Raw genomic sequence first — 144,179 nt, forward strand, 5'->3', positions numbered from 1 at the left:
GCAAGATAAGACTCAGTGAGCAAATATAGACTAAATCACTACAATATCTTAGTGATGGCTCGGAGACAGCAGTCAATATCAAATCACATAAAGAAGCAGACCATGACTGCTTCTACAGCACCCCAGACAAAAGAATCAAAATCTTTCCCAAATTAAGATACAATCCTGGAATTACCAGATACAGAATATAAAAAACTAATTTACAGAATGCTTCAAGACATCAGGGATGACCTCAGAAATGAAATAAGGCAATCTGCAGAAAAAGCCAAGGAACATGCTGATAAAACAGTTGAAGAACTCAAAAAGATTATTCAAAAACACAGTGGAAAAATTAAGTTGCAAGAATCCATAGAGAGACAGCATTCAGAAATCCAAAAGATTAACAATAAAATTACAGAATTAGACAATGCAATAGGAAGTCAGAGGAGCAGACTCGAGCAATTAGAATGCAGAGTGGGAAATCTGGAGGACCAGGGAATTAACACCAACATAGCTGAAAAAAAAATTAGATAAAAGAATTAAAAAAAAAATGAAAAAACCCTAAGAATCATGTGGCACTCTATCAAGAAGGATAACTTGCATGTGATTGGAGTCCCAGAACAGGGAGGGGGGACAGAAAACACAGAGAGAATAGTTGAAGATCTGCTGACAGAAAACTTCCCTGACATCATGAAAGATGAAAGGATATCTATCCAAGATGCTCATTGAACCCCATTTAAGATTGATCCAAAAAGAAAAACAACAAGACATATCATCAAACTTCCCAAAACCAAAGATAAAGAGAAAATTTTCAGGGATAAAAGAAAGGTCTCCTACAAGGGAGAATCAATAAGTTCAGACTACTCAGCAGAAACCATGCAGGCAAGAAGGCAATGGGATGACATATACAGAGCACTGAAGGAGAAAAACTGCCAGCCAAGGATCATATATCCAGCAAAACTCTCTCTGAAATATGAAGGCGAAATTAAGACATTTACAGATAAACACAAGCTTAGAGAATTTGCAAAAACCAAACCAAAGCTACAAGAAATACTAAAGGAAATTGTTTGGTCAGAAACCAATAATATCAGACACCAGCACAACACAAGGTCACAGAACAGAACATCCTGATATCAACTCAAACAGGGAAATCACAAAAACAAATTAAGATTAATTTAAAAAAAAAGCTCAAAACAGGGAATCATTGAAGTCAATATGTAAAAGATCACAATAATCAAAAAGAGGGACTAAATACAGGTGGCATAGAACTGCCATATGGAGAGGAATACAAGGCAATATAGGACAATACAAGTTAGGTTTTTACTTAGAAAAATAGGGGTAAATATTAAGGTAACCACAAAGAGGTATAACAACTCCATAACTCAAAATAAAAACCACGAAAAACGTAACGACTCAGCAAACATAAAGTCAAATACTATGAAAATGAGGAACACACAATTTACAAAGAAAAACGTCTCAGCACAAAAAAAGTAAGTGGAAAATTGAAATTGTCAACAACACACATAAAAAGGCATCAAAATGACAACACTAAACACATACTTATCTATAATTACGCTGAATGTAAATGGACTAAATGCACCAATAAAGAGACAGAGTCTCAGACTGGATAAAGAAACACGATCCATCTATATGCTGCCTACAAGAGGCACACCTTAGACTTAGAGACACAAACTAAAACTCAAAGGATGGAAAAAAATATATCAAGCAAACAAGCAAAAAAGAGCAGGAGTAGCAATATTAATTTCTGACAAAATAGACTTTAAACTTAAATCCACCACAAAGGATAAAGAAGGACACTACATAATGATTAAAGGGACAATTGACCAGGAAGATATAACCATATTAAATATTTATGCACCCAATGACAAGGCTGCAAGATACATAAATCAAATTTCAACAGAACTGAAAAGTGAGATAGACACCTCCACAATTATAGTAGGAGACTTCAACACACCACTTTCGGAGAAGGACAGGACATCCAGTAAGAAGCTCAATAGAGACAGGGAAGACCTAATTACAATAATCAACCAACTTGACCTCATTGACTTATACAGAACTCTCCACCCAACTGCTGCAAAGTATACTTTTTTTTCTAGCACACATGGAACATTCTCTAGAATAGACCACATATTAGGTCATAAAACAAACCTTTGCAGAATCCAAAACATCGAAATATTACAAAGCATCTTCTCAGACCACAAGGCCATAAAAGTGGAAATCAATCAATAACAGGAAAATTAGGGAAAAGAAATCAAATCCTTGGAAACTGAACAATACCCTCCTGAAAAAAGACTGGGTTATAGAAGACATTAAGGAGGGAATAAGGAAATTCATAGAATGCAACGAGAATGAAAATACTTCCTATCAAAACCTCTGGGACACAGCAAAAGCAGTGCTCAGAGGCAAATTTATATTGATAAATGCACACAGCTCTGTTTACAATAGCAAAAAGCTGGAAGCAACCAAGGTGTCCATCAACAGATGAATGGTTAAATAAATTGTGGTATATTCACACAATGGAATACTACGCATCGATAAAGAACAGTGACGAATCTGTGAAACATTTCATAACATGGAGGAACCGGAACCTGGAAGGCATTATGCTGAGCGAAATTAGTCAGAGGCAAAGGGACAAATATTGTATAAGACCACTATTATAAGATCTTGAGAAATAGTATAAACTGAGAGGAACACATACTTTTGTGGTTACGAGGAGGGGAGGGAGGGAGGGTTCGAGAGGGTGTTTTACTGATTAGTTAATAGATAAGAACTACTTTAGGTGAAGGGAAGGACAATACTCAATACTGGACCAAAAGCAAAGAAGTTTCTGGGACAAACAATGCTTCAAAGGTCAGCAGAGCAAGGGCGGGGGTTTGGGGACTATGGTTTAAGGGGACTTCTAAGTCAATTGGCAAAATAATTCTATTATGAAAACATTCTGCATCCCACTTTGAAATGTGGCGTCTGGGGTCTTAAATGCTAACAAGCGGCCATCTAAGATGCATCAATTGGTCTCAACCCACCTGGATCAAAGGAGAATGAAGAACACCAAGGTCACACGATAACTATGAGCCCAAGAGACAGAAAGGGCCACAGGAACCAGAGACTTACATCATCCTGAGACCAGAAGAACTAGATGGTGCCCGGCCACAACCGATGACTGCCCTGACAGGGAGCACAACGGAGAACCCCTGAGGGAGCAGGAGATCAGTGGGATGCAGACCCCAAATTCTCACAAAAAGACCATACTTAATGGTCTGACTGAGACTAGAAGAATCCCGGTGGTCATCGTCCCCAAACCTTCTGTTGGCCCTGGACAGGAACCATTCCCAAAGACAACTCATCAGACATGAAAGGGTCTGGACAATGGGTAGGAGAGAGATGCTGATGAAGAGTGAGCTATTTGTATTAGGTGGACACTTGAGACTATGTTGGCATCTCCTGTCTGGAGGGGGGATGGGAGGATAGAGAGAGTTGGAAGCTGGCAAAATTGTCACGAGAGACTGGAAGGGCTGACTCATTAGGGGGAGAGCAAGTGGGAGTATGTAGTAAGGTGTATATAAACCTATATGTGACAGTTTGACTTGATTTGTAAACGTTTACTTGAAGCTCAATAAGAGTTAATAAAAAAAATAGGAATAGAAGGAAAACAATATAATAAAGGGCATTTATACAAAGCAAATGGCCAACATCATCCTAAATGGAGAGAGTCTGAAAGCATTCCCCTTGAGACTGGGAACCAGACAAGGATGCCCTTTATCACCACTCTTATTTAACATTGTGCTGGAGGTCCTAGCCGGAGCAATTAGGCCAGATAAATAAAGAACATCCAGATTGGCAAGGAAGAAGTAAAAGTATCTCTATTTGCAGATGACATGATCTTAAATACAGAAAACCCTAAAGAACCCTCAGGCGAACTACTGAAACTAATAGAAGAATTCAGCAGAGTATCAGGATAGACGATAAACATATAAAAATCATTTGGATTCCCCTACTGAACAAAAAGAACATCAAAGAGGAAAGCATCAAATCAATACCATTTACGGTAGCCCCCAAGAAGATAAAATACTTAGGAATACATCTTAGCAGAGATGTAGAAGAGTTTTATAAGAAAACTATAAAACACTTCTGCAGGAAACCAAAAGAGACCTAAAGAAGCGGAAGAATATACCTTGCTCATGGGTAGAAAGACTTAATATTGTAAAAATGTCTATTCTACCAAAAGCGATCTATAGATTTAAGGCAATTTTAATTCAAATTCCAATGACATTTTTTAATGAGATGGAGAAACAAATCACCAGCTTCATATGGAAGGGAAAAGGCCCCGGGTAAGTACAGCATTACTGAAAAAGATGATCAAAGTGGGAGGCCTCACTTTACCTGATTTTAGAACCTATTGTACTGTCACAGTAGTCAAAACAGCATGGTACTGGTTCAACAACAGATATAGACGAATGGAACAGAATTTAGAATCCAGACATAAATCCATCCACATATGAGCAGTTGATATTTGACAAAGGCCCCAAATTAGCTAAACGGGGAAAAGATAGTCTCTTTAATAAATGGTGCTAGCATAATTGGATATCCATCTGCAAAAAAAAGAAACTACCCATACCTCACAGCATACACAAAAACTAACTCAAAATGGATCAAAGACCTAAAATGTAAAATCTAAAACGATAAAGAGCATGGAAGAAAAAAATAGGGACAACATTCAGAGCCCTAATACATGGCATAAAGAGAATAGAAAGCATTACTATAAATCCTCAAAAAAAAAAAAAAAAGTAGATAGCTGTGAGATCCTAAAAATCAAACACCTATGCTTAACCGAAGATTTCACCAAAGAAGTAAAAGACCAGGTACAGACTGGAAAAAAAGTTTTTAGCTATGACATTTCTGATAAGTGCCTGATATCTAAAATCTACATGATACTGCAAATACTAAACTACAAAGAGACAGATAACCAAATTGAAAAATGGGCAAAATATATGAACAGACACTTTACTAAAGAATACATACAGGTAGCTAACAGATATATGAGGAAATGCTCAGGATCATTAGCCATTAGAGAAATGCACATCAAAACTACAATGAGATTCCACCTCCAACAAGGCTGCAGTGATCCAAAAAACAAAAAATTATAAATGTTGGAGAGGTTGTGGAGAGACTGGGATATATATACACTGCTTGTGGGAATGTAAAATGGTGCAACGCCTTTGGAAACTGATTTGGCGATTCCTTAAAAAGCTAGAAATAGAAGTACCATTCGATCCAGCAATCTCATTCCTTGAAATACATCCTAGAGAAATAAGAGCCTTTACACAGATATATGCACAGCCGTGTTCAGTGCAGCACTGTTTACAATAGCAAAAAGATGGAAACAACCAAGGTGCCCATCAATGAATGAATGGATATATAAGTTAGGGTATATTCACACAATGGAATACTACGCATCGGTAAAGAACAGTGATGAATCTGTAAAACATTTCAGAACATGGAGGAATCTGGAAGGCGTTATGCTGAGTGAAATTAGTTGCAAAAGAACAAGTATTGTACAAGACCACTATTGTAAGAACTCGAGAAAAGGTTTAAACAGAGAAGGAAATATTCTTTTATCATTATGAGAAGGGGTAGGGAGGGAGTGAGGAAAAGGGGTATTCACTAATTAGATAGTAGATAAGAACTACTTTTGGTGAAGGGAAAGAACACACAATACAGGAGAGGTCAGCACAACTGCACTAAACCAAGAGCAAAGCAGTTTCCTGAATAATCCGAATGCTTTGAAGGCCAGTGTAGCAGGGGCGGGGGTTTGGGGACCATGGTTTTAGGGGACATCTAAGTCAATTGACATAATAAAATCTATTAAGATAACATTCTGTATCCCACTTCGGATAGTGGCGTCTGGGCTCTGAAACGCTAGCAAGTGGCCATCTAAGATGCATCAATTGGTCTCATCCCACCTGGAGCAAAGTAGAATGAAGAACACCAAGGACAGAAGGTAATTATACGCCCTAGAGACAAAAAGGGCCCCACAGCCTGAGACCAGAAGAATTAGATGGTGCCCAGCTACAACTGATGATGGCCCTGACAGGGAACACAACAGAGAACCCCTGATGGAGCAGGAGAGCAGTGGGATGCAGACCCCAAATTCTCGTAGAAAGACCAGTCTTAATGGTGTGAGACTAGAAGGACCCCGGTGGTCATGGCCCCCAGACCCTCTGTTAGCCCAAGAGAGGAACCATACCCAAAGCCAACTCTTCAAACAGGAATTTACTGGACAATGGGATAGAAAGAGATGCTGGTGAAGAATGAGCTGCTTGGATCAAGTAGACACTAGACTATGTTGGTGTCTCCTACCTGGAGGGGAGATCAGAGGGCAGAGAGGGTCAGAAGCTGGCAGAATGGACACGAAAAGAGAAAGTGGAGGGAAGGAGCAGGGTGTCTCAATAAGGGGAGGTCAACAGGAGTATATAGCCAGGTGTATAAGTTTTTGTATAAGAGACTGACTTGTAAACTCACTTTAAGCAGAATAAAAATTTAAATAAATAAAAGGATTCGGACAGATGCAGAGGTGGAGACAGCCTGGATGGAAAGCACTTTGTATCAGGGCCCCCGAGTGTGTGTTGTGGTTTGGGGTGTAAAATGAACTCCGATCTTCCCCCTAAAACCTGCTGCTCCTGCGGTTTTCCCATCTTCATTGATGGTAACTGCTGAGAGTTCTCTTTGATGCTGGTATTTTCTTCAGACTCCACTTCCAATTAGTCAGAAGTTTGTTATTTCTTTTCAGCCCAGTGTAGACATTGGACTACATGATCACTACCTCCCTGATTCGTCATTCGGCCAAAGGACGGTCCTGATAAAAGCTGGGAAATCAGTTTACCTTGCGACCCTTGGCTGGCTGAGACCTTAGTGTTTGAGACTTCAGTCTGAGATGATGGGTTCGGGCTCTTGTTTCACGTTTTCCTTTGCACTAACGTTCCCCCATGCAAGAGTGATATACTTTGTTGTTGCCAGCCACCCTATTTGGATGTTGGGACCAGACAAAGAAAAAAAAAAAAAGAGAAAAGTATCTCAGTTTCAGCTATTACAGAATGTTGTCCCGATTGTTCAGAGTCCTAAATCTGAGGAGGTAACAAATGGGAAAGTTGTCCTCAGGTTTTGGTGGCTGACAAGTTTTCATTAAAGGGAGGCTGGCAATAGGATGGATAGAAGAATGGCCTCTATTCTAGAGGATTGGTGGGTATGTGTATATGAATATTTTCTTCAGTATTGTTTTTCATAATAACAGTTTATATTTCAACAATTACATTATGACTGAGTATGTACTAACGTGTTGATACTGCAAATATGTAATTGTTAAAGAATGGGTTAGACAGTAAAGATTCAGACGATATTAACCCATAACCTATTGCTGTCTAGTCCATTCCCAGTCTAAGCGACCCTATAGGACAGAGTAGAACTGCACGGTAGGGTTTCCAAGGAGCAGCTGATGGATTCGATCTGCTGAGGTTTTAGTTAGCAACCATAGCTCTTAACCACTGCACCACTAGGATTCCTCAGGTGATATTACTGATAACAAATTACAGATCACTTTATTGAGCCCTGACAACACCTCTTATGTACATTAGCTAATTTAAATCTCAGAACGTGTACGGCCTCAAGGAACTACAAGGATAGAATGAGGAGTAGGAAGCAGTGAGGTATCTGAAGGAACTGGATAAGCCAAGAAGAGAGAGAGCCGTCCCCCTCTTGACGCTCCCTGCAATCATAGGCTTTGGGGCTCCTTCCTAGATGGTTCTGGAAACCATTGCTCTGTGGGAAAGCTGCATCTCCCATGCGTTGCACCAGGCACACACTATGCCTTTTCTCCTGTGGGTGTTTGCCACCCAGCCTAGAGGGGCTGAGAAGAACCAAGTATCTGAGGCAGGAGCACGGGCGTAGGATGGGACAGGCAGGAAATTTCAGGCAAGAAGGAGGGCCCATCAATTAATTTTATGCATGAAATGAGAGCCAGTAAGATCAGAGAGCAGACCCCATTTCCCAGGCGGGGCTACAAGCAGACAAGCAGAAGCTGAGAGAGCTGTACTTGAACAATCTTTTGTGTTTCCATGTGAATACGTGCGATGGCACAACGAAGGAGCAAGCGGCCTTTACCTTCTTTCCCTGCACCCCAGCAGGAGCCCTACTCTGATGAAACCCAGGACTCAGCCCGTGAGGCCCTACTCGGCCCTACACTGCCAAGGCCAAGTCCAATGCCAGAGCCGCCTCTTTGCCTCAGGTTGGAGCAACAGTGTCATAAGGCAGCGGGAGACAGGCTGTGGCTTCTCCGGTGGACCTCCTGGCATGGTTCAGGGCAGGAGAAGCACAGGCTGGCAAGCTGACCCATTGACTGCGGTCAGAGTGTGTAGGTCACTAGTCCCCAAGGCAGGGGTAGGAGTCACTGTATTGAGAAAGAGGAGAAGCAGGAGAGTAAGGGGAGAAGGAGGGAAGGGGAGAGAAAACGAGTGCTGGTGGTTTCTACCTGACAAAAGTCAAAGCAGTGGCAAGCCCTAGATGGGTGGTCATTAAGGTGCAAGGGTGCTGGCCAAAGAGGTACCCAAGCAAGTTTGAAGATCTTCCCCAGGTACCTAAGTGTTAGTGAATGAAACCTCAGCTACAAGTCTGTGAGGAAAGCGCAAATGCACTTCCTAACTACCACCGACTATGCCCTCTTGCTCCCAACATCTGGGGGAATGGCTGGGGTCAGCATGTCCACAGTGCAATGGATTAGCTTCCCACTAAGAAAAATACCACCTCAATCTGGATATTTGCTCTGCCAGGTAAGTATGGTTGAAGCTCCTGCCAACACACCGTAGTCTCCTATCTCTTAACTGTACATCCACGGTGACCATCAACCCCCTTGATCTGCCCGCCTGCAATCTGCTCTCTGTGAAATCATTGAGGCCCCAGCTCCCAAGTGGAACCCACATCCTGGCCAAACACACCACCTTGAACCAGAGGTCCCCAACCAGCAACCACTGCACCGTCTCATCTACATACTTCCCAGGCAGGCCCAGGCCACTCCACCTTCCTGGCTGTCACTCTTCTCTTGGGTTAAAATGGACACAAGACAGATCTGAACCCCTCTTGGGAGTATTGAATGGAAAACAGAAAACACTGCGGTGCCTGCTAGAGTCTACAGGAATTAAGGATCACAGCAGTGGGGCTTCAGTGTCATCATTGCCATACCCTGGTATTTCTTTTGCTTATGGCGCTCATAACAGTTTTCCATTTTTACATAGTTCACACGCTGCCTTTGCTGGCTCAGTGAACATTCCTTCCTGCACTGTGGGGACATCCTCTATGATCTCACCGACCACTTACCTCTTTCCCATCTTCACGTTTATCACTTTCAGTCACCTCTACCAAAACCTAGTAAGCAGTTAACCAATGAACGGAGCAGAGGAGGCTGAGCTAATACACCCATACCTATGGTGGGCACTAGGAATGGATTATTCAATAAGTAAGGTACACCCAGGCTTATTTGTGTTTACTTACTACTCTTTCACCAAACCAAAAAAAAAAAAAAAAAAAAACCAAGGACGTGGTAAACCCATGTGAAATTATGCACTACAGAGTAACAAACACAATTAAGTGCATGCATACCTTGCTTACTATAAGCCCTTGCGTACCTAGCTTACTGGTTAATCCACCCCTGGTAGGCACAAACATCATGACTTGGCTCACCCTTTCACTCAGCTATCCAGAGATCAGCTGGATAGCATCCCTGGAGCAGCAGCAACAAACAGTGTGGTCTTCGGTATAGCCAAACAGGAATTTGAATTTCTGCAGGGCTGTGTTAACCTGGGTAAGAGGGTTAGGAGCTGTCTAAAGCCACTTCTACCTGTGTAAATGTGAACATGAAGTAAGGCCAATGTGTTCTGAGAAGCTGCTCACCATCACTCAAGCCTACCTTCTCCCCACCCCTAACCCTCCTGATAACAGAGAATTAGAACTTGATGCAGCTGCTCCTCTACTTCTGGCTCTTGGAGCACACCAGACCTCTGGGAATAATGGGAGACTTCCTGCATGTGGAGGTGGAGAGACAGTGTAAAAATGATTCCCTGACCTGGAACCACACCCATGCTAGGGCACACTGAATCCTAGCCTCTACATATCCAGGTGTGGACCAGTAAATTGAAATTTGCCTCCAAAATTGGAGGGTGCCGAGAGAGTGAAGAAAGGAGTGGTCAACTTCAGCATGGCCGTGAAGGAGTTGATTAGGGATACTTACATATGAGGTGGTCACAGGCAGCCGTAGGACCAAACATCTCCGTACCCAGAGGTAGGGGGTGGAGGTTTTATAGTGGTTAGGGACAATCGTTTCTACATGCCAGGAATGTTACATAAGGACACTTTAGCAAGTTCACATAACAGCTAATGGGCTTGGAAAACAGCAGTAGACCTATGGAAACAGCAGTGAACTAACAGAAAGTGTGAGGGCAGACATGTTCGGCCTCACAAAGCCTGTTTCCCCTTCACTAGACCACTAGGAAACTTACATTTCTGTAAGTCAAGGAGTGAGTTGCCCCTTCCCGGCGGCACTTCAGAACTGACTTTAGATATGTTTTTGCATGGCACCAGCATGTGGAGAGATGGTTACAGGATCCAGAGCAGTGGATGAGCTTGCCAGCAGGAGGCAGGATGGATAGCATCCAGGGTAAGAGAACCAAGATTTTGGTATGTCCAACTTCAAAAAAAGCACTCAGATGGATGCAGGAGCAGAGACAGGCTAGACGGAAAGTTCTTCCAAGCAAGACTCAGGACCCTGAACCAGATGGTCCGCCTAAAACCTGCTACACCTGCCCTTTTCCCATCTTTGTTTTTTCCCATCTTAGTTGGTGGCAACTCCATCCTTCCATATACTAAGGCCAAGAAATATGAGAGTTTTCTGTGATGCTGGAGTTTTCCTTTGACCCAAAACCCAATTAGTCAGAAATTTATATTTTCTAGTCTGTGTAGGGAGCCCTGGTGGCACAGTGGTTAAGAAATTGGCTGCTCACCAAAATCCCAGCAGTTCAAATCCACAAGCCACTCCTTGGAAAAACCTATGGGGCAGTTCCACTCTGAGCTATAGGGTTGGTATGAGTCACAACCAACCCAATGGCAAAAGGTTTGGAGTTTTTGTTGTTGTTTTGTTTTTTAAGTCAGTCTAGTGTGGACATTGATCTATGCCAGGGTTTCTCAACCACAGCACTATTAATAGTTTACACTGGATAATTCTTTTTTGTGGAGGGCTCTTCTGTGCATTGCAGGATGTTTAGCAACATCTTTGGCCTCTGCCAACTAGGGGCTAGTAGGCTCTCTGCCACCCTTAACATGACAATCAAAAAGTCTCCAGACATTGTCTAATGTACCAAGAAGGGGAGGAAAATTTACCCCCTACTGAGAACCACTGATGTACAATATCTCAGTGTTCCTTGGCTTCTGTCTTCCCCTGTGTATGTGTCTCTGAGTCTACTCTGCTCTTTTTAAAAGGCACCACATAGAAGCGGTTAGGTTTAGAACCACCTGACTCTGTTATGACCTCATTAACATCACAAAAGAAAACTATGTCCAAACAAAGTCATATTTACAAGTACAGGTGTTAGGAATTCAATGCATAATTTGGGGGGTATATAACTCAATCTATCACAGGGTCACCAGTACGAGTGAGGGCATGTGTCCCACACTGAATTGATTTGTGTGGTAGTTACATGGGTGTTTTACATAGTTCAAAATTTGTTGAGCTGTGTGAAAATGCAGAACATAACTGAAGGACTTACACTACCTGACTTAGAGACTTACTATCAGCTGTAATAGGCAAGCCAGTCATATCAGGATACGTAAATAAATAAATGGACAGTTTGAGAAAGCTGAAAATGACCCACACATCTATGGTCAATAAGTTTTCGATAAATGCTGTTCAATGAGGAAAGGAAATAGTTTCAATAACTTGTGTTGGGATAGCTGGATATACATATCAGGGGATAAAAACCTTTATTTCTACCTACACTACACACAAAAGTTAATTTGAGATGAATCATACACAAAAATATAAAAATTAAAGGCATAAAGCAATGTGAAAACATCTTTGTGTTCTGGTGGTAGGTAAAGATTTATTAAACATGAAGCAGAAGAGTAAAAGAAATTATAAACTTGACTACGCCAACATTAAAAATACATTATCTATCTAAGATACAACTCTTAGTCTCTTCTAGACCAGAACAAAGGAGAAGAAAAAAAAAAAAACTAAAGACTCAAGGGAGCAATTAATTAGTCCAAAGGACTAATGGACCACATGAACCACAGCCTACATGATCCCGAGACCAGAAGAACTAGATGGTGCCCAGCTACCACTACAGACTACTCTGACTAGGATTACAACAGAGGGTCACGGATAGAGCGAGAGAAAAATGTAGAACAAGTGGTCACATTCACGAAAAACATCAGACTTACTGGTGTAACCACCTGAACCAGACTAGGACCGGGTCAGGTCCAGGTCCCTGCTCAGCGCAGCGTGTCTGAACAGAAACGGACATGGTTGTTTAGGCAAAGTGAAAGCATTTATTTAGTTGACCAAGTAAAGGAGCATGCCGGGAGTCCAGTCGCCAAGGCAGCTCCCTGAAACTTGGCTAGGGTCAGCTTTTATGAGGTCATCATAGTAAACAGAATCAGGAAGTTATACATATTCATGATTTTTTGCTGGTTATTCATTGTGGAGCAGGGTTAGGAATTGGCACAGAAGTGATTGTTGGACCTGCAGCCTCTGAAATGCACTTGGCTTTCACAGATGACATAATCCAGTGATTTTTTTGTTCCTTGACATGAGTCTTTTTGTTCATTGATATGAGTTTTCTGATTTATCTGCACATGCCTGGTGGTGTGGTGCTGGTTTTTCTTGGAACTTGTTTATGACTTTTAGCTGCAGAATTACCCGAAGTTCAAACAGTGTAAAGAGTAGGTAAGTAGTTAGACATAAACAGTTTTGATCTGAAGCCCCAATATAGCCTGCTTCCATGGTGAGGGCAGGAGTGCGGTTTAGCAACCACCTTGCCGGTCTGACAGAGACTGGAGGAACTACTGAGAATATGGCCCCCGGACACCCTTCTAACTCAGAATTGAAGCCATTCCCAAAGTTCACCTTTCAGCCAAAGATTAGACAGCCCTATAAAACAAACAATAACACATACAAGGAATGTGCTTCTTAGATCAATCATGTACATGAGATCAAATGGGCAACACCTGCCTAAAAACAAAGATGAGAAAGCTAAAACGGACAGGAAAACTGGATGAATGGAACTGGGGACCCAGGATAGAAAGGGGAATGTGGGGAGTACTGTCACAATGTGTGAGTGCAACAAAGGCCACAAAACAATTTGTGTATAAATTTTTGATTGAGAACTAATTTGCTCTGTAAACTTTGACCTAAATCACAATTAAAAAAAAATTTTTTTTTCCATTAAACGACACCGTTAAGAAAGCCAATAGGCAAGTCACAGATGGGGAGAAAATATTCAGAAAACAATTAAAAAAAGGCCAAAACCAAAACAAAAAATCCACTGTATCACAATTGTATAAAGAGTTTCTCCAAGCTGATTGGTTTGAACTACCTACCTTTCAGTTAGCAGCCGAGCACTTAACCACTGTGCTACCAGGGCTCCTACATATAGAAATCCAGGTCAGACATTCTCTGCAGAGATTTTGCCACATTTTCTGCTTGGACTAAAGTGCTTGGACGAAAACCAGAGGTCAACAGCTTCCAGGTCCCCCTTCCTTCTTCTGAGGTAGCTCAGAGCCAGCCCACCACCTTCACAGCTCCCCTACCAACCCAAGGCTCCCACTGCTCCCGCGGGGCATAACAGATGCTGCCAGAACTACAACCACAACACCAATGCCACGATCAACCTCCACAGCTCTATTTCTACATTGCCTACCTGCCCATGTCTTACTACTTTGACTTTGATGATGTGGCTTAGAAGAATTCTACCAAATATTTTCTTCACTAAGGTCATGAGGAAACAGAATATGCTGAGAAACTAATGAAGCTACAGAACCATGGTAGTGGTCAATTCTTTGGTGGAACCAGAGACTGTGATGACTGGGAGAGCCAGCTGAGTGCAGTGGAATGGGCCTTTTGGCCTTACACTTGGAAAACAGTGTGAGTCAGTACTACTGGAACTGCACAAACTGTCACTGACAAAAGTCCCTCCAGCATACACACGTGTGTGAACTTATTGAGACCCACTACCTGAAAGAGCAGGTGAAATCCATGAAATAATTGGGTGATTATGTAACCAACTTGCACAAGATGGGACTCCTTGAATCTGGCCTGGCAGAGTATCTCTTTATCCAGCGCACCCTGGGAGACAGCAATGAAGAGAGCTAAGCTTTAGACTGGCCTCCCCATACCCATGGGGCTGACTTCTGTGGTCACCAAGGCAGTGCATACATGTTGGATTTATTGTAACATTTTCTGTAAGTTCTACCAAAACACCCACTTAAGTTCTTTTATTTGTTCCATTCCTTCAAATAAAGTAAGTTGGTACACTTCCGCACATCTCTCCCCGCCCCTATACCCAAACCCAGTGCCGTCAAGTCAATTCTGACTCATAGAGACCCTATAGGACAGAGTAGAACTGCCCCATAGAGTTTCCAAGGAGCACCTGGTGCATTCGATCTGCCGTTCCTTTGGTTAGCGGCTGTAGCACTTAACCACTATCCCACCAGGGTTTCCCCCTACCCCTATAAAAATACACCCCCCAAAAAGCCAACAATCAAAATTCTTTAAATCTTGAAACGGGCAAAGGACTATAACAGATTCTTCTGAGAGGAAGCTAAATACATGGTCAAGAACACACATAAAGGAGTGCTTAGTATAATTAGTTATCAAGGAAATGGATTTTAAAACCCACATTGAGATATCACCACTCCCAGTAGAATGGCTAAAATTATAAAGACTGGAAACACCCAATCTTGGTGAAGAGGGGGAACAACAATGTCTTGGGCTGGGTTCTCTAGAGAAGCAAAACTAGTAACGTGTATAAATATATAGGGAGAGATTTATATCAAGGAAACAGCTCACGCAATTGTAGGGGTTGGAACGTCCAAAGTCCTTGGATCAAGATAGAGGCCTTTCCCAATTCACGGAACCACAGAAGCTGGTGAACCCAAGATGAGTACGTTGGACAGCAGGACTCCCACTAACAGGCTGTGACAGTGGAGGAATCCCAAAGGTCAGCAGCAGGCAAGACCTCAAGATTTCTCCTGAGTCACGTAGCCGCAGGGGCTGGCAGACCCAAGATAGGCAGCCTGGGGAACAGGACTCTTGCTCGCAGGCCATGAAGATCAGGAGATCCCAAGATGGACAGGCAAGGCTGCTAGCTTAAGTCCCAGGAACCAGAGGCCAGACAAGAGATAGCTGCTGGATCCAGAACAAGCCAACAACTTCTGCAAGGTGAGCAGGAAGGAAGTAGGCAGTGGAAGGCAGAGAGATGAAGGCTGAGGGGGCAATGAGCTGCCAGAAGGCCCACCCCTGCCAGTATCACTCAGCAGATTCCATCATGGGGGTGATCACATACCAAATTTCAACAGGGAAGTGATCACAACATTATACATCTGCCAAAACACTGAGAATCATGGCCCAGCCAAGTTGATACACAATCTTAACCATCATAGTCCACCCCTTGTCAACTTGGTATCTGTACACATCTCCCCAAACCATACATAACCTCTGAATAAGCACAATTACAAAGTTATACTTGTGCCTAACATGATACAACTAACACACTTAAACCAAAAATGCACTAGCCCCATTTACATCTTTATTTTATAAGTGAAGAAAACAAAAATATCTGATGCACACATACAAAGCAGAAATACTCATAACAATTACAGTCCTTGTTTCTGCAAATGGTCATGTGGCCATAACTGGTATTTAGAATTACCTTCTTCCACCAACCATTCTGTGTTCCCTTTGCCCTCAGCAAGCACCTCAGCTGGTCGTGGCTCTTTGACTGGTGGGGTGACCCAAACCTTCATTCCTGAAGGATCTGGTCCATTAATAGTCATGTTGGAATTGGATTGCTGTAGTTTTCCATTGGCTTTAATCACAGGACATGGTGGTACTAAGAGACACCCTAAGGGATCCCCTGCATTCCAGACATACTCTTCTTTACCTCTATTATGTAATATCAATCTGATTTCCTCTTGGTATTCTGGATCAATCACACCAGCCAGTATGGTAACTCCCTTTTTTGCCTGTTGATCCAGAGGCATAAGTAGCCCAAAGTGGCCAGGTGGCATTCTTAGCTTCCAGTTCAGTGGAATTGGTGATGTGGCTCTAGGTGGGAGCATTCCTCCCTTTGGAACTGAGACCTCTAGGCCTGCAGAGCATAAGGTTGTGGGGGCAGGAAGCAAAAATCTTGCAAGTGGTTCACTAGGGGTAATAGTGAGTGGTGCCACTCCCATTTCCACCCCTTGATTCCTGGACCCATGAATCCTTGCTATGGGAGAAACAGCACCATATATCGGATGCTGGTTTAGTGCATATACAGCCTCCTGGAGAACATTGCTCCAACCCTGCAAGGTATTGTCACCTAGGTGGTGCCGTAATTGTGTCTTTAGGGGGCCATTCCATCATTCTGTCAAGGCAGCTGCTTCAGGATGATGGGAAACATGGTAATACCAGTGAATTCCATGAGCATGGGCCCACTGCCGCACTTCGTTTGCTGTGAAGTGAGTCCCTTGATCAGATGCAATGCTGTGCGGGATACCATGACGATGGATAAGGCATTCTGTAAGTCCACAGATGGTAGTTTTGGCAGAAGCATGGCATGCAGGGAAGGCAATTCCATATCCAGAGTAAGTGTCTATTCCAGTAAGGACAAAATTCTGCCCTTTCCGTGCTGGAAGTGGTCCAGTGTAATTAACTTGCCACCAAGTTGCTGGCTGATCACCTCAAGGGACTGTGCCATATTGAGAACTCAGTGTTGGTTTCTGCTGCTGGCAGACTCGGCACTCAGCAGTGGCTGTAGCCAAGGTAGCCCTGGTGGGTGGAAGTTCATGTTACTGGGCCCGTGCACAACCTCCGTCTCTGGCACCATGGATACTTTTTTCGTCAACCCATAGGGCAATGATGGGAGTAGCGGGAGAACGAGCATTAGTGGTTTCCACAGAAAGTGTCACCTATCCACTTGATTTTTAAAATCATCCTCTGCTGAGGTCACCTTTTGTCACATGAGACACAAATATCTTCAGTTCTTTGGCCCATTCAGAGAGGTCTATCCACATACTTCTTCCCCATAAGTTCTTGTCTCCAATTTTCCCCTCATGTTCCTTCCAAGTCCCTGACCATCCAGCCAAACCATTGGCCACAGCCCATGAATCAGTATACAATTGCACATCTGGCCATTTTTCCTTCTAAGCAAAAGGAACAACCAAGTGCACTGCTCAAAGTTCTGCCCACTGGGAGGCTTTCCCTTCACCACTGTCCTTCAGGGAGGTCTCAGAAAGGGACTATAGTGCTGTCGCTGTCCACTTTTGAGTGGTACCTGCATATTGCGCAGAACCATCTGTAAACCAGGCACGAGTTTTCTTCAGTCAACTGGTCATAAGGAACTCCCCATGAGGCCATAGGTGCAGACTGGGAGATCAATGGTAATGTGACAGAAGTGGAGACCATGGGCATTCAGGCCACTTCCTCATGCAACTTAATTCTGCCTTGAGGTCCTTCTCAGGACTGATCTTGTATATACCACTTCCATTTAATGATGGGATGCTGCTGTGCATGTCCAACTTTATTACTTTATGGATCAGACAACACCCAGTTAGTGATGGACACCTCAGGCCACATGGTTCCTTGGTGGCCCATGGTTAAGTGTTCAGTCTCTACTAAGGCCCAGTAACAAGTAAAAAGCTGTTTCTTAAAAGAACAGTAGTTATCTGCAGAGGATGGCATGATTTTGCTCCAAAATCCTAAGGGCCTATGCTGTGATTCACCAATAGGGTCCTGCCAAAGACTCCAAACAGCAGCTCTATTCGCCATGGACACTTCAGCTGGATCATATGGCCCAAGTGGCAGACAGGCTTGCACAGCAGCCTGAACCTGTTGTAGAGCCTTCTCTTGTTCCAGGCCCCACTCAAAACTAGTAGGTTTTTGAGTTACTTGATAAATAGGCTGGAGTAGCACACCCAAATGAGGAATATGTTGCTTCCAAAACCCAAAGAGGGCCACTAGGCACTATGCCTCCTTTTTAGTTGTGGGAGCATCCAGATGCAATCACTTATCCTTCACTTTAGAAGGAATATCTTGACATGCCCCACACCACTGGATCTCAAGAAATTTCACTGAGGTGGAAGATGCCTGAATTTTTGTGGGATTAATTTCCTACCCACTAGCACGCAAATGTTTTACCAATAAGTCCAGAGTCATTGACATTTCTTCCCTACTAGGTCCAATAAGCATAATGTCATCAATGTAATGGACCTGTGTGACATCTTGTGGAAAAGAAAGGCAATTGAGGTCCCTCGGGACCAAATTATGACATGGGGCTGGAAGGTTGATGTAGCCGTGAGGTAGGCAAGTAAAGGTGTATTGCTGGTCTTGCCAGTTGAAGGCAAAATGCTTCTGGTGGTCCTTTGAAATAGGAATGGAGAAAAAGGCATTCGCCAGATCAATAGCTGCATACCAGGTACAAGGAGATGTATTAATTTGCTCAAGCAATGCAACTATGTCTGCAACAGCAGCTACAATTGGAGTCACCACCTGGTTAAGTTTTTGATAATCTACTGTCATTCTCCAAGATCCATCTGTTTTTTGCACAGGCCAAATAGGAGAGTTGAATGGGGGTGTAGTGGGAATCACCACCCCTGCATCCTTCAAGTTCTTAATGGTGGCAGTAATCTCTACAATACCTCCAGGAATGCAGTATTGCTTTTGGTTTACTGTTTTCCTAGGTATGGGCAGTTCTAATGGCTTTTGCTTGGCTTTTTCTACCATAATAACCCTTACTCCATTTGTCAGGGATCCAATATGGATGCTACTTGCTGAGCATATCTATTCCAGATATGCATTCTGGAACTGGGGAAATCACTACAGGATGGGTTTGGAGACCACTGGACCTACTGTGAGACAGACATGAGCCAAGACTCCATTAATAACCTGGACTCCATATGCCCCTACTCTGACTGGTGGGTCACAGTGACGTTTTGGGTCTCCTGGAATTAATGTCAGTTCAGAGCCAGTATCCAGTAATCCCCAAAAAGTCTGATTATTTCCTTTTCCTGAATGAACTGTCACTCTTGTAAAGGCTGTAGATCCCTTTGGGGAAGGCAGGAAGAGATTAACAGTATAAATTCTTGGCAGTGTATTGGAGTCCTACCCCAAGGGGACCTGGCCTCCCCTTTAATCACGGGGTTGTGGGTCTTTAAACTTGCTAAAATCAGGGCGGTTTGAGAGACTGTGACTCTCTATTCTGGTGGTTCGAGTTAGACTGCTGTTCACCTGACCTAGAATTCATCCTTTTGTACAGATCAAGTAAATATTTGGTAGGTTTCCCATCTATTTCACTCCTAGGGACATCATGACTAAGTGGCTAGTGCCATAAGTCCATACAAGTCAGACTATTCTGATTACTGCTTTGACTCCACTGTCATTATGGTAACCACGCCCACCTTGTTTTTTGCTGATTGAGTGCAGCCACTTCGCCGCTACTACTATGGGGTCCAATCGGCCCCATTGTAGCTAGGTGCCTTAATTCAGTTAGGGCAGTTCTCACTGTCAAATCTGACTGACGTAAAATAACATTCACAGCAGTCTTCAAGGATGCTGGAGCTCCCTTCCCAAATTTGCTCCTCGCAGTTGTGGAAAAAGGTGTGTCCTCTGGGTGTTCTATGTGTGGGACTGTGAGTCTAACCTGATAAATCCACTCCAGCATGCCAATTTTCCGAAGTCTTTGGATACCTTCTTCTACAGTACACCAAGGCAGGTCTGGTACTTCAACTTGGTTTAGTGTAGGCCACTGTGTAATCCGTGCTTCAGCAACCCAGCCAAACAAACTACTAGAGCCTTTCCTAACTTCTTAAGCTGAAACATTGAATGAAGAATCTGTTTTTAGCAGACCCATATCAATAAATTCAGACTGATCCATCTTTATGTTCCTTGCACCGTTATCCCACACCCTTAATAGCCATTCCCACACATATTCACAGGTTCCTGTTTGTACATATTAGAAAAGTAGTTCTTTTGGAGTGTAGCATACCTTCTCCTGGGTCACAGTTTGTACTTAACCTTCTAGGGTTTGCTGGGACTTAAGTCTATTTATAGGTCTAGAAGCCAGAATCAGTAGTATGGAATTGTTTTGAGAACATTCAGAATTCTTTTGTAAAGCATCTACCTTTGGAGATGCCGCAGGCAGTGACTCCAGCAAGGGCTCTTTAGAGGCAGCTGGGCTAGCACTAATCTCATTAGATCGGAGATGGGGGGGGGGGGCGCTAATGGTTTTTCTGGGCAGGGTGCTGTAGGAGACAAACATGAAGTAATTTTTTCGGATGGGAGAGGTTCTGTTGGCAGGAGTGATTCAACTTCAACAGAATTTAGGGGCTCCCTGTCTCCAGCTTCCTGATTACCTGTCCATATGTGCCCATTCCAATTTTCAGGATCCCATTTCTTCCCAATCAGTGCCCTCACGCCAACTTTAGACACCTCTCTAGGTTGGCAATTGAGCTGGCGTTGTAATTCAGCCACTCTTACAATAAGAGTCTGGGTTTGGCTTTCAGCAATTTCAGCTGTTAAAAAAAAAAAAAGCTGTTACTACAAGAAATAAGTCTTTATTTCACAGCACAAGTGGAAGCTTTGAGGTCGTTTATGCGGCACTCGAGCTTTGACTCTCAAGCTGAGCACATCTCTTTCTTTCACCACTTTGTCTTGCGAAAGTAGGACCCACCAACCAGCTTCCTTATACTTCTCATTCTGACAAAACTCTAGAAATGTATCACACATGTGTCTACCCAGAGCCTCACCTTTCACCAATGCCTGATCTACTGATGGTGGTATTTTGAGTATTTTTATTGCCACCTCACGCCGTGGATTAGCAGTGCCCTCTTTACTGTTGGAAGCAGAGTCATCAACATCTTTAAGACTAACCAGATTTGAGAACCGATTTAGAAAATTCATCCTTACAATTTTGTTTCTCTAGAACCAGTGTCGGTACCAAATGTCTTAGGATGGGTTCTCTAGAAAACAAAACCAGTAACGCATATAAAGATATATACAGAGATTTATATCAAGGAAACAGCTCTCGAGATTGTAGGGGTTGGAACGTCCCAAGTCCCTGGATCAGGCTAGAGGCCTTTCCCAATTCGAGGAACCACAGAAGCTGGTGAACCCAAGATGAGCAGTTTGGACAGAAGGACTCCTGCTCACAGGCTGTGACAGTCAAGTAGTCCCAAAGGTCAGCAGGCAAGACCTCAAGGTTTCTCCTGAGGCACATAGCTGCAACGGATGGTGAATGCAAGATTGGTAGGTTGGGGAGCAGGACCGTTGCTTGCAGGCCATGAAGATCGACGAATACCAAGATGGACAGGTAAGCTGCTAGCTCAAGTCTCAAGAACCAGAGGTCAGACAAGAGATAGCCACTGGATCCAGAACAAGCCAACAACTTTTGCAAGGCGAGCAGGAAGGAATTAGGCCATGGAAAGTGGAGAGATGAAGGCTGAGGGGGTGGTGAGCCGCCACAGGCCCCACCCCCACCAGTACCACTCAGCAGATTCCATTATGGGAGTGATCACATATCAGATTTCAACAGGGAAGTGATCACATTATACAACTACCAAAACACTGAGAATCATGGCCCAGCTAGTTGACACACAATCTTAACCATCACAAACCACAACCCTCACACATTGTTGATGGCAAGGTAAAGCAGTAAAACTACTTTGAAAAAGAGGTTTGGCAGTTTTTATGAATTTAATCACATACCTTTCCTTTGTGCCAGCAATTCTTTACTTGGATAATTTTTAAAGAAAAAGAAAATGTCAAGTAACAAATGAAAACGTATTTCCACAAAACTATTCATGGAAACAATGTTCACAGTAACATTATTCACAATAGTCAACACTGGAAACAACCTAAAGGTCCATTATCCATTGAGTAGTAAAGAAACTGTGGAATATTCATGCGATGGAATAGTGCTCAGTAATAAACAAGGGGTGAACTTTTGATATATTCAACATCATGGATAAAAATCACAGATATTATGCAGAGAGAAACAGTTTGGGCAGAAAGAAGTACATATGGTATGGTTCCATTTACATGAAGCCCTAGAAAAAGCAAAACTAATGTGAAAAAATCAGGACAGTGGTTGTCAATTGATAATGCAGACAATGACAATGATTTGATGATTTTCCAAATTATGACATTATTGATTGAGTAGTCACTAAATCTAAACATATCTGGCAATAACAATATAAAGTAGTTTCTTTAAATGTTGAGGCACATAATATTTAAGTTACTTAACCAAGAACATACATAGATTGCATTAGGTTTCCAGCCCACAACCTGTGTCTCTTTGGATCCCTCTCATTCTGTTTCAAGTTTTTCTGGATTGGTCAGCTGCAAAGAAGGAATGAAAGAAGGAGAAAGAAGACTAGGAAGGGGAAGATGGAGGGAAATATGGGCCCTGTAACTGACAAAGAGCAGAGAAGATAACTATTATGAATGTTTTTACCATATAGAGAAGATTTCTGTGAGGCAAGGGAAATGGTAGTCAACAAGCTTGCTGTGGGTAGGACAGGAATTTTAGATGTCATGGTATAAAAATGGTTTATCTGTTATTATACCAGTGCCAGTCTGTTTTGATTGCTGTAGCTGTGTATTATGTTTTAAAATCAGGAAGTGCGAGTCCTCCTACTTTGTTCTTCTCTTTCAACATTGTTTTAGCTATTCAGGGCCTCTGGCAATCTATATAAAGTTGAGGATTCGTTTTTCTATTCCTGTAAAGAAGATTGTTGGAATTTTGATCAGAATTGTGTTGAATCTGTAGATTGCTTTTGGTAATATTGACATTTTAACAATATTAAGTCTTCCAATGTATGATTATAGAATATATATGCTGTAAGCAGCCATCTAGGATATTCCACTGGTCTCTCCCCTTTCAGAGCAAGGAAGAATGAAGAAAACTAAGACACACAGGAAAGATTAGTCCAAAGGACTAATAGATCACATCTACCACAACCTCCACCAGACTGAGTCCGGTACAACTAGATGGTGCCCGGCTACCACCACTGACTGCTCTGACAGGGAGGGTACTAGACAGAGCTGGAGAAAAATGTAGAACAAAATTCTAACCCAAAAAGAAAGACCAGACTTGCTGGTCTGACAGAGACTGAGAGTAAGGCCCCCAGACACACTTTCAGCTCAATAATGAGGTCACTCCCAAGTTTCACCCTTCAGCCAAAGATTGAACAGGCCCAAGGAACAAAACAAGACTAAAGAGGGAACCAGCCCTGAGGCTGGGACTGGAAGGAAGGAGGGAAGAGGAAAGCTGGTAATAGGGAACCTAGTATTGAGATGGGAGAGTGTTGATATATTGTGGGGTTGTTAACCAATGTCATACAACAATGTGTGTACTAACTGTTTGATGAGAAACTAGTTTGTTTTGTAAACTTTTGTCTGAAGTTCAATTAAATAAATAAAATAAAATAAAAATATAATCTTTGTCTGAAGAGTTGACTTCGGGAATGTTTTTAGGTTTGGGCTAACAGGAAGTCTGGGACCATGTCTTCTGGAGTCCCTCCCGTCTCAGTCAGACCATCAAGTCTGGTCTTTTTACTAGAATTTGAGTTCTGCACCCGACTTTTCTCCCCCTCTATCAAGGACTCTCTTTTTTGTTCTCTGTCAGTACAGTCATTGGTGGTAGCTAGGCACCATCTAGTTCTTCTGATCTCAGGCTGATGGAGTCTTTGGTTTATATGGCCCTTTCTGTCTCTTGGGCTCATATTTTCCTTATGTCCTTGGTGTTCTTCATTCTCCTTTGCTCCAGGTGGGTTGGGACCAATTGATGCATCTTAGATGGCTGCTTGCTAACTCTTAAGACCCCAGATGCAACTCATCAAAGTGGGATGCAGGACATTTTCTTAATAAATTTTGTTATGCCACTTGACCTAGATGTCTCCTGAAACTATGGTCCCCAGACCCCCGTCCCTGCTACTCTGTCCCTCAAAGTGTTGGCTGTATTCAGGAAACTTCTTAGTTTTTAGTTTAGACAAGTTGGGCTGACTTCCCCTGTATTGTGTGTTGTCTTTCCCTTGACCTAAAATATCTCTTGTCTAATATCTAGTTAGTGAATACCCTTCTGCCTCCCTCCCAACCCTCTTAACCATCAAAGAATATTTTCTTCTGTGTTTAAACCTTTTCTTGACTTCTTGCAATAGTCGTCTCATACAACATTTGTCCTTTTGCGACTGACGAATTTCACAAACCATAATGTCTTCCAGATTCATCCATGTTATGAGGTGTTTTGCAGATTCATCATTGTTCTTTATCGTTGCATAGTATTCCATTGTGTGAATATACCATAATTGGTTTATCCATTCATCTGTTGATGGGCACCTAGGTTATTTCCATCGTTTTGCTATTGTGAACAGGGCAGCAATGTACATGGGTATGCATATATTTGATCATGTGAGGGCTCTTATTTCTCTAGGATATATTGCAAGGAGTGGGATTGCTGGATTGTATGGTACCTCTATTTTTAGCTTTTTAAGGAAGCACCAAATCAGTTTTCAAAGTGGTTGTACCACATTCTCACCAACAGTGTAAAAGTATTCCTATCTCTGCAATATTTATTATTTCGTGTTTTTTGGATTAATGCTAGCCTTGATGGGGTGAGATGGTATCTCATTGTACTTTTGATTTTGCATTTCTCTAATGGCTACTGGTCATAACCATATCTCACTTCTTGATGAAGGGCCTGTTAATATCCTTGCACATTTTTTAATTAGGTTGTCTTCTTGTTGTTCAGGTTTTGCAGTATCTTGTAGATTTTAGAGATTAAACCTTTATCGGATTTGTTGTAGCCAAGAATTTTTTCCCAGTTTGTAGGTTGTCTTTTTACTCTTTTGGTGAAGTCTTTGGAAAAGCATAAGTTTTTGATTCTTAGGAGCTCCCAGTTATCTAGTTTCTCTTCTGGCGTTTGTGCATTGTCAGGAATGTTTTGTATTCTGTTTGTTTCATGTATTAGGGCTCCTACCATTGTCCCTATTTTTTCTTCCATGACCTTTATCGTTTTAGATTTTATATTTAGGTCTTTGATCCATTTTGAGTTAGTTTTTGTGCATGGTGTGAGGTATGGGTCTTGTTTCATTTTTTTTTGCAGGCAAATATCCAGTTATACCAGCGCGATTTGCTAAAGAGACTGTCTTCTCCCCAATTAATGGACTTTGGGCCTTTGTCAAATATCAGCTGCTCATAGGTGGATTAATTAACTTTTGGATTCTCAATTCTGTTCCATTGGTCTATGTATCTGTTGTTGTGCCAGTTCCAGGCTGTTTTGGCTACTGTGGTGGAATAATAGGTTCTCAAATCAGGTAGTGTGAGGCCTCCCATTTTGTTCTTCTTCTTCAGTTATGCTTTACTTATCCAGGGCCTCTTCTGTTTCCATACGAAGTTGGTGATTTTTTTCTCCATCTCATTAAAAGATGCCATTGGAATTTGGATCGGGCTTGCATTGTATCTTTAGGTCACTTTGGGTAGAACAGACATTTTCACAACGTTGAGTGTTCCTATCCATGTTTTTCTACCTATGTAGGTCTCTCTTTTGGTTTCTTGCTGTAGTGTTGTCTTAGTCATCTAGTGTTGCATTAAAAGAGAAATACCACAAGTGGATGGCTTTAACAAACAGAAATGTATTTTCTCACAGTCTAGTAGGTTACAAGTCCAAATTTAGGGTGTTGGCTCCAGAGGAAGGCTTTCTCTCTCTGTTGGTTCTGGGGAAGGTCCTTGTCCTCAATCTTCCCCGTGTTGAGAAGCTTCTCAGGCACAGGGACCTCAGGTCCAGAGAATACACCATGCTCTTGGTGCTGCTTTCTTGGTGGCATGAGGTCCCCAACTCTCTGCTCACTTCCTTTGCCTTTTATCTCATGAGAGATAAAAGGTGGTGCAGGCCACATCCCAGGGAAACTCCCTTTACATTGGATCAGGAAGGTGACCTGAGTAAGGGTGGTGTTACAATCCCACCCTAATCCTCTTAATATAAAATTACAATCACAAAATGGAGGACAACCACACAATACTGGAAATCACAGCCTAATCAAGTTGATACACACATTTTTGGGGGGACATAATTCAATCCATGACATTCTAGCATTTGACCCCCCCAAAATCACATCCTCGTAACATGTAAAACATATTCACCCTGTCATATCATAGCAAAAGTCTTAACTCCAAGTCCGAATTCCAAAAATTCTTCTTCATCTATGAAATCTAGAATACAAGTTATCTGCTTCCAAAATATAATGGCAGAACAGGCATAAGCCAGACATTTCCATTACAAATGGGAGAAACCGAAGGGAAAGAAGACATAATAAGCACCAAGCAAGTCAGCAGGACACATTACATTAGCTCTCAAAGTTTGAAAATAATCCTCTGTTCTCTGAGACAATTTATGCAATAATCCTACCCTCTAGCCTCTAGGTATTGGCCACACTCTCAGAATTCTGAGTGGAGGCCCCTCAGCCTTGGGCTTCAGCTCCGCCTTCAGACCCACTGGGTCAGCAACTCTGCTCCCTCAGCTTTAGGTGCGCTATTCTCCTCTTCTATCTGAGTGGCAACTCCACCCTTAGAAAGACCAGAGGCCATGGCTCCACCCTTTGAAACCCCTGAGGTCATGGCCACACTTTTTGAGACTGAGGCAACTAGGCTTCTTGTGTTCTTTGTCCCTTCAGCTTCTGCTTCCTGGTTTTTTGGCCTTTCGGGTCCAGACCCGCATCTGCCTTGCTGGGGCAAGTGTTCCAAAGCTCTGTAGCTCCATCTGGAGTTGTGGTTAAGTGCTACGGCTGCTAACCAAAGGGTGGGCAGTTCGAATCCACCAGGTTCTCCTTGGAAACTCTATGGGGCAGTTCTACTCTGTTCTATTGGGTCACTATGAGTCGGAATCGCTTGATGGCACTGGGTTTTTTTTTTTGGGGTAGCTCCCTCGATAAGTGCCTAGAGGCACCCCGCTCTGCCAGGAAGCCTACTATGCACAGGCATGCAGCTCTCTCACTCCATGAGTTGGCTCCAGTGCTGTCTCTCGCTGGTCTCCTGGTTCTGCTGCTGTTGGTTCTCTGCTTCTGCTGATTCTCTGCATCTGCAGGTTCTCTGCTGCACTGGTCCTCTGCCGCTCTTGCAACTCTATCCATTCACACTTTCAAAACCACTTCCACATTTTAGGTATCTGTTAGAGCAGGACCTCATTCTCTCAGTACCAAATTCTGTCTTAGTCACCTAGTGTTGCCATAACAGAAATACCACAAGTGGATGGTTTTAACAAAGAGAAATTTTTTTCTTCACAATAAAGTAGGCTAAAAGTCCTAATTCAAGGCGTCAGCTCCAGAGGAAGGCTTTCTGTCTCTGTTGGCTCTGGAACCTTGTCCTCAATCTTCCCATGGTCGAAGAGGTTGTCATGCGCAGGGACCCTAGGTCCAAAGGACGCACTCTGCTCCCAGTGCTGCTTTCTTGGTGGTATGTGGTCTCCCTCTCTCTGCTTGCTTCCCCTTCCTTTTCATCTCTTAAGAGATAAAAGGTGGTGCAGACCACACCCCAGGGAAACTCCCTTTACTTGGATCAGGGAGGTGACCTCAGTAAAGGTAGTGTTACAATCCCACACTAATCCCCTCAACATAAATTTACAATCGCAAAATGAAGGACAACCACACAATACTGGGAATTTATGGCCTAACCAAGCTGATACACACATTTTTGGGGGGATATAATTCAATCCCTGACAAGTGTCTTGTAGTTTCCTTTGTATAGATCTTTTACATCTCTGGCTAGATTTAAGTATTTTATCTTCTTGGGGCCTACTGTAAATGGTATTGATTTGGTGATTTCCTCTTAGACGTTCTTTTTGTGGTGTAGAGGAATCCAACTGATTTTTGTATGTTTATCTTGTATTCTGATACTTTGCTGAACTCTTCTATTAGTTCCAGTAGTTTTCTTGTGGATTCTTCAGGGTTTTTTGTGTATAAGATTATTTCATCTGCAAATAGAGATACTTTTGCTTCTTTACCAATTTGGATGCCTTTTATTTCTTTTTCTAGCCTAACTGCTCTGGCTAGGACCTCCAGCACAATGGTGAATAAGAGTGGTGATAAAGGGCATCTTTGTCTGGTTCCCATTCTCAAAGAGAATGCTTTCAGACTCTCTCCATTTAGGATGATGTTGGCTGTTGGCTTTGTATAAATGCCCTTTATTTTGTTGAGGAATTTCCCTTCTATTCCTATTTGCTAAGAGTTTTTGTCATGAATGGGTGTTAGACTTTGTCAAATGCTTTTCTGCATCAATTGATAAGATCATGCAGTTCTTGTCTTTTGTTTTATTTATGTGATGGATTACACTGATTGTTTTTCTAATGTTGAACCATCCCTGCATACGTGGTATGAATCCCGCTTCGTCATGGTGAATTATTTTTTTGATATGTTGTTGAATTCCATTGCCTAGAATTTTATTGAGGATTTTTGCGTACAAGGTCATGAGGGATATTGGTCTGTAATTTTATTTTTTTGTGGTGTCTTTACCTGGTTTTGGTATCTGAGTTATGCTGGCTTCATGGAATGAGTTTGGGAGTATTCCATCCTTTTCTATGCTCTGAAATACCTTTAGTAGTAGTGATGTTAACTGTTCTCTGAAGTTTTGGTAGAATTCTCCAGTGAAGCCCTCAAGGGAAGGGCTTTTTTTTTTCATTAGGAGTTTCTAAATTACCTTTTCAATCTCTTCTTTTGTTACAGGTTTATTTAGTCTTTCTACCTGTTTGTGTTAGTTCACGTAAGTAGTGTGTTTCTACAAATTTGTGCATTTCCTCTAGGTTTTCAGATTTGTTAGAGTACAATTTTTCATAGTATTCTGTTAAGATTCTTTTAATTTCCATTGGATCTGTTGTGATATCACCCACCTCATTTCTTATTTAAGTTATTTGCTTCCTCTACTGTTTTTCTTTTGTCAGTTTGGCTTATCAAGTTTGTTGATCTTTTCAAAGAATGAGCTTTTCGTCTTGTTAACGCTTTCAATTGTTTTTTAGTCTCTATTTCATTTAATTCTACTCTAATTTTTATTATTTGCTTTATTATTATAGTGCCTGAGGGCTTCCTTTGCTACTCTCTATTTTTTCGAATTGTAGGGTTAATGCTTCGATTTTGGCCCTTCCTTCTTTTTGGATGTATGCATTTATTACTATAAATTGACCTGTGAGCACAACTTTTGCTCTGTCCAAAAAGTTCTGGTAGGATGTGCTTTCATTCTCGTTTGATTCTGTGATTCATTCCGTCCTTAATTTCTTCTACAACTCAGTAGTTTTTTAGCAAGGTGTTGTTCAGTTTCCATGTGTTTGATTTTATTTTCCTTGCTTTTTCTGTTATTGATTTATACCTTTATGGCTTTATGGTCAGAAAAGATGCTTTGTAGTATTTCGATGTTTTGGATTCTGTTAAGGCTAGCTTTATTCTGGAGAATGTTCCACGTGTGTTGGAAAAGAAAGTATACTTGGCTGCTTTTGGGTGGAGTGTTCTGTGTACGTCTATGAGATCAAGTTGATTGACTGTGGCATTTAGATCTTCTATGTCTTTATTGAGCTTCTTTCTGGATGTTCTGCCCGTCACCCAAAGAGATATGTTGAAGTCTCCTACTATTATTGTGGAACTGTCTGTCTCTCTTTTCAATTCTGTTAGAGTTTGTTTTATGTATTTTGGACCCCTGTCATTGCGTATGTAAATATTTAATATGGTTATGTCCTCCTGGTGTATCAACCCTTTAATCATTATATAGTGTCCTTCCTTATCCTTTGCGGTGGATTTTGTCAAGAATTAAAATTGTCAGACATTAATATTGCCACTTCTGCTCTGTTTTGATTGTTGTTTGGTTGATATATATTTTTTTCATCCTTTGAGTTTTAGTTTGTTTGTGTCTTTAAGTCTAAGGTGTGTCTCTTGTAGGCAGCATATAGATGGATTTTTTTTTTAATCTCCTCTGCCACTGTCTCTTTGCTAGTGCATTTAGACCATTTACATTCAGCGCAATTATTGATAAATATGAGTGTAGTGCTGTCATTTTGATGTTTTTTTGTGTGTGTTGTTGACTGTTTCTTTGTTACACTTAATTTTCTGTACTGAGTCATTTTTCTTTATGTATTTTCTTTTCATATTTTTCATTGTTGCTGAATTTGTATTTGCTAAGTGTTCATGTTTTTCTTGCTTTTTAGATGTGTAGTGTTGTTCATTTCCTTTGTGGTTACCTTAATATTTACCCAGTTTTTTTAAGTTTCAGCCAATCTTTTTTTTTTCTTTATATTGCCTTGACTTCATTTCCATATGAAAGATCTATTACTATATTTTTTAGTTCCTCTTTTTTGTTTTAATGTTGTCACGTTTTACATAATGACATTTCTGTTTCCCAATTTTCAGTGTTTTAGCTTTGATTTATTTTTGTTATTTCCCTATCTGGGTTGATATCTGTTTGCTCTGTCCTGTGTTCTAGTCTTGGATTGTTATCTGATGTAATTGATTTTCTAACCAGAGGACTCCCTTTAGTATTTCTTCTAATTTTTGTTTGGGTTTTGCAAATTCTCCAAACTTCTGCTTATCTGGAAATGTCCTACTTTCTCCATCATATATAAGGGACAGTTTTGCTGGATATATAATTCTTGGTTGGCAATTTTTTTCCTTCAAGGGTTTGTATATGTCATCCCATTGCCTTCTTGCCTGTATGGTTTATATTGAGTAGTCCAAGCTTAGTCTTATTGACTCTCCTTTGTAGATGGCTTTTCATTTATCCATAGCTACTCTTAAAATTCTCTCTTTATCTTTGGTTTTGGCAAGTTTGATTATAATATGTCTTGGTGACTTTATTTTGGGATCTACCTTCTGTGGGCTTCGATGAGCATCTTGAATAAATATCTTCTCATTTTTCACAGTATCGGGGAAGTTTTCTGCCAACAAACAGTAAAAAATTTTGTCTGTTATTTCTGTTATTCCCTCTTCCCCTATTCTGGTACTACAATCACTCATAGGTTTTTCCTCTTGATAGAGTCCCACATAATTCTTAGGATTTCTTCATTTTTTTTTAATTATTTTATCTGATTTTTTCTGAAATATGTTGATTTTAAGTGTTTTATCTTCAGTCTCACTAATTCTGACTTCCATTGCCTCATTTCTGCTCCTATGACCTTGTCTTGAATTGCCTAATTCTGAAAATTTATAGTTAATCTTCTGGATTTCTGTTTGCTTTCTCTCTATGGATTCTTGCAGTCTGTTAAATTTGTTATTATGCTCTTTTCTAATCTTTTCACGTTCCTCTGTGTGTTCCTTGGCTTGTTCTGAATTTAGCCTCATCTCCTTCCTGATTTATTGAAGATTTCTGTATATTAATCATTTATGTTCTACCTCCGGGAATTCCAGGAAGTTTTCTTCATCCAGAAGATTTCTGGATTCTTTGTTTTGGGAGCTTGCTGAAGCCATCAAGGTCTGCCTCTTTATGTGATTTGATATTGACTGTTGTCTCCAAGCCATCAATAAGTTATTGTATTTATTTATTTTCTGTTTGCTTATTGTGTCCTAGCTTCTTGTTTTGTTTTGATATGCCCAAATAGGCTGCTTGTGTTAGCTAGTTTGATTATTGGCACCTTTAAAGCTCTAAGGTCCTGTTACCAGGTGGTTAGAGTTGTTACTATGTATGTGAGCCCAGCAGTCCATTTACTTTTCTGTATGGATTCAGCTTAGGTGTCCAGGTAGTCGGTCACCAAGTGTGTGGTGCAGACTCTCACCTATAGTCCTAGACAAAGAAGGATGATTAGTGTAGGCACAGGTATCTGGCTGCAGTAGGGGGTCACTCGCTGAGCAAGGCAGGGGGCTGACAAGTGCCCCTGAGTGTCTGTGAAGAAAGCATGTCCCTGTTCCCTAGAGTGCCTAGGTGGGTGGGTTTTGCAGCCAGACAATGGGCACCCAATGTTGTTGGCTGTAAGGACTGGGAGGCACTACTTATTCTTGGACCCCTGTCATGAGTGGCTAGGTGGCATGGGTGGAGCCTCTAGTCCTCAGGCCCTTGATGTGAGTAGGTGATCACCCTGCTGTATAGGCAGACAGGTGTCAAATGTCATGAATCTGCCTCTCCACCACATAGCTGAAACAGTTGAAGTTAGTCTTCAGGTATATACCGTGTTGTACTGTGATAATGACGGCCTACAGTGTTGAAAGGGCCCACACAGGTCTCTGTAGAAGTGAAAGGCATTCAAAGTCTGTGGACCTCTTAGGCCTGTGCCGAGGCAAAGGGGCTGTTTCTGCCCTAAGTTCCCAGCTTAGGGGAATTGACAGATTATTTTTTCCTAGTTTTTTAATTTGTTCCCTCTCCAAGGCTGAGAGAATGATTCAAGGTGTGTGACAGGTCCTGCTTCCGGCCCATGGGAAGTGGCAATCTCTGAAGCCAGCCCAGGACCCAGTGCAGAGCAGGAAGGCGGCATGTAAGTGGGAGAGAGGTCTTCCCCAAAGAGGTGTTTTTTGATCCGTGTGGTAGGTTAGATGCATTTACTTACCTTTTGCCGACTGAGCGCCACTTTGCACTGATTCTGGAGGCATGAGGAGATTCTCTGCCGCTTAGTCTTTCCTGATTTGGAAAACGTGTCTCAAATGATACCGCTTGCCTCAATGCTGGTGCCAGCTGATCCCAGCCTGCAGGGTGCCAATTCCCACTGGGTCAAGTGTGGCAACTCCTTGCTGCTTCGGAACCATCTCTCTCCCCCCACACCCCACCCCTGCTGTTCAGTCTGATTCTTCAAGTTTGCGTTTGATGTTCTGGGCTCCTAGATTGTCATATATAGTCAATTCGCTTGCTTTGGGGGGTCTTTGTTGTAAGACAGACCGCGGGAAATGTTTGACTTCTCTGCCATCTTCACCCCACCTCATTTAAGACAGTTTTGATTAGCCTTTCAGACATTCATCAAAATGTCTCTCGAAATTCTTTCTTCTTTGGAAATATCAGTTTTGCTAAGACAAACACAGGTCTCCTAGGATGAGTGCCTGCTGAACAAAAGTTTCCTGGTGCCTAGGTGCCTGTTTGTCTGGAATGTAGGCCCTAATGATACAGTATGTTGGCTATACATAAATCTAAAGAAACAAGCTACTTATGACCTCTGAAGTTTAGGTTATGAATTATCTTAAACTTTTGCCCTGTGAAACCAGGCATCGGCCATGTTCTCCAGGCTTGGCATAAGGGTCTCCATATAGTTTTCTGTTTCCATAGACATAAACTTATTTACATATACGAAGAGAAAATGGGGTGAAGAACATAGAGTAAACCCCTTAGAGCATGTGCCTTAGAGGTGGAGAAGGGAAATGGGATTGTAATAAACAAAGGAAATAATGAAAGATAGTAGTAGGAAAGGGCATTTCTCAAAACACCTATGATAATGTGTCCTGAATTGAAGAGGATAATTATGGATCTAAGTCTTTTCAGACTGGGTATAAAAGTAAGTTCCAGTTATAGTAGTATATTAGATAGAAGGTTAAATATTAAGAGTAGTACAAATCCGCACCAAGCAATCATAAATAAGAGAGTAAAAATATGATTCTTAGACAAAGGTAAATGAGTCAGAGAATTAAAGAAAAAAAGCTTTAAATTGGATAGAGTAGTTTTCTTGGTTATCTAGTGCTGCTATAATAGAAATACCATAAATCGGTGGCTTTAACAGAAATCTATTTTCTCATAGTTTAGGAGACTAGAAGTTTGAATTCACGGTGCCAGCTCTAGGAGAAGGCTTTCTACTTCTGTCAGCTCTGGAGGAAGGTCCTTGTCTGTTTGAGTTTCTGCTCCTGTGCAATTTGCATGTGGCTTGGCATCTCTCTTCCCTCCATCTCTGCTCTTTCAGCTTGCTTGGTTAATTTCTTTTTTATCTCTAAATCAAACAGATTAACTTAAGACACACCCAGCACTAGTCATGTGTCATTAACATTACGAAGAAAACCCATTCCCAAATGGTATAACCACAGATGTACCAAACCAGAAACCAAACCCAGTGCCATCAAGTTGAGTCAATTCCAATCATAGCGACCCTATAGGACAGAGTAGAATTGCCCCATAGAGTTTCCAAGGAGTGCCTGGTGGATTCAAACTGCTGACCCTTTGGTTAGCAGCCGTATCACTTAACCACTACACCACCAGGGTTTCCCCACATATATAAGGGTTAGGATTTACAACACACATTTTTGGGAGACACAATTCAAACAGAAGTATTGCTCTACTGTCTGCCTCAAATGTAGTCAAATTGTTTTTCCATGAACTGGCCTTGTTCCCTGGGAAACTAGGGTATGGTGAGAGGAAGAAATCTTGGGGTGCATGTTCAGTTATCCACCCTTATGTAGGTCTTTGTGAAACAGAAGAGATTAAAAGAAGGACCAATCATCCTTTGTCCTTATCCAGGGACTCATATAAAGCATCAAATGAGAAAAGTCTGAGATTTTCTCAAGTAATCTGGACACATTTCCAAACGTTTATCTTCCTAAATCATCAACAGACGCCAAACACATTATGGATGAGAGAAAATGGTTTGGGAGGTGTTATGGATTGAATCGTATCCCCCCAAAATGTGTATCAACTTGGCTAGGCCATGAGTCACAGTATTGTGTGGTTGTCCACCATTTTGTCATCTGATGTGATTGTCCTGTGTGTTGTAAACCCTAACCTCTATGATGTTAATGAGGCAGGGTTATAGTTATGTTGATGAGGCAGGACTCAATCCACACATTAAGTTGCATCTTGAATCAATCTCTTTTGAGATATAAAAGAGAGAATCAAGCAGAGAGGATGGGGGACCTCAGATCACCAAGAAAGAGGCATCAGGAGTGGAGCGCATCTTTTGGATCCTGGGGTCCCTGCGCTGAAAAGCTTCTAGGCCAGGGGAAGATAGATGACAAAGAACTTTCCCCAGAGCCCTCAGAGAGAGAAAGCCTTCCCTGGGAGCTGGTGCCTGAGTTTGTACTTCTAGCCTCTGAGACTGTGAGAGAATAAATTTCTGTTTGGTAAAGCCATCCACTTGTGGCGTTTCCGTTATAACAGCACTAGATAACTAAGACAGGAGGCAGCAAGAAATAAGTTGTCAGTATATGAAGAAGATGTAAAGAAGAGAGGCTTACGAGGAGAGGGGCAGCAAACAGGAGCGAAATCTGAGCGTGGTGGTGGAAGGCAAGGGCTCTGAATCCAGACCCTCTGTGAAGTCACTAATCCTCTCTGAGTCTGGAAGTTTTCATCTGTGAAGTGGTGATGATGATTAAAAAAAAAAAACGAGTTGCCACGGAGTCTGTTTCAACTCATGGCAGTCCCATGTGAGTCAGAGTAGAACTGCTCCATAGAGTTTTCAATGGCTGATTTTTTAAAAGTAGACCACCAGGCCTTTCTTCCACAGTACCACCCAGGGACTCCAGTGATGATGACAGGACTCGAAATACATCCTGTGGGATTGTTATGAGGGTGAAAGCTGTTAAGGCACAGAAAGTGCTTAGAAATGTTCCCGGGAGAAGGCTGTGGGTGTTCTCGGCATAAATAAATTTCTACGTCCAAATGCCACAACTCAATCTTCCCAAAGACAGTCCCAGAAATGGATGGAGCAGTGTTCAATGGCTCCTTTGAGCTCTTCACCTCACTTTGGGTCAGCTGCAAGGACAGGATGCTGAATAGCACATGGGCATTTTGCACACTTCATTTGCCATGAAGTGAGTTCCTTCATCAGATGCAATGCTGTGTGGCATACCATCACTGCCAATAACATATTTTGTAAATCCACAGCTGGCAGTTGTGGCAGAAGCTTTCTGTTCAGGGAAGGGAAATTCATAACCAGTGTAAGTGTTTATTTCAGTAAGAAAGAAACACAGCCTTCCACCATGAAAGAGGTGTAATCAACCTTTCACCAGGTGGCTGACTGATCACGCTGGGGAATGTTGCTGTATCTGGGACTTAGTATTGGTCTCTGCTGCTGGAAGATTGGGCACTCAGTAGTGACTACAGCCAGGTCGGCCTTAGTGATTGGAAGTCTATATTGCTGAGCCCATGCATAATTTTCATCCCCATCGTCATGGCCTCTTTGTTTTTGAGTCCTCTGGGCAATGACAGGAGTGACTGGGGGAAAATGCTGACTGGTAGCCACAGAACAAGCCATCCTATCCACTTGATTATTAAAACCCCCCTCTGCTGGTGTGAGGTCTCTGTTTGGTGAGCTTTTCCATGGGATGCAAATACCTTCAAGTTTTTTGCCCACTCAGAGAAACCTATCCACATACCTCTTCCCCAGACTCCCTTGTCACAAATTTCCAATCATGTACTTTCCAAATCCCTGACAATCCAGCTAATCCATTGGCCATAGCCCATGAGTCGGTACACAGTGGCACATCTGGCCATTTCTTATTTCTAGCAATAATAACAACCAGGTACACTGCTCAAAGTTCTGCCCACTGGGAGGATTTCCCTTCATCATTGTCCTCAAGGCTGTCCCAGAAAGGGGCTGTAGTGTTGCAGCTGTCCACTTTGAGGTGGTGCCTGAATATCACACATGACCATCTGTAAACCAGGCCCAAGTTAACTCTTCCTCCGGCTACTGATCATAGGAAACTTCCCTTGAGACATAGGTGCAGCCTGGGAACGATACTGTACAGGAATGGATATTGAGGTGGGCACCGCACACAGGAGGCACTCAGCAAATGTTAAGTCTGGTACCCAACTCGGCTGAGGGCATTTTACAGGTTTGTAAACATTTGTCAATTGGGAGGTATGTTTTTGTTATTTTTCTTTTTCAATAATAAGAGTCGAGCACCATAAGGTGAGTGGGATAAAATAGGGCTTAAATCCCCAGTGAAAATGCAACAGGTTCTGACATTCTAAGAGCCAGACTGAGCTCTGAGATAATCCTGACGGGGCCCCATTTTCTCTTCCAACCACACTACTTGCTGACCTACACACAAACTGAGGACCCCCATCCCATTTTTCTTCTCTACCTTGGAAAAGTGGCCACTGATTTCCAGATGTTTGATGAAGGGCCAAGCCTGGCTTTGCCACCGCAACTAGCCAACTGCTGAGCCCTGCCTGTCAGTGACACCACGCTGATCTCAGTGACCCAGAAGATGTCACCATTCCTGTTTGTGCCTGGGAATACTGAGATGCCAGGTACCCAGGCAGGAGTTTTCCTGGGCTGAAAATAACCCACTTGAGACTAGGAGGCTTTTGGTTGGCAGATGAGGCCACATCTGTTCTTCAATTAGTGTTATCCTTAATTCTCTGGCCTAAAAAGAAGGTTGTAGAGAGGCCAAAGGGGATAGGAGAGAAAGTTGTTGACCTCTACCCACAAGTAGAGATCTCTACCCACAGGTACGGACAAAAGGGTAAAAGGGGAAGAAAAAGTAGGGCCTCAAGGCTTCTGTGAACTATGAAAATAGAAACCTGGGCAACTAAGGACAAAGAATGAGATTATGTGAATTTTTCAGGGCCCTGGAACATTTTTAACTTATTATCTGTATATATTTTTTAATTTATCATTTCTCCATCCATTAACTGATATATACATACATATATCTGTTTATTTTTACACAAGGGGTACTTGCAACTGTAAATAATGTAGTAGAGGTCTAAATCTCTTATTAGGATCTTAGGGGCCAGTAGTGTTTCAGCATGAGAACCTGCAGTTTGTTAGGGAGGTAATACAATACACAATTCTTATTTTACACATCTCTCCAGTGGTGTCTGGGGCAATACTCCATAATCAAACATATTTATATTTCTACCATGAAATGAATATATATTCTCACAAAGTAGGCTAACTAAGGAAACCAAATAGGCTCACATCAGCTCAAGTGAAGGAGACATGGCCCTTAGGGTCTGCTCCACAAGCTATAGGGGCTCTTCTCTCTCCTTCCGTCCAAACATCTTCATTCTTAATCAGGTTTGTTTGTTTTTTAATGTTTTTCATATACCCATTACCACTTAGTTTTCCTGGTAACACTTTTATCAGACTCTCATCACTGATGCCTGCATTCATGCAATCTCCTTTAACTACTTTCCCTGATTCTACCATCTCCAGTCTATCCAATGTCCCACCAATCTTATTACCCAAAACTCCTCAGCAATTTAGAATACTCGATAAGTCTTTAGGATAATTTCTATTGAGATAAGTAGTAAAATATCTTAAACAAACAAACCTGTTTGGTGAAGGAATTGTCAAACAAAAATAGATCTTAGAGTTGGAAGCATTGAAAGTGGCTAATGATGCAAGAATCTTTTCATATCATGCATTTTCTTATATCTTGTGAAGGAAGCTCACTCACAATCACCAATTACATCATTAGATAACTCTCGTGGTCAGGTACCTGTATTATGGCCAATATCTGACGTCCTGCACTCTGCACCAAAACCAAACCAAACCCACTCCTGTTGAGTCAATTTCGACTCATAGCGATGATGATGAGTGCACGCTGCACAATTGTTCCCTATTCAGCTCCAGGAGTGTCACAAAACACTCCTGTCAACATTCTTGTCACAAAACACTCCTGTCAACACTCCTCTCTCTGAAGTCTTTCAAATATTTGAAGTTGGATGTCATCCCAATATATGGTGTTTCTATTTTTTTGTCCAGTCTTAAAATTCTCAGTTTCTCCAATTCTGACCCCTCACCATTCCAGTCCCATCTTCAATATGATCTGTAGTCAGTCAACATCCTTACTGAAATCCAGTGCCAAGGATATAACAATTCTTCAGCCAAAGGCTCGTTCTATTATATGGACATTTTATTTAAAGTATGTAATGAATGTTGAATTGTTTAGGAGAATTCAATTTCCTAATTTAACATGTTTTGATATTAAACTATTTTAGAGAAATTTTGGTGGTTGAAACATTAATATATTGATCCTTTGACAAGGTCAAATAGGGAAGTGCATTTCTTTCCTTGATTATCCCTGGAGAAATAATTTGGGGAAAGGAAACTGTGCATTTATTACTGCACTATTTTATCCATTAGCTATTACCTCCTTTAACACAACCAGATATGAAGTAGCCCTTCCTACAGCCAGCCTAGCCCACTCCAATCCATTTGCCACACTGCATCCTGAGTAACTCTTCAGCAGCCTATATCTGGACATACATGCAGCCTAAATGCACTTACTGTTCTTATACTCCTTTAGGAAAACGTCTTAATACCTTTAAAATCTGTACCCTGCTTCCCTCCAAGCTGAGTATTCATTCACCCCCAGAGCTGACAGAGAAAGAGTCTTTGATTAGAGTAAAAAACAAATCAAACCAACTGTCATGGATTGAATTATGTCCCCCAAAAAATGTGTATATCAACTTGATTAAGCCATGATTCCCAGTATTCTGTGGTTGTCCTCCATTTTGTGATTGTAATTTTATGTTGAGAGGATTAGGATGGGATTGTAATACCATTACCAGATCACAATCCTGATCCAATGTAAAGAGATAAAAGGAAAGGGAACCAAGCAGAGAGATGGGGACCTCATACTACCAAGAAAGCCACACCAGGAGCAAAGCGAGCCCTTTGGACCCGAGGTCCCTCTGCTTGAGAAGCTCCTAGACCATGGGAAGCTTGAGGACAGGGGCATTCCTTCAGAGCCAACAGAGAGAAAGCCGTCCCCTGGAGCTGACACCCTGAATTTGTACTTTTAGCCTATTTCACTGTGAGGAAATGAATTTGTCTTTGTTAAAGACATCCACTTGTGGTGTTTCTGTTATAGCAACGCTAGATGACTACAACAGAATTTGGTACTGAGAGAGTGGGGTACTACTCTACGAGATACATAAATGTGGAAGCGGTTTTGAAACTGTGAACCAATAGAGTTGCAACGGTGGCAGAGGACCAATGCAGGAGAACCTGCAGTGGCAGGGAAGCGGCAACATCAGGGAAACAACAGCATGACAAGGAGACCAACACAACATGGTGCTGGAGCTGACTCACGGAGCCAGAGAGCTGGGTGCCTGTGCACAGGAAGCTTCCTGGCAGAATGGGGTGCCTCTGGGCACTTATCGGTGGAGATAGGCTTGCTGACCCATGGAGCCAGAGAGCTGAGTGCCAGTGTTCAGGAGGCTTCCTGGCAGAGTGGGATGCCTCCAGGCACTTACCAGTGGAGCTACAGAGCTTTGGAACACTTGGCATAGCAGGGCAGATGTGGGTGTGAAGCCTGAAGAGTGGGAGAGGCCAAGAAACCAGGAAATAGGAGCTGAAGAGACAAGGAACACAAGAAGCTGAGCTGCCTCTGTCTCAAAAGGCATGACTGTGACCTCAGGTGTTTCAAAGGGTGGAGCCATGGCCTCTGGTGTTTCTAAGGGTGGAGTTGCCACGCAGATGGAAAAGGAGAATGGTGCACCTAAAGCCAAGGCAGCAGAGCTGCTGTCCCAGTGGGTCTGAAGGCGGAGCTGAAGCCCAGGGCCCAGGGGCTCCCACTCAGAATCCAGAGAGTGTGGCCAATACCTAGAGGCTAGAGGGCAGGGTTATTGTATAAATTGTCTCAGAGAACAGAGGATTATTTTCAAAGCCTAGGGCTAATGTAATCCGTTCTGCTGACTTGCTTGGTGCCTGTTATGCATTCTTTCCCTTCAGTTTCTCCCGTTTATAATGGAAATGTCTACCTTGTACCTGTTCTGCCATTGTATTTTGGAAGCAGATAACTTGTATTCTAGATTTCACAGATGAAGAGGGATTTTTGGATTTTGGACTTGGAGCTAAGACTTTTGCTATGATATGAGATGAATATGTTTTACATGTTGCAAGAATGTGATTTTTGGGAGGCCAAAGGGTGGAATGTCATGGGTTGAATTATGTCCCCCCAAAATATGTGTATCAAGTTGGTTAGGCCACTATTCCCGGTATTCTGTAGTTGTCCTACATTTTGTGATTGTAATTTTATGTTAAATGGGATTAGGGTGGGATTGTAACACCCTTACCCAGGTCAGATTCCTGATTCAATGTGAAGGGAATTTCCCTGGGGTGTGGCCTGCACCACCTTTTATCTCTCAAAAGGTAAAAGGAAAAGGAACCAAGCAGAGAGTGGGGGATCTCCTATCACCAGGAAAGCAGCACCAGCAGCAGAGCGTGTCCTTTGAACCCAGTCCCTGCACCTGAGAAGCTAGCTCCTCCACCATGGGAAGATTGAGGACAAGATCTTCCTGCAGAGCCTACAGAGAGAGAAAGCCGTCCCCTGGAGCTGACACCTGAATTTGGACTTGTAACCTACTAGACTGTAAGAAAATAAATTTCTCTTTGTTAAAGCCGTCCACTTGTGGTATTTCTGTTATAGCAGTACTAGATGACTAAGACAGTATTTAGTCTTGTGCTGGGAATTTCTGACATAGTCTCATTTCCACCCCCTTGTTGTATTTTTAAAAATCTTTTCCTTACTCTTTTCAGAAGACTGGTCTGCATGGATATAATTTTCTGTTTTCTTATATTATTTTTGAAATTCCATGTCCCTGATTAGTTAATAGATTTTCTTAAATCTCAGGTGCATAGGATGAAGGTAATGATACTTCTTAGTTCAAGAAAAGCAGGTGCTCTGAGTGAGGCTCTTTCATTCTTACTGTCTTTCATTATTTTCTTTTTATCCCACTCCCATTCCCTTCACCACCCCCGGGAGCACATGCTGTAAGGGGTTTACCATTGTCTTGGTCATCTAGTGCTGCCATAACAGAAATACCACAAGTGGATGGCTTTAACAAATAGAAATTTATTTCCTCACAGTAAAGTAGCCTAAAAGTCCAAATTCAGGGCATCGGCTCCAGAGGAAGACATTCTTTCACTGTCCTCCTTCTCATCAATGTTCCCCTGGACTAGGAGCGTCTTCACACAGGGACCCCGAGTCCAAAGGACACGCTCTGCTCCCGGTGCTTCTTTCTTGGTGATATGAGGTCCCCAGCTCTCTGCTTGCTTTCTTTTCCTTTTATCTCTTGAAAAATAAATGGTGGTACAGGCCACACCCCAGGAAAACTCCCTTTACCTTGGATCAGGGAGGTGGCCTGAGTAAGGTGGTCTTACAATCCCACCCTAATCCTATTTAACATAAAATTACAATCACGAAATGGAAGACAACCACAGAATACTGGGAATCATGGCCTAATGAAGTTGACACATATTTTGGGGGGAACACAATTCAATCCATGACACCATCTGTCCTTTTATTCCATTTCCTTTTTACATGTGTAAATAAGGGTGTGTCTTTGAAAAATATGTAGTGGTCTTTTTAAAAAATTGTGGTAAAATACACATACTATAAAATTTGCCATTTTAATCATTTTAAAGTGTACAAACCAGTGGCATTAAGTGCAGTCACAATGTTGTGCCACCATCACCACTATCTCCGTCAATGGGTGAATAAATAAACAAAATGTAGCCTATCCATGTGATGCAATATTATTAAGCCATAAAAAGGAATGGATTCCAGATAAATGCTATAACATAGATGAACCTTGAAAACATGCTAAGTGAAAGAAACCAGATACAAAAGGTCACACGTTTTATGATCACATTTATATAAAATATCCAGACTAGGCATATCTACTGAGACAGAAAACAGGGAATGAGGAGTGACTCCTTAGTGTTTACGATTTTCAAAACAAATGTGAGTTGGCTCATACAAAATCTACTTCACCCTTCTTCTATTTGAAAAGTTGGAGAGCTAACAAATTTTACTTTTTAGACTCCTCTCCACCTTAGATACTGGTTAAAAAGTAGGTTCTTCCAGTTCAAAGCAATCAAGAGAGTTGGCAGAAGTGAGAGCTAACATTCCTGCTGCTGTTGCTGATGGCAAACAAGGCTATAGAACCATGTGAGTTTATAGACACTTGTGGCTGCCAGTTTTATTCTAGTTTCTAGTCACTAGTTTAATGGATGTGTGAGGCTCTGGTGTTGGCAGCAGTTAAAGCTTCCTTAACTTTGGATGACAGGTTAAGGGAGAAAAGTCACTGAACTCCATAGACTAGTGTTTCCACCTAAATTCTGGTCCTCCAGCTCTTCCAAGGCTGAATTAAATCCTGCAGTGCAGTGAATTACTCAGTATGGCCTTTCTAGCCATAATCTTTGTGACTCCCATACAATGATTGGGTGGGGCTGTGCAGTGTGGTGCTTCTGGCCCACCAAGGGGTTTGGACAGTGTTATGGATTTAATTGTGTCCCCCAAATATGTGTATCAACTTGGTTAGGGCATGATTCCCAGTACTGTGTGGTTGTCCACCATTTTGTGATCTGATGTGATTATCCTGTGTTGTAAATCCTAACCTCTATGATGTTAATGAGGCAGGGTTAGAGGCAGTTATGTTAATGAGGCAGGACTCAATCTACAGGATTAGGTTGTATCTTGTGTCAATCTTTTTTGAGATACAAAACGAGAGAATCAAGCAGAGAGGAGAAGTATCCCATTGTCACCAAGCAGGAAGAGCAGAGAGGAGCATGTTCTTTGGATTCAGGGTCCATATGCTGAGAAACTCCCAGACCCAGGGGAATATTGCTGACAAGGACTTTCCCCAGAGCTGCCAGAGAAAGAAAACCTTCTCCTGGAACTGGTACCCTGAATTCAGACTTCTAGCCTCCTAAACTGAGAGAATAAACTACTGTTTAAGCCATCCACTTGTGGTGTTTCTGTTATAAGAGAACTAGATAACTAAGACAGACAACTTGCTGCTAATGCAAATGAGGTGCATGGAACCTGTGATGGTTAAGGTTATGTGTCACCTTGGTTGGGCTATGATTTTCAGTGGTTTGGCAGGTATGTAATGATATAATTTGACAGTTATGTAATGATGTAGTCATCCTCCCTTTTGTGATATGTTGTAAATCCTAGCCTCTATGCCTCTGAATATGGTCCTATTTGGGAGTGAGTTGTCCATTATGTTAATGAGGCAGGATTAGGGTGGGATGTATCTTGAGTCACCACTTTAAGAGAGGGTGTGACTCAAATCACCACCCTTACTGCAGTCACCACACTTTCCCCACCCGCCACACTTATTCAAGTCATACACTTGCACTGCCTTGCTCAGGTAAGGTTAATTTCCTTGAGGATATAGTCTGCATCCAATATATATATATGAATTTCTCTGTGAAGCTCTTTCTCATTCTGGATCCTGTACCCGGCCCATCATCATCTGACATGCAGCTATTGGAACTTGAGCCAGCAGCCTATTGTCTGACCTGATTCACCAGAGTTTTGTGAGCTAGCAGCCTATCCCCTGACCAGTCAATTTGGGTTCATCAGTCCCTGCAAACACATGAGTCAGGAAAAAACTCCATACTGACACCTGACTTGGGGCATCACGAAGGTAACAAATCTCTAAATTGTGCCCCCCAATTTGAGCACCCAGTCTCTAAGTTGTATCACCCCTCAAATTTCAAGATGAATAGACATTGATAGTGGTGATGAAAATGGGAAACCCAACATGCTCATGACCTGCAAGTGATTTCCGGCTGTGCCAGAGTCCAAGTCAGTGGGCAGATTGACAGGCAGGCTCCGTGGGTGCCCCTGCCACTGTTGCTACAGTGATGCTGTGAACACAAGTGATGCCTCTGGGCAGGTGAATCATCCAGGAAGACACTGAGAGCCGGCTACAGAGAGCAACTCTGAAACTTGGCTGAAGCAGGCACAGGCTTTCTGGAGCAGCTCAAGTCCTGCATAGTTTGGTCTTGGATGTATCGCTGGACCATGTGGTGTCACACGTTATGACAGCAACACCTATTGCTGTCCACACCCCTGCACCCTCCTAGTGATGCCACTGGTGCCCCCTTGGATTTGTGCCTGGGGGAAAGTTCCCCCCTTTGTCCCCTCCCTCACTACACCTCTGTGCCTGACCTACGAATTTGGGACTTGCCAGCCTTTACAACCATGTGAGTCATTTCCTTGATGGTTCATGAATTCTGTGAGACATTGCAGTGAATTATGAAACACAAAGACAGGAAGGAGAGTACTGAGAGGGAGGAGGATTAGCTGATGCTAGGGATGATGGAGTAGTACAGCACTTTGGAAAAGTTGAAAATTTGGGACATCTTTAACCTCTGTCTCATAGAAACCAGCTTTGTGCTGATCCTTCTAAAAGAAATTATGAATTTATTTGGTGTCGGAATAGTGGGATTCTCTGCAATGGCCTAGATTCTCTGGAATATATTGTTTTGGAAAAAAGATGATAAATAAGAGAATGAGAAAACTTTGGTTTCTGGGTGGGATAAAAAAAAAACCATGGATTGAAGCAGCTGTTATGGTGCAATCTGTTACCCAAGGTAAAAGCTATTCATGGGATTTAGCAGTGATGGATCTAAGTTCTGAGGAATTAGCTAGCTGGATGTGTATGGAAATATAAAGTGATAAGGAAAGGGTGAGACATAAAATTCCTTGGTTGCTGTTATCAATAATAGCTTCACTGGCAGGGGAAAAGAATGTAGGGGCAGATTGTAGCACTGAACCAAGCCTAGATCTTGTCCTGTTGGAGCTATGATTGTTAGTCTCAGGGCCAAACTCAGGGCCAAACCAGAAAGGAAAAATCGTGTTGGAACAACACAAAGTATCCCTACAGCCATTGGTCACCAAGAAAGTAGCCTGGGAGAGGAACAGGCAAAACCAAGAATGTACTGAAACCAAGGAATATAGTGTAAAGGGGTTGCTTCAATTTGTAGATTGATATTGTCAGCTTCCTGAGGCACTGTTACTAAAATGGACTGTGAGAGTGACTAATTTACGGGTGGTATCAGGCCGCTATGAGTTGCAATTGACTTGATGGCAATGGGTTGGGTATTTAGTTTTGAATGCTGCAGAATGGAAAAGTATGTTTGAGTTGATGCAAGACCCATAGCTCCCTATGGAGCAGTCACAAATAGTGATACAGGGTCTGGTTACACAGCAGGTTAACCCAGAGATGGTGACCAGCCTGGTAGGCTGGATAATCTTGCAGTGAGATTTGTTTGTTCTGAGAAGGGAAACTGCCCCCTCTTTCCCTCTAAATACCCAATGGAACACTCCAGAGGAAGCAACTGATGTGCTGCCTATGCAAGCCATGCTGGAATGGCTTTATGGTGATTGGAGTATTCATCCAATGAGTATCCCCTTACACAGGTCATGGCAGATATGGTAGTCAAGGGGGCCCCTTCTACATGGACAGCCCATGTAAACTTGCTACTGCAAAACAAAACAACAATCTGAGAAGCCTTGTCAGATCTGTTGGTATACCTTCCCCACATGGGTGTTACAGATGCAGGAAACATAAGGGTGATTCATGGGAGAATGGGGAGGGGCAAAAGGGAAAGAACTTATGCCAGCAGAACAGAGATTTCTGAATGGTTACAAAAATGGGATGAATATAGAAGACACTGATGGAGCTGAGACAAAGATTTTAATGCAGCACTATAGGAGGTTGGGTGGACCAATGGAAACTCCTGTTGGTTCCCCAACTTTGAAGAGGCCTAGACAATGCATTCCATTCACCTCAGTCAGGAGGAATTTAGTGATGGGACCAGTTGAAGCACACGTTCAGCTAGTTGATCAAAATAAAGATTGATGAGAGGGCCAGGGCCTTCTGGTCCAGCCTCCAGCAAGGGGCATGAGGTCATAAGCAGGTGTGTGGTTGAAATAGCCCAGGGGTGGGCAAGAGACCTTCTTCGAGCTCCTGAACTCAGAACCCCAATGTACTGTAATCCCAAAACCTGCCAACAAAATCTTGAAGGGGCCTAAGGTTAGACCGGGGGAGATGGGGATGCAATGACTGAAGGGACTAAGGTGAAATTTTGAGTGAGAATTGAAAAATTTAAACAGATCTAGTGTGACGTAGTTGCATCTCCCTTACCTGAAAGTATTATTGGTATGGATATTATGTCTAATTGGGGACACTCCGTCTACCTGATATTGTAAAACTGAAAACATGTAAGTCTGCCCTTAGGCCAGCATTGATTGGACATACTAAATGGGAACCATTAGAATTGCCTGAACCCACTGAGGTTTTTAATTGGAAACAGTATGTGATGCCTGGTGGATGAAAGGAGATTACTCCTTTGATTAAAGACACACAAAAGGCTGAAGTGTTGATGTCAACAAATTCTCTGTATCATAGCCCCGTATGACCCATGAAAAAGTCAGATGGCTCAAGAAAGCTGACAGTAGACTATCAAAGTCTAAATAAAGTAGTGTGACCTGTGGCTTTGGCTGTTCCCGACATGGTGTCAACAGTGCAGAAAATAAAGCAGCTAAACAAGACTGGTACTCAGTGATTTATCTTGCAAATGCCTTTTTCTCTATCCTAATCTCAGAAAAAAGCCAGCCTCAGTTTTCTTTCACAAGGGAAGGATCCCAATTTACTTTCACTGTATTGCCACAGGGTTACTTGAATTCACTGGTTTACTGTCAAAGTTTGGTTAGAAGAGACTTAGACTACGTAAAGATCTCAAGTGTAATGATACATTACTTTGACAATATTATGTTAATACAAACACCGAAGAACAGGCTAGGGCTTATCTGAAAACAGTGGTGACCCACATGACCAACAGAGGCTGGTTAAGAAATCCAGCAAAAATCCAGGGCCATGCCCTAACAGTGAAATCCTTGGGAATAACTTGGGCAGAAGCCACCCATGACATTCTGAAAAAAAAAGGCAACCGAAAATAAGTTGCTGTTGCTATCTACCCCCCAAACTAAACAGGAGGCCCAACATTTTGTTAGTCTATTTGGATTTTGGAGAATGCATATTCCACATCTGGTAGTATTGCTGGCTTCCATCCATAAAACCACTGCATTTGATTGGGGGCCAGAGCAAGACAGGATATATCTGAATTTCAGAAATGTGTCTCACTCTCCCTGCCTTTAGGCCCTTATGATCCACATTCAGACATGGTTTTGAAGGTATCTGTCCCACATGCTTATGTAGACTGGAACTTATGGCAAAAACCTGAGAACTCTGCCATACAGTGACCATTGGGATTCTGGACTAGAAAATTTCCAGATGTTGCAGCATGATATATGCCATTTGAAAGACAATTACTTACCTACAATTGGGTGTTGATTGAGACTGCTTCAATGACAGCAGGACAAAATCATTATGAGAACTGAAATACCCATAATATCTTGGGTGATGCCAGAGAAACACTCCAGTAAGGAAGGTGGTACCCAAAATAGTTCCATAATAAAATGGAAAGATTCAAACAAGGACAAGCTATCAGAGGAATGCAAGGAGGCACCCACTATATCCACAAGCAGGTAACCTCTTTTCCCATAGATCACACCCTGGAGCCACCTGAGAAGCTTTCAGAGCCCAGCCCATCACTACATGGGCAGTGCCATATGAACAACTTTTTGCTGACCAATATAAGGCTGCTTGGTTCATTGATGGCAGTTCCAGGGTATATGGGCAACATTTGATGTGGAAAACTGCTGCAGTAAGACTAGCAGATGGAAAGATCCTGACTGAAGAATGTAAGAAAGAACAGTTCAGCTCAGTGGGCTGAACTGTATGCTGTCTTCCTAGCCATGATGGAAGAATTGGGCAATGGTGAGAGCCCATATGTTTGGATTTTTACCAATTCATGAGCAGTGGCCAATGGCTTGGCTGTACGGTCAAGCAAATGGGTGATGGAAAATTGGACTGTTAAGGAGACACCCGTGTAGGGCATGAACTTATGGAAAGCACTCTGGAAATTTAGAGGTCACGTTAGAGTAAGACATGTTGATGTCCATCAGAGGAACCCCTTTCCTGGATCGGGAGGCAATTGGAATCAGCAAGTGTATGTGTCAGTACACTCACTTGAGGTGGTCTATTGGGTCCACAAAATGAGCAGACATGGGGTGCTGCAGCAATGCAGAGATGAGCTGAATCTAGGCACAGTCCTTTTGCACCCTCCGAGGCACAAAATGCCGATAAGGACTGCCCTGTCTGCTAGCAAGAAAGACAGAGGTTGGCTATGGGGCAGATTCCCCAGGGGGAAGCCCCTGCACATAGCTAGAAAGTTGATTATATTAGACCAACGATACTGGTGACACCAGGTGGCTACAAATATGTCCTCACAGGAAAGATACTCTGGACTGGGCTTTGCATATTCAATGACAGCTGCCAATGCCAGAAAAACCATTAAGGGGTTGGAACAAAAGATACTGTACCAATTTGGGCCACTGCGTTACAGTTCATCAGGCCAAGGAACAGACTTCACAGTCCACAGGATGCAACAGTGGGCCAAGAAACATCACATTAAATGGAAATACTATGTTGCATACCACCCTCAGAGTAATGGTTTGGTAGAGAATTGGAATGGACAATTGAAATATATGTTATCTAAAATGAGGGAGATAAAGGCATGAAGGGGTGGCTCACACACCTTCATGAGTGTGTGCTCACACTCAACATGAGGTGGTTAAAGGGAAGATCACCACTGAACAGATTCCTACGCTTCTCTGGGGGACTCGGGGAAGAGGGGGTGGGGAAAGATGCTGGTGCCACTGTACAGTTCTTTCCCACATCACCTAAAATTGCTTCTTTTTCCTGCTAGAAGCTGCAGTTTAAGGACCAGGGATCCAGCTGTGGGTGCTGGAAGCAGGGGTGATCTCTCCCCCTGAAGTGGTACACCAGAATCACCAAGGGCCTGTTGGGATGGATTGTACCTTCCCCCCATCTGGCAAAATTGGGAGTTGACAGTGAACACTGCCATATTGCCTAGTGGTTGAGATAGCTCACTAATGTCGTACCTATGAATGAGAATGCACTGAGGGGAAGCACTTGCTACCAGCAATCTGGACTGGCAAAGCAGCTGAACCTGATGTCCCTTCCCAAGGTGGAAAAGTTTGGGTAAAAATAAATGACAAATGGAAGGAAGGAGAAATAATAGCTAAAGGTAAAAAGAATGAATAAATGGGTTGTGCGGTGGGGAAAACCTAACATTATCCTGATACCTTCAGAGAAACTCAGAGCAAGAGGATAATCTTCTCTCAGTTAAATTTTATTAGAGGCCAAAGAGGGTGAAGCCAAGACAACTTTTGGAGAACCTGACCAGATCAGATGAATACCTGCAGTAGACCTGAATGACAGGTATTGATTAACCTCACCCTGAGAACCCTTTGCCCTACTGAAGGACTGATAGTTAATGACTGTTTTGGACTGGTGAGTTGATTGGGAAGGGGAAGTTAATCCTTCAAGTGTGAAAGGACCAATGGCTAGAACAGCCTGGGGGTGGCCTGTGGTGCAGTGAATTACTTAATATGGCCCTTCTAGCCATAGTCTTTGTGATTCCCACACAATGAATGGGTGGGACTGTGCAAATGGGGTGTTCGTGACTCACCAAGAGGTTTGGACAGCTTGTTGCTGATGCACATAAGGTGTATGGAACCTGTGATGGTTAAGGTTATGTGTCAACATGGACCATGATTTTCAGTGGTTTGGCAGTTACATAATAATGTAATTTGGCAGTTATGTAATGATGTAGTCATCCTCCATTTTGTGAGGCATTGTAAATCCTAGCCTCTATGCCTGAGGCTATGATCCCATTTGGGAGTGAGTTTCCTGTTGTGTTAATGAGGCAGGACTAAGTTGGGCTATATCTTGAGTCACAGCCTTGTTAGAGGGTGTGATTCAAGTCACCACCCTTATTCAAGTCACAGCCTTGCACTGCCTTGCTCAAGTAAGGGTAGTTTCCTTGAGGAGTATGGTTTGCATCCAATGTATGTATGAATGCTCTGGCAAAGCTCTTTCTTTCATTCTGGATTCTGCACCTAGCCTGTGGTCATCTCACCTCTGGTTCTTGGAACTTGAGCCAGCAGCCTATCATCTGACCTGATTCACCAGCTTCCACAATCTGTGAGCCAACAGCCTATTGTCTGACCTGCTGATTTGGGTTCATCGGCCCCTGCAACCATGTGAATCAGGAGAAGCCTTCAGCCTGACGCTTGACCCACATTTTTGGGACTTGCCAGCCTCCACAACCATGTAAGTCATTTCTTTGATGGTTTGTGAGTTCTGTGAGATGTTGCAGGGAATTACAGAACCCAAAGATGGGAGGAAGAGTACTTAGGGGAGGAGGAGGAGTTGATGTTAGAGGTGATGGAGTGGTATAGCACTTTGGAAAAGTTGGACATTTGGGACATCTTCAACCTCTGCCTCATAGAAAGAAATTATTAATTTAAATCCCTTCAAGTGATTTGTTTCTTAAACTGAACTCCAGCTAATGCATTTAGTTAATCTATAAATCTCCATTTCTTAACTTTTTCAATCAGCACTATGTCTTTAAATCAACCTAGATCATTTTTCCATTGGTGTATAGAAATGCATAGCACACCTATACTACATTTATCTATCTATCCCCATAATTATAGGCAGCTAATTTTTCCCTGTCTTCCAGACACTGCAAACAATAGTACAATGATCATCTCCATACCTGTGCCTTTATGGGACCTATGCAACTGTTTCTTTCTGGTATATGCACAAGAACAAGATGGCTGGGACACAGCATTTTTACACACTTAACTTTACTAGCCACCACCCATCTGTCAGTTTGTTGTAGTGTGGTGACTTTCATGTTGCTGTGATGCTGGTATTTATGCCACCAGCAGGGTTCACCTATGGTGGACAGGTTTCAGCAGGGCTTCCAGATTAAATCACACTAGGAAGAAAATCCTGGCAATCTACTTCAGAAAATCAGCCAAAAAAACAAAAACAAAAAACTATAGATCACAGCAGAACATTGTTTAACACTTTTGCTTTGGATATGTCATCAGGAGGGATCAATTGCTAAAGGAGGACACTACATCTGGGGAAGCAGAGGGTGTATGAGGATGAGGGAGACTCTCTGTTAGATGGATTGGCACAGTAGCCACAACGACAGACTCAAACATGCTGGTGATTGTGAGGATGATGCAGGACTGGGTAACATTTCATTTTGTTGTACACAGGGTTGCCATGGGTAGAAGTTTACTTGATAGTAGTAATCTATTTAATTTTATTAAATATTGTTAGGTTGCTTTCAGATTGATCATCAGAATGTATGCACCAGTTTACTTCTCAAATGTGAAAAAAAAATCTACTGCCAATTTTTGGTGTTGAAGACAGTTTGTTTTCCCCATCCTTACTCTCAAAGACAAAATTCCAAAGATTTGCATTGTTAAAAGAAAATTCTACCAAGTTAAAATTAAGTTTGAAGAATTTTTTAGGTTTCAGAAAGATTCAAGAATCAGGCAGCGTAGTCCCAGTAAAAGTGCGAAGTGCTCCAATGAACAAAAACCCATTTGAAACTTATATTTAAAAAAAGGAAGCAGAAAGACAAAATAAAACATTTAAAAATATATATTCTGACACATCATCAAGTCACACAGAAAGCAAGGTTTACAGAGTGTCTTATCTATTAACAAAAGTATGTTTAATATCTAAGCTAAAACATTAGGTGAGTAGGCAAGTCAAAATGTGTGGGCAAGCAAAAATGTTGGTGCATACCAATGAGGTTAAAGGAGATAGGAATTTCAAACAGGGGGCTTTGATTTTGGCCCTTTTTTCTTTTTGTATGTGTGCATTTATTGCTATAAATTGACCTCTAAGCACAGGTTTTGCTGTGTCCCTAAGGTTTTGGTAAGATACGTTTTCATTCTCACTTGGTTCTATGAATTTCTTTATTCCATCCTTGATTTATTCTATAACCCAGTGGTATTTAAGCAAGGTGTTGATCAGTTTCCATGTATTTGACCTTTTTTTTTTCTTTTTCCTTGCTGTTTCTGTTACTGATTTTTACTTCTATGGCATTATGAGCAGAAAAAGCACTTCGTATTACTTCATTGTTTTGGATTCTGTTCAGGTTTGCTTTGTGGCCTAATATGTGGTCTGTTCTGGAGATTGTTCCTTATGCATTGGGAAAGTATATATACTTTGCTGCTGTTAGGTGGAGTGTTCCATATATGTCTAAGAGCTGAAGTTGATTGATTGTGGCATTTAGATCTTCTGTATCTTTATTGAGTTTCTTTCTAGATGTTCTGTTCTTCACTGAAAGTGGTGTGTTGAAGTCTCCTACTATTATTATGGAGCTGTCTATTTCTCTTTTCAATGCCATCAGAGTTTGTTTTGTGTATTTTGGAGCCCTGTCATTGGGTGCATATATATTATGGTTATGTCCTTCTGGTATATTGACCCTTTAATCATTACAGAGTGTCCTTCCTTACCCTTTGTGGTGGATTTGCTTTAAAGTCTATTTTATCACAGATTAATATTGCCACATCTGCTCTTTTTTGGTTGTTGTTTGCTTGATATTTTTTTTCTGTCCTTTGAGTTTTAGTTTTTTGGTTTTTCTGGGTTTGAGTTTTAGTTTATGTCTTTGTGTCTGAGGTGTTTCTCTCATAGATCTTTTTTTAATCCATTCTACTGCTCTCTGTCTCTTTACTGGTGCATTATGCCTTTACATTCATGAAATTATTGATAGGTATGAGTTTACTGCTCTCATTTCGATGTTTTTGTGGTGTTCCCAGTTTCTTTGTTCCAATTAATTTTCTGTGCTGAGTTCTTTTTATGTATTTTTTCCATTTTTTTTCATTATTGTCGATTTTGTGTTTGCTGAGTCTTTTTCTTTTTTTATTTTGACGGATAGATTTTTTAGCTTTTTTGTGGTTACCTTGAAATTTACCTTTACTTTTTTAAGTTTAAACCAATCTTCTATTTCTTGATATCGTCTTAACTTTCTCTCCATATGGAATAGAACTATGTTTATTCCCTCTTTTTTTTCTCAACGTTGTCATCATTTACATACTGACCTCTCTGGCTTCCTATTTTTGGTCTTTTAGCTTTGATTTGTTTTTGTAAATTCCCTATCTGGGTTGATAACTAGTCAATCTGTCTTGTGGTCTAGTCTTGGATTGTTGTCTGATATTGTTGGTTCTCTAACCAGAGGATTCCTTTTAATATTTCTTGTAATTTTGGTTTGGTTTTTACAAATTTCCTAAACTTCTGCTTATCTGGAGATAACCTAATTTTCCCATCATATTTGAAAGACAGTTTTGCTGGATATGTAATTCTTGGCTGGCAATTTTTTTCCTTTCAAGGCTTTATATATGTCATCCCGTTGCCTTCTTGCCTGCATGGTTTCTGCTAAGTAATCAGAGCTGTCTTATTGGTTCTCCTTTGTAGGTGACTTTTCATTTATCCCTAGCCCCTCTCAAGAGTCTATCTTTGTCTTTGGTTTTGGCAAGTTTGATTATGGTATATCTTGGTGACTTTCTTTTGGGGTCTACCCTGTATGGGGTTTGTTGAGTTTCTTGGATAGGTATCTTCTCATATTTCATGATATCAGGGATGTCTTCTTCCAGCAAATCTTCAACAATTCTCTCTGTGTTTTCTGTTATCCCCCCTGCTCTGGTACTCTGATCATTGGTAGGTTTTTCCTCTTGATAGTATCCCACATAATTCTTAGGCTTTCTTCATTTTTTTAAATTCTTTTTTCTGATTTTTCCTCAAATGAATTGGTGTCAAAGGATTTATCTTCATCGCTCTAATTCTGACTTCCATTGTCTCAATTCTGCTACTATGACCCTCCGTTGAGTCGTCTAATTTTGAAATTTCATTGTTAATCTTTTGGATTTCTAGTTGCTGTCTCTGTATGGTTTCTAGTAGCCCATTTATTTTGTTGTTTTGTTCTTGTATTGTTTTCCTAAATCCTTCTTTTGTTTTGTTTGGGTGTTCCTTGGTGTCATGGATTGAATTATATCCTCCAAAAATATGGGTATCAATTGGGATGGGCCATGATTTCCAGTATTGTGTGGTTGCCCTCCATTTTGTGATTGTAATTTTACGTTAAAGAGGGTTAGAGTGGGATTATAACACCATTACCCAGGTCACATTCCTGATCCAATGTAAAGTGAGTTTCCCTGGGGTGTGGCCTGCACCGCCTTTTAATTCTCAAGAGATAAAAAGGAAAGGGAAACGAGCAGAGAGTTGGGGACTTCGTACCACCAAGACAGCAGCATCAGGAGCACACCGCATCTTTTGGACTCAGGGTCCCTGCACCTGAGAAGCTCCTTGACCGGGGAAGATTTAGGACAAGGACCTTCCTCCAGAACCTACAGAGAGAGAAAGGCTTCTGCTCGTGCTGATGCCCTGAATTTGGACTTTTAGCCTACTTTACTGTCAGGAAATAAATTTCTCTTTGTTAAAGCCATCCACTTATGGTATTTCTGTTACAGCAGCACTAGATGACTAAGACACTTGGCTTGGCCTGAGGTTTGCCTGATCTCCTTCCTGATCTCTTGAAGAGCTCTGATATTAGTTTTTTAAATTCTTTCTCAGGTAGCTCCATTGCCTTATCTTCCTCCAGTATTTTGGTTGTGTGCTAGAACCACCTTGACCTGCTTCTTTATGTGATTTGTTATTGACTGTTGTCTCCGAGGCATCAAGAAGTTATTATATTTATTTATTTATTTTTACTGTATTCTGACTTTTTGTTTTGTTTTGATATGCCAAGTAGGCTTAGTGTGTGAGCTACTTTGGTTGTTGGCTTTTTTGAAGCTCTCACATCCTTTCTCCAGGTGGTCAGAGCAGCTACTAGGTGTGTGAGCCCAAGAGTCTGTTCACTTTTCTTGTGGGCATGTGGCACACGTGTCCAGGCCATCAGTCACTGAGTGTGTGGTGCAGACTCTCACCTATAGTCCTAGGCAGGCAGGGCTGCCTATGGGTTTTGGAGCAGGCACAGGTATCTAAGTGCAGTGGGGGGGGGGGCTATGTGTGGGGCAAGGCAGGGGGCTGATGGCTACCCCCAAGTGCCTGGGTGGAGGGCATGTCTCTGCCCCCTAGAGGGCATAGTGGGTCCTTGAGCATCCAGTGCTATTGGCTGGAGGGACTGGGAGACACCACTAATTCTCAGACCCCTGTCATGGGTGGCTAGATGGAATGGGTGGTACCACCAGGCCACATGCACTGGCCCATCCAGCCTGCACGGTGCCAACCAGGTCAGGTCTGGCAAATCTCCGTTGCTTCTGAACTGTCTCTCCCTACCCCTGCCACTTAGTCTGACTCCTCAACTTTGTCTTTTGTGTTCAGGGCTCCTAGATTATCATATATAATCAATTCACTCGTTTTTTCTGGTCTTTATTGTAAGAAGGACCACAGGAAGTGTCTTACTACTCTGCCATCTTGGTCCCACCTCCTCAATGGTTCTTAATAGAGAATGAATTTTTCTCCCCTCCTCAGGACATTAGATGATGTCTGGAGACTTTCTGATTGTCATGGTGAGGGTGGAGGAGATTCTACTGGCCTCTAATCGACTGGGGCAATACACATAAGAGGTCTCCACAACAAAGAATTATCTGATATAAAATGTCAATAGTACTGAAGTTGAGAAACCCTGACATAGATCAATGTCCACAATAGATGGACTAGAAAACAAAAATTCCTGACTAATTGTATTTTGGGTCAAAGGAAAACTTGGGCATCATAGAGAACTCTCATATTTCTTGGTCTTTGTATACGAAAGGATAGAGTTTCCATCAACTAAGATAGGAAAACTGCAGGTGCAGCAGGTTGTAGGGGAAACATCTGGTCTAGGGTTTGCTTGAAAGAATTTTTTGTCCAGGTTGTCTCTATACTTGCATCTGTCTGAGTGCATTTTTGAGGTTGGACATACCAGGATCTCAGTGCTCTTACCCTGGGTGCCATCCCACCTGCCTCCTGGTGGCAAGCTCGTCCACTGCCCTGGCTCCCATAACTCTCTCCACATGCTGCTGCCATGCAAAGACATATCTCTAAGTCAGTTCTGAAGTGCTGCCAGGAAGGGACAACTCACTCCTTGAGGTATCAGAGAAGTAGAAGTGCAGTTCCCTGGTGGTCTAGTGAAGGGGAAACAGGCTTTGTGAGGCTGCACATGGGTGGCCTCATGCTTTCCATTAGTTTTTCTGCTGTTTCTGTTATTCCACTGCTGTTTTCCATTCCCTATTATGTGACCTTGCTGAGGCTTCCTTATGTAAACATCCCTAGCTTGTAGATGCTATTGTCCCTAGCCATCATAAAACCTCCATCCCCTACTGCTGGTATGATGATCTGTTTGGTCCTGCAGCCACCTGGAACGGTCTCGTATGTAAGTCTCCCTAAACAACTACTTCACTGCCATGCTGGAGTTGCCTGCCTGTTTCTTCAGTCTCTCATCAATCTACAATTTTGGAGGCAAATTTCAAGGCACTGGTCCATGGCTGGACAATTGGAAAGCCAGCCACAAGACCAAGGAAATGACAAGTGGGAGTGAGGCATCTGTAGGAGTAATCCTGGGTTGGCCTGCGACCTCCATGTGGGAAGGTTGGCCCATATCCTGGATGTATGCAAACTGCCACAGGAGTACAAGAATGCCCTGAAAACGACAAGTGGCAAAGCACAGTGTGGAAGACATCTGACTTCATAAGTGTGGAAAAGAAGCTAGGAGAGTAGTAGCAGCCGTGGGATGGACCCTGCTCTAGGTATTTTGGCTGGCAGCCGACACCCAGCTAGCTGCTGAAGCACAAGTCGAAACAGCTGCAGTTAGAAAGAGATGTGTGGCAATGACTGACATATTAAGTAGCTGCATCTAGAGCAGGATGAGCAATTAGAGACACTTGCCTGCAGGTATGTAAAGATGGTAAAAGGAAAGTGCCAAAGGCAAAGCTTAGGGCAATGTTGATGAGAGGTGACTGGGATGTGAAAATATGAAATCCATGAGAAAGCAGATCAAGTAGTTCATCAGATGTGGCAATGATGGTGGAGGAGGAGTCTAGCTGTGGCAGAGTGGCCTCTTTGAGCATGGCTGCTCATTACTCGAAAGCTACCTGGAAACCCAATGACCCCAGATAAAAAATCCTGCCAGACAGTTCCATGACAATGTGGGAATACACCATCACTGAGCTCACTGAGTTGTGTGGGAAATTTCAGCAGAAAGGGAAAGAAATTATTGCAACTTGGTTACTACGTCTTTGGGATATCAAGGGAGACAGTGTCTCTTTAAATGAAGCCAAGGCAGAGAAAATGAGCAGTATAACCACCCACCCACCGCCCTCCAACAGCATTAATATGCAGCTCAGAGCACAAAGGGCATACACTCCCTCATCTTGTGTTGTGGAAGGGTGTGGCGGAATGAGGTGGATCCTCCCACCATGGTTGTGAAATGGTCTTCTTTAGAGGAGTTACAGCAGCTAATTCAGGAGTTAGGTATGCGCCACACCATTTATGCCAATCACCCTTGGGGGGCAGACAATGAACTTTTTACTACAGAAATGAAAACTAGAGTCCTGACGACAGCTAAGCCTTCCTGGTACAGCATGGCTGGTGGCCTTTGGTACTCCCTTAGTGGGCCAGACAGTGTGCCAGGTGGGACCACCCATACCCATTGCTGTCAAGTCGATTCTGACTCATAGCAACCCTATAGGACAGAGTAGAACTACCTTCACAGAGTTTCCAAGGAGAACCTGGTAGATTTGAACTGCTGGCCTTTTGGTTAGCAGCCATAGCTCTTAACCACTAAGGCACCAGGGAGGTGGGGTGGGGGAGGGGTTCCCAGGTGGGACCAGCTGTAGCTAATTTGGGTGAAACTGAGAAGGCTAGAGAGAAGCTGGTGTGAGCTGTGGGAAGAGGGAAATGACTGAGAAACCTGTGAGATGGTTTGAAAGTAACCCCAAGGCAGATGTGGGTGGACCTAGTGGTTGCCAGAACAGCAGAGGACAAGATAGATAAGCAATCAAATGCAGTTAGCCTTAGGAAGAATTTGAAACCAGAGCAACAATATCACCCTCTGGGTCCTACTGCCCCTCCAAGGGAAGTGCCCATTGCCACTGAGTGGACCCCTTCTATCCCTCAGGGCTATGAGTGGGGCCGAGGTCACTCACAGGTCAGGGCCCTACAGGGGGATTGGAGGACCCATGTAGAGGTCACCATACAGTGGTGAAGAAAAAACAAGCAGCGGGTGAGGACAGACTGCATCCTTATCTCTGGACACCCTGAGCAGTTTCAAGGACCCCTACTTGGCAATTGCGGGTACGGCAGAAAGTCAATCTGCATATGCCAGATGCTTCTGAAATTACAAATAGGATATACTCCCTCTAACTTGTATCAAGCTTATATTTCCTACGGGACTGATTTGACCATGTCTGTGGGAGAATTCTGACTGTGACGGTGGCAAAGGCAGTCCTGAGGGGGGATATGGCATGGTGTCATGGATTGAATTATGTCCCCCCAAAAATGTGTGTATCAATTTGGCTAGGCCATGCTTCCCAGTATTGAGTGGTTGTCCTCCATTTTGTGATTGTAATTTTGTGTTAAAAGGATCAGGGTGGGATTGTAACACCACCCACACTCAGGTCAAGGTAAGAGAGGTAAACACCCAAGGTAAAAAGAGTTTCCCTGGGGTGTGGCCTTCACCACCTTTTATCTCTCAAGAGATAAAAGGGAAGCAAGCAGAGAGTTGGGGACCTCATACCACCAACAGTGCAGCACCAGAAGCAGAGCGTATCCTTTGGACCTGGGGTCCCTGCACCTGAGAAGCTCCTCGGACAGCGGAATATTGAGGACAAGGACCTTCCTCCAGAGCCAACGCCATGAATTTGGACTTTTAGCCTACTTCACTGTGAGGAAATAAATTTCTCTTTGTTAAAGCCATCCACTTACGGTATTTCTGTTATGGCAGCACTGGATGACTAAGACACATGGTAACCAGAGCCCCTACCACGAAAAGTGGTAAACATCAAGTAATATAAGATCCCCACAGGACATAAGGAAATTAATGAAACAATTTTGGAATTGAAAAGAGTGGGTATCATCCAGGAAGTCCACAGTGCTTCTAATAGCCCTGTGTGGCCTGTGAAGAAACCAGATGGGTCCTGGAATATGACTGTGGACAATAGGAAACTTAACAAGGTGATCTCTCCTATGCTGCAGCCCCGAACATAACTTCATTGTTGGGAACCCTTAGTAGAGACCTGGGCGTGTATCATCCTGTGTTAGATCTGGCCAATGCATTCTTTAACATCCCTATAGCCCCATTTGCCCAAGACCAGTTTGCCTTCACCTGGGAGGGGTAATAATGGACATTCCAAGTTCTACTCCAAGGATATCTACATAGTCCCACTATTTGCCAAGGTATGGTTCCTAGAGATCTAGTCTTTTCCCCTTCCCTGATACTCTCCACTGGTTTCATTACATTGATGACATCATGTCAACTGCTGATGATGATACTCTGTTACAGGAGTGTCTAAACCAAAACCAAACCCGTTGCCATCAAGCTGATTCTGACTCACAGGGACCCTGTAGGACAGAGTGGAACTGTCCTGTAGGGTTTCCAAGGAGTGGCTGGTGGATTCAAACTGCCAACCTTTTGGTTAGCAGCCAATCTCTTAATCACTGTGCCATTAGGGCTCCACAGGAGTGTCTAGATGCCCTAATCATTATCTACAGGGGAGAGGATGGGCTGTAAATGTACACAAGGTGCAGGGGTGGGGTATGTTGGTAAAATTCCTAGGGGTTGTCTGGTTGGGTAAGACCAGTGTATTGCCTGAAGCCATAGTCGATAAAATACAAGCTTACCCCACCCCTGGGATGCCAAAGGAAGCGCAGGCCTTCGTGGGTCTTTTGGGGTATTGTTGTTGTTGCTGTTCCTTGCCATCGAGTCAGTTCTGACTCACAGTGACACTATGCACAACAGAACGAAACACTGCCTGGTCCTGAGCCATCCTTAAAATTCTTGTTTTGCTTGAGCTCATCGTTGCAGCCACTGTGTCAATCCACCTCATTGAGGGTCTTCCTCTTTTCAGCTGACCTTGTACTCTGCCAAGCATGATGTCCTTCTCCAGGGAATGAATCCTCCTGACAACATGTCCAAAGTATGTAAGAGGCAGTCTCGCCATCCTTGCTTCTAAGGAGCATTCTGGTTGTACTTCTTCTAAGACAGATTCATTCGTTCTTTTGGCAGTCCATGGTATATTCAATATTCTTCCCCAACACCACAATTCAAAGGCATCAATTCTTCTTCGGTCTTATTCATTGTCCAGCTTTCACATGCATATGATGTGATTGAAAATACCATGGCTTGGGTCAGGCGCACCTTAGTCTTCAAGGTGACATCTTTGCACTTCAACACTTTGAAGATGCCTTTGCAGCAGAGTTGCCCAATGCAATGCATCTTTTGATTTCTTGACTGCTGCTTCCATGGCTGTTGATTGTGGATCCAAGTAAAATGAAATCCTTGACAACTTCAACCTTTTCTCTGTTTATCATGATGTTGCTCATTGGTCTAGTTGTGAGGATTTTTGTTTTCTTTATGTTGAGGTGTAATCCATACTGAAGGCTGTGCTCTTTGATCTTCATTAGTAAGTGCTTCAAGTTCTCTTCACTTTCAGCAACCAACGTTGTGTCATCTGCATAACGCAGGTTGTTAATGAGTCTTCCTCCAATCCTGATTCCCCATTCTTCTTCTTATAGCCCAGCTTCTCGTATTATTTGTTCAGCATACAGATTGAATAGGTATGGTGAAAGAATACAACCCTGACACACACCTTTCCTGACTTTAAACCATGCAGTGTCCCCTTGTTCTGTCCGAACAACTGCCTTTTGATCTATGTAAAGGTTCCTCATGAGCACAATTAAGTGTTCTGGGATTCCCATTCTTCACAATGTTATCCATGGTTTGTTATGATTCACACAGTCGAATGCCTTTGCATAGTCAATAAAACACAGGTAAACATCCTTCTGGTATTCTCTGCTTTCAGCCAGGATCCATTTGACATCAGCAATGATATCCCTGGTTCCACGTCCTTTTCTGAAACCAGCCTGAATTTCTGGCAGTTCCCTGTCGATATACTACTGCAGCTGTTTTTGAATGATCTTCAGCAGAATTTTGCTTGCATGTGATATTAATGATATTGTTCTATAATTTCCACATTCGCTTGGATCACCTTCTTGGGAATAGGCATAAATATGGATCTCCTCCAGTCAACTGGCCAGGAAGCTGTCTTCCATATTTCTTGGCATAGATGAGTGAGCACCTCCAGCACTGCATCTGTTTGTTGAAACATCTCAATTGATATTCCATCAATTCCTGGAGCCTTGTTTTTCGCCAATGCCTTCAGAGCAGCTTAGACTTCTTCCTTCAGTACCATCGGTTCCTGACCATATGCCACCTCTTATCTGCAGCAGCTGATAAAAATCTTCTGTTTCTTCATCTTTGGCCCTAGTGGTTGGTGCGTAAATTTGAATAATAGTCATATTAACTGGTTTTCCTTGTAGGCATATGGATATTATCCTATCACTGACTGGGTTGTACTTCAGGATAGATCTTGAAGTGTTCTTTTTGATGATGAATGCAACACCATTCCTCTTCAAGTTGTCATTCCCAGCATAGTAGACTATATGACTGTCCAATTAAAAATGGCCAATACCAGTCCATTTCAGCTCACTAATACCTAGGATATCGATGTTTATGCGTTCCATTTCATTTTTGACGATTGGGGGTATTGGAGAGCATTTATTCCCCATGTGGCCCAGTGTTTGGGACCACTCTTATCGACTGGCAAAAAGGGTGCCTCTTGGGATTGGGGTAATAAGCGTATGCCACCATTGAGGATGGTGGTGGCTGTGTAAGCCTCCACTGATATATTTGGCTTGAAATTGATTCAGGGCAAAGCAGTCAATGGGCTGAATTAAGGGCCATGCAAATGGTCATCACCCACGAACCCTAGCCCTTAACCCTGTGTTGGGACAGTTGAGCCTGTGTGCTAACTATGCGGGTAGGCCAACGGCATAATGAGTAATGGACAATAGTGGGTAAAGTCCTGTGGGGAAAGCCTTGTGGCAGGACACCTGGAATTGCCCCTAGACCCCAGATGCTCACCTCTTTTTCATGTAGCAGCCCATTCACCTCTTTCCCTGCTGTGAAACCAAGAAGCGGACGCTATAGCACAAGTTAGAATGGTGTATCTCAAAGGGGAAGCTGCCCATTGAGTTCACCAGAAAAGCAGACACCATAGTGCCCATGTTGGTTGGAAAATAGCCAAAGAGGCAGGCATAGCAGTAAAGAATAGTGATCTGGTGGATGCTGTACAAAATTGGCTCGTGTGCTCAAGTCAATGCCCAAGGTGTCTGCCACACGATCCTGGAAGATACATAAGGGAACACAGCCAGTGATGGACTAGCAGGTGTATTATATACGGCCCCTTCCCCCCATTGAAGGAGCAAAGTACGCTCTCATTGGTGTACACATTGTCACTGGCTTTACACAGGCATTCCTGTGTAAACAAGCAAGCAAGGCTGCTACAATAAAGCAGTTACGAAAACTGAGAGTTATGTATGGAATACCTGGAAGGGTTGATAGTGATCAGGGAACACACTTTATAGGTCACAATGTGCATGATTAGGCAGCTGAGAATGAGGTAGAATGGCATATCACCTGCCTTACAACCCCCAGGCTGTGGGCCTGGTGGAAAGGAAGAACAGTGCCCCGAAACAAAAAATATGAACTCTTACAGGCAAGGACTCCCTGGCAGGGTGGACCAAGGTGCTGCCTGAGGCTATGAAGTTGACAAAGTTGGCTCCCACTAGGGCTTTAGCCCTGAATACCAGACTAGGAGCCCCAAGTGACCCTCCAGCAATGATCTAAGTGATGTCACAGGCTTGGAAGCATATCCACCAATGTTGTTGCTAGAACATAACAGCATGGTCCTCTAGACATCCCAGGACCTGGTGCCAGAAAATGGAGCCAACTATTGGCACTGGTGTGGATTGGTTACTTCATCCCTCTGGAGGAGGAGAACTGATTGGTCTAAGGTGGTAGCCCACCACCCTACTGCACAGAGGGCCTTGGCAGTCACACTTCACATTAAAAGGAACAACAGCTATACCACAAGGGACGGAAGTGGGCCTCCTATTCTGGAATACACCAGATGGGTGACTTTACTCACAACCCGGCTTATGACCTCCCCAGGGCAGTACATATGTTATACTCAGCCAGGAAAAATGCCCCAAACAGCCACGGTTCTCACCAACTGAGGTGAAGCCACCCGTGTGATTCTAATAGAAGGGGAAGGTTTACCCCACTTGGTACCTACTAAACACCTGTCTTTCCAACCATAGGTATGGCCTACTCTGCTTTCTTCCCTTCAGGGCTGCCAACCTCTTCCTAGAATGGGCTCACAGCAAAAGCAGCTGCTGAGTCTGTGGACTACTCTCCTTCTCCAGTGAGAGACATGGAGGGGAAGTGGGCATGAAAGTTTCTTTAACTAACTGGGGCATAACAGGTGTTATGGATCGAATTGTGTCCACCAAAAATCTGTGTTAACTTTGTTAGGCCATGATTCCCAGTATGGTGTGATTGTCCACCATTTTGTTATCTGATGTGATTTTTCTATGTGTTATAAATCCTACTTCTATAATGTTAATGAGGCAGGATTAGAGGTGGTTATGTTAATGAGACAAGACTCAACCTACAAAATGAAGTTGTATCTTGAGTCAATCACTTCTGAGACATAAAAGAGAGAAGCAAGCAGAGAGACAGGGGGACCTCCCACCACCAAGAAAGCAGAAAAAAAAAAAACAACTCAGTGCCATCAAGTCGATTCTGACTCATAGTGACCCTATAGGGCAGAGTAGAACTGCCCCATAGAGTTTCCAAGGAGCACCTGGCGGATTTGAACTGCTGACCCTTTGGTTAGCAGATGTAGCACTTAACCACTAGGCCACCAGGGTTCCCCAAGAAAGCAGAACCAGGAGCAAAGTGTGTCCTTTGGACTCGGGGTCCCTGCTCTGAGGAGCTCCTAGACCAGGGGAAGATTGATGACAAGACCCTTCCCCGAGACCTGACAGAAACAGAAAGCTTTCCCCTGGAGCTGGCACCCTGAATTTGGACTTCCAGCCTCCTAAACTGTGAGAGAAAAAATTTCTGTTTTTTAAAGCCATCCACTTGTGGTATTTCTATTGTAGCAGCACTAAATAACTAAGACAACAAGAGAGGGAGGCACAACATCACCTTTTCCTGGACTCAGAGTATCACCCGCAAGTTGGTAAGACTGCAACGCCTCTTGGTTGCAGCCGAGAGAGTCTTTACCTTGAACACACTTGATGGCTGGTCTGCTTTGGCTGCCTGGTTTTCCTCTTTTCCCTCTAGTTGGCATGACATTTTGATGGGTGTTGGTCTTTTCCTGGATGTAGGGATTGTCTGCTGTGATTGTCTATGCTGCTGCGTGGTCTGTGCCTCCAACTATGGCAACACTGTCTGTCCCTACAATGACACCTTCTCTCACAGCCCTCAGGGACTTTGTAGAAGAGGGGAAACATGCCAGATTGTAAGAGCCAGCCTTGAGGTGTGGACTGAAGGCTTTGCGAGGCCAAACAAGCTGCCCTAACAATTTTTATTAGTTCACTATTGCCTTCCAAGCCCTGTTATGTGACCTTGCTGAGGAGTCCTTATGTAACATCCCTGGCATATAGACATTATTGTCCCTAATCACTAACCCCCCCTCCCCACTGCTGGGTGCAGAGATCTGCTTTGGTCCTTCTTTTCACCCAGGACCACCATATATGTAAGTCTCCCTAATAAACTCCTTCGCCATCACACTGGAGTTGCCTGCCTCATTCTTCCATCTCTCAGCACTTTCTGGTTTTGGAGGCGAATTTCAATTTACTGGTCCATACCTGGACATCTAGTGGCTAGGATTCAGACTTCCTAACATGGTCAGGGAATGCTTCCTGGTCAGGGAATCCTTTTTGCACTCTCTCCAACTCCACATGCAGGAAGTCTCTTTTTATCCTCGGAGGTCTGGTGTGCTTAAAGGACCAGAAGTAGAAGAGCATCCACATCAAGTCCCAGTTCTCCATTGTCAGTGGAGGTGAGGTGTCTGGAGAGATTGGGTGTGAGTAATGATGGACAGCTTCTTGTAATACACCAGTCTTACTTCATGTTCACATCGACACAGGTAGAATTAAGTTTAGACAGCTACTAGGCCTCTTACCAGGTTTACACAGCCCTACAGAGATTCAAACCCCTGTTGGGCTACACCCAAGACCATGTTCTTTGCCTCAGCTGCTCCAGGGCCACTGATCCAGCTGAATTCTGGATAGCTGAGGGAGAGGGCAAGCCAAGACATGATGTTGTGCTTACCAGTAAGCAAGGTACGCCTGGGCTTACAGTAAGTGAGGTATTCACGACCTTAATTGTGTTTACTTGCTACTCTACAGTGCATAATTTTGCATGGGCTGAAATTGTGCACTACAGAGTAGTAAATAAACACAAATAAGCCTGTGTGTACCCTGCTTATTGGGTAATTCGTTCCTGGTGCCTACCCTAGATATGGGTGCATCAGCTCTGCCTCGTCACCTCTGTTTGCTGGTTAACTGCTCACCAGGCTTTTGGAAGAGGTGGCTGAGGTGATAAACAAAAGGGTGGGCAGGAGGAGAGCACTGGATGGGATCATAGAGGGATGTATGAAATGTAGATGTGACAGTGCCGGAAGGTGATGTTCATTGATCCAGCAAAGGAAGCACATGAAGTATGCATAAATGGAAAACTATTATCAGTGCCATAAGCAAAAGAAACACCAGCGTATGGCAACCATGGTACTACAGTAAAGTCCCACAACTTTACCACTGCTATGATCCTTAATCCCCATAGACTCTAGCAGGCACCACAGGAGTTTTCTGTTTTCCATTCAGTACTCCCAAGGGGAGTTCAAATCTGTCTTGTGTCCATTTTAACCCAAGAGGAGAGCGACAGCCTGCAAGGTGGAGTGGCCGGAGCCCGCCTGGGAAGTATGTAGATGAGATGGCACAGTGGCTGATGGTAGGGACACTCTGCTTCGAGGTGCTGTAGTTGGCTGGGCTGTGGGCTCCATTTGGGGGCTGGAGCTTGAATCAGTTCTCTGAGAGCACATTGCAGGCAGGTGGATCATCATTTTTACAGTGAAGAGATAGGTGGCTGCTGTGTGCCAGCAGGAACTGAGACCACACTTACCTGGCAGAGGAGATACCCTGATCACTCATTTTCCCAGTGGGAGGCTCATCCATTGCACTTCGGACATGCTGCCCCCAGCGATTCCTCAAATGTGGAGAGCACGAGGGCAAAGTTGGTGGTAGTTAAGAAATGCATTCACGCTTTCCCCACAGACCATAGCTGGTTTCACTCAAAGCTTGACACCTAGATAGGTACCTGGGGAAGATCTTCAAACTTGTTTTGGTGCCTGTTTGTCCAGCGCCATTCCCACCTTACCCACCACCCATCTAGTGCTTGCCTCTGCTTCAACTTTGGTCAGGGGGAGACCACCGGCACTCACTTTGCTCTTTCTCTTCCCTTCCCTCTTTCTCCTCTTACTCTCCCACTTCCCCTCTTTCCCAATACAGCGACTCCCACCCCTGCCTTGGGGACCAGTCGCCTCCACGCTGGGACACAGGCCAATGGGTCGGCTCGCCAGCTCACCAGCCTGGACTTCTTCCGCGCTGAGCCACACCTGACCCTCTGCCTGAGAAGCCCCAGGTTCGCCAGCCTGCCTCCTGCTCCCTCAGAACACTCTGCTCCCACCTGCCACGGAAAGGCAGCTCTGGCGGTGTGGGACCGAGGGGAGTGGGCCGTGCGTTTCCTTCTGGTAGGGTCGGTGGTGGGAAGCAGGGTAAATGGGAATGGGCCACCCGCTCCTCAGTCATTCGCGTGGGAACACAAAGGCTTGGGTTCAGGGGCAGCTCTGTCGGCCTCTGCTTGTAGCCTCACCTGGGAAAGGGGCTCTGCTCCTTGGTCTTACTGGCTTTTTCATGAGTAAAGTGTATGGTCAGCCCTCCTTCTTGTCCAAAATGTCCTGCCCAAATATTCCCTCTCCTGTCACTCTACGCCCAGGCTGCCGCCTCAGACTACTGGTCTCTTTACAGCCCCTCTGGGCTGGGTGGCAGACATCCACAGGAGAAAGGGCACAGGGTGTGCCTGACGCAAAGTGGGGGAGATGCTGCCTGGCCTTCGCTCAGGAAGGCCTTTTCAGAATCTGCTAGGAAGAAGATGCCCCAAAGCCTGGGATTGCTGGGAGTTTCTGGGAAGGGGAAAGCCCTCCCTACTTGGTTTTTCCAGTTGCTTCAAACATCTCACTGCTTCCTCTTCCTCATTCTATCCAGGTAGTTTCCTAAGTGTGGTGGGAACCTTCCTCCCTGCACCCCAGGTTACATGTATCCTGGGGCTGTTCTGAGCTTTAAATTAGGTAATTTATGTAAGAGGTGCCCTCAGTGCTCAGTAAAGTGATTCATAAGTTTTTATCCATAATATCATCTGAATTATTATTATCTAACCCATTCTTTAAAAATTGTGTATCACAATGTAATTGTTGAAAAATAAACGGTTCTATTATTTTATTATCAAAAACGATGCCGCAGAGAATATTCCCATACACGTAGTCTTGGCAGACGTGCAAGATAGAGACCATTCTTTCATCCACCCTATTACCAGCCTACTTTAACAAAAACTTGTCAACAGCCAAAACCTGAGGTCAAGTTTCCCGAGCTTGTACCATCTCAGACTGGGGACTCTGGACAATAGGCACAACACTCTGGAACAGCTGAAACGGAGTTTTCTCTGCTCTCTTCTTTGTCTGGTCCCAACACCCCAATAAGGTGGCTGGCAACAACAGTGTATGTCTCTCTTGCATGGGGGAATGTTAGCGCCAAGGAAAAGGTAAAACAACAGCCCAAACCCATCATCCCAGACTAAGGGTCTCAAATCCTGAGGTCTGAGCCAGCCAAAGGGTCCCAAGGTAAACTGATTCCCCAGCTTCTATCAGGAGCATCCTTTGGCTGAATGCAGAAATCAGGGAGGGAGAGATCATGTAGTCCAATGTCTACACTTGGCTGAAAAGAAATCACACATTTCTGACTAATTGGAAGTGTAATCAGAAGAAAAGACCAGCATCAAAGAGAATTCTCAGCAGCTGCCATCAATGAAGATGGGAAAACCACAGGAGCAGCAGGTTTTAGGGGGAAGATCAGAGTTCAGTTTACACGCCCAACCACAACACATGCCAAGGCCCTGATCCAAAGTGCATTCCATCCACGCCATCTCTACCTCTGTCTGAATCCTTTTTGATGTTGGAAGTAAGGAGGTCTTGATGCTAGCTAGGCATCCTTCTCAGCCAGGGCACCTCCTCTCCAGTCTCCTGTTGTCAACCTTGCCCACTGCCTGGCTTCCTCTGCCACCTCTCCACATGGGCAAAAGTGCATCTTTGAGTCAGTTCTGAGGTGCGGCAGGTAGGACGGGGCAACTCGCTTCAAGACTTGTGAGCCTGATGGGCTTTGAAGGTGCCCACTGGCTGGGCAGAGTCACTCAGCCTTTAGTGTGCAGGCTCCTCTTTTGAAGGAAGCAAGGAGGTAATGGTCTGGGGGGGGGGGCAGGAAGGGTGACCACTGGAAGCTGGGCAAGTAAAGCAATTCTAGGTTCTCAATGCAAAGGACATTGCCACCCAAAGGGTTGAATGAAATTACTAAGACACCATGATTGGCTCTTAACCTAGTAATTAATGATTCACAAGCACCCAGAGATCATCCCTATCACAGCCATCCTGAGTTTCCAATTCCATTCTTTTACCCTTCCCTTGTTTACTCATTCCTCTTAGCTGGTTTATGCACGGCGACCTCCTCAATTTTTTTCTACAGAGAGATGTTGTGATTCCGCCCTCTCTCACCACCTCCATAGATTATTAACTCTGGCTAAAGCTGGAAGTAATCATCAAAGGTGAGTCTAGGGATCTGCCACACTAACTAGTAAAAGCAAAAAATGGTTTGGGTTTCAAATATTAAAAACTGCAGACATGCACCAGACACCCTTGCAATCTTTGAAGAGATGATCTCCTCAGGCGGTTCCTGCACTGCACGCGCATCGCTCCCGGCCCCAGAGCCCTGCGAAGTCCCTGTTTAGACCAATTCCTTAAGCTCTTTTTCTCTGACACTAACTCCGGGGGCATAATTCCCCCTTTCCTCTTGTATCCTGCAGCTTCTGGAGGCCAGAACCCTAAAAGGACCTGACTTGTCTGTGCAGTGGAGAATCCACCAGAGAAGGCACTGGACACATAGAAGAGTGGAGGACAAAAACCCCTGCACTGGCCAGAATTGAACCTGGATCTCCCTCATGGGAGGAGAGACTTCGACCACTAAACCACCAATGTCTCCTCTTTGAGCTTTAATCAGAAAGTCTCTGGAATAACTTGGAAAAAATCAGTTGTAAAATAGGTTTGCGCAGTGTTCTCTTTGGAAGGCAAAGCTAACAAGCAGAAAAGACACCCAGTGCAAAGCCTTGCCTAGGAGGCTTATGTCAGGCAACACTATAAAGTTCTATCACTCAAATAAAAATATATGATTTGAAATAGGCTCTTTCCAACTAGGTAGCAGACCTGTATAGAAAAACAGTAGAAACTGTTCCAGTCCCAGGTCTCTGGCCCCAAATTTGGCATGAACCTACCAAAAGTTCATTTATTCATTGGCTGAAACAGTCTCTTTGCTCTCAGGTTCATCGGTGCCCCCAAGTCCTTTTCTCCCAATGTTGATGCAAACACCAGTTCTTCTCCAAACAGGCATTCAGGACACAGAGGACATGATGACCTCCATGTTCTCACTGATGTTTTTACCCTGCCAGCATAAGCACATGCCCGGATGGAAAGTGCTTTGGAAGAAATGAAAATTTCTTAATCCCTGACTATAATCATGAATCCAGGCAGGCACTGCTCCAGGAATTACATATCTGAATGGTGATTCAGAAAATGCGGGCGTCCATTCCAGTGGTTCAAGGGAAACCCCCCTTAGGTACAAGAGGTGTTCCAACCCCAACAATAACCAGGGGCAGGGAGGAATCACAGCCTGCCCATTAGAGTTGGTGCACGCACCACAATGAACTGCCAGGGGAGTCCTTACCACCTGAGGGCCAGTTTTTTGGGAAAGAAGACTTCTCACTCCCAGAGCAAGAGGGGTTCCCCAAACTGGGTGCAAACCTTCACTGCCACCCCCCGCACAAGAGACCTATGCAGAATATGACTACGATGAATATGGTACTGCTTATGATGAACAGTTATGATTCCTAAAATAACAGATACAATACTGCAGCCCAAAGTTGTGCTGATTACTATGCTTATGGACATGGACTCAGTGAGGAAATTTAAGATTCCTATGGGCAAGAGGAGTGGATTAACTCAAGATATGAGGCACCTTCAGTGAGGATGCCTAGGGAGTCTACAGAGACTGGTCATATGGCAGATACTGATTTTACTGTCCGATGTTGTGAAATAGCCCATCTGTACCAGTCCTGTATACTGTTCAAAGTAATTTTTTTCTATAACTAATCACCTCATAGTAAACCAAGCTGCTTAAAATTTGAACGGATGCAATGGAAACTTTGTTGAAATATCGACTGGGCAGGAAAAAAAAATATGTAAAATTGTGTTATTCCCAGTCCGTATATAAAAAATAGGTCATCAACAGAGAAGAAAACCTTTATCAACTACTGTTAAAACAAAAATTACCTTTATTAAACATGTTAATCCATTAACTTAAGCCTCACCTTTCATTTTAAATGTTTCCATAGAATTTAGTTATTTTATCTGGGTTTTTTTTCTCTTGCCAACACGCATAGAAAGCGAAACCAAATACAAGTGGAAATACTGTGGTAATCTTTTGTAACACAAGTGCTGAAATGTTCTATAGTGTTAAAATCTCTTCTTGCTTTATACTAAAAGTTCTAAAATAAAAAACCATATATATTCTGTCATTTCTAATGTGCCCTTGACTCAGGCTTTGGGATTCTTGCCCACTGAGATGTTGGTGAATATTGGCCTCTTTCTTCTGCTACTCTTTCCAGCATCATTGATGTACAAAAAAAGTGAAAACTGAGACTGTAAGAGAAAAAGATGAGGGGGGTCACTACAGAGGTGACTTTGCAGTCTCAGAAGACAGAAAGGAAACTGAGACTTTTGACATTCACTCAAGTCTGTACACTGAAGATGTATATGGGTGTGAAAGATGGAGATAGGTTAGTGTTTAGCTGTGATTTTTAAAGTTTTGGCATGGTGTTATGCTATGTCACTTTATGTGTTACTATTTCTAATTTAACGGTGCAATTTTCTCCAAAAATCTTCAATCAAAATAATATTCTCCATTTTCCTAAGTTATGGCCACTGTTATCATTAAGGTTGCATGTCAACTTGGCTGGGCCATGATACTCGGTGTCTCGTCAGCTATGATGTAGTTTGTCAGTTGTATAATGACATAATCGCCTCCGTGATGAGATCTGATATAATCACCTCCATGATGGGATCTGCCATTTGCCACTCAGTTGAAAGAGAGTTTCCTTGCAGGGATGGCCTGCATCCAATATATGTGGACTTTCTAGCAAAGCTCGCTAGCTTTTGCTTTGCTCTGGATCCTGCATTTGGCTCCTGAGCATCTGACCTATGGTTCTTGGGACTTGGGCCAGCAGCTGCAGTCTTACCTGCTGATCTTGGATTTGTCAGCCTTCACAGTCCGTGAGCCAGTAGCCTGCCATCTGACCCACGGATCTTGGGTTCATCAGCTCCTGCAGTTATATGAATCAGGAGAAGCCTCCAGGCTGACACCTCACCCACAGACTTGGGGCTTGACAGCCTCTACAGCAGTGTGAGCCATTTCCTTGAGATAAATCTCTCTCTCTCTGTCTCTATACACATATGCTTCACTGGTTTTGCTTCTCTAGAGAACCCAGCTAAGATAGCCACTAACAGCAATTTAAACCAGCATCATGTTTCACAAATTACCCTGTGCATATTAACAGATCTGGAATTTCTTAAACTTAATAGGTAAATACGTAAATTGATTTTTTTCAAATGCATATCCAGATGTCATGTCAACATTTACTTATTATTTACTCAGATTTTTAAAAACAAAAATTTAAATTCCAAGCTTTCATTTCTGTAGATTTATGTATTTTTATAACAGTGCCATACTTCTTAACTGCCACAGAATTTTATTAGATACAGTCTTTTTTTGTATCAAGAATGTCTTAATACTCTAGTGCTGCTACAACAGAAATACCACAAGTGAATGTTTTTAACAAACAGAAGTTTATTCTCTCGCAGTCGAGTAGGCTAGAAGTCTGAATTCAGGCACCAGTTACAAGGGAAGGTTTTCTTCTCTGTTGGTTCTGGTCTGGAGGAAGGTCCTTGTCATCAGTCTTCCCTTGCTTGGTCTGGGAGCATCTGAGTGCAGGAACCTCATGTCCAAAGGATGTTCTGTGCTCCCAGCGCTGCTTTCTTGGTGGTATGAGGTTCCCATATCTCTTTGCTCACTTCTCTCTTTTATATCTCAAAAGAGATTGCCTTAAGACACTATTTAATCTTGTAGACATCATCAGTATAATTGCCACTAATCTATCTTATTACATCATCATGATAGGATTTATCTTCACATCAGAAGATAAAATGGTAGACAATCATACAATCATACAAGGGAATCATGACCAAGTCAAGTTGACAGATATTTTGGGGGGAGAAAATTCAATCCATGACAAAGAGTCTTTTATATTTCTCTTTACAATTAACCTTAAGATAAATCTTAGAAACAAAGGGCCATTAAGGTTTTAAAAGGAAAAAGCTGTATTTTAAAGATGAATTTAGAGATTTCAATTTTTTCAATTTTGACTCTTCCCTTTGAAATGCATATTTTGTCATCCCAATTATATAAAGTTTGGTAGATTATTTCACATCTTATGATTTATAAATATATGTATACACACACACGCATATATGTATCTATATATAAAGATTAATATAGACAGATATGTTAAATTTTAATTAATGTAAAAGGACAAAGGAGATTTCCACTATGAGTAGTCTGGACCAAGTCTTTCATTGTAGACATCTAAAAAGTATGGATAAAAAAAAAAAAACAAAACAGCTATGGATGAAATACAATAGATCTACTTAAAGTATTAAAGAAATAGCAAGATATTGAGGAATTGCTGGACACAATTCAGAAGAATATGGAATCAGAGAGAGGAGCCAAACATTTGATATGAATTTTGCTAATCAAGGTTGATTCATTTAGAAAGGTATGTACCAAGGTTCAGATGTAGGGGCAGAAGTTGGAGCCCAGACTTCCCAAAAGTGGGAGCCATACAAATATAACACGAGACTTCAAAGTCTAAGTCATCCAGATGGAAATCTCAAGCTCTGAATTTGTTTTAAGGTTTCTGAGATTGGACAACTGGCATGGAAAAGAAAAAATCCTCTTTGGAAGAAGATAAATTAAATCTTCAATTAAATTTTTAAATAAAACATGTAACATTCTGACAGTTGTCGATCCCAGACAACAAATATATGAATAGTTGTACTTTATTTTGTATATTAAAAACTGTTTTAAAAAAAAAAAAAAACCTAATGAATATAATAATGTCTATCACAGAACAACATTATCAGGCACACAGGCAATGAACCAGCAGAGACAACAGAAACAGACACAAAAGCTATGGTCATGAGGATAAAAGATTAAAACTGGAAACAATGAAAAATGACACTGCATATTTGAAAGAAGCTAGCCAGGAATTCTGTACTGAAACATATAATTACAAAATTAGAGGGGGTGAGTTTAATACCATTTGATACACAGCAGCAGGAAGATTTCATGAACTTAAAGATGAGTACAAGAAACAAACACTCTGCAGAATAAAGCAGAGCTATAAAAGCTGTAAAACACTGAAGGAATGGTAAGCAAAAGGGGATAAAAAGCTCATGGTAAGTGTCATGGATTGAATTGTCTCCCCTAAAAATATATGTATCAATTTGGCTAGGCCATGATTCCCAGTATTGTGTGATTGTTCACCACTTTGTCATCTAATGTGATTTTCTGATGTGTTGTGAATCCTATCACTATAATGTTAATGAGATGGATTAGTGGCAGTTGTGTTGATGAGATCTGTAAGATTAGATTGTGTCTTAGCCCAATCTCTTTTGAGATATAAAAGAGAGAAGGGAGCAGAGATGGGGGGACCTCATACCACCAAGGAAGCAGCACCAGGAGAAGAGGGTGTCCTTTGGACTGGAGATTCCTGTGCCTGAGAAGCTCCTTGACCGGGGAAGATTGATGACAAGGACCTTCCTCTGGAGCTGACAGAGAAAGCCTTCCCCTGGGGCTGATGCCCTGAATTTGGACTTGTAGCCTACTAGATTATGAAAGCTGTCCACTTGTTAAAGCTGTCCACTTGTGGTATTTCTGTTATAGCAGCACTAGATACCTTAAATAGTAAAGAATAAAGAAGTAGGCTGAAGTGGGTGAACTTTTCTTCTAGTAATTTCCACCTCTGTTTGTGGACCATCTACTTTGGGTAGAAAAAGTCTTCTTTCTCCAGGTTGTTTCTGGAAATTTTTATTCTATTTCACACATTGAATTGTATCTCACACTCTTTGTGCCTCTGATTCCAGGAGTGAGATCAGAACTCTTCTCAATCCCTTGTACTATCTGGGGGCTGAGCCTCCTCCACTCTCATGTAAAACTCCTTGTTCCTTTTACTGCCTTTCAACTATGCCAGTGTCTCTCCACCGTCATTACTGTTGCTTGCCCACCTCCCAGTTATTTATCCCACTGATTAATGACTATGGAAGCTGGCTCATCCTTACCCTCTCTCCTAAATTCTTCACCATTCAGGGTCTGCACAGATTTTTATCTACTAATTTGGCCTCTACTTTCACTGACGCCACTGCTGGGAGTTTTCCACTTTGTCCACTTCAGATAACCAATTCCATGGACCTATGGTCATCCAGAAGTGCTCTGTGGCTCTGAAATCAATGACTCTCTCTTCAAGACATCTGTTTACCTCGCTAGAGCTTGATCCACATCTGTTTCTTGATTGAATAAAACATACAGTCATGTAATTCTTTCATCTCTCCTTTCTCAGTGCACTCCTGATACTATGAATACAGTGATGTCATGCATCCAATTATTTTCTGAAATCAAGATACCTTATATCTCTGAAAGTTCTGTGAACTGCTCCCTGCTACTTACCAGTGAACTTTTTGTAAAAGATAAAGAAATCAAGTTTATTATGAATGCTTTCTTCTTAGGGAATCTCTGCTCAACTTTTTAAAATCACATTTATTATTTTTTTCCAAATTAAGAAAAGCAGAAGTATATAGGGTAGAGAGTAAGGAAATTTCAAACATTTATAATATTTCATTTGGTTATGAACTGAACATTATTGTAGATCACACAAGCTTGGTCTGTATCCACCGAATGACAGCGTTCTGAGAACCAGTAGGACTAGTTTGACTATTAAGAAGCATATCCTAATTTTGAATATTGGCTTTAATCCTACAAGGACATTGTCCTCAAAAAGTGAAGACAAAAAGCTAAGGGACCAGAAGGTCAAACCTTTCCAGGTATAAAAATGGAAATATTTGGCCTAGGAAATATAAGACCTGAGGAATACTTGTCACAATATTTGAGTATTTTAAGAGATCCATATGGAAAAGGGATTATATTTATTTTTTGCCTTCCAAGAGGCAGATAAAGGTTTGAGGAGACAGCTTTCTAGATAAGGAAGTCTGCTGTAAGAGTATACCATTTAAAGAACCAGAGGGCCTACCATGTTGAATTAGTTTCTTTTAGAAAACACATGTGATGACAAGATTCAGTTATGATAAACACTAAGGATCCCACCATTGCCTCACTATCAAAGAAAGGAGTAACAAGGTGAGGGGAAAAGCCAAAATAAACCCTGAAATCAGAGATATGGGTATGATCTCATGGTTTTAAAAATACATACAGATACATATAGAAATAAGTATAAATATGTCTTTGTGTGTGTATACTCACAAACATATTTCCTAGCTCTGTCCAATTTGAGGGTCCAGGAAATATAAGCAAACCAAATGCCCAGATCTTTGTTTCCGAATATCATTCTCTAATAAAAAGAATGAGGTTTTCTTGGAGAAAAGGCTAATTTCAGAGCTGAGGCAGGAAAAGGACAAGATGAGCCTTGAAGACTGACAGAAAGTAATGTACAGATTATGATGGGAACATGTCAGAAAGGTACAGGAGCTTACTTTTAAGAGCGCTCCTAATAAACAAATATGTGAAAATTTGAACAAAAAATATATAGTAATATTGATTAGTCTCTCTGATATAAATAATTTAACCCATAAAGAAGGAAAAGGAAAAGCTATTCCTTTTAGGATTCCAATTAATAAACATAGGAAAAATTATTGGAACAGAACATACTATTTCATTAAAACCACAGTACTAATCATTGTAGTTAATTATCAATGAGCGCTAAAATTAGTAGGCCAAAGTATGACCAAAAAACAGAATATTTTCAAAGTATCAGCCTATGAGAAACTTAATTATAAAGGGTAAAAAAGTTAACTTTACAACAGGACAGAATGGAAGGAAACATGTTAAAGATGAAAACAGAACAAACCACTCTAAAATCAAATACAAGATCAGTGTATTTTTTTGCATGAGATTAAAATAAATAAAAGCATTAAAAAAATATAAGACAGCAGTTAGTTGAGGCTACTCCCTGCAGCCTTAGTTACAAAAGCCAAAGACTTTAAGTAAAATTTAGCTAGAACCAAGAACTTAACAAACACTTATGAAGATAGCCCTGCAGTGACAATGAAACTGTCATTTCTCCCAAAGGCACGAAGTAGTTCTAATGATCCCTTCTTTGAGTTACTATTGCTTTGTTCTGTAACCACAGACTTTCAGAAATTTGCTATTCAAAGTATCACAGTAAGAATGAAACATCCTACTTGTAACAGAGTAGTCTGTCCACTGTGAGTTCTTATATGTGAAGTGAGGGATGAGGCGCAACCAAAGGGTTTTCAAATTCCTTACATTCATAAGCCCGCTTTACACTGTGAGTTCTTATATAAAGTGTGATATGAGAAACAACTGAAGGCTTCTCACATCCTTATACTGATAAGGCCTCTCCACTGTGAGTTCTTAAATGTTTAGTGAAGTGTGATGACTGACTAAAGGCTTTCCCACATTTCTTACATCCATAAGGTCTTTCTCCACTGTGAGTTCTTTTATGTGTAGTGAGGTTTGAGGCATGACTAAAGGCTTTGCCACATTCCTTACATTCATAAGGCCTCTCTCCACTGTGAGTTCTCATATGCTGAGTGAGGGATGAGGCACAACCAAAGGCTTTCCCACATTCCTTACATTCATAAGGCCTTTCTCCACTGTGAGTTCTTATATGTTTAGTGAGATGTGAGGTGTGACTAAAGGCTTTCCCACATTCTTTACATTCATAAGGCCTCTCTCCACTGTGAATTCTTGTATGTTGAGTAAGGGATGAGACACAACTAAAGTTTTTCCCACATTCCTTACATTCATAAGGCCTCTCTCCGCTGTGAGTTCTTATATGTGTAGTAAGCTGTGAAGAACAACTGAAGGCTTTCCCACATTCCTTACATTCATAAGGCCTCACTCCACTGTGAGTTCTTATATGTTGAGTGAGTGATGATGCCCGACTAAAGGCTTTCCCACATTCCTTACATTCATAAGGCCTTACTCCACTGTGAGTTCTATTATGTGTAGTGAGGGATGAGGCCTGACTAAAGGCTTTCCCACATTCCTTGCATTCATAAGGCTTCACTCCACTGTGAGTTCTTATATGTTGAGTGAGTGACGAGGCCTGACTAAATGCTTTCCCACATTCCTTACATTCATAAGGCCTCTGTCCACTGTGAGTTCTTATATGTTTAGTGAGGTGTGATGACTGACTAAAGGCTTTCTCACATTCTTTACATTCATAAGGCCTCTCTCCACTGTGAGTTCTTATATGTGTAGTGAGGTGTGAGGAACAAGTAAAGGCTTTCCCACATTCCTTACATTCATAAGGCCTCTCTCCACTGTGAGTCCTTATATGTTTAGTGAGGTTTGAGGATTGCCTAAAGACTTTCCCACATTCTTTACATTCATAAGGCATCTCTCCACTGTGAATTCTTATATGCTTAGTTAGGAATGAGGAACAAGTAAAGGTTTTTCTACATTCCTTACATTCATAAGGCCTTTGTCCATTGTGAGTTCTTATGTGTTTAGTGAGGTAACAGGCGTGACTAAATGCTTTTCCACATTCCTTACATTCATAAGGCCTGTTTCCGCTGTGAGATCTTGTATGTGTATTGAGGGATGAGACACAACCAAAGGCTTTCCCACATTCCTTACATTCATAAGGCCTCTGTCTACTGTGAGTTCTTATATGTTTAGTGAGGTATGGGGTACAACTAAAGGTTTTTCCACACTCCTTACATTCATAAGGCCTCTCTCCACTGTGAATTCTTGTATGTTGATTGAGCGATGTGACCTGACTAAAGGCTTTCCCACATACCTTGCATTCATATGGCCTCTGTCCATTGTGAGTTCTTATATGTGCTGTAAGGTGTGATGACTGACTAAAGGCTTTCCTACATTCCTTACATTCATAAGGCTTCTCTCCACTATGAGTTCTACTATGTGTAGTGAGAGATGAGGTACAACTAAAGGTTTTCCCACATTCCTTACATTCATGAGGCTTATCTCCATTATGAAATTTTTTATGTAAAATGAGGGATGTAGGAGAACTATAGGTTTTACAACATTCTTTACTTTCTTGCTTATGATCTCTCACATGTGCCTGAAAGGATAAAAAACTACAAAAATCTTTCCCACATTTGTTACATTCACATTGTTTCTCTCCAGGGATTGTTGTCACAGGACTCTCAAGGGTTGAGATACAAATCAAGTCTTTTCCACATACCTTACATTTATAAGGTTTTTCCCCAGTAAGAGTTCTCCTAGGAGCACTTAGATAAGAGGGACAAGTGCAGGCTTCTCCACATTTCTTACACTGGTAAGTATTGCATCCAGTGTGAGATCTGGTATGATGCTTATGTGATGAGTAATCCTTGAAGGCTTTTCCACACTTACAGCATTTAAAAGGATTCACTTCTGGAGGCTTTATTTTTACCACAGTAAGATGTGGAATCCAGCTGATGGTTTTTCTACACTTACTGCCTTCATTACTTTCAGGGAGGTTCTCTACAATATGCCTTCTGTTAAAAATAGACAACATGGTGATGGAAATAAATCTGTTCCTGGTTTACCATTACTAAACAAAGTGAACGTGCATGGTTTTTGTCCTGACTTGTCTCATGTTTCAAGGTTAAATCATCTAGCAGAGATACTATTATTACTGTCACTGTTTATTTAAAACATGAGGCTTTCTGATAACTCTGTACAATAAAATATGTTTCAAATACTTAATATCTGATTCACATTTATAAAATTGTATTGTGAAAAATATCTGAACACGTAATTTTAGAGCTAGGTTTATAAACATATAAATGTACACATACATATGTATATTTTAACGATACCTTAGGACTTTCTCCTGAGGCACTGTTTTCTCTTGTTTGAATGATACTCACCTCAAATGTCTCCACTGGTTATTATGCTGATCTTTACTGCCATGTAATTTGGAGATTTCTCCTAATATGGAGGGCCAGGTGTTATTCTTCATGAATTGCACTATTACATGTTCACTGGATAACTTATCTCCATCATTAAGGTTTTGAGAGGCTGGCCCAATGATTCACATTGAGGTTCAAAATATGAAACAAAGAGGAAAGGACTTATTAGGGGAAAAAGGCTGATGTGAATAAAGAAAGATTTAACTGTATTTCGCTGTTTTAGCAGTTTGGCAATATTTAAAAAGCAATTTACTGAGAAATACTTCATGAAGATTGAGAGTGACAGTGATATAAAATAGTTGTAATTAGAAGAGCTAAGTAGAAAGATACTGGACACAATACACATGTAACATTAAAAGAGGAAAATGGCCTCCATGAGCACAGGTGTGAAAGGATTGATAAAATCAGAAAAGTAAGCTCAGGTGTCTGTGAAATTGTCTCTTCAATCAAAAGAGACTTTTTCTGGCTGACTGAAATTGAATTCCCTCCATGCAGGGTTGGGACTTCAAAAAAATTCTTGTTTTCCTGGTGTTCCCTGACACACTGGCCCTGGATGAGTCCTATCTCCACTCTCCTCTGAACTTTCCCTTGCTTCTCAGGAGAAACAAATAGTATAGCTGACATGATGCTCATGTAGAAATGCATATCATGAGGGAAGACAGTGTAGAGCAATGAGCATTTCCCTGACATGGAGCCAGTACTCTGATCTTCAGGATCTCTGAAGATGAGTTTATTTGCAGCAAAATAATCATGTCACACTTGTAATAAACACAGTAAAACTCTCTATAAGGTTCCAGATCACAAATCCCTCAGTGCCCCAAAGTGACCCCTGAAGCCAATGCTTACATCAGTTAACAGCCTCAAGTCTTTTAATCTTAAGATAAATGAAAAGTTAATTTGATACATATAGCTTTATGTTCATGAGAAAGCCAAGATATGTGAGCTCCATTGAACAAGGGATCATGCCTGTTTTTAATAATTTATTCCAATTCCTAGTCCAAATAGTAGAACAAAGTCAATGAGTACAGTATTTTTGTTCACTAAAGGAATAAATTTTAAAAAGTATGCCAATCTTACCTACTGAGGCCAGGTTTCTGAAGGTTTCCATTGTCACATCTTTGTAGAGCTTTCTCTGAGCAGGATCCAGTAAAGCCCACTCCTCTTGACTAAAGACCACGACTACATCCTCAATGACCACTGAGTCCTAAAACATTCCACACATTCTTGATCAGCAAGGCACCATGTATTCCAATGTATACAAGATGAAGGGTGAGGCTAACAGTCCTGGAAAACTTAAAATTCATAGGGATTTGACACAAGGCTCTACGTTCTACCAAGTTCTAATCTAGGGTATAGCCATCAACCTTTTCCCTTCATTAACTACATCTACTTCCTCACTGATTACATCCTGTCTCACAGACTTTCAATACAGTGAAATCATCTCTCCACAGCTTGACTGGCACCAATTCCAGTCTTATTCCTCCCTCTTCATATTCTAGAACAGTTAGTAAACACAGAAATTACAGAAATGCTCTAATTCAGATCATCACTTCCTTGGGAACAATTTCACCTCCTTAAGATCCACCAAAACACTCAACAAAACATGAAGCACAAGGAGGAGGCAGGAAGAGGTATTAACAACTGGGAAACACTGCAGAACAGTTTTTCCTTTTGTCCCTTATAGCCATGAAAGGATCAGGGGCCCACAAAAATAAGCTACCAAACCCAAGGTCCTGAGATGGTCATATTTTCTTGAAGAACTCCAGGAAATCAGGAGGTGACAGGTCCACCTGCTGAAAAAATAATATTCGTTTGGATAATTATTTACATGTCAGTCTATTTTTCAAAAGCTTGTCCTATCATCCTCTCTGTCCCTTTCATAGAGACAGGTAAAGATACTTAAAAGTTAAAAAGAGCTCAGGTGAGAGACAGGAAACACGAGAATCCAGATTTCCTCAAAATTTTCAAATTTCGATGCTGGTGGCAACTCTACACCATTATTAATGACTGCTCTCCTCAATAAACATAAGCCCGTACACCCACACAGGCATATTCTAATGTTATAAGATGATAAAGAGCCCTACCTTTGTAGAAACTAGAATAACATGCCCTTGTGTTTGCTGACTGAGAAGAGGTTACAATTCTCATTTTACAACATGATGAATGTAATCGATGTCACCAGATTATACATGTGAACATTGATAAACTGGCAAAGGTTTTGTTATATGTTTTCACCACTAAAAAATTAATTCTGTAAGGGGGTTGGAGTATAGAGGGTTTAGCTGTTAAATTTCCCATGAAGCCAGGAAACCGAGACTTACACGCCAACCCTCTAGAGGTCCACTACAAAATTTTCTCACATTTACAGCCCCTAGAAGACACCCACATGACTACCTGAACCGATACGGGAATTTCCAGTTCTGTAGGACCGGCCTCTGTGAAAGAGCACGAACCCACTGGCTTCCTCATGTACTGAGGGAGAAAAGGCTGCTAAACTTCACTTTGGATGCTAAAATTGTACTGAAAAACAAAGCAGGTGTAGATTAATAAGACTTGTCAGGGAAAAGGTGAAGTGAGCTGCCTATGTCATCTCTAATCAATCCTGGTATGATGGTATCATAACTAAATGTTTCCCCCAAACTGGACAGACACATAGGCAGATACACAGAATCATATTAGAGCAAAATCCCAGGAGCAGAAACCATATGAGCCCACACATCACTTCACTGGCGTGCACTCAGCGTAGTGCTCGGCACACAGCAAATTCAAGTTTTGCCATTTGGAACTTTCTTTTTTTCCTCCTAAATATTTTCAATCTGTGGTTGGTTGATCAATGGATACAGACTGGTGGATACAGAAGGCCAACAGTAATTGTGAAGAGTATTTCTTCTTTGTATGTGTCCATCAAATATTTTTGTTTTCTTCACTTATAAAATATAAGATGTAAACAGGGTTAGTGCAGTTTTGCTTGTACAGATGTTAGCTGTATCATGTCAGGTGCAAGTATGACTTTCTAATTGTCTTTATTTAGAGGTTGTTTACGGTTTAAGGAGACGTGTACAGGTGCGAAGTTGACAAGGGGTGGATTGTAATGGTTAAGGTTGTGTATCAACTTAGCTGGGCCATAATTCTCAGTGGTCTGGCAGTTTTGTAATGATGTAATTTGGCAGTTATCTAATGATGCAGTCATCCTCCATGACATGATTGGATGTCATCAGTTGTAAGGGAAGTCTCCTCGGGGATATGGTCCGTGTCCAATATATGTATGAATATTCTGGCAAAGCTCGCTTGCTTGCTGTGGATCCTGCATCCAGCTTGTCATCATCTGACCTCATGTTCTTTGGACCCGAGTCAGTGGCCTGCTGTCTGACCTGCTGACCTTGGGATTTTTTGGCCTCCACAGCCCAGGAGCCAGTGGCCTAGTGTCTGACCAGCCAATCTTAGGTTCATCATCAGCCCCTGAATCTACATGAGTAAGGAGAAACCTCTAGCCTGACACCCGACCCAGACACTTGGGGCTTGCCAGCCTCTACATCCAAGTGAATTATTTCCTTGAGATAAATCTCTCTCTCTCTCTCTGTATGTCATCAAGTTGGTTCTGACTCACAGAGATCCCATGTATGACAGAACGAAACACTGCCTGATCCAGTGCCATCCTCACAATTGTTGCTATACTTGAGCCCATTGTTGCAGCCACTGTGTCAATCCATCTCACTGAGGGTCTTCCTCTTTTTCACTGATCCTCTACTTTATCAAGTATGATGAACCTTCCTTTTATGTAAAAAGAGTGAGGAGAATCTGACATATTTAGAAAGGTCCAAAGTTGGGTGTTGGCGTAAAGTATTTATAACAAAGGAAAAGGCCTGCTCAGTGTCAGAATCCTTAGAGAGACCTTCTCAGAAATTTGTTTTGCCAGCTTGTATGTTGGTTGAGCACAGAATACTCTGAAAAATATTAGAGCAAAAGTTCTGTCTACACATTCTGATCAGGGCCACAACAGATGGACCCTGATGGAATGGAAGAAAAATACGGAACAGAACTCAACCTCTTAAAAAGTCTAGACTTACTGGACCAGTTGAGACGAGAGGACTTCCTGAGACTATTGCCCTGAGATACTCTTTAAACCTTGAACAGAAGCTATCCCCTGAGGTCACCTTTTAGGAAAATAACAGATCGGCACACAAAATAAATGACATTATCCATGAGTATGGTGCTTCATTAAAAAACCATGTATATGAGACCAAAAGATCAACAATTATAGCAAAGATGAGAAGATAAAGGGGCAGGGAAGCTAGAGTACTAGAAATAGAACAATCAGAACAGAATTAAAGAGAATGTTGAACACACTGTGAAAAATGTAACTAATGTCACTGAACAATTTGTATAGAAATTGTCAAGTGGGGGCCTAATTTGCTGCATAAACTTTCCCTGAAAAAAAGAATAAAATATTATTTTTTAAAAAATGCTGTCTAAAAATGTGCTTTTTAGACATTTTTTAGTGCCTCTATTTTTATGAACAGAGATTGTTGAGGTAGTCACATTTACAATCTTTTCTTTAAGGATTAATCTTTTTGTCTGTTTTTAAAATCCTTTCTGATATGAGATCATGAATAAACCAATTAAAATCATTTTAAGTTCTATTTCACATCTATGTGTTTCATCCACACAGAAATCACTTTGGTTATTGTGGAGGTAGGGATCAAATTTCATTCTTAATCCAATACATTTTATTGAATTCTATGCTATAATTATTAAAGTATTTATAATGTATTTGGAAGCCCTGGTGGCGCAGTGGTTAAGTGCTATGGCTGCTAACCAAGAGGTCGGAAGTTCAAATCTCCCAGGTGCTCCTTGGAAACTCTACTGGGCAGTTCTGCTCTGTCCTATAGGGTCGCTATGAGTCGGAATCGACTCGACGGCAATGGGTTTGGTTTGGGTTTTTATAATGTATTTAATATCTTTGTTTTTAAAACCTCAATTTAGTCCACTTTCTCTGTTTTTCTAATTTTCTAGTATATCCAATAAACTAAAATCTCTTTATACTTCCAATATTTTGTCTAACATATCTGTAAATATGTATATTTGTTTTTCATTTTCACTTCTGTTATGGATTGAATTGTGTCCCCCAATAATGTATGTCAACTTGGCTAGTCCATGATTCTCAGTATTGTGTGATTATCTACCATTTTGTCATCTGATGTGATATTCCTATGCGCTGTAAATCCTATCTCTATGATCTTAATGGGGCAGGATTAGAAGCAGTTATGTTAATGAGGCAGGACTCAATCCACAAGATTAGGTTGTATCTTGAGTCAACCTCTTTTGAGATATAAAAGAGGGAAGTGAGCAGAGAGACAGAGGGACCTCATGTCACCAAGAATGTAGTGCTGGGAGCAGAGCATGTCCTTAGGACCTAGGGTCCCTGCGCTGAGAAGCTCCTAGACCAGGGGGAAGATTCATGAAAAGGACTTTCTCCCAGAGCTGACAGAGAGAAAGCCTTTCTCTGGAGCTGCCACCCTGCATCCAGACTTCTAGCCTCCTAGACTGTGAGAGAATAAACTTCTGTTTGTTAAAGCCATCCACTTGTGGTATTTCTTTTATAGCAACACTACGTAACTAAGACAACTTGTTATGTATTTCTTTTTCTTGCCTGGCTAACATCTCCCTCACAGTGATGATTCCTGATAGATATGGCAAGAAAAAAAGATTATCTTAACTTACTCACTATTAACTGAGTTTTTAATAGTGAAATAAGCCACGACAGGTTTTGCCTTTTCTACCTCTTTTTGCCAGTGATGGAGAAGAACATGAATGTGAAATAGCTGCCTGTGAAATATGGATTTAATTGTAGGGTCTTTCTCTCTCCTGCCATAGAAGAGCTTTTATCATTCCTATTATGGGTCTTGGGTCACAATGGGTAGATAGAAGATGACGGGGCATTATCCACGGGTCAGGCAGAGACCAGTGAAATGCTTGGTCCTTTCTAAGTGTATTTCTTCAGCCTCCCTGGCCTAGAGCCCTGTTAGTCTGTGAGGTGACATGGTAAAATCAGAGTCACATCCCAGGGCTGGCCTGGGAGGACCAGCTACTTACATATCCTTCTCCCTCCCTGCACCCTGACGTCCTCCCGCCTACAAACAGCAGGCCCAAACATTCATCGTGATGTTATTTCACCAGAAAGAACCCATTACTGGCGTGTACACTATTTCTATGAGCCAAACAAAAAAAACTGTTGCATTCCAATTGATTCCAACTCATAGCAACCCTATAGGACAGGATAGAACTGCCCCAAAGGGTTTCCAAGGCTGTAATCTTTATGGAAGCAGACTGCCACATCTTTCTTCCACAGAGCAGCTGGCGGGTTCAAACTGCCAATTTTTTGGTTAGCAGCTTAGCACTTAACCACTGCCCAAACAGGTCTCCTTTCCACCCACCTCTAAATGCATGTATGCTTTTGCACGCACACACACACATACTGAAAATATAATCGCAAGTCAGCTCTGCCTTCTCAGACTTATCTTAGTCCTCAATGTCAGGGCCAGGTAACATGGCATCACGGGGGCTAGGGGTACAACTCTGTGTGGGAATGTGAAGATGCAGCTTAGTTTCTGAGTCTTATGTTTTATAACAGTAGAACACTTGGGATTCTCTGAAATCACACTCCTGGGCTAACTGGCTCAGTGGAAGAAGTGTATCTTTATTATCCTTCCATCTCTTCTTTCTGTATTCATTTCATTCCTTAGTGGTGTTCCCTCCTCCTTTGCTCCATCTTTAGGTTCTACCCACCTCCCTGGTTTTCATTTCTTCCTCTCATACCAAAGGTATTGTGAGGAAAACATTCAACCTTATTACCCAGCTAGCATGAATTTAAGTTCATGCACATATTCCTTAGGGTTCTCTTTAAGGGTGGGAGTAAGGTCTTTATCATCTGTTAAAGATGCTTGCCATATACACAGGTACTACCCTGACCACCAGCGTTGTCTAATGATAAAATGCCTGATTGTGAGAGACATTTGTGCAGAAACTGTATAATATGCCAAGGGTGCCTTAGAAGAGATTCTTGCGTCAGTGGCCTCTTTCAATTCTTCCAACTCTAAGATCCTTTTTTGTGTTGGACAATTTCTTCACCAAATAGGTTTGTTGTTTTGAGATTTTTAACTATTCAGCTTAATACGAACTATAAAAAAAGCTGATCAAATGTCCAAAATTGCTGAGGAGAAATGAATAATAACTGCACCTTGAGGAAATATGTAGCCCTGGTGGTGCAGTGCTTAAAAGCTTGGCTTCTAACCAAAAGGCTGGCAGTTCAAATCCACCAGCCGCTCCTTGGAAACCTTATGGGGCAGTTCTACTCTGTCCTGTAGGGTCACTATGAGTCAGAATCAACTCAACAGCAATGAGTTTGGTTTTTTGATTTTTGGAGGGGAAATTTTGGGAAGATGCATTCAGGGGACAAGGAAAAAATAGCTGAGTTATGTGAACACGCTCCAAGCATTGATCAGGATAATATGATAGAAGAGATTGGTGGAAAAATCATCCGTATGGCAGGAACACTGAATTTAGAACTTGATATGGCGGATGAACAGCTCATAGATCATGAAGATGGGGAATTAACAGACCAGGACTTACTGGACTTTGAAGAGGAAATAAATGCTGAAGAAGAAAGAAATATTGAGAAAGAGGAAGGAGAGAAGTTGAAAAATTTTACAGTGAAAGGATAAGGTGGCATGTTCTATAAACTAAATCAGGGGGTTCAGTTGCTTGAAAACATGGACCCAAACACTGACAGCTTTGCTAAAGTCAACAGGCAAATTTGAGGAACAGTGAGATATTACCACAAAATACATGAAGAACAAAAGAAAAGGACCATATAGACAACTCTCACTAATTTTCTGACTAGAAATGCCACCCACATTCCCAGGGATAATTCAGATGATCCAGAACCTTCCATAAATGGAGTTACTACCACAACTGACAAAATGCCAATATTGTCCAATCCTTTATTGGCAGATTAAATTTTTGATTTGTGTATTTTTTAATTGTGTGTATGCATTAAGATATATCTGTAAGTTTATATGCAATGTTTCCAGTCCCCAGAGACAAATAAAGATCAGATTTATAAAGATACTGATAATAAAAGGCAATAATAATGAAAACAAAACAAAAAAAAAAGTACTCGACTTACATCACAACCAACTTATGACAGAGTCATTAGAACGGACTTTGTGGTAAGCTGGGAACTGTCTACAAAGCTCTAATACATTACAGAGTATAGTATCAGTGTAGGAATACACAAATACACCAGTGGAAAAAAATACACAGCCCTGGAAAAGGCCCATCAAACTATACAAAGTTGATTCATGACACAGCAAGCAATGCAGAGCAGTGATAGAAAGTATAACACTTCAGTATGTGCAGTAGTAACAACTAAAGAGCTCAGATGCTAACCAAAAGGTTGGCAGTTTGAATCCACCAGCAGCTCCTTGGAAACCATATGGGGCAGTTCTACTCTGTCCTATAGAGTTGCTGTGAATTGGAATCGACTTGATGGCAATGGGTTTTTTTTGGTTATCAACTAAATGAGGCCCTGAGTGCTGCAAAGCGTCAAATGCTCAGCTACTAACTGAAAGGTTGGTGGTTTGTGTCCACCCACAAGAACCTCTGATGAAAGGTTTAGTGATCTATTTCCAAAAAACCAGCCACTGAAAGCACTAGAGAGTGCAGTTCTACTCTGAAACACATGATGTCACCATAAAATCAAAGTAAGATACCATTTCACACTCTTGCCAAGAGCAAAAATTAATTCCTTAGATACACAGATAGAATAAAATACATATGCATCCTTTGTGGGAGGAAAAAATTATAAAATGCATCAGTATCTCATAGTAAATTTGAACATGGCTAGGATCTGCAACTCAGCCATTTTTCCCCACTACAGCATTATTGTGCAGGAGCATGTGGCGCCTGGAAAGAGAATGAAGAGAAAAAACAGAAACAATACTCACAAGAGCAAAAATTACACTTGGACCATTCAAATCCTATAAGCTCTACAATGGGTAAGTAAATCGTGGCCCACTCATACAACACAGGGAACATACATACACAAGCACAATACACTACATACATACATACATACACTACAGCTATATGTATAAAACTCAAAAGATTCCTGAGGAAAACAAGTGCCCGAAGAACGATACAGACTAATAATTAAATTTACAGAAAGCTCAAAAGAGGCAAAACTAAACAATAGAGTTTATGGATTAAGACTTGGGTGGTAAAGCTGCAAGAATAGCAATACTAATAATAGCCATAAACTTCTAAAATACAGACAGTAACAATCACCAGGAGATGAGATCAGGGTGGGACACCTTGAGAGGTCATAAAACTGACCCAGGTCTATTTATTATCAAGACTTAAATTAGTATGTAAACTATGCAGGAAAAGTTTATACACTCCTGGTTTATGATACACTTTACAATAAAAAGTTTAAAACATTGTTTAAAACACAAAAGAAATGAAATTTTCATATAGTAATTCTACAGCCACATGAAACCCCTTCATTTTGATTTAACTTGTCTTAGTTCAGAAGACGCTTTACACCTAAACTATTGATACCTGGATCTTAGAAACTTACATTTATATTCACTAGAACAAGTTTTGTAACAGCAAATCATTGGCCACAATCCAGGTGTCTATTCACGGTGACGCGGTTAAAAACAACAACAAAAGAACTAAGATCAACCATATATAGTATTCCTGAGTTTTATAAGAATTTAGATTTAAGCTATCTATGTATTGTTATGGATACCCTAGTGGTTAAGAGGTATAGTTGCTAATCAAAATGTCTGCAATCTGAATCCACCAGGCACTCCTTGGAAACCCTATGCTTCTTGCAAACCCTATGGTGCAGTTCTACTCTGTCCTATAGGGTCACTTTGAGTCGGAATCGACTCAATGGCAGCAGGTTTGGTTTTGGTTTTTTTATGTATTGTTGTGAAAAGTGACCACCAGGATTAAACAGTAAGTGTAAATTCCATTCTACCTTTTGTGTAACATAGTAGGGGAAATAAAAATTTCTATTTCTATTTGCCCGCTATTATGTAAACACTGCCAAGATGCTTCCAAAAGAATAAAGCCTGTTATTAAAAGGAAGTCGGTGGGGGGAGGGGGGGGTGGGGAACGATGGGCTGGATGAGGACAAGAGTAGAAACGTGTCTTCATAAAGTATACTTTTAAAGTTCGTATTCACTTTTGGACCGTGAAGGTGCTATCCAATGGAAAAACATAATTTCAGTAAACTATATTAAACTTTTAACATGATATAAATCAAATGAGATAATAAGTATTTTTCCTAAGAATTCACTTTTCCAATAACAAAACCATTTAAATTTAATATTTAGGGCCCAACTGATATTAAATACTGTAATATACTTGTGGAAATCACAAAAGTATAAATGAGGGCTCTCTTTCTAAACACAGGAACCAGCGATATCAGAGTCTGTACATGCATTTTATCTCAGCCACGAAAATGTTTCTAACACAGCTAAAATATCTAACACATTAGGAGTTCTGGCATGGCTTGTTAAATGTAATAGGTCTCTTTAAAAACTTTCTCAAGATTTAAATAAGCTTTAGAGTAACTTTTATATCAGCAAAGAAGGCATTCCTCTTTGAGAAGTTTATATCCATTGAACTGAAAAGTTCTCAGTAGAAACACACCAACTGATCTGGGTTTTTTCTTCCAGTGAAAACTGTAAACCTAAGGACTCAAATTGACTACATCTGTGAAAAGGTGATGGAAAAGCTCAGATTCATCAGTCAGAACAAGGCCGGGGCCGACTGCAGAATAGACCATCAATTGTTCATATGCAGTTCAAGTTGAAACTGAAGAAAATTAGATCGAGTCCATGAGAGGCAAAGTACAACCCTGAGTATATTCCACCTGAATTTAGAGACCACCTCGAGAATAGATCTGACGCGTTGAACACTAATGACCGAAGACCAGATGAGTTGCCGAATGACATCAAGGACATCATACATGAAGCAAGAGGTCATTAAAAAGACAGGAAAGAAAGAAAAGACCAAAATGGATGTCAGAAGAGACTCTGAAACTTGCTCTTGAACATCGAGTAGCTAAAGCAAAAGGAAGAATTGATGAAGTAAAAGAGCTGAACAGAAGGATTTCGAAGGACGGCTAGAGAAGACAAAGTATTATAATGACATGTACAAAGACCTGGAGATAGAAAACCAAAAGGGAAGAACCCACTTTGCATTTCTCAAGCTGCAAGAACTGAAGGAAAAATTCAAGTCTAGAGTTGCAATAGTAAAGGATTTTACAGGGAAAACGTTAAACTAAGCAGGAAGCATTAAAAGAAGATGGAAGGAATACACAGAGTCATTATACCAAAAAGAACCAGTCAGTGTTCAACCATTTCGGGAGGTAGCATACGATCAGGACCCGATGGTACTGAAGAAAGAAGTCCAAGCTGCACTGAAGTCATTGGCGAAAAACAAGACAACAGGAATTGATGGATTAGCAATTGAGATGTTTCAACGAACACATACAACACTAAAGGTGCTTGCTGGGCCATGCCAAGACATTTGGTAGACAGTTACCTGGCCAACTGACTGGAAGAGATCCATATTTATGCCTATTACCAAGAAAGGTGATCCAACTGAATGCAGAAATCATCAAACAATATCATTAATATCACACGCAAGTAAAATTTTACTGAAGATCAGCCAAAAGCGGCTGCAGCAAGATATCAACACGGAACTGCCAGAAATTCAAGCTGGATTCAGAAGAGGACATGGAACCAGAGATAACACTACTGATGTCAGATGGATCCTGGCTGGAAGCAGAGAATACCAGAAAGATGTTTACTTGTGTTTTGTTGACTACGCAAAGGCATTCAACTGTGTGGATCATAACAAATTATGGATAACATTGTAGGGAATGGGAATTCCAGAACACTTAATTGTGCTCATGAGGAACCTGTACTTAGATCAAGAAGCAGTTGTTTGAACAGAACACGGGGATACTGCATGGTTTAAAGTCAGGAAAGGTGTGTGTCAGGGTTGTATCCTTTCACCATACCTATTCAATCTGTATGCTGAACAAATAATCTGAGAAGCTGGACTATATGAAGAAGAACATGGCACTAGGAATGGAGGAAGATTCCTTAACAACCTGCATTATGCAGATGACACAACCTTGCTTGCTGAAGGTGAAGAGGACTTGAAGCACTTACTGATGAAGATCAAAGACCACAGCCTTTTACTTGGATCCACAATCAACACCCATGGAAGTAAAAAAAAAAAAAAATTAGTAGCAGTCAAGAAATCAAAAGACGCATTGCATTGGGTAAATGTGCTACAAAAGACCTCTTTAAAGTGTCAAAAACCATAGATGTCACCCTGAAGACTAAGGTGCGCCTGACCCAAGCCATGGTGTTTTCAGTCGCTTCATATGCATGTAAAAGCTGCACGATGAATAAGGAAGAAGAATTGATGCCTTTGAATTGTGGTGTTGGTGAAGACTATTGAATATATCATGGGCTGCCAAAAGAACAAAGAAATCTACCTTGGAAGAAGGACAACCAGAATGTTCCTTAGAAGGAAGGATGGTGAGACTATGTCTCACATACTTTGGACATGTTATCTGGAGGGATCAGTCCCTGGAGAAGGACATCATGTTTGGTAAAGTAGAGGGTCAGCAAAAAAAGGGAAGACCCTCGACAAGGGGGACTGACACAGTGGCTGCAACAATGGGCTCAAGCATAACACCGATTGTGAGGATGGTGCAGGACTGGGCAGTGTTTCATTCTGTTGTACACAGGGTTGCTGTGAGTCAGATGCAACACGACAGCACCTTATAACAACAAGGACTTAAATATACACATATCTTGAGCTTCTCTAGCTAAAGAGAACACTTTAATTTTAGATTCTAATTCAGGAGTGTGGAGAGCAGTTGAAAATTATAGGGATTTAGTACCAGCTAAGTGGAGCCCTGGTGGGAAAGTGGTTAAGAATTCAGCTACTAACCAAAAGGTTGGTATTTCAAATCCACCAGCTGCTCCTTGGACACCCTTTGGGGCAGCTCTACTCTGTCCTATAGGGTCATTATGAGTCGGAATCGTCTCAATGGCAATGGGTTTGGTGTTTTTTTTCCCTAGGCATAGGTGTGAGATAAGGGCCTATACTGGGGATTCATGCTTCTCACACACCTGAAAGCCTCAAGGCAGACACGTTTCCCACTGCAAAAAAGGATGGTCTAGAGACCACATGCATGATCCAGTAGGACTCACCCAGCCCCAGACTTTGGTGGGGGCATGGAGCACCAAGCCCTACCCAGGACCCCGTAAACAGTCATGGCCTTCCCCTGCCAACTCTTTCCCCCTTTTTTATGCCATCAAACAGTGTCAGAGGAGGAGGTATAGTTTTAGAACTACCAGAAAAGGCTCCAGTGTCTGACAAAAGCAAAAAAAAACTGCAGTGATGGGACAAGGATAGCTCTGGAGGGCCTGGGGCTCAGCCTCCTCAGACAGAGCTATATCATCTTCAGGCTCTGCTCAGGAGATTCTGCCATTCAATACAGAGCAGCAAGGCCCAGGGGGGATGTTAACGTCCCACGGGCCTAGCTCTGCAGGTCACATAAAGGAGGTTACCACTGGCATCCAAATTTTGAAAAAGCACATGTGTGCAGATGAAGGGCCCAGTGACAGTGAAACAGGGCCTAAGGATGCCTTTTAGGGCAGACACTCTTGGCCTCCTCTGCCACCTTTGTACCACAGTGAGGAACCACAGGGCCCACATCACAGAGCTGGTCTCCCAACATTCCATATCGAGCTTCTCCCCTTTGTGATAAGAATAGCCCAGTTCTCCACAGTGCTCACCATTTCCTTGCTCCAGCTTCTGGAAATCTAAGTGAGTGTCTTCTCTAAGCCCAAGGAGCCACTTCAGTAAGAGGGATGGGAGTGGAAGCAGAGTCACTAGGCAGTTTGGAGGCAGGTGAATAATGTTTGGTCCACACACCAGTCAGAACAGCTGCAATCCTTATTTGTGATTTCTGGACGGGCAAGATGGTTGCCCTAGGTCCCCGGCTGTCTAGACTGGACTAGTTCTCCCTGTGCCACACTTGGGACCTGAAATGGAAGAAGAATGGGGAGGAGACACTGTTGAGTAAGGAGGGACTGACAGGTTCTTGGCCTTCAGCTCTTTCCTTGGGCAGAGCTACCTCCCAGGCTCAAGGCAATGCTCTACCCTGAGCGCAATTGCATTTAAGGCGGAAAAGGCTCCAGCTTCCAGAGCACACTCTTGGCATTCTTCATACAGCTACACAGGCCTCTCCTTTCTAGCAGAGAATGAGAAGCATTTGGGCTTGGACAGGCTAGAAAACGTCAACCTGATTTCCTCCAGGCAGTCAGGGGTCCAAGGTTGAGGCTGTAAAAGGTTTCATATGTATATTTGATATTAACATGGCTGAATTTTCAGGAAGAACATATTTTTCAAGTTTTGTCAATGAACTCATCATGCTTCCTAGATTAAATTATATATACTTAAAACCTTTCTGTTGTGCTTTTTCAAAAAGAAAAAAAAAAAACCAAACCCATTAGATTTATAGCATTGTAAAATGTGATCGGTATTTTTTTATTTGATTTTGCAAGTAACATTTCTTCCTTCCCCTAGAGATTTTTTTTCCCCCTTATTCTCAAACCATGACACCACCAGTTCTAGCTAAAGCTTTTGAGAAATCTGAGAGGATTCCTGAATAGTGTCTTTTAACCTTGTAGTAATTCAATCAGAAAATCTTTAAGTTTTCTCTAAGGAGCCATCTCCCGCCTCTGTTCCTATTTCTCCCTGACTCCCCCGCCCAACTGACTCCTATCTTCTATTTCTTGGTCTCGGTGTAAACGTTCTCTCTCTCTCACACATGATCTTTATACCGGTGTCTCCCCTTTATTCCTTTTATTTTTTTCTCTTAAAAAACCAAAAAACCAAACCTGTTGCTTCAAGTCTATTCAGGCTCATAGCGACCCTATAGGACAGAGTAGAATGTCCCAGAGGGTTTCCAAGGAACAGCTGGTGGATTCAAACTGCTAACCCTTTGGTTAGTAACCGAGCTCTTAAGCACATACCACCAGGGCTCCTTTTTCTCTAACAGCGCTGTCTAATTTTCATTCACATCCTTATTTCTATACTTATTATTTTTGGCATAAACTAGGAGCTTGTTTGGTATGTAGAATCTCAAGGCCCACCCAAGACCTGCTAAATCAAAGTCTGCATTTAACAAGATCCCCAGGTTATCCACATCTGACATTCAACTTTGAGAAGCATTCACTGCTCTATAGCCTTTAATTCAAAGAATGACCATTCTATCAACTGACACCCTTTGAACCATCTACACTGAAATTATATCATTCCATTATCTCCATGTCTAGGCCTCCTCAGCCTTCCTTATCTTGTTCATAACAAGTTCCTGCTTGAGGTCATTCAGTCATGGTTGTCATTTCCAAAATCCATTTGCAGCACAAGAACTGGAGCACAAGAACCGTTTTAAATCACAAATATACTCACACTTATTCCTGCTTAATGCCCATCAGGGGCTGTCTACTGGCCTTCACATAGCCCAGAGCAGTCAGTATAGTTCTAAATGACCTGCTGCCAAATGGCTCCTCTAATCTGGTCCATACGACACCCCACCTCCCAACTCACACTTTGTTTTCTCTGCTTCAATCACCTCTTTCATCAAAGAATGAATGATACTGGGTTCTCTGCTACCTCAGGGATTTACACACTCATTTTTTCCCAACTGAGATACTCTTTCCACCCCCAGCACTCCAACAGGCAATCAGGCCTGCTCAACCATGTATGTAGCTAAATCTAAGTAAATTTTTGAACCTTCACTTAAATAATTTCCCCTTTCAAGCAATCCAACCTGACTCTCAGTTTAAAAAAACTCTCAGATAAGGTTCTTTTATATTACAGGAATCATATGTCCCCATTTTTTTCACTATTTATTTAAAACTCTCTCATGCTAGACTGTAAATCTATGGGCAAACAGTATATATTTTGTTTTCTTGCTCCTTCTGGCCTATGATACCTATCACTGAAGATACACACAGAATAATCACAAACACAGGTTATCATCTGTTGTATATACTCTTGAACAGCACTAGCCAATGGAACTTTCTGTGAAGATATGCACGTTCCGTTTCTGCACAGTCCAATATGGTAGCCACTGGCCTCATGTGGCTATTTAGAACTTAACATGTGACTAATGCAACTAAGGAACTGATTTTTTTTCTTTCTGCTTTAATTAATTTCAACTGAAATAGCCACATCTGGCTAGTGGACATCACAGCTCTAGTGAACTCATCAGAACCCTAAGCAACCAACACATGAGAGAGGGTGTGAAAGCTGCCATCATCACAATGCAGAGCTTCATAGCTTTTTGTTTACTGGAAGCCTGTCACATAGGGAAACAGAGCTAGTAAAAGCAAAGGTAACAGTCAATTCAACTTGGTTGCATTTACATGATTAAAGTTAATGTCAGCCCAAACTGGATTTGTCTCATTCTGGAAACTGCAATGACATTTAAACATAGAAATGAACGGGACTAACTGAGGAGGCAGGAGGGGCACTCTCTGAGGAGGTAAATTTTGAAGTAAGACCTGAATTATAAGAATTATCATATTCCTATGGTTAAAAAGTTTTCTTCTAATCAGAGGAAATACCTGGTATGAAGGCTGAAAGGCAGGGAAAATCTCAACATCCTTAAAGAAGTTTTTTTACAATGTGTCAAGAGCTTATCTAACATGAAGATGAGAGGTATACATAAGCCTGACCATGTAAGGATCTTGTCAGCCAATGTAAAACACATGGATTTTATTCTATTTGGGGTTGACAGCTTACTTGGTTTACATTTTTGAAATATGCCTCTTGCTGCTGGATGAAGATTATACACTCTTGTGACAAGAGAAAAAGTAGAAGAAAGTTCAGGCTCTGTTGTCATAAGGTAGATCTCACAGAGTAGCTTGGACTATTTCTCCTAATCTAGTGATTTTTTTTTTTTTAGTGAATGGATACTGAGGCCGTTTACTGGTATGGGAAAGCCAAGTGAGAGGTAGATTTGTCCAAGTCAGATTTTAAAAGCTCTGTCTTGGACATGTTAGATCTCAAAGCCCTTAGTGCCCCAGATGGACTATGGGAAGGGTTTGGTCTCTGAGTCTACTAGTACTCAACAGCCCATATCTCAGCCTGTAGGTTGCCTCCTCCTCCTGGCCACAAAGAATCAAGCTGTGACCTCTGAAACAGGCTCCATTCCCACTTCGGAAGCTTCAAGCTAGAAGGAAGGAAGAGCACAGTTCTAGCACGTATTAGGCTTTTAGGACACGTAAGTTGATATTGTGACATTATCTGAGGGGCAACTCTTTAAGATTCTGAACCAGGAAAATTCAGTGGTAGTTCTGAATGAAAGTTTGAATTTTACATGAAGTACCACACTACCAGTCCTGTCTCCAAGAGAAACTCCAGTCCAAAAAGGAGTACTTCTAGAATGTCTATTTCTAGCGAAGTAAAGGGAAAAAGAAAAGGCACCACATTTTTCTATGGATGCTGACATTACAAGTGGTGTTCAATGATCATTTTCCCCCTACACATTTTTGTACTTTCTAAAACATGCAATATTTTTACAATTAAAAAAAAAAAAAGACATTTATTTTCTCGACAAACTACTTTTCAACAATGGATTCTTAGATATGATACCAAAAGCATAAGCAACAAAATACAAAATACATAAATTAAAAATCTTGTGTATCAAAGGACTTTACAACAAAGTGAAAACACAAACTACAGAATGGAAGAAAATATTTGGGAATCACATATCTGATAAGGTTTACTATCCAGGATATATAAAGAACTCGTACAACTCAACAACAGAAAGACAAACGAGCCATTTTAAAAATGGGGAAAAACTTAGATATTTCACCAAAAAAGATACACAAATGGCCAATAAACACATGGAAAAGATGCTCCATGCCATTAGTCATTAGAAACATGCAAATCAAAACCACAATGAGCTAGCATCTCACTACTACTAGGATGGCTACTATCAGAAAAACAGAAAACAAGAGTTGGGATAGAATGTGGAGGAATTTTTGGTGAGATTATAAAACGGTACGGCCTCCATGGAAAACAGTTCGGCAGTTCTTCAAAAAGTTAAACACACAATTCCCATATGATCCCAAATTTTCCGTTTCTAGGAGCCCTGGTGGTACAAATGTTTAAGCCACGGGCTGCTAACCAGGAAGTTGTCTGTTTAAACCTACCCAGAGTCTCCACAGGAGAAAGACTTGGCAATCAGCTTCCATAAAGATTACATGGAGCAGGTCTACACCGTTAAATGGGGTTCCTAGCGAAATCTGACTTGACGGTACCCAACAAGTATATACCCAAAAGACTTAAAGCAGAGATGTAAACAAGTACTTTTACACCAATGTTCACTGCAGGACTATTCATAATAGCCAAAAAGTAGGATGGATAAACAAAATGTAGTATATCCATAAAATGGGATATTATTCAGTCATAAAAAGAAATGAAGCGCTCATAAATACTATGACATGGATTGAAAACACCATGCTAAGTGAAATAAGTTAGACACAAAAGAACAAATACCGTACAACCCCACTTACACGAAATATCTAGAATAGGCAAATGTATAGAGACCTGCTGGGAGCCAGGCTGCAAGGGCAGCCTCTCTGCACCCGCTGCCCCCAGCATAAACATTGAAGAATTCCTGAAAAGTCAGGAAGAGCCAGGCTGCAAGGGCGGCCCCTCTGCACCCACTGCCCCTAGCATAAACATCGAAGAATTCCTGAAAAGTCAGGAATATCTCTGTCATCTGTGTTATGTTTCTATTTCATTTTCAGCCTGTGTATAGCAGAATGTATAAGCATAAAATTCCATTATAGATTTAGGGACCTTTGGACGGGGGGCGTCCTACTCATAATCCCCTGGTGAAATCTCGGGTAGGGACAGCCCGTGTGTTACTTGGGGATCAACATGAAGTTGTCTTAGGGGAAAAACAAATAGCTCGACTATGGAAAACAAAAACAGGATGGTGGAATCCTGGTATTTACCAAGGCCCTTTTGTGATTAAACCACCACCCACACATGACCCCATAAAAGTGGAAAAACAAAAGGCAGTGAGTTCTCTCAGCCAATCTCTCAGCCAATTACAGGTCAACTTTCTCGTCCACCCCGCTCACTGCTGCGCTTGACTGGTCTTTGGGTATAGAGATTGGGCTAATTGTCCTTGGCATAATCGTGGACAATATGACGTAACCCAAAGTGGCTGGGCTTCAGGAACTTGACCACCCTGGACAAGATGGACAAAGCCTATGTAACAATGATTTTGCAAAAAGATTAATTGTTATAAAAACTGTGGAAGGTATTGCAAGATTAAGCATAAGTGTAAAGCAATATGAAGTCAATTATTATTTTGTGTAAAAATATATCAACAAAATATTCTCTTCAATTAAACAAAAAACTCATTGTACTTGTGTATGTATGCGGAACTGTACTATGTGTCACTTGGAAAATTATGTCTCTGGGAAATGATGTTTATGATTATATCTTGTACTGCCCCTTTATTGATCATGCGATGTTATGCTTTTGTAAGCTTATGATATAAAAGACCATGTAAAAAATAAAGAGCAGAGCCTTCTTTTTCTGCAGAATGAAAATATAAGACACTCTACCTCTCATTCTTCTTTTTCGCCGAACTCTACCCCTCCTCTGGTAACCCTGTTCATTGCCGAGGCTGGCCCCCGGCAACTGGCGCCCGAACAGGGACCTGAAGGTAAGCATTGTCGTCTCGGGGTAGATAGGGCTGTTGCCTAGAGCTAAATAAGAAAGGAGAAAAGCTCCCTTTAGCCACCCCGTCGTTAGAGAGGACGGGGATAGGAAAGGAAAGATAGGCAAAACATATGAGAAGTTGTTAGACCCCTGTATAAGCAGGAGAATACTAGAAAAACACTATGGGACAAACATCCTCTGCAGAAAGGAAACTGTTTATTGATATCATCACGTGTATGCTCAAAAAAAGGGGAACCGCGGTGACTAGAAGCCAAGTAGCTCGGTTTTTACATTTTGTTCAGGAACAATGCCCCTGGTTCCCAGAGGGAGGCTCGGTTAATTTGGACATATGGAAAGCTGTGGGAGAACAGCTACAAAAACATTATACTAGATGTGGTCCTGAGGGGGTGCCTGTTGATGCTTTTGCATTATGGATGCTTATCAGAGATACTCTTGACCCAACTCCCGATTCTGTTAAAGCATTCCAAGTACTAGACAATCCTGACTCTGACCCCACTTTAGAGGAGGAAGAAACACCTCTGCTTCAGAAACATCCTTCTGTAGCGTCTACCCCTTCAGCCCCTCCCTTTGTTGGTCTATCTAATCCAATCACGAATGACACTCTGAGCCCGGAGGAGCAAGTCGATCTAGAGGAGGAGGCTGCTAGATATCATCAAGATGAGGATATTGTTCTTCCTTTACGAAAGTTGCAAATTGAGTCACAGCCTCCAAAGTATGAGGTTAAATCATTGACCTTTACTCCTCGAAATAGAGTACCTTTACCTCCCCCACCTCCTTCTCTGGCAGGAAAATCAAAAATCAAAGCATCCTTAAAACAAGGCTTGTCTGAGGGAGACGTTACCCTCCCTTTGTGCTTTCCAGTACATTATAGCGGGGAATTTGATGAGGATACAGAATGGACTCCTCTTTCTTATAAATTCCTCAAGGAAGTTAAAAATGCCTGCAAAGAATATGGACCCCTGTCTCCATACACACTGTCGTTAATAGATATTCTGTCAACCAGCTGGATGACTCCTTATGATTGGTATCAGCTGGCAAAAACCTGCTTACCAGGGGGTAGTTTCTTGTTATGGAAAATGGAAAAGACCTGACCCATTAATCTCTTGTGGAAGAGGCTATGCTTGTGTTTTCCTACAGGACAAAACTTCCCCTTTGTGGATACCCGACAGACTCATCAGACATGCAAGACCCAAAAACCACCAAAAATCCTCCAATACTTTCTCCCTCTCTGCTTACAAACCTAACACCTCTCACGACTCTTCTGAGAAATCTGTCTCTTGAAAATGCTCCATCTACACCCCCACCTTCGCCTGTCTCTAATTCTTCCTCCTCTTCATCTTCTACTCCACCCCTTCTCACCGACTTTATACAACCCTCTACAAACCTCAACAACTCTTCATCTCGAGACAAAGTGCGGTGGAGAAGCCGGAGACATACTCCCTATTCAAGAACCCATCAAACCATTGCGGCTGAGCCCCCAACTTGGGGCCAACTCAAAAAACTTACTCATCTGGCTCACACCTTAACCGTGGATCAACATATTCCCGTAAATGCGGGTACTCTTTTTGTGGCAATGCTCGCTATCATTTCCTGTCAGGTATGTGTTGTTACGGCTGATATACATTGGGCTTATGTCCCAAAACCTCCTATATTTCATCCCGTCACCTGGGAAGATCCTTCCCCCTCTGTATTTACTAATAATTCTGCATTACTGGGGGGCGAAACCATATTTTGGAACCCTCAGGGCTTTAATTCTAATTATTCCTATTCTGGTATGTCAGATAATCCTCCTATTTGTATTCAATTAAGAAATTTGCGAAAAACTATCCCTGGCTGTATTCCTTTTGGCTTCAAATCAATGATTACTGACTCACCTAATGGAAATCAAAACCAACAGCCTTACAGACTATTATGGGCTCTACGCCTCATCCTTCCAGAAAAAACTGACTTTCTTAAAGGTATCCCAAAAGTACACACTCCTCTTTTTCCTACCTGTGATAAGTCGCCTCCTGAGGATTCTAAGAGCAATCAAGATTGGGCTATGATTGACCCTTCAAAAGGATTTCCTATTTGGAGAAATTGTATGTATAATTCACAAGTTGTATATGCTTTGCCTGAAATGTCTGCACGTCTTATTGATTGTAGTATTTTAAATCCTGAAGATGATTATCGTCTATTTTTACAATCAGCTCGATATCGTTTTAATTGGCAAGATACCTTAGTCCCTTTCCCACAAAAAGTTAATCGTTGGCATATAAATGGATGGGTTCCCCCTATTCTTTCTACCTTCACGGGTAACATACATCCATCTTTGTGGAGACTGGCAACTGCTGCCGGCAATGTCACTTTGTCCCGTCCTTTTAATAATGAGAGTTTTGATATTCAAGCTTGTGTACCTGCTCCATATGTGTTATTAATTAGCCGCAACAATCACTCTAGTATTGTTATAGAAAACAAGAAAACACATTATGTTAGTTCTTGTGAAAATTGTATACTGACCAGTTGTATAAATCCTGCAATTCCTGTCGAAAGTATGATGATTTTACAACAGCCAAAATATATTATGATTCCTGTACATTTACAAGAAGATTGGTATGATGATTCAGGCCTAGAAGCCTTAAAACAAGCTTCTGCTATTTTATCTCGAGCCAAACGGTTTGTAGCAGCTTTAATACTGGGGATTTCTGCTCTCATAGCTTTAGCAACTTCTCTTTCACTTTCTGCTATGGCGTTAACACAACAGATTCATACTGCAAACTATGTAAATAATTTAAGTAAAAATATTACTTTAGCCTTAGCCACACAAGAAGCCATTGATAGAAAATTACAACAAGAAGTTAATGCCCTTGAAGAAGCAATTCTATATATAGGACAAGAAATCACTAATCTCAAAGTGCGACTTACTTTGAGATGCCATGTAAGTTTCAAATGGATTTGTGTTACTCCACTGCCTGTAAATACTACCATACATAATTGGGAAAAAATCAAAAATCATATCCAGGGCATATGGAATCATTCCGATTTGAGTTTTAATATTGACAAATTACATATGGAAATACAAGATATTACAAATGCAAAAAAAAGATTTTTCCTCTTCTCAAACAGCCAAACAATTTATTGATTCCTTAAATTCCTTTATTCAAAAACATAGTCTTAAAAACATTCTGTTAAACACGGGTATTTCTTTAGGTTTATTCTTGATTTTGTTGTTCTTTCTTCCAGTCATCTTCCGAATCTTAAATCAAGCTATCCAAAAGGTGGCTTCAGATCTTCATCTAGCGAAATTAAAAAATAAAAAAGGGGGAGATGCTGGGAGCCAGGCTGCAAGGGCAGCCTCTCTGCACCCGCTGCCCCCAGCATAAACATTGAAGAATTCCTGAAAAGTCAGGAAGAGCCAGGCTGCAAGGGCGGCCCCTCTGCACCCACTGCCCCTAGCATAAACATCGAAGAATTCCTGAAAAGTCAGGAATATCTCTGTCATCTGTGTTATGTTTCTATTTCATTTTCAGCCTGTGTATAGCAGAATGTATAAGCATAAAATTCCATTATAGATTTAGGGACCTTTGGACGGGGGGCGTCCTACTCATAATCCCCTGGTGAAATCTCGGGTAGGGACAGCCCGTGTGTTACTTGGGGATCAACATGAAGTTGTCTTAGGGGAAAAACAAATAGCTCGACTATGGAAAACAAAAACAGGATGGTGGAATCCTGGTATTTACCAAGGCCCTTTTGTGATTAAACCACCACCCACACATGACCCCATAAAAGTGGAAAAACAAAAGGCAGTGAGTTCTCTCAGCCAATCTCTCAGCCAATTACAGGTCAACTTTCTCGTCCACCCCGCTCACTGCTGCGCTTGACTGGTCTTTGGGTATAGAGATTGGGCTAATTGTCCTTGGCATAATCGTGGACAATATGACGTAACCCAAAGTGGCTGGGCTTCAGGAACTTGACCACCCTGGACAAGATGGACAAAGCCTATGTAACAATGATTTTGCAAAAAGATTAATTGTTATAAAAACTGTGGAAGGTATTGCAAGATTAAGCATAAGTGTAAAGCAATATGAAGTCAATTATTATTTTGTGTAAAAATATATCAACAAAATATTCTCTTCAATTAAACAAAAAACTCATTGTACTTGTGTATGTATGCGGAACTGTACTATGTGTCACTTGGAAAATTATGTCTCTGGGAAATGATGTTTATGATTATATCTTGTACTGCCCCTTTATTGATCATGCGATGTTATGCTTTTGTAAGCTTATGATATAAAAGACCATGTAAAAAATAAAGAGCAGAGCCTTCTTTTTCTGCAGAATGAAAATATAAGACACTCTACCGCTCGTTCTTTTTTCGCCGAACTCTACCCCTCCTCTGGTAACCCTGTTCATTGCTGAGGCTGGCCCCCGGCAGAGACCAAATGGTGATCAGGGGTGGATAGCGGGAAGGAGGGGAGTTAATGTTTAAGAGGCACCGAGTTTCTGCTAAGGATGATGGGAAAACTTGGAAACCGACAGCAGTGATGGCTGCACAACATTGTGAAAATAATTAACGCTACTGAGTTTTACATGTAAAAATGGTTGAAATAGGAAAAGGTTTTGTTATGCATATTTTACGGCACACGCACAAAAAAGATAGCATGAAATGACACCATTAGGAAAAAAAGAAAGAAACTTAATTTCTTGGTCTGAGTGTGCGAGCAGGGAAATTTAGATACTATGGGAATAAAGGGAAGAAGTGGTTATTTCAAAGATTTAATGCCAACCTTAAGCTGTACTAACCTAAACAAAAAACCAAACCCATTGCCATCAAGTCGGTCTTGACTCACAGCGACCCTATAGGACAGCGTAGAACTGCCCCACATCGTTTCCAAGGAGCAGCTGGTGGATTCCAACTGCCAACCTTTTAGTTAGTAGCCAAGCTCTTCACTACTGGACCACCTAGAGAAACAAAATCATATTTGAGGAACAGCAGTGTGTAAAGAATGGACTTAAAGGTAACTGTAACTGGATCACCTTGTTATTAATATGAAAAAAATAAAAGGCTACTTCCATAACAAAAAAATATCTTGCGAATTATACTTCAAAGTAGCAAAAAAAAAAAAAAATTATTCTGATAGCATTGGAGTCAGCAATGATTTCTCAAACAGGACACTTAAATTAGACACTTAATTTGTGAAATGACATATGCAGCTTCTCCTTAACTCTTTGATGTTAGCTGCCTTCAAGTCGATTCCTACTCATGGAGACTCTGTATGTGCAGAGTAAAACTGTGCCATAGGGCTTTCAAAGCTGCCATCTTTCAGTAGCAGATCACCATGCCTGTTTTCCAATTTTTTTTTCTTATGTAAAATGATATCCTCTTGTCGCTTTTACATTCAATATATTTGATATACACATATCACCTTCATTGCACATTATTACTTTTTTTTTCAAGTTGGCTTTCTTTTTATTGTATTTTAGATGAGGGTTTACAGAGCAAATGAGTTTCTCAAACAATACACATGTTGTTTTGTGACATTGGTTACCACCCCCACGACATGCCAACACGCTCCCCTTCTCGACCTTGGGTTCCCTATTATCAGCTTTCCTGTCCCCTCCTACCTTCTCATCCTTGCCCCTGGGCTGGTGTGCCCATTTAGTCTCATTTTCTTTTATGGATCTGTCTTATCTTTGGCTGAAGGGTGAACCTGAGGAGTGACTTCAGTACTAAGTTAAAAAGGTGTACATGGGGCCATACTCTAAGAGTTTTTCCAGTCTCTGTCAGACCAGTAAGTCTGGTCTGTGTGTGTGTGTTAGAATTTTGTTCTACCTTTTTCTCCAGCTCTGTCCTGGATCCTCTACTGAGATCCTTGTCAGAGCAGTCGGTGGTGGTAGCTGGGTACCATTTAGTTTTGTTGGACTCAGTCTGGTGGAGGCTGTGGTACTTATCCAATAGTCCTTTGGACTAATCTTTTCCTTGTGTCTTTGGTTTTCTTCATTCTCCCTTGCTCCAGATGGGGTGAGACCAGTGGAGTATCCTAGATGGCAACTCAAGCTTTTAAGACCTCAGATGCTACTCACCAAAGTAGAACATAGAACATTTTCTTTATAAACTATGTTATGCCAATTGAGCTAGGTGTTCCCCAAGACCATGGTCCCCATAGCCCTCGGCCCGGTAATTTGGTCCCTCAGGGAGCTTGGATGTGTCTATGGAGCTTCCATGACCTTGCTTTGGTCAAGTTGTGCTGGCTTCACCAGTAGTGTGTGCTGTCTTAGCCTTCAACATCGTTACCACTCATCTATTGTCTACTTAGTGTTTTCCCCACCCTCCCCCTCCCTAGTAACCACCTGTGGTGGATTAATTACTTTGTGTGGGCTTTATAGTCATGGTCTTGTAACTCCCACCCAGGTGATTGTGTGATAGGGTAATTGTGGCCTACCAAGAGGATTGGTCAGTTTTGCCTCAGAAGAGAGCCAATTCCAGAGCAAAGAGGAGAGGCCACCACCACCGCAGAAGGACAGCCCTGCGGCGGAAACCTGCAGCACAGACCTGCAGGAGATGGTGCAGCGGGCTTCCCAGCCAATGAAGTGAGAAAGCTGAGTGCCTTTGGGCTGAGACTGAGGGCCGGGGAGATGTCTATGCCTGACCTACGAATTTGGGACTTGCCAGCCTCCAAGTCCTCGTGAACCATTTCCTTTATACGGTCCGTGAGTTCTGCCAGAGGTTGCAGGAAATTAGGGAACCCAAAGACACAGGGAGAGTACTGAGGCCAGAGGGACTATTGATGTTACAGATGATAGAGTGGTACAGCGGCTTGGAAAAGTTAGACATTTGGGACATCTTCAACTTCCACCTCATAGGAACCAGCTTTGGGCTGATCCTTAGAAATTATTAATTTACCATCAAAGATTATTTCTTTTTGTGTGTAAACCTTTTCATGAGTTTTTATACTAGTGGTCTCAGGATATTTGTCCTTTGGTACTGACTGACTTCACTCAGCATAATGCCTTCCAGATTCATCCATGTCGTGAGATGCTTTGCAGATTCATCATTGTTCTTTACCACTGCATAGTATCCCACTGTGTGTATGTACCATACTTTGTTTATCCATTCATCTGTTGATGGGCACCTAGGTTGTTTCCATCTTTTTGCTATTGTGAACAGTGCTGCAATAAACATGGGTGTGCATATGTCTATTCCTGTGATGACTCTTATTTCTCTAGGATATATTCCTAGGAGTGGGATGCTGATCATATGGTGTTTCTATCTCTAGCTTTTTAAGGAAACGGCATATTGTTTTCTGAAATGATTGTACCATTCTGTATTCCCACCAGCAGTGCATAAGAACTCCAATCTCCCCGCGGCCTCTCCAACATTTGTTATTTTCTGTTTTTTTGATTCATGCTAGTAATGCTGGGGTGAGATGGTATCTCATTGTGGTTTTGATTTGCATTTCTCTATATGTTATTATGTGTGGTTTAAAAAGAAACATATTCTCTAGTAATATTAAAAAACTTGTCACAAATTATTTACTCATCAATTTAAGCTTCTTCACGTTCAAAATTATTTACTATAAATCATGACTTTCTAAGAGTTGCATATTTCACATTTAAGCAAGAGTACTTGCTAAAATAATTACTACAAAAGATGAGGTACTTTTTGCAACACTGCAGTGTGGCTGTTCCTCTAGGAACTGTTCAAGTATTTTGATTATCACTACACATTTGCCCTCATTCCCAACATTTGCTGCTCTGCCAGTGGGAATATGCACAACTTTTGCTCCAAGAATCCTTCAACCTATTAAGAAGTGTGGTTCTTTTGTAGTAAGAATTGTAGTTGAATCACCAGCGTCCAAAGCGGCACAGGTCCTGCCTCGGCTAATCCTTAGGTCTTGGGCAAACACTGGGTGGGTGATCTCTGTAAATTCTTCATCACCTACATTAAGCTTGTTCAGCTACATCACATCTTACAGCAGACAACTAGGGTTGGTCATATTGTTTCTCACACAATCATGAGGAAAATGTCTGCCTTACTGACAAAGAAATTCCTCGAAATGTGCCTCTAAATATTTTCCTCCTGGATTTGGGACAAATATGGTCCTAAATGCACCTACTAGTTTCAACCTGTGTTTCTGAATTCTACCTCTGTCTTAACCAAGTTATTAACCACCACGTCACCACGGCTCCAACCATTACAGTCGGGAGGCTACATTCCTCACCATAACCTTACTTTTTTTTATAACCACTAATACTTAACAAAAGTCCTGCCTTGAGGAAGCACAGAAAGCAAAGCGGAGCATGTGAGCTGCAGACTGGAAAGGGTGGGAGCAGAGCACTGAGACTCAGGCCAACAACCCTGGGCTTCCACGAGGCCTGTGACTGCGCATTTCTCACAGACTCCCAGGTGAAGCTGACACGGCTGGTCCGAGAATCACACTTGTGCGCGGGGAGGCTGTACACGATTTTACCTGTTAGGGGACCGAGAGTGGTCCAGCCCGGCTACTCGTTCGTCCAGAACCCGGCGGTGCAGGAAGAAACCGCGGCCTAGGCCGGCACCGGCGGGGTGGGACGAACTCTCAGAGGAGGCGGCGGCGGCGGCGGCGGCGGCGGCGGCGGGAGGCCACAGGCAGAGCCAGGCTACAGAAAGTCCTGCGGCTCCGGGTGGGCGGACAGGCCAGAAGTGCGCAGAAAAGCGGGGGCAAGAACTCTTAGCCCCGTGGGCTGCACCTGGTACTGGACCAGGCCGGACGCCTACGGATGCAAAACCTACCTGACGCCGGAGCAGGAGAGCGACAGAAATGTGACAGCTGACTTCCGCTTCCGGAATCTGGGATTCCCTAAGGGGAGGGGTTCCGTGCGCAATCCCAGAGGGGTCCCCCCGGTGACCGTGGAGTTCAGTGGCTTCCTCTTGGATTTTGGCTCCGTCCTCTGCTGCCTTTATTTCCTCTACAGAGGAAAGCCTAGGCTTTCTTCAATGCTTACATAAGCTTGAATGAGGAGTTCAGTAGTCAAAAAGTTCTAATACCCTTGGGGAGCAGAGAAAGTTGGTATTTGCATTATGTGGCCATTTAGAAAATTTTACCATGTTCTTTAGAGAATTTGCTCCTCATTTGACCATCTTTAGAATCGCTGAAGCTTCATTTGTCTTCTGTTTCATGGTTTGTCATCTCTTGCATATCCAGTATCTTACCCTAGCAACAGGGTACAGACTGTACAAACCCAGTCTGATGTCTCCAAGAGCTGAGGATCCTGGAGAGAGGCGTTTTTCAGGGTGAGAGGCAGGAAGGTACTAGTCCTTCTGAGAGACAATAGGTAAAAGGTGATATACTTTTGAAAATGACCATTTTGAACAGTTTTTACTTTTTTCTCAGGTATACACACATAATAAAGTGCATAATGTGTACTAATCTTAAGGTTACAATGCAATTGATTTTTACATGTGGTTATACGCTCTATATAAAGAAAACAAAAATTCTCGCAACTGGACCATAAGCAACATCATGATAAACAGAGAAAAGATTGAAGTTGTCAAGGATTTGATTTTACTTGGATCCACAATCAACACCCATGGAAGCGACAGTCAAGAAATCAAACGACGTATTGCATTGGGCAAACTGCTGTAAAAGACCTCTTTAAAGTGCTAGAAAGCAAAGACGTCACTTTGAGGGCTGAGGTGGGCTTGACCCACACCATAGTACTTTCAGTCACCTCATATGCACGCAAATGCCGGACAATGAATGACGAAGACCAAAGAGGAATTGATGCCTTTCAATTGTGGTGTTGGCAAAGAATATTGAATATACCTTGGACTGCCAGAAGAATGAATAAATCTGTCTTGGAAGAAGTACAGCCAGAATGTTCCTTAGAACCGAGGACGGCAAGACTGTCTCACTTACTTACAACATGTTACAGGAGGGACCAATCCCTGGAGAGGGACATCATGCTTGGTTAAGTAAAGGGTCAGCAAAAAAGAGGAAAACCCTCAAGGAAGTGGATTGACACAGTGGCTGCAACAATGGCTCAAACATAGCATCGATTGTGAAGATGACACAGGACCAGTGTTTCATTCTGTTGTACACAGGATCGCTACGTGTCTGAACCAACTCGATGTCACCTAACAACAACATACACTCATATAACCGCCTCTGACATCAAGTTAGGGAAATTTTCCAGCACACAAGGAGATTCCCTCATGCCCTTTTCCCAGTTGACAGACACCCCAGGAATAACCAGTGTTCTGTTATTGCCAGAGATAAATTGGCCCATTGTTCGATTTCATATAATTGGAATAATACTGTATGATGTGTTGTGTCTGACTCCATCTAGTCAACATGCCTGTCAGATTTTATCTATGTTGTTGCATATAGCAGTAATTTTTTAGTCTCTGTGTTTTATGAATATACAACCATTTTTCTTAATCATTTATTCATTTTATTCTGTTGTCAAAGTTTGTATTATAACCCAGCATGCAGTCTATCTTGCTGAATATTTAATGAGCACGTAGAAATAATGTGTCTTCTGCTGTTGTTGGGCAGAGTGTTTAATAAATGGCAATTAGGTCAGGATGGCTGCTGGTATAGTTCAGGTCTTCCATATGCTTGCTGACTTCCATATCCTTGTGATTTTTTTTTTCCATTTCATGTTTAATTTTTATTCATATGTGTTGAAGTTTTGTTGTTAGGTGTATACACATGTAAGATTGTTATATCTTCTTGCTGAATTTCCCTTTTATCGTTATGCAGTGTCCTTCTTTATCCCTGCTAATTCTCAGTCTAGCCTCCCCCCCCCAATTAAAATGCTCTTTGACTGATGATGGTGAGAAGCTTGGTTCCCATTATCTGCAATTTATCTATATATTTGTTCAACTCCTGTAAACGTGTAATTTTACAGTTGCTATACTGTTCTGAGAAGTAAAGTTACCAACTAAAGCAGTATTTCTTTGCAGTTCTTCTTGTATTTACTCTTACAGTTTCCAGAAAAAGCATGGTCTCCAGAGTTCTTTAGTTTAGCTCCTTTTTTCCTCACCATTGTCAGGGATATTATGCCATAATTAGAGATTCATTTGTCATAGTTTGCTTCCCACTCTGGGATACACACATATCCTGGACGGTTTGAGGAAATTGTATATAACATAGTCCATTCTTTATGATGTATAATTCTGTGGTTTTGACAAATACTTAAAATCATGTAAACATCAATATAATTCCATACAGAACAGTTCTATTGCCTGAAAAATGCCTTTTTGAAGCCTTTTTGTACTCAACCCCCCTTTCCTCCCTCACTCCTACTATCTAATCTGTTTTCTGTCTCTATAGTTTTGCCTTATCTGGAATATTGTATAAATGGGACCATCTGTTATTTACCATTTTGATCTGGCTTCTTTAACTTACGAAAATGCATTTAAGATTTCTTCGTGTTCTAGTGTCCCTAATGAGCTCTGTTTATTGTTGTGTATATGGTACCGATACACCAAAGTTTGTTAATCCATTCACTTGTTGAAGAACATGTTGGTTGTTTCCAGGTTTTGCTAATGATGAATAAAGCTGCTATAAAAACTCCATGCATATTTTTGTATGAACATGAATTTTCACTTCACTTGGGTAAACACCTAGGAGTGGGATCACCATGTTTTCTGGTAAGCGTACCTTTCACTTTACAAGAAATGGCCAAAGTTTCCAAAGTGGCTGCACCATTTTGTATCCCAATCTTTGAATGAAAGTTCCTGTTGTCTGCATTCTCACCAACATTTGGAAGAGTCAGTTCTTTTTTCTTTAGTCATATTAATAAGTGATAGTGGTATCTTGTTGTGGTCTGAATTTATACTTCCCTAATGGCTAATAATTTTTAGCATATTTCTTTAAGCTTATTTGCCATCCATATAACTTCTTTGATAAAGTATATAGCTCTGAAACAAAAAGCTCTCACCATATTTTCTCCTTTTTAATTCTTCAGAAATAGCAATCTTTTTCCTCCCCTATGGCCTTTGCTGAAGGAGCCATGGTGCACAGTGATTAAGTGCTTGGCTGTTTACCAAAGGTCGGTGGCTCTACCAGCCTTTCTGTGGGAGAAAGACGTGGCCATCTGTTTCTGTAATGATTTACAGCCTTGGAAGACTTACTGGTCTGACAGAGACTGGAGGAACCCCCAAGATTATGGCCCCTGGATATCCTGCTAACTCAGAACTGAAGCCACTCCCGAAGCCCAATTTCAGCCAGAGATTCAAACCTGCTGCCTTTGAGTTGATTCCGACTCATAGTGACCCTATAGGACAGAGTAGAACTGCCCCATATGGTTTCCAAGGAGTGCCTGGTAGGTTCGAACTGCCGACCTTTTGGTTAGCAGCCATAGCTCTTAATCGATATACCACCAGGGTTTCCAGCCAAAGATTAGACAGGCCTGTAAAACAAACCATAATACATGTGAGGAAAGTGCTTCTTAGTTCAATCTAATGGGACCAAATGGGAAACTCCTGCCCAAAGGCAAGAAGAGAAGACAGGAAGGGACAGGAAAACTGGGTGAATGGACACAGGGAACCCGGGAGGAAAAATGGAGAGTGCTGACACATTGTGGGGATTGCAGCCAACGTCAGAAAAAAAAAACTTATGTATAAATATTTGAATGAGAAACTAATTTGCACTGTAAACTTATACCTAAAACACAATAAAATAAAAAATCACAGCCTTGGAAACCCTATGATGGCAGCTGTACTTGGGCTTATAGGGTCACTATGAGTCAGAATTGATTAGATGGCAATGGGCCTGGTTTTTTTGTTTGTTTGTTTTTCTGGTATAGCCTTTGCACTACATATTTCCTCTGACTCGATTTTCTTTCCCTAGGAATTCCATGGTTCATCCATATACTAGTACCACACTGTTTTGATTACTGTAGCTTTGTTGTATGTTTTGAAGCAAAAAAGTTTGAGTCCTTATACTCTGTCCTTTTTTTGAAAATTGTTGATAAAATGAGATTATACATTTAAAATGCTTAACACACTAACTGGTGGAGAATAATCAATAGATATTACCTACTGGTGTTGTTGTTATTGTGGCTGAATCAAATGGACTTGGATTTTCTGAGAACAGCTCCATAGGGTTTCCTAGGTTGTAATAGTTACAGAAGCAGATTACTCGCTTTTTCTACCATAGAGATGCTGGGTGGATTTCGGGTTGCAGCAGAGTGCCTATCCATAGTGCCACTGGAATATAAAACATAAAAAATGAAATATCTGGAAAATACATGAACCTATGGTGCTATGGATGGAAACCCTGGTGGCATAGTGGTTATGTCCTATAGCTGCTAACCAAAGGGTTGGCAGTTTGAATCTGCCAGGCACTCCTTGGAAACTCTATGGGCCAGTTCTACTCTGTCCTATAGGGTCGCTATGAGTCGGAATCGACTCGACAGCACTGGGTTTGGTTTTGGTTTTGGATGGTGCTATAGAGCCCTGGTGGCACGGTGGTTAAGAGGTTGGCTGCTAACCAAAAGGTCAGCAGTTGGAATTCACCAGCTGCTCCTTAGAAACCCTATGGGACAGTTCTACTCTGTCCTATAGGGTCACTATGCTTCGGAATCGACCTCAATGAGTTTGGGTTTTTGTTTTATTGTGCTATATCTTAACTTCTTTTATAACAACAACAACAACAAAAAACATGTTGTCATCGAGTCGATTCCAATGCGTAGTGACCCTGTAGGACAGAGGATAGCCCATAGAGTTTTCAAGGAATGGCTGGTGGATTAGAACTGCCAATCTTTTGGTTAGCAGCCGAGCTCTTAACCACTGTGCCACTAGGGCTCTAATTTTGCTTTATAATTGGCATAAATTTACGATTTCTGTTTTATACTAAGAACCATGTTTGATGTAATAAGAATAATCAGCAGTGTCGTCTGTGTTTATCTTTTGGTGCTGTCATTGAGTACAGACTCTTTTGAGACACATTCATTTTGGAGGCTCTGGAGATTAAAAAATGGTGAGGAGTTGAGGACACTGACTATGAGGTTCCTCCCTTGAGGGTAGAAATAGAATGGCCCATGAACGTTTTTGCAACATTCTCAAAATATTCTAGAATATAAACACAAGTATGGGTTGCTTAATGTCCATGATTTATTTTGTGAAATAGGGCTTTATGTGATTTGTATGCTATACGAACACCACTTTATATATAAAAGGGAGGCGCGCAGAACAGTCACCAGTGGGGCCAGGGAACTGCCACCACCACACCGAAGGACTGCGTGAAAACCTTGGCTCCACTGCTGCAGGCCCTTTGTGGTGGCTGCTTGTCTCCGACAGCCACACCTGGCCCCCTGCAGCTACTGCACGCACTCGCCATCCTGCTAGCTGCCAGGTTTCTTTCTCTTCCTTCCTCCCTGTCAGCCTTCCCTGTCCCCACTAATGGGCTTTAAACTCTTCCAGCTCTGCCCATCCCTCCTCAGCTTCCTCCTCCTTCCCCACAGCCTTTCTAGCTCCTCCTCCCGCCACGGCAGCAGCCTGGATCGTTAGGCAGCCTCCACTTCGAGAGAACCTGAGGCCTCGGCCCAGCTGGTCAGTGCAGGGCACCTGGCCGAGTGGGGCAGCAGCCTTGGAGGGGCGTAACTTTCCCTCTGGTGGCGTCTGCGTGGTCCCTGCCTGAGGCGAGTGCGGTGGGACAGGTAGCCACCGATAGGCCCTGGGACTCCATCCCCTGCCACCATTGGGTCTGGGCGGATGTGAAAACCAAAGAACTACTGAGAGATAGATTGGATCTCTTAGCAAAGTACAGCCGCTACATCCTGTTCTCCCATCAGGATTCCTGAACTCTATTATAACCTCACAGCCTTGGTGATGCAGTGGTTAAGAGCCCTGCCGTTAACCAAAACGTTACCAGTTTGAATCCACCAGGCGCTCCTTGGAAACCCTATGGGGTGGCTCTACTCTGTCCTATAGTGTACTATGAGTAAGAATCAACTCTAGGCAAACGAGTTTGGCCTTTTATGGGAGCGCGGAAATGTATGTGGCCAGACATTACCCCAACGAATGTTAAGCACACACACCTGTATTAGATTTATATTTTAATGAGTCCATTGGTAGAAAAGAAGGTAGAAGTTTGCTTTAAAATTCAGAATCTTGTGCTGTTTCTTCAAATTTTATTATGAAATAGCTACCAAACGGGCACTTCCCTATACTTATCTCCAATAATATTTCAGATTAAAAATAAAATCAAAGGGAGAAAATGGCTATTCATAATGGTGACAAGGGCAGCTCATCTGTGCCATCCTTCATTTGACAAGGATTTCAGGAGCACCATAATATGTCCCAGGCAAGGCTGGGGGCCAAGATAGCGGACTAGGTAGACGCTACCTCGGATCCCTCTTGCAACAAAGACTCGGAAAAACAAGTGAATCAATCACATACATAACAATCTACGAACCCTGAACAACAAACACAGATTTAGAGACGCAGAACAAATACGGGGAAGCAGCGATTGTTTTCAGAGCCTGGAGCCAGCGTACCAGTCAGGTAACCTTCGGCACCCGATTTGGGGCAGAGTCCAGGGGAGCAGATGGCACAAACAAGGGGCCCAGCCCTGGCCCCCGAACTCACTCTGGGAGGGGGCCCAGCCAGTTCGCGTGGGTGGCCTGGCGACGCAGCCGGTGGGAGAAGTCCCCGGGGGGCAGTGACTGGTCTTGGAGCGGGGAGAGCAGCGGCCCAGCCGGGCAACCATCCCGCCGGGATTTTGACTGGGTGCAGGCACGGCATAAGCACGGAGAGCTGCTCCACCCCCCTGAACTAGCCCCAGGAGGGGGCCCAGCTGGTTCGCAGGGGCGGCGTGGCGACGCAGCCGGTGGGAGAAGTCCCTGGGAGGCAGCGACTGGTCTTGGAGCTGGGAGAGCAGCGTCCCAGCCGGGACACGCGGTCACGGCACAAGCACGGGGAGCTGCTCCACTCACCTGAACTAAACCCGGGAGGGGCCCAGTTGGTTCGTGGGGGCGGCATGGCGACGCGCCTGGCAGGACGAGAAATCCCCGGGAGGCAGCGACTGATTTTGGAGTCGAGAGTGCACCGTCCCAGCAGGGGAAACTTAACGTTGGGCATGGGGCTGGCAGCTGAGGATCTGACCGTGACTCCAGCGGGCCAGATCCCCCGGGGGCAATCTCCACACAGCCAGCACACATAGGCGACGCGCCCTGCGGGAATCTCAGATATAATAGTCATTCCAAGCAAGACAAGCAACTCTGGCTATATTCTGAGGTGCTACTCTCCTATCTCTCTGATCCCTCCCCCACACTCCGCAGGCGGCGTCATTAACATCCGAATAGCCTGAGCCAGAGGGAGAACTCTGAAAGGGATCTGACTACATTTTTTTTTAGCGGATTTTCTGGAAAAACTAGTTTCCCAGTGATGGCTCGGAGACAGCAGTCCATATCAAACCACATAAAGAAGCAGACCATGACAGCTTCGCCAACCCCCCAAACAAAAGAATCAAAATCTTTCCCAAATGAAGATACAATCCTGGAAGTATCAGATACAGAATATAAAAAACTAATTTACAGAATGCTTCAAGAAATCCAAATGAAATAAGGCAAACTGCAGAAAAAGCCAAGGAACACACTGGTAAAACTGTTGAAGAACGCAAAAAGATTATTCAAGAACATAGTGGAAAAATTAATAAGTTGCAAGAATCCATAGAGAGACAGCATTCAGAAATCCAAAAGATTAACAATAAAATTACAGAATTAGACAACGCAATAGGAAGTCAGAGGAGCAGACTCGAGCAATTAGAATGCAGACTGGGACATCTGGAGGACCAGGGAATCAACACCAACATAGCTGAAAAAAAATCAGATAAAAGGATTAAAAAAAATGAAGAAACCCTAAGAATCATGTGGGACTCTATCAAGAAGGATAACTTGCATGTGATTGGAGTCCCAGAACAGGGAGGGAGGACAGAAAACACAGAGAGAATAGTTGAAGAACTCTTGACACAAAACTTCCTTGACATCATGAAAGACAAAAGGATAGCTATCCAAGATGCTCATCGAACCCCATTTAAGATTGATCCAAAAAGAAAAACACCAAGACATATTATCATCAAACTCACCAAAACCAAAGATAAACAGAAAATTTTAAAAGCAGCCAGGGAGAAAAGAAAGGTTTCCTTCAAGGGAGAATCAATAAGAATAAGTTCAGACTACTCAGCAGAAACCATGCAGGCAAGAAGGGAATGGGACGACATATACAGAGCACTGAAGGAGAAAAACTGCCAGCCAAGGATCATATATCCAGCAAAACTCTCTCTGAACTATGAAGGCGAAATTAAGATATTTACAGATAAACACAAGTTTAGAGAATTTGCAAAAACCAAACCAAAGCTACAAGAAATACTAAAGGATATTGTTTGGTCAGAAAACCAATAATATCAGATACCAGCACAACACAAGGTCACAAAACAGAACATCCTGATATCAACTCAAATAGGGAAATCACAAAAACAAACAAATTAAGATTAATTAAAAAAAAATACACATAACAGGGAATCATGGAAGTCAATAGGTAAAAGATCACAATAATCAAAAAGAGGGACTAAATACAGGAGGCATTGAACGGCCATATGGAGAGTGATACAAGGCGATATAGAACAATACAAGTTAGGTTTTTACTTAGAAAAATAGGGGTAAATAATAAGGTAACCACAAAAAGGTATAACAACTCCATAACTCAAGATAAAAGCCAAGAAAAACGTAACGACTCAACTAACATAAAGTCAAACACTATGAAAATGAGGATCTCAAAATTTACTAAGAAAAACATCTCAGCACAAAAAAGTATGTGGAAAAATGAAATTGAGAAGAACACACATAAAAAGGCATCAAAATGACAGCACTAAAAACTTATTGATCTATAATTACGCTGAATGTAAATGGACTAAATGCACCAATAAAGAGACAGAGAGTCTCAGACTGGATAAAGAAACACGATCCATCTATATGCTGCCTACAAGAGACACACCTTAGACTTAGAGACACAAACAAACTAAAACTCAAAGGATGCAAAAAAATATATTAAGTAAACAATAAGCAAAAAAGAAGAGGAGTAGCAATATTAATTTCTGACAAAATAGACTTTAGACTTAAATCCACCACGAAGGATAAAGAAGGACACTATATAATGATAAAAGGGACAATTGATCAGGAAGACATAACCATATTAAATATTTATGCACCCAATGACAGGGCTGCAAGATACATAAATCAAATTTTAACAGAATTGAAAAGTGAGATAGACACCTCCACAATTATAGTAGGAGACTTCAACACACCACTTTCGGAGAAGGACAGGACATCCAGTAAGAAGCTCAATAGAGACACGGACTTACTTACAACAATCAACCAACTTGACCTCATTGACTTATACAGAACTCTCCACCCAACTGCTGCAAAGTATACTTTTTTTTCTAGCACACATGGAACATTCTCTAGAATAGACCACATATTAGGTCATAAAACAAACCTTTGCAGAGTCCAAAACATCGAAATATTACAAAGCATCTTCTCAGACCACAAGGCAATAAAACTAGAGATCAATAACAGAAAAACTAGGGAAAAGAAATCAAATACTTGGAAAATGAACAATACCCTCCTGAAAAAAGACTGGGTTATAGAAGACATCAAGGAGGGAATAAGGAAATTCATAGAATGCAACGAGAATGAAAATACTTCCTATCAAAACCTCTGGGACACAGCAAAAGCAGTGCTCAGAGGCCAATTTATATCAATAAATGCACACATACAAAAAGAAGAAAGAGCCAAAAGCAGAGAACTGTCCCTACAACTCGAACAAATAGAAAGTGAGCAACAAAAGAATCCATCAGGCACCAGAAGAAAACAAATAATAAAAATTAGAGCTGAACTAAATGAATTAGAGAACAGAAAAACAATTGAAAGAATTAACAAAGCCAAAAGCTGGTTCTTTGAAAAAATTAACAAAATTGGGAAACCATTGGCTAGACTGACTAAAGAAATACAGGAAAGGAAACAAATAACCCAAATAAGAAACGAGAAGGACCACATCACAACAGAACCAAATGAAATTAAAAGAATCATTTCAGATTACTACGAAAAATTGTACTCTAACAAATTTGCAAACCTAGAAGAAATGGATGAATTCCTGGAAAAACACTACCTACCTAAACTAACACATTCAGAAGTAGAACAACTAAATAGACCCATAACAAAAAAAGAGATTGAAACGGTAATCAAAAAACTCCCAATAAAAGAAAGCCCTGGCCCGAATGGCTTCACTGCAGAGTTCTACCAAACTTTCAGAGAAGAGTTAACACCACTACTACTGAAGGTTATTTCAAAGCATAGAAAATGACGGAATACTACCCAACTCATTCTATGAAGCCACCATCTCCCTGATACCAAAACCAGGTAAAGACATTACAAAAAAAGAAAATTATAGACCTATATCCCTCATGAACATAGATGCAAAAACCCTCAAGAAAATTCTAGCCAATAGAATCCAACAACACATCAAAAAAATAATTCACCCTGATCAAGTGGGATTTATACCAGGTATGCAAGGCTGGTTTAATATCAGAAAAACCATTAATGTAATCCATCACATAAATAAAACAAAAGACAAAAACCACATGATCTTATCAATTGATGCAGAAAAGGCATTTGACAAAGTCCAACACCCATTTATGATAAAAACTCTTACCAAAATAGGAATTGAAGGAAAATTCCTCAACATAATAAAGGGCATCTATGCAAAGCCAACAGCCAACATCACTGTAAATGGAGAGAGCCTGAAAGCATTTCCCTTGAGAACGGGAACCAGACAAGGATGCCCTTTATCACCACTCTTATTCAACATCGTGTTGGAAGTCTTAGCCAGGGCAATTAGGCTAGACAAAGAAATAAAAGGCATCCGGATTGGCAAGGAGGAAGTAAAGTTATCACTATTTGCAGATGACATGATCTTATACACAGAAAACCCTAAGGAATCGTCCAGAAAACTACTGAAACGAATAGAAGAGTTTGGCAGAGTCTCAGGTTATAAAATAAACATACAAAAATCACTTGGATTCCTCTACATCAACAAAAAGAACACCAAAGAGGAAATAACCAAATCAATACCATTCACAGTAGCCCCCAAGAAGATAAAATACTTAGGAATAAATCTTACCAAGGATGTAAAAGACCTATACAAAGAAAACTACAAAGCTCTACTACAAGAAATTCAAAAGGACATACTTAAGTGGAAAAACATACCTTGCTCATGGATAGGAAGACTTAACATAGTAAAAATGTCTATTCTACCAAAAGCCATCTATGCATATAACGCACTTCCGATCCAAATTCCAATGTCATATTTTAAGGGGATAGAGAAACAAATCACCAATTTCATATGGAAGGGAAAGAAGCCCCGGATAAGTAAAGCATTACTGAAAAAGAAGAAGAAAGCGGGAGGCCTCACTCTACCTGATTTCAGAAGCTATTATACAGCCACAGTTGTCAAAACAGCCTGGTACTGGTACAACAACAGGCACATAGACCAATGGAACAGAATTGAGAACCCAGATATAAATCCATCCACGTATGAGCAGCTGATATTTGACAAAGGACCAGTGTCAGTTAATTGGGGAAAAGATAGTCTTTTTAACAAATGGTGCTGGCATAACTGGATATCCATTTGCAAAAAAATGAAACAGGATCCATACCTCACACCATGCACAAAAACTAACTCCAAGTGGATCAAAGACCTAAACATAAAGACTAAAACGATAAAGATCATGGAAGAAAAAATAGGGACAACCTTAGGAGCCCTAATACAAGGCATAAACAGAATACAAAACATTACCAAAAATGACTAAGAGAAACCCGATAACTGGGAGCTGCTAAAAATCAAAGACCTATGCTCATCTAAAGACTTCACCAAAAGAGTAAAAAGACCACCTACAGACTGGGAAAGAATTTTCAGCTATGACATCTCCGACCAGCGCCTGATCTCTAAAATCTACATGATTCTGTCAAAACTCAACCACAAAAAGACAAACAACCCAATCAAGAAGTGGGCAAAGGATATGAACACACATTTCACTAAAGAAGATATTCAGGCAGCCAACAGATACATGAGAAAATGCTCTCGATCATTAGCCATTAGAGAAATGCAAATTAAAACTACGATGAGATTCCATCTCACTCCAACAAGGCTGGCATTAATCCAAAAAACACAAAATAATAAATGTTGGAGAGGCTGCGGAGAGATTGGAACTCTCATACACTGCTGGTGGGAATGTAAAATGGTACAACCACTTTGGAAATCTATCTGGCGTTATCTTAAACAGTTAGAAATGGAACTACCATACAACCCAGAAATCCCACTCCTCGGAATATACCCTAGAGAAACAAGAGCCTTCACACAAACAGATATATGCACACCCATGTTTATTGCAGCTCTGTTAACAATAGCAAAAAGCTGGAAGCAACCAAGGTGTCCATCAACGGATGAATGGGTAAATAAATTGTGGTATATTCACACAATGGAATACTACGCATCGATAAAGAACAGTGACGAATCTGTGAAACATTTCATAACATGGAGGAACCTGGAAGGCATTATGCTGAGCGAAATGAGTCAGAGGCAAAAGGACAAATATTGTATAAGACCACTATTATAAGATCTTGAGAAATAGTATAAACTGAGAAGAACGCATAGTTTTGTGGTTACAAAGGGGGGAGGGAGGGAGGGAGAGGGTTTTTTATTGATTAATCAGTAGATAAGAACTGCTTTAGGTGAAGGGAAAGACAACACTCAATACATGGAAGGTCAGCTCAATTGGACTGGACCAAAAGCAAAGAAGTTTCCGGGATAAAATGAATGCTTCAAAGATCAGCGGAGCAAGGGCGGGGGTCTGGGGAACATGGTTTGAGGGGACTTCTAAGTCAATTGGCAAAATAATTCTATTATGAAAACATTTTGCATTCCACTTTGAAATGTGGCATCTGGGGTCTTAAATGCTAACAAGCGGCCATCTAAGATGCATCAATTGGTCCCAAACCACCTGGAGCAAAGGAAAATGAAGAACACCAAGGTCACACGACAACTAAGAGCCCAAGAGACAGAAAGGGCCACATGAACCAGAGACCTACATCATCCTGAGACCAAAAGAACTAGTTGGTGCCCAGCCACAATCGATGACTGCCCTGACAGGGAGCACAACAGAGAACTCCTGAGGGAACAGGAGATCAGTGGGATGCAGGCCCCAAATTCTCATAAAAAGACCATACTTAATGGTCTGACTGAGACTAGAGGAATCCCGGCGGCCATGGTCCCCAGACCTTCTGTTGGCACAGGACAGGAACCATCCCCAAACACAACTCATCAGACATGAAAGGGACTGGTCAGCGGGTGGGAGAGAGATGCTGATGAAGAGTGAGCTAATTATATCAGGTGGACACTTGAGATTGTGTTGGCAACTCTTGTCTGGAGGGGGGATGGGAGGATAGAGAGAGTGGTAAGCTGGCAAAATTGTCACGAAAGGAGAGACTGAAAGGGCTGGCTCAATAGGGGGAGAGCAAGTGGGAATACGGAGTAAGATGTATGTAAACTTATATGTGACAGACTGATTGGATTTGTAAACGTTCACTTGAAACTTAATAAAAGTTAATAAAAAAAAAAAAATGTCCCAGGCACATTAAAATAGAGGGCAAAAAGTGATGTAGAAGACAGGGACCATCCTTACCCTTACGGAATCTGTATTTTAGCAGGGGAGACAGGTCAAAGATTCAAAGCCATATAGGAGACAGGAAAGGGACTTAAGTTTGTAAAAAGGCATGAATTGGTGGTGTCTGCGACAAACTAAAAGACCATGATCTAACTAAAGCTCAAGATTAATTTTTTTGATAATATTGTGTGGTCTATAAAATGCATATTTTAATTTTGACCCAAAGGAGGTCTGTGGGGGTCATGGGTGGTCTGTCAGGTGTGGCATGAGAAATTGAGGCTCACTCAGGAAGCCTAGAAACAAATATAATTTTGTACTCACAGGTCCCAAAGAGAAAACTACAGCATGCCTCCATGCAGGGCTGCGCAGGTGGCTGCATCTGGGGACACACCAAGTTGGAGATGCTGGAGAGGGCTTACGTACGGCAAGCATGGTGAGGTCTTGGGGTTACCATGTGCTGAGGCTTTTTGGTCAGTTTAAAAGTTTTTAGTGCTTTCACATGGTAAAAGGGAAAAGTTTTTTTTTTTTAATTTTATTGTTGTTAAAAATATACACAGTAAAACACACCAATTCAAGGATTTCTACATGTACAACTTAGTGACATTGATTAGATTCTTCAAGTTGCGCAACCATTCTCACCATCCTCTTCCGAATTGTTCCTCTTCCATTAACATAAACTCCCTGGCCCCTAAGCTTACTATCTGACCCTTTGAGTTGGTGTAGCCAATTTGATTCCACATAGATAGATCCTTAAAAAAAGCACAATGTTCAAGGCAAACATTCTTTACTACTTAAGCTAACCTATTGTTTTTTTTTTAAAGAAGACTTCAGGGGATACTTTTGGTTTAAGGATTAAAGATATCTCAGGAAAATTGTTTTAGTCTGGATTCCATAAGAATTTTAAATTATGCTCTGCATTTTTCCAAAACGAGAATTTTTATTCACAGGCACTATATGGGGCATGGCCAGGAGGGACAATGAGTAACTCTAGCCGGTGAGAGACCGGGATATAAGATAGTAATGGATTTTTATCATAGGAGACAATATGCGGCATGGCTGGGAGGGCTAGTTAGAGACTACAACTGTTGAGAGATTGTGTGACAAGATAGGAATGGCCGAGTCAGAAATTGGGTGAAAGGGCAACTAGGTGGAACTAATGGTTGCCGAGGCAGCGAACTATGTAGGCCACAAGTTGGCCTAATGACAATCGACTCTGTCATGCCTCAGCATCGTAAATCTGAATATATGACCAGTCACTTGTATGGTAGGAATGTTAAACGCGAAAAGCATTAAGTTACTTAACTATTTAAGACAACCTTTTTTTTTTTAAGTAAGGCAAAGATTCGGAATATTCCTATTATTATCATGACCAGTAATTGAAACCTAGTTCATAGCCATGCACCCCATTTAGGGGGAAACAATGAGGAAAATTGATTTGGCATCTCTTGGTTCAGCGGACCCGGTAGGCATCATTGTAGCTCACTTGAGTCTGCTGGAGGCCGTATGGATGATTAGAATGCTCACTGAGTGTGGGAGAGATTGACTGAGGAAGTAACCACTGTATTGTCTGTGTCCAACGTAACCGGAGTCACAAATGCTGAGAGTGTCCATGGTGATGTTATCTCCTGTGGTGAGTTAATGGGCAGGATAAAGTCACCTCCAATCATGAACTCTTGGTCTGGGATGAGGTGGTCTGAGGTGATGCCATTGGATATGGTATGGGGGCCTCCTGGAAGAAGGTAGCCTTTCCAAGCAGCTATCTACTGGAGGATATTGGGGTATTTGGGAATAGGTCTTGTGGTATATTCGAGTGGCCTGATCTTAGATGCTTCTGCATTTTCCCCTGTGCCTGCTAGTGCTACAGATTTCTTTTACATTTTCAGGATCATCAGGAGTGCAGTGAGCAAAGCTCTGACACTTTTATTGGCTTCAGTTTGGGGCTTTCAGCATCACCTGAGGTATGTTGTTGGCACATTGTCATAGATTGAATTGTGTCCCCCAAAAATATCTGTCAACTTGGCTATGCCATGATTCCCAGTATTGTGTGATTGTCCACCATTTTGTTATCAGGTGTGATTTTCCTATGTGTTGTAAATCCTATCACTATGATGTTAATGAGATGGATTAGCGGCACTTATATTGATGAGATCTACAAGGCTAGTTTGTGACTTAAGCCAATCTCACTTGAGATATAAAGGAGAAAAGCTAGCAGGGAGACAGGAGGACCTTATATCACCAAGAAAGCAGTGCTGGGAACAGGGCATGTCTTTTGGCTCTGAGGTTCCTGTGCAGAGAACTCCTAGACCCAGGGAAGACTGTTGACAAGGACCTTCCTCCAGAGCTGATGGACAGGAGAAAGTCTTCCCTGGAAATGATGCCCTGAATTTGGACTTGTAGCCTACTAGACTGTAAGAGAATAAATTTCTTTTTGTTAAAGCCATCCACTTGTGGTATTTCTGTTAGAAAAGTACTAGATAATCAAGACACACATTAAGGAGGTAGGGCCAACATAGCAGAATAGTCAGATGCATCCCATGGTCCCTCTTACAACAGAGACCTGGAAAAACAAGTGAATCAATAATGTATGACAATCTAAGAGCCCAGACCATCAAAAGCAAAGTTGAAGAATTGAACTGAGCGGCAGAGGGAGGGAGAGACGGTCCAGAAGCGCCGAGGAGTTGCCAGAATCAACCCAGCAGGAGATGGCAACCTGCAGGCCAGATCAGCTGGCACCAGTGGTGAAGCAACTACTGGCGCTTGAGATGCGTCTTCCATATTAGGAGAGACCAAGAGGCGGAGAGTCTACTCAAGCTTCAAGAACCAGTGAAAATCTGCGCTCAATCAGCAAAAGATAAGTACATGGGTCTAAGGTACTGCACAGATCAAAAAACACCCCTTTGGGAAAAAACTCTCTCCCATTTACCTGTCCCCTCCCCACCCTGCATTGCGTCCTGGGCCGGCTTCAGAGATTGCCGCATCCCCTGAGCCTGAAGTAGGACCTGTCACGTGCCCTGAGCCATTCACCTGGGCTTAGAGAGGGAACAAATTAAGAAACAGGAAAAAAATAATCTGCCAGCTCCCCTAAGCCGGGAACTCAGGACAGGCACAGCTCCATTACCTAGGCACAAGATTAAGAGTTCCATGGACTTTGAATGCCTTTGATCCCTGCATAGACCTGTGTGGGCCCATTTCAATAGCATAGGCCCTCATTATCACACTACAACAGGGTATATACCTGAAGCCTAACTTCAACTGCATCAGCTATGTGGTGAAGTGGCAACTTCATGACTTTGACACCGCTCTGCATAATAAGCAGGGTCCTCACCTACCCACATAAGGGGTAGCTCCACCCATACCACCTAACCACCCACTACAGACTTCCAAGAATAAGTGGTGCCTCCTAGTCCTTACAGCCAACAGTATTGGGTGCCCATAGTCCAGCTGCAAAACCCACCTACCTACACACCCTAGGGAACAGGGACATGCTTTCCTCCCAGACACTCGGGGGCAGCTGTCAGGCCCCTGCCTTGCTCAGTGCGTAGCCCCTACTGCAGCCAGATACCTGTGCCTACATCAATCACCCCTGCCTGTCTAGGGCTGTAGGTGAGAGCCTGCACCACACACTTGGTGACTGACTACCTGGACACCTGAGCTGAATCCATACAAGAAATATAAATGGACTCCTGGGCTCACATACCTAGTAACAGCTCCAACCACCAGGTGACAAGACGTTAGAGCTTCAAAGGTACCAATAATGGAACTAGTTCACGTGAGCAGCGTACTTGGGCCTATCAAAACAAAACAAAACAAGAAGGAAGGACACAGTAAGCAAACATAAAACAAATAAATTTAATAACTTATTGATGGCTCAGAAACAACAGTCAATATCAAATCACATAAAGAAGCAGACCATGATGGCTTCAGCCAGCTCCCAAAACAAAGAATCAAGAAATCTTCTGGAGGAAGATAACTTCCTGGAATTACCAAAGGTAGAATAAAAATGATTAATATACAGAACTCTTCAAAAGATCAGGAAAAAGATCAGGCAAAACATAGAACAAGCCAAGGAACACACAGACAAAGCAATAGAGGAACTTAAGAAGATTATAGAAGAGCATAATGACAAATTTAACAGGCTGCAAGAATCCACAGAGAGACAGCAGACAGAAATCAAGAAGATTAACAATAAAGTTTCAAAATGAGACAACTCAGTAGGAAATCATAGGAGCAGAACTGAGGCTGTGGAAGTCAGAATTTGTGAGATTGAAGATAAAGCACTTGACACAAACTTATGTGAGGAATAATCAGATAAAAGAGTTAAAAAAAATGAAGAAACCCTAAGAGTTATGTGGGACTTCATCAATAGGAATAACCTGCGATTGAAGTACCAGAACAGGGGAGGAAAACAGAAAATACAGAGAGAACTGTTGAAGATTTGTTGTCAGAAAACTTCCCTGATATCGTGAAAGATGAGAAGATATCTACGCAAGAGGCTTATCAAACCCACACAAGGTAGAACACAAAAGACAGTCACCAAGAAATATTATAATCAAACTTGCCAAAACCAAAGGTAAAGAGAGAATTTTAAGAGCAGCTAGGAATAAATGAAAAGTTATCTACAAAGGAGAGTTAATAAGGCTAAGCTTGGACTACGCAGCAGAAACCACGGAGGCAAGAAGACAATGGGAACTCATAAAGTCTTGAAGGAGAAAAATTGCCAGCCAAGAATTATATCCAGCAAAACGGTCTCTCAAATATGATGGTGAAATTAGGGCATTTCCAGATAAACAGAATGTCAGGGAATTTGAAAAAAACAAACAAACAAAAATTACAAGAAATACTAAAGGGAGTCCTCTGGCTAGAAAATCAATAACATCAGATAACAACCCAACTCTGGAACACAGGACAGAGTAACAAGATATAAACCCAGATAGGAAAGTCACAAAAATAAATCAAAGCTATAACACTGAAAATAGGGAAACAGAGATGTCAATGTGTAAAAGATGACAACATTAAAACAAAAAAGTAGGACTAAATGTAGTCACAGATCTTTCATATGGAAAGGAAGTCAAGGCAATATAAAGAAATTAAAGATTGGTTTAAACTCATAAAAATAGGGGTGAATATTAAGGTAACCACAAAGGAAACTAACAATCTTACACATCAACATAAAAAGCAAGAAAAACATAAAGTCTCAGCAAATACAAAATCAACAACAATGAAAAAGACGAAAAGAAAATGCATCAAGAAAAATGACTCAGCACAGAAAATTAAGTGGAACAAAGAAACTGTCAACAACACAAAAAAAAAGATATCAAAATGATGGCACTAAAATCATACCTATCAATAATTACACTGAATGTAAATGGACTAAATGCAACAAAAGAGACAGAGAATGGCAGAATGGGGAAAGAAAAAAAAAAATCTGTCTATATGCTGCCTACAAGAGACACACCTTAGACTTAAAGAAAAAAAAAAACTAAAAGTCAAAGGATGGAAAAGAATATATCAAGCAAATAATAATCAAAAAAGAAGAGGACTGGCAATATTAATTTCTGAGAAAACAGACTTTCCACTACAAAGGATAAGAAAGAACACTATATATTGATTAAAGGGTCAGTACACCAGGAGGACATAACCATAGTAAATATTTACACACCCAATGACAGGGCTGCAAGATACATAAAACAAACTCTAACAGCATTGAAAAGTGAGACAGACAGCTCCACAATAATAGTAGGAGACTTCAACATACCACTTTTGGTGAAGGACAGAACATGTAGAAAGAAGTTCAATAAAGATGCAGAAGATCTAAATGCCACAATCAACCAGCTTGACCTCATAGATGTATACAGAAAACTCCACTGAACAGTAGCCAAGTATATCTTTTTTCCAAAGCACATGGAACATTCTCCAGAATAGACCACATATTAGGCCATAAAGCAAGACTTAACAGAATCCAAAGCATTGAAATATTACAAAGAATCTTTTCTGACCTTAAAGCCATAAAAGTAGAAGTCAGTAACAGAAAAAGCAAGGAAAAAAAAAAATCAAACACATGGAAACTGAACAACACCTTGCTCAAAAACTACTGGCTTATAGAAGTTAGGAATGGAATAAAGAAATTCACAGAATCAAATGAGAATGAAAACACATCCTACCAGAACCTTTGGGACACAGCAAAAACAGTGCTCAGAGGGCAATTTATACCAATAAATGAACAGATTCAAAAAGAAGAAAGGGCCAACATCAACACATTAACCCTACAACTTGAACAAATAGAAAGAGAGCAGTAAAAGAAGACCTCAGGCACCAGAAGAAAGCAAATAACAAAAATTAGAGAGAATTAAATGAAATAGAGAATAGCAAAAGAGTTGAAAGAGTTAAAGACCAAAAGCTGGTTCTCTGGAAAGATCAACAAAACAATAAACCATTAGCCAAGTTGACAAAAGAAAAGCAGGAGAGGAAGCAAATAACCTGAATAAGAAATGAGATGGGCAATATCACAACAGACCCAATGGAAATTAAATGTATCATAACAGAATACTATGAAAAACTGTACTCTGACAAATCTGAAAAGCTAGAGGAGATGGACAAATTTCTAGAAACACACTACCTTCCTAAACTAACACAAACAGAGGTAGAAAAACTAAATAAACCTATAACGAAAGAAGAGATTGAAAAGGTAATTTAAAAACTCCCAGCAAAAAAAAAAAAAAGCCCAGCCCTGATGGTTTCACTGGAGAATTCTACCAAACTTTCAGAGAAGAGTTAACACCACTACTACTAAAGGTATTTCAGAGCATAGAAAAGCATGGAATACTCCCAAACTCATTCCATGAAGCCAGCATAACTCAGATACCAAAACCACCACAAAAAAATAAAATTACAGACCAATATCTCTCATGACCTTGTATGCAAAAATCCTCAACAAAATTCTAGCCCATGCAATTCAACAACATGTCAAAAAAATAATTCACCATGACGAAGTGGGATTCATACCAGGTATGCAGGGATGGTTCAACATTAGAAAAACAATCAATGTAATCCATCACATAAATAAAACAGAAGATGAGAACCACATGATCTTATCAATTGATGCAGAAAAGCACTTGACAAAGTTCAACACCCATCCATGACAAAAACTCTCAGCAAATAGGAATAGAAGGGAAATTCCTCAACAAAATTAAGGGCATTTATACAAACCCAACAACCAACATCTTCTTAAATGGAGAGAGTCTGAAAACATTCTCTTTGAGAACGGGAACCAGACAAGGATGCCCTTTATCACCACTCTTATTCACCATTGTGCTGGAGGTCCTAGCCAGAGCAGTTAGGCTAGAAAAAGAAATAAAGGGCATCCAAATTGGTAAAGAAGAAGCAAAAGTATTTCTAGTAGCGGATGATATAATCTTATACACAAAAAACCCTGAAGAATCCACAAGAAAACTACTGAAACTAAAAAAACATTTCAGCAAAGCATCAGGATACAAGACAAGCATACAAAAATCAGTTGGATTCCTCTACAGCAACAAAGAGAAAGTCCAAGAGGAAATTACCAAATAAATATCATTTACAATAGCCCCCAAGAAGATAAAATACTTAGGAATAAATCTAACCAGAGACATAAAAGATCTATACAAAGAAAACTACAAGACACTACTGCAAGAAACCAAAAGAGACCTACATATGTGGAAAAACATACCTTGTTCATGGAAAGGAAGACTCAACATTGGGAAGAGGTCTATTCTACAGAAAGCAATCTATAGATACAATGCAATCCCGATCCAAATTCCAATGGCATTTTTTAATGAGATGAAGAAACAAATCACCAACTTCATATGGAAAGGGAAGAAGCTCTGGATAAGTAAAGCATTACTGAAGAGGAAGAACAAAGTTGGAAATCTCACACTACCTGATTTTAGAACCTATTATACCGCGATGGTTGTCAAAACAGCCTGGTACTGGTACAAAAAAGATATATGGACCAATGGAACAGAACTGAGAATCCAGATGTAAATTCATTGACATACGAGCAGGTGATCTTTGACAAAGGCCCAAAGTCTGTTAATTCGGGAAATGACAGTCTCTTTAACAATGGTGCTGGCATAACTGGATATCTGCAAAAAAATGAAATAAGACCCATATCTCACAGTATGCACAAAAACTAACTCAAAATGGCTCAAAGACCTAAATATAAAATCTAAAATGATAAAGACATGGAAGAAAAAATAGTGACCACACCAGGAGCCGTAATACATGGCATAAGCACTATACAAAACATTGCTAACAATGCACAAACACCAGAAGAGAAACTAGATAGCCGGGAGCTCCTAAAAATCAAACACTATGCTCATTCAGACTTCACCAAAACAGTAAGTAAAAGGATAACCTACAAGCTGGGAAAAAAATTTTGGCTACAACAAATCCAGTGTTTAATCTCTAAAATCTACAAGATACTGCAAAAGCTCAGCAACAAAAAGTCAAATAACCCAATTAAAAAATGAGAAAAGGATATTAACAGGAACTTCACCAAAGAAGACATTCAAGCAGCTGATAGATACATGAGGAAATGCTCATGATCTTTAGCCATTAGAGATACGCAGATCAAAACTACAATGCGATACCATCTCCTCCTAACCAGGTGAGCATTAATCCAGAAAACACAAAATAATAAACGTTGGAGAGGTTGTGGAGAGACTAGAACACTTAATACACTTCTGGTGGGAATGTAAAATGGTACAGCCACTTTGGAAATCGATTTGGCACTTCCTTAAAAAGCTAGAAATGGAACTACCATATGATTCAGCAATCCCACTCCTTGGAAGAGCAGTTACACAAATAGATATATGCACACCCATGTTCACTGCAGCACTGTTTACAATAATGAAAAGATGGAAATAACATAGGTGCCCATTAATGGATGAACGGATAAACAAATTGTGGTATATTCACACAACGAAATACTGCAAAATGATAAAAAGCAACGATGAATCCATGAAACACCTCATAACTTGGATGAATCTGGAAGGCATTATGCTGAGTAAAATTAGTCGCAAAAGGAAAATATTGTAAGAGACCACTATTATAAGAATTCAAGAAAAAGTTTAAACACAGAAGAAAACATTCTTTGAAGGTTACTAAGGTGGGGAGTGAGGGTGAGGGGTATTTACTAGATAGTAGACAAGAATTATTTTAGGTGAAGGGAAGGACAACACACAATACAGGGGAATTCAGCACAACTGGACTAATCCAAAATCTAAGAAGTTTCCTGAATACAACCAAATACCTCGAGGAACAGAGTAGCAGGGGTGGGGCTCTTGGGACCATGGTTTCAGGGGACATCTAAGTCAATTGGCAAAACAAATTTTAATAAGAAGAGGTTCTGCTTCCCATTTTGGTGAGTGACATCTGGGTTCTTAAAAGTTTGCAAGCAGCCATCTAAGATGCATCAATTGGTCCCAACTTACCTGGAGCAAAGAAGAAAGAAGAATACCAAAGACACAAGGAAAATATGAGCCCAAGACACAGAAAGGGCCAACATAAAACAGAGACTCCATCAGCCTGAGACTGGAAGAACTAGATGGTGCCCAGCTACCACCAATGACTGCCCTGACGGGGAACACAACAGAGAATCCCTGATGGAGCAGGAGAAAAGTGGGGTGCAGAACTCAAATTCTAGTAATAAGACCAGACTTAATGGTCCAACTAAGACTGGAGGGACCCCAGAGGACATGGCCCCTGGACTCTGTTAGCCCCAAACTAAAACCATTCCCGAAGCCAACTCTTCAGAAAAAGATAGACTGGACTATAAGACATAAAATGATACTGGTGAGGAGTGTGCTTCTTAGTTCAAGCAGACACATGAGACTAAGTGGGCAGCTCCTTTCCAGAGGTGAGATGAGAGGGCCGAGGGGGACAGAAGGTGGTTGAATGGACAGGAGAAATACAGGTTAGAGAGGAGGAGTGTGCTGTCACACTATGAGGAGAGCAACTAGGGTCACATAACAATGTGTGTATAAGGTTTTGTATGAGGAGCTGACTTGAACTGTAAACTTTCACTTAAAGCACACACACACACACACAAAAGAAATGGAATGCATAAAGATAGATATCCTAGACATTAGTGAGCTGAAATGGACTGGTATTGGCCATTTTGAATCAGACAATCTATGCCAGGAATTACAACTTGAAGAGGAATGACGTTGCATTCATTGATAAAAAGAACATGTCAATACCTATTCTGAAGTACAGTGCTGTCAGTGATAGGATAATATCCATATGCCTACAAGGAAGACCAGTTAGTGTGACTTATTCAAATCTATGTGCCAACCACTAAGGTCAAGATGAAGAAATTGAAGATTTTTACCAACGTCTGCACCTTGAAATTGACTGAACATGCAATCAGGATACACTGATAATTACTGGTGATTGGAGTGCAAAAGTTGGAAACAAAAAAAGAAGCATTGGTATTTGGAAAATATGGCCTTGGTAATAGAAACAATGCGTGGTAGAATTTTGCAAGACCAATGATTCATTGCAAATACCTTTTTTCACCAACATAAACGGTGACTATACATGTGGATCTCACCAGATAGAATACACAGGACTCAAATCAATTATATCTGTTGAAAGAGATGATGGAAAACCTGCATATCATCAGTCAGAACAAGGCCGTGGACCAACTGCAGATGAGACCATCAATTACTCATATGCAAGTTCAAGATGAAAGTAAAGAAAATTAGAACAAGTCCACAAGAGCCAAAGTACGACCTTGAGTATATCCCACCTGAATTAGAGACCATCTCAAGAATAGGTTTGGCTCGTTGAACACTAATGACCAAAGACCAGAAAATTTGTAGAATGATAACAAAAACATCATACATGAAGAAAGCAAGAGGTCACTAAAAAGACAGGAGAGAAAGCAAAGACCTAAATGGATGTCAGAAGAGACTCTGAAACTTGTTCTTGAACGTTGAGTAGCTAAAGCAAAAGGAAAAAATGATGAAGTAAAAGAGCTGAACAGAAGATTTCAAAGGGCAGCTTGAGAAGACGAAGTAAAGTATTATGATGACATGTGCAAAGACCTGGAGACAGAAAACCAAAAGGGAAGAACATGCTCAGCATATCTCAAGCTGGAAGAACTGAAGAAAAATTCAAACCTTGAGTTGCAATACTGAAAGATTCTAAGGGGAAAATATTAAATGACGCAGGAAGCATCAAAATAAGATGGAAGGAATACACAGAGTCACTATACCAAAAAGAATTGGTCGATGTTTAACCATTTCAGGAAGTAACATATGATCAGGAACTTATGGTACTGAAGAAAGAAGCCCAAGCTGCACTGAAGGCATCGGCGAAAAACAAGACTCCAGGAATTGACCGGATACCAATTGATTAAATATGGTAAAAGAATACAACCCTGACGCACACCTTTCCTGACTTTAAACCAATCAGTATCCCCTGTTCTGTCCAAACAACTGCCTCTTGATCTATGTAAAGGTTCCTCACGAGCACAATTAAGTGTTCTGGAATTCCCATTCTTCGCAGTATTATCCATAGTTTGTTATGATCCACACAGTCAAATGCCTTTGCACAGTCAATAAAACACAGGTAAACATCCTTCTGGTATTCTCTGCTTTCAGCCAGGATCCATCTGACATCAGCAATGATATCCCTGGTTCCACATCCTCTTCTGAAACCAGCCTGAATTTCTGGCAGTTCCCTGTCGATATGCTGCTGCAGCCATTTTTGAAAGATCTTCAGCAAAATTTTGCTTGCGTGTGACATTAATGATAAACCTGTTGCCGTCAAGTTGATTTCGACTCATATCGTTCTATAATTTCCACATTCGCTTGGATCACCTTTCTTGGGAATAGGCATAAATATGGATCTCTTCCAGTCAGTCGGCCAGGAAGCTGTCTTCCATATTTCTTGGCATAGATAAGTGTGCACCTCCAGCGTCACATCTGTTTGTTTAAACATCTCAATTGATATTCCATCAATTCCTGGAGCCTTGTTTTTCGCCAATGCCCTCAGAGCAGCTTGGACTTCTTCCTTCAGTACCATCAGTTCCTGATCATATGCCACCTCTTGAAATGGCTGAATATCGACTAATTCTTTTTGGTATAATGACTCTGTGTATTCCTTCCATCTTCTTTGGATGCTTCCTGCATCCTTCAATATTTTCCCCCATGGAATCCTTCACTATTGCAACTCAAGGCTTGAATTTTTTCTTCAGTTCTTTCAGCTTGAGAAATGCCGAGTGTGTTCTTCCCTTTTGGTTTTCCATCTCCAGCTCTTTGCACATGTCATTATAATACTTTACTTTGTCTTCTTGAGAGGCCCCTTGAAATCTTCTGTTCAGTTCTTTTACTTCATCAATTCTTCCTTTTGCTTTAGCTGCTGTACGCTCAAGAGCAAGCTTCAGAGTCTTTTCTGACATCCATCTTGGTCTTTTCTTTCTTTCCTGTCTTTTCAGTGACCTCTTGCTTTCTTCATGGATGATGTCCTTGATGTCATTCCGCAACTCATCTGGACCATATGAAGAAGAACGGGGCATCAGGATTGGAGGAAGACTCATTAACAACCTGCGTTATGCAGATGACACAACCTTGCTTGCTGAAAGTTAAGAAGACCTAAAGCACTTACTAATGAAGATCAAAGACCACAGCTTTCAGTATGGATTACACCTCAACATAAAGAAAACAAAAATCCTCACAACTGGACCAATGAGCAACACCATGATAAACGGAGAAAAGACTGAAGTTGTCAAGGATTTCATTTTACTTGGATCCACAATCAACAGCCACGGAAGCAGCAGTCAAGAAATCAAAAGACGCATTGCATTGGGCAAATCTGCTGCAAAGGACCTCTTCAAAGTGTTGAAGAGCAAAGATGTCACCCTGAAGACTAAGGTGCACCTGACCCAAGCCATGGTATTTTCAGTCACATCATATGCATGTGAAAGCTGGACAATGAATAAAGAAGACCGAAGAAGAGCTGATGCCTTTGAATTGTGGTGTTGGCAAAGAATATTGAATATACCACGGACTGCCAAAAGAACGAACAAATCTGTCTTGGAATAAGTGCGGCCAGAATGCTTCTTAGAGGCAAAGATGGCGAGAGTGTGTCTTACATACTTTGGACATGTTGTCAGGAGGTATCAGTCTCTGGAGAAGGACATCATGCTTGGCAGAGTATAGGGTCAGCGGAAAAGAAGAAGACCCTCAATGAGGTGGATTGACACAGTGGCTGCAACAATGGGTTCAATCATAGCAATAATTGTGAGGATGGCACAGGACCAGGCAGTGTTTTGTTCTGTTGTACATAGGGTCACTATGAGTCAGAAGTGACTTGAGGGCATCTAACAATAACAACAACACCCTAAAATAATCCTTCTCAAAAAACTGTAAGGGCCTAATCCACCATTGGGAGGTTTAAGCAAATGACAGTTTTAGTAAATACTACTCACAATATATACTGTATAAATCCAGGAAGGGTGTCACCATCTTGGCCAACCTCCTCTGTTTTGTCCCTGCACTCTCCCAGCTCTCCCTCCAGTATTTGCTTCACTTTTGCTCTATTCTTGGATGCTCATAGGCTCTCTGGCACCACATGAAATCACAACCATAGAAGTGAGAGAGTTCCTGACATGTGAAGGGGTTCACAGCTAGTTGATCTGAGAATTGTCAGGAGACATTCAGATGATGAGCATGGAGGGAAGCTGGGTACAGATCATAAAGGTATTTAGACATTTTCCTAAACGCATATAAGAACAGTAAGTGCATTTAGGCTGCACGTATGTCCAGACACAGGCTGTGGAAGAGTCACTCAGGATACAGTGTGGCAAATGGATTGGAGTGGACTAGGCTAGGCCCACTTTATATCTGATTTTATTAAAGGAGGTAAGAGTTGATGGATAAAAGAATGCAGTAATAAATGCACAGTTTCCTTTTCCCAGTTTATTCCTCCTGGGATGATTGAGGAAAAAAATGCACTTCACTATTTGACCTTGTCAAAGTATCAATATATTAATGTTTCAGCAATCAAAATTTCTCTAAAATAGTTTGTACTTCTTAATAAAAACATTAAATTAGGTGGCACAGTGGTGAAGAGTTTGACTATTAACCAACAGGCCAGCAATTCAAATCCACCAGCAACTCCCTGGAAATCCTATGGGGCAAACCTACTCTGTCCTACAGGAATCCACTCGAAGGCAATGGGTTTGGTCCTCCCTGCATCATCCTCAGAACAGTAAGTTGCATTTGAGCCCATTACTGTAGCCACTGTGTCAACCCATTTGGCTGAGGGTCTTCCTCTTTTTCACTGACCCTCTACCAAGCATGATATCCTTCTCCAGGGATTGGTCTCTCTTGACAATGGTCTAAAGTATGTTAGACAAAGTCTCAATATCCTCATTTCTAAGAAGCAGTCAGTCTTCCTTTTCCATTGTCCAGCTTTTTTGCATGTGTACGAGGCGACTGAAAAGACCACGGCTTGGGTTAGGTGCACCTTACTCATTAAAGTGACATCTTTGCTTTTTAAGATTTCAGAGAGGTCTTTTGCAGCAGATTGGCCTAATGCAATTAAAAAAAAAAAAATTGATTTCTTGACTACTGCTTCAATGGCCATTGATTGTTGATCCAAGTAAAATGAAATTGTTGATTTCATTCAGTATTTTCTCTGTTTATCATGATGTTGCTTATTGGTCCAGTTGTGATGATTTCTGTTATCTTTATGTTGAGGTGTAATCCATAATGAAGCTTGTGGTCTTTGATCATCATCAGTAAGTGTTTCAAGTCCTCTTCACTTTCAGCAAGCATGTTTGTAACATCTGCATATTACAGTTTGTTAATGAGTCTTACTTCAATCCTGATGCCGAGTTCTTTTTCGTATAGTCGAGCTTCTCACATTATTTGCTCGGCACACAGATTGAATAAGAATAGTGAAAGGATACAACCCTGCTGCACACCTTTTCTGATTTTAAACCACACAGAATTGCCTTGTTCCTTTAGAACGACTGCCTGTTCATTTGATCTATGTACAGGTTCTGCATGATCACAACTAAGTATTCTGGAATTCCCATTCTTCGCAATGTTATCCACCATTTGTTATGGTTCACACAGTCAATTGCCTTTGCATAGTCAATAAAATAGAGGTAAACATCTTTCTGGTATTCTCTGCTTTTAGCCAGGATCCATCTGACATCAGCAACGATATCACACATTCCATGTCCTCTTTTGAATCTGGCTTGAGTTTCTGGCAGTTTTCTGTGCATGTATGGCTGTAGCCATTTTTGAATAACCTTCAGCAAAATTTTGCTTGCATGTGATATTAATATTGTTCAATAATTTCTACATTCCATTGGATCACCTTTCTTAGGAATGATCGTGAACATGGATCTCTTCCAGTCAGTTGAGCAGGTAGCTGTCTTCCAAATTTCTAGGCATAGACAAGTGCATGCTTCCAGGGTTGCATCCATTTGTTCCATCTCAGTTGGTATTTCATCAATTCCTGGAGGCTCGTTTTTTGCCAATGCCTTCAAAAAAAATTTTTTTTTTTTCACTGTGGCTTGGAGTTCTTCCTTCAGTATCATTGGTTATTGATTATATGCTCTCTCCTGAAATGCCTGAACTCTTACCAATTCCTTTTGGTACTGTGACTCCGAATATTCCATCCATTTTATTGTGATGCTTCCTGTGCCATTCAACATTTTGCCCAGAAAATTCTTCAATATTGAAAATCGAGGCTTTAATTTTTTTTTGGTTCTTTCAGCTTGAGAAATGCCAAGCATGTACTTCCCTCTTTGTTTTCTATCTTCAGGTCTTTGTATATTTCATTATAATACTTTATCTTATTTTTTCAAGACACCCTTTGGAATCCTCTGTTCAGCTCTTTAATATCACCTTTTCTTTTGTTCTCTTTAGCATGCAAAACAAGTTTCATAGTCTGTTCTGACATCCATTTTGGTCTTTTTTTTTCCCTGTCTTTTTAATGACCTTTAGCTTTTTTCATGTATCATGTCCATGATGTAATCCACAACTCTTCTGGTCTTCATCATTAGTGTTCAGTGTGTCAAATCCCTTCTTGAACTGGTCTCTAAATTCAGGTGGGATATATTCAAGGTAGTACTTTGGTTCTCATGGACTTGTTTTAATTTTCTTCAGCTTCAGCATGAACTTGCATAGGAGCAACTGATGGTCTGTTCAGCATTTGGCCCTTAGCCTTGTCCTGACTGATGATACTGAGCTTCTCAATTGTCTCTTTCCACAGATATAATCCTGTGTATTCCATCTAGTGAGGGTGGAATCATGGCTTGTGTTGAAAAAAGCTTCTTCAGATGAATAAGTCACTGGTCTTACAGGATAACTAAACTTATTAAGACTGAAAACACTCAATCTTGGTGAAGATGTAGAAAAACCACAACTCTCACACATTGTTGGTGAGAATATAAAATGGTATAAATACTTTGGAAACAGTTTGGCAGTTTTTAATAAAGTTTAATAAAATTGATGGTGCCACCAATCATTCACAGAGGTATTCTTCCAAAAGAAATGAAAATGTATGTCCTCAAAAACCACTCAAGGGAGGCAGAGCTGACATGGCCCTATAGACAGAAGCACTATGCCGTCCCTCTGCAGCAAGAACCTGAAAACTAAGTAAAACAGATACAAGTGTCAATCCTAGAACCCTAAGCATCAAATGAAGGAATAAAGAACTCGATCAAGCACCAAATGGAATGAGAAACTCAGAGAGGACAGAGAACAAGGAGAGCTATGGAGTTGAGGTCCCCTATCAGCGAACACAGCACGGATGTGCCATCTTGGACTACAACCACCAAGGAATGAAGACGGGGAGTACGTGAAGGCAATTTCTTGGAGCTCCCAACAGAAGACAGCACCCAGTAAACCAAGGATACCCACTTTCCCACTCCCCAACCTTCTTCACTGTACAAGGCCTGCCTCTGCCTCTTTCCAATGGGCCACAGTTGCTTGGCCAGAGAGAAACCAGCTATTGCCACCTGGATTCACCATTTTGGACCTCAGCCACCAAGAACTGCAGACAAGGAGTACAGGAAAGAAACTTCATGGAGCTCCAAACAGGAGATAGCACCTGGTAACCAAAGTTACATGCTTTCCCACCACCCCCACCCTTCTTCACTGTACATGGACTCTGCTCCTTTCCAATGGGCCATGATCACTGGGCTGGAAAGATACCAGTTCACTGCCACCCAGGTCAGAACATTTAGAAAGATACTCAGCAAAGATACAGATGATCTAAAGGCCACGATCAACCGACTTGACCTTATGGACATACATACAACACTCCACCCAACAGCAGCAAAGTACACGTTCTTTTCTAAGACACATGGAACATTCTCCAAAATAGACCACATCCTAGGCCATAAAGCAACCCTCAACAAAATCCAAAACACTGAGATAATACAAAGCATCTTCTCTGATCACAATGCCATAAAAGCAGAAATTACTAACAGGAAGAGCAAGGAAAAAAAATCGAATACATGGAAACTGAATGACACCTTTCTTAAAAGCCACTGGGTAATAGAAGAAATCAAAGATGGAATAAAAAATTTCCTAAAATGAAACAAGAATGAAAATACATCATACCCAAACCTCTGGGACATAGCAAAGGCAATGCTCAGAGGTCATTTTATAGCACTAGACATAGACATCAAAAAAGAAGAAAGGGAAAAAATCAAAACATTAGCTATCAACTCAAACAAGTAGAAAGAGAACAGCAAAAGAAACTCACAGCAACCAGAAGGAAATAATAAAGATCAGAGCAGAAATAAATGAAACAGAGAATAGAAAAACAATAGACTCAACAAAACCAAAAGGTGGTTCTTTGAAAGGATCAGCAAAATCAACAAACCATTGGCCAAACTGACAAAAGAAAAGCAAGAGAGGATGTAAATCACCCAAATGAGAAGCAAAGCGGGGGGACACTACAACAGACTGAAGTGAAATAAAAAGAATCTTAACAGAGTACTATGAAAAACTATACTCTGAAAAATTTGAAAACTTAGAGAAAAGAGACAAATTTCTAGAAACACACTACCTACCTAACACAAAAAAACTAAGGTAAAAAAAAAATCTGAATGTCCTTAACAGGAGAAGAGATTGAAAAGATAATTAAAAAAAAAAAGCCCTGACTCACCTGACAGAGACTGCAGAAACCCTGAGAGTATGGCCCCCGGGCACCCTTTCAGCTCAGTAATGAAGTCACTCCTGAGGTTCACCCTTCAGCCAAAGATTAGACAGGCCTATAAAAGAAAATGAGACTAAAGGGGCACACCAGCCCAGGGGTGAGAAGTAGAAGGGGGAGGGAACAGGGAAGCTGGTAATAGGGAATCCAAGGTTGAGAAGGGAGAGTGTTGACATGTCGTAGGGTTGTTAACCAATGTCATAAAACAATACTTGTATTAAATGTTAATGAGCAACTAGATTGTTCTGTAAATTTTCACCTAAAGTTTAAAAAAAAAAAAAAAAAAGCGTTGGCCCAGAGGGCTCCACTGGAGAATTCTACCAAATGTTCAGATAAAAGCTTGTACCAGTACTACTCAAATTATTTCAGAACATAGGAAAGGAAGGGATACTTCAGAATTCATTCTATGAAGCCAGCATAGCCCTGATAAAAAAAAAAACAGGCAAAGACATCAAAAAAGAAAGAAAGAAAATTACAGACCAATATCTCTCCAGAATACAGATGGAAAAATTCTCAACAAAATTCTAGCCAATAGAATTTAGCACCTTATCAAAAAAAATAATACACCACAACCCAGTGGGATTCATACCAGATATGCAAAGACGGATCAACATTAGAAAATCAATCAACGTAATTCACCACATACATAAAACAAAAGAAAAGAATCATATGATCATCTCAATTGACGCAGAAAAGGTATTCAATAAAGTCCGATGCCCATTCCCGATAAAAAAAAAAAACTCAATAAAATAGGTATAGAAAGGCAATTCCTCAACATAATAAAGGGCATCTATACAAAACCAACAGCCAACATCATTCTTAATGGAGAGAGGATGAAAACATTCCTTCTGAGAACAGGAACAAGATAAGGATGCCCTTTATCACCACTCCTCTTTAACATTGTGCTAGGAGTCCTAGCTAGAGCAATAAGGAAAGAAAAGAAATAAAGGGCATCCATATTGATAAAGAAGAAGTAAAACCACTTCTATTTGTGGATGATATGATACTATGTATAGAGAACCCAAGGGACTCCACAAGAAAAGCACTGGAACAGAAAGATTCAGCAGAGTGGCAGGATACAAGCTAAATATACAATAATCAGTTGGATCCCTATACATCAATAAAGAGAACTACGAAAAGGAAATCAGGAAAGCAGTATCATTTATAATAGCCCCTAAAAAAATAAAATACTTAGGAATAAATCTAGCCATGGACATAAAAGACCTATACAAAGAAAGCTACAAAACACTGCTGCAAGAAGCCAAATGAGACATACATAAATGGAAAAACATACAATGCTCATGGATAGGTATGCTCAACATTGTGAAAATGTCAATTCTACACAAAGCAATCAACAAATACAATGCAATTCCGATCCAAATACCAACAGTGTCCCTTAATGAGATGGAAATACTAATCATTCAGTTTGTATGGAAAGGAATGAGGCCCCATATAAGAAAAGCCCTACTGAAGAAAAAGAATAAAGTAGGGGGACCTGTGCTACCTGATCAGAACCTACTACACAGCTACCAAAAAAACCCAAACCAAACCCAGTGCCCTCGAGAAGGGGACAGGAAAGCTGGTAACGGGAAACCCACTGGTGAGAGGGGTTGAGCGTTGAAATGTCATGGCATTGGCAACAAATGTCACAAAACAATATGTATATTAATTTTTTAATGAGAAACTAATCTGCTTGTAAACCTTCATCTAAAGCACAATAAAATAAATAAATAAAACCACTCCTGGTATGAATGAATGCTCAAAGCAGCTTTATTCACAATAGCCAAGACTGGAAACAACTGAAATGTTCACTAACAGATGGTCTCAGAAAATTACCTCAGAACCTACCATACAGCTACAGTAGACAAAACAGCCTGGTCCTGGTATAATGACAGACATATTGACCAATGGAACAGAATCAAGAACCCAGATGTAAATCTACCCACCTACAGTCACCTGATCTTCGACAAAGCCCCAAAGTCCATTAAATGAGGAAAAGACAGCGTTTTTAACAATTGGTCCTGGGAAAAATGTCCAGTTGTAAAAAAAAAAAAAAAAAAAGGAAACAGGATACTCATACCACATACAAAAACCAAAACCTAAATATAAAACCCAAAACTATAAAGATCATAGAAGAAAAGACAGGGTCAATGCTAAAGGTGCTAATACACAGGATATATAGCATATAGACCATAACTAACAATATACAAACACCAGAAGATAACCTAGATAACTGGGATCTCCTAAAAATTAAACACTTATACTCATGAAAAGACTTCACCAAAAGAGTAAAAAGAGTACTTACAGACTGGGAAAAAAAAATTGGGCTATGACAAATCAGACAAAGGTCTAATCTCTAAAATCTATAGGAAAATCCAACACCTCTACAATAAAAAGACAAATAGTCCAATTAAAAAACTGGCAAAGGATATGAACAGACACTTCACCAAAGAAGACTTTCAAGCAGCTAACAGACACAGGAGGAAATGCTCAATATCACTAGCCATTACAGAAATGCAAACCATTACTGGCACGAATCAAAAAACAGAAAATAACACATGTTGGAGAGCTTGCAGGGAGCATGGAACTCCATACGCTGTTGTTCAGAATGTAAAATGTTACAACCATTTTGGAAAACGATATGACCCTTTCTTAAAAAGCTAGAAATAGAAATACCATATGATCCAGGAATCCCACTCCTAGGAATATATCCTAGAGTAATAAGAG

General features: G+C 41.5%; 1 protein-coding gene, 2 long non-coding RNA genes and 2 pseudogenes across 4 annotated transcripts; 2 read left to right on the forward strand and 3 right to left on the reverse strand.

Annotated features, from left to right (window-relative positions):
- Positions 1-15,230: 15,230 nt before the first annotated feature.
- Positions 15,231-38,315, reverse strand: LOC135230552 (uncharacterized; annotated as a pseudogene).
- Positions 38,316-58,332: 20,017 nt separating this feature from the next.
- On the forward strand, positions 58,333-71,741 carry LOC100655540 (KH domain-containing, RNA-binding, signal transduction-associated protein 3-like; annotated as a pseudogene).
- Positions 71,742-77,290: 5,549 nt separating this feature from the next.
- On the reverse strand, positions 77,291-94,797 carry LOC100655257 (zinc finger protein 791-like). Its single transcript, XM_064282502.1, has 4 exons — positions 94,551-94,797; positions 81,730-81,856; positions 80,611-80,761; positions 77,291-80,235 (listed from the first exon to the last, which is right to left on the reverse strand). The coding sequence occupies exons 1-4, from the start codon at positions 94,551-94,553 to the stop codon at positions 78,108-78,110; spliced, it is 2,409 nt and encodes an 802-aa protein (XP_064138572.1). The 5' UTR covers positions 94,554-94,797; the 3' UTR covers positions 77,291-78,107.
- A 6,731-nt stretch (positions 94,798-101,528) lies between these two features.
- On the forward strand, positions 101,529-104,861 carry LOC135230787 (uncharacterized). Its single transcript, XR_010321516.1, has 2 exons — positions 101,529-102,130; positions 103,756-104,861. It is a non-coding gene; the product is annotated as an uncharacterized LOC135230787 (long non-coding RNA).
- Positions 102,789-109,324, reverse strand: LOC135230788 (uncharacterized). 2 transcript variants are annotated; one of them, XR_010321517.1, is made up of 3 exons: positions 109,286-109,324; positions 105,316-105,474; positions 102,789-103,808 (listed from the first exon to the last, which is right to left on the reverse strand). It is a non-coding gene; the product is annotated as an uncharacterized LOC135230788 (long non-coding RNA). The 2 variants fall into 2 exon arrangements; XR_010321518.1 differs by lacking the exon at positions 109,286-109,324 and adding an exon at positions 108,984-109,084.
- Positions 109,325-144,179: the final 34,855 nt, after the last annotated feature.

Source organism: Loxodonta africana, chromosome 3, assembly GCF_030014295.1.
Source record: "Loxodonta africana isolate mLoxAfr1 chromosome 3, mLoxAfr1.hap2, whole genome shotgun sequence".
NCBI classification, from domain to species: domain Eukaryota; kingdom Metazoa; phylum Chordata; class Mammalia; order Proboscidea; family Elephantidae; genus Loxodonta; species Loxodonta africana.

Coding starts and splice junctions, on each gene's coding strand:
- LOC100655257 (XM_064282502.1), bottom strand. Junction 80,762..81,729: donor CAGAAACCTGGCCTCAGTAG/GTAAGATTGGCA, acceptor TCATTGGGCCAG/CCTCTCAAAACCTTAATGAT. Junction 80,236..80,610: donor AACCAGTGGAGACATTTGAG/GTGAGTATCATT, acceptor TATTTTTAACAG/AAGGCATATTGTAGAGAACC.